At 42.6% G+C, this 144,179-nt stretch overlaps 1 pseudogene; it reads right to left on the bottom strand.

Annotated features, from left to right (window-relative positions):
- Positions 1-69,255: 69,255 nt before the first annotated feature.
- Positions 69,256-69,373, bottom strand: LOC126485659 (5S ribosomal RNA; annotated as a pseudogene).
- Positions 69,374-144,179: the final 74,806 nt, after the last annotated feature.

The raw sequence follows: 144,179 nt of genomic DNA, 5'->3' as shown, positions 1-144,179 counted from the left end.
ATCGGAGACCATGGCTGCGGTTACCCTTGACGCTGCATCACAGACAGGAGCGCCTGCGAAAGTGTACTCAACGACGAACCTGGGTGCACGAATGGCAAAACTTCATTTTTTTGGATGAATCCAGATTCTGCTTACAGCATCATGATGGTCGCATCCGTGTTTTGTGACACCGCGGTGAATGCACATTGGAAGTGTGTATTCGTCATAACCATACTGGCGTATCACCCGGCGTGATGGCATGAGGTGCCATTGGTGTCACGTCTCGGTCACCTCTTGTTCGCATTGACGGCACTTTGAGCAGTGGACGTTACATTTCAGATGTGTTACGACCCGTGGCTCTACCCTTCATTCGATCCCTGTGAAACCCTACATTTCAGCAGGATAATGCACGACTGCATGTTTCAGGTCCTGTATGGGCCTTTGTGGATACAGAAAACGTTCGACTGCTGCCCCGGCCAGCACATTCTCCAGATCTCTCACCGATTGAAAACGTCTGGTCAATGGTGGCCGAGCAACTGGCTAGTCGCAATACGCCAGTCACTACTCTTGATGAACTGTAGTATCGTGTTGAAGCTGCATGGGCAGCTGTACCTGTACACACCATCCAAGCTCTGTTTGACTCAATGCCCAGGCGTATCAAAGCCGTCATTACGGTCAGAGGTGGTTGTTCTGGGTACTGATTTCTCAGGATCTATGCACCCAAATTGCGTGAAAATGTAATCACATGTCAGTTCTAGTATAATATATTTGTCCAATGAATACCCGTTTATCATTTGCATTTCTTCTTGGTGTAGCAATTTTAATGGCCAGTAGTGTAAATTACTGATCCTGCGTATGAGGGATACACAGTTTGTTGATAGGTTTGTGGAACGATGTCGCATTAGATGGCTACGCATAGGTCATGTAGTTCTCGTAAATAACGGGTCGCTGATATGCGTACGCGATAATGGCGCCCGACAACAACCGAGACCGATTACGTAGAGTTTTTATAAGGAGAATTGGGTCGCCGAGAATCAACTTGAGTTCTCTATAACGCTCCTCAAGCCACCGTAACACGGTTCTGGCTCAGAGACGCGGAAGTTACACTACTGAGAGATGACATCGACGTCAGGGAATACATCAAGCGTGAATGATCCAGGTGGTTCGCAGCTGTCAGCGTGTCTTCAGTTACTGCCACACGTGTCATGCAGGCGCAGGAAAATATCTCCCATAGTACAGAGAACACTGCACCCACCAGCCTGCGTCCGTGGTGCGCTGCCTTTTCGAGCCACCATTCACCTCGATGACGGCTTTTGTGGAGACGATCATGGATCTACTGTAGCAAAAACGTGAATCACCCGATGAGACGACACGTTCCATTGATAGACGGTCGAATCCCGATGGTCCAGTGCCCACTGCAGCTGTGATTGACGATATCGTGGGGTCAACGAGTGAACACCTTAGGGCTTGACTCCTGTGGTGCTTCATTTTCAACAATGTACGATGCACAATGTTCTCTGAAACAGATTAGCGTGCACCAGAACTGTGTTTTTTTGAAAGAGATGCCACAGATCACCTCTATCTTAGTTTACAGAGCATGCAAGCCTCCGAACCCAACGTTCTCAGAAGAGCCGTGGACATCCAACTATTTAGGGTCTAGTGGTGTTCCACTGTCCTACCTCTGTCCGTAAATGCTCACGTTTGTATCAAGTGAACATTCGACCAGTTTAGCCGTTTTCGAGATTTACTTCACAGGCTCTGCATAATAATAATCTGCCCTTTGTTAAAGTCGATTTCCTCAGTGGATTTCCTCACTTGCACGCCATGGCTTCGCTAGGGGGATCCTCCGTCCATGTCTGCTAAGCTCACGTTTGTTACCGCATCAGGTGTGGGTGTTGATCTTGCTCCGTAGGCATCGTTTAAGAAGGTATTTTTCGAAATTCCACCCCTGAGGGGGTCAAATCGTGGATGAAAAGTTTTGCGACAATATTTCGCTATTAACTAGATTTTGAATTTAGAATTACCGAAAGTGATGTATGGTCTCTGAGTGAGAAATACAAAAATACGTATTTCACCATTTTTTGAAATATAATCCCCATAGGGGTGCTACAAGAGATGAAAGTTTTTATGGAAATATTTCATTATGAAAGAATTTTCAAAGCGAAATCTATGAAAATATCTATTTTAACTCTCGGTTAGATATTAAAAAAAAAAATTTATTTAAATTTATTTTTTGAAGGAATTTCCGCCATTTGGCTATTAATTGTGATTTTACTTTACTCAATCGTGATTTCGGGCTTTAGTGTCATTCTCAGGGGCCTGTTCAAATGTTACAGTGTGTCTGACATGTCTGTGATATGTCATCGTTAAAAAACGTATTGCAACGATGACATGTCACAGATAAGTCACATATTTCAACATTTCAACATGCAGTTGGAAATGGCTCCAAAAGCCTAAATCATGAATGTGTGAAATAAATGATTAATTAACACTCAAATGGCGAGAATTTCTTTCAGAAAATTATATATTAACCGCTCACGAAGGAAAGATCATTAAAAAATAAGTTGTTTCAATATTTTTAGGAATTCAGTGCATAAGGGGGTGCAATGATGCTTGACTGATTCACTGATTCATCACCGCCCAACCCAAACTACGACGGATAGAAAATTGAAATGTGGAGAGCATTGACCTAATATGTAGGCATCGTTCAGTAACGGATCGTTAGACATTGCAGCCCTAAGCGGGTTTAGTAGGGGATCAGAGGATTTTTTAAATCAGTCGCTATCAAGACAATTTTGAAGCTGGAAGTACGAAACCTGGTATTTGACTTCTCGTAAAGAATGAGAAATACATGCTTCAGGATTTGTGAAATTCAATCACTAAGGGGATAAAACAATAGGTTGAAGTTTCTTCTGAAAATTAATCATTATTAAATTACTAATAAAGCATTTATGGAGCTACGTCTTTGAAAATCGGTATATGACTTTTCGGTTGGTTATAAAAAAAGTACGTTTTCATGTGTTATCGGAAATTCAGAGAGTAAGGGTGAAATCCCCTGATATAAGATTGGAAAGGGAAAGGACCGATGGGACGGCGAACATACGATAGTCGCATCTCTTTTCCTTTAAAGTTCACATTTATTTACATAAAACATTAAACTAGCAAACCGAATACCACTCTAACCACGTCAACGGATGAGCGACAGTTTAAGTCACTGATCAAAAGACCCAAGTCACAAGCAAGAAATCAGTAATAAGTAGAAAATGGCAAGATAATAAAGTAAGACATTTCTTTTTTAAATCAATTTGGTCTTGGAATAATTAAAAAATTACTCTGCCAAGACCGTAAGAACAAATCGACACTTCCGGCTCTTAAAAGGGTTTTAGAAAAGGAAATTTAATTAATTAATGAAAGTTCCTTTTAAAGGAACATATGAAGCTGCGATCACTAAACCACAAGCCCAAACATTAGTCTCCAGAGCAGACCAACCATGAAAGTTAAGTGCCAACAGTTACGATTCAGCAATACTCTCTTTTACATGCATGGAATCAATGCAATACGGAGGTAATGGCAAAATCGTCAGAAAAACATCTCACACATTGACCACTATAGAAAGTAAGCTCAATTTAATGTAGGTTGATTCTTACAAAGAATCAACCCACATTAATTGTACACAGCCACGGTCTCACCATGTCAGTTTTAGACAAAATAGCATAAAGCTCGATGTTTCCAAATATTACCACAGTAAGTACAGGGTAAAATAATCTGATTTACAAAGTCTGAAGGTTAATCATTCATCAGATAATATTACCCTGTTCAGGCGGGAAGCAAAATATTTAGAGGGAAATATTAACAAAAGAGCTTGTAAATAGGAACATAGGCTAGACAAAGTTAAGAAATACGCTGTTAGTGCGCACAGCTCCTCTAACGTAATGTCGGGCAGCCATAAACACTACCGAAAAACACCATGTCGTTTGGTAACTGAAACAGATACCCACTGCCAAGCGCCATCCTAAACAGCGGACCCACAACTCGTAGGACCACGAGCTGTTAACAAACACAGCTTAGGTGAAACATGAAAAAAGATGCAAACTAAGGAAACGTAATTCGATCACGCCTTAATAACTTAGAGAATAATATTCAAGTATGCAATAACAATCAAACAGTACCGTTTACTCAAAATTGCACATAGCACACGCCACTCAGTAACATAAAACGATAAAATGATGGAGTAATAAACGTCTTACACGAAACAATTTAACTGAACAGGGCGAAATCATTAATTTCAGAAAGTTACTTCAAATAGAAGTAACAGTCAATAGGTCACCTCGGCTATACAGCCAGAGACGTGTTTGCATTAAACTGAAAGTGCTATGAGAAACAAGATCTTTCCTCTAGGAGGTGGCAGTTAGTTGGTAACATTTACAAGTAAGGCTCTCTTCCATGGCACTTATATTTCAGAAAGATCTAAAACACAATTTGAGCAGCATACATTAGTTCGACAAATTATCTTTCAAAATTACATAATAAATCAAAGAAAATGTCTCAAGGCGTAAAAAACAACCAGTTAATAAACCAGATTTACCACAGATCTAATGAAGTGCTCAACGGCACTAAATACCCAATATATTAAACATCAGGATATAGACGAGTGCTCTGCCGGCTCACAGGAAAATAACACTGATTTTAAAGAGCCATATTTGAGGTATTAGACAGTTTGTGGCGTAAGCAAGTAACAGTAAGGCAAAGCTTTAAACAGCACTTATAATGGCAAGCAGAAGCCATTATCTGCGCGAAACTAGCAATAAACATTAAACTAACATTAAACTGATCAAAGTCTATCAGACCAATTGTGGTTCGTCATAATTACAATGGGTAAAAACTGTTTTTGATGTCCATAAAGTGAAGACACACAGGCGGGCGTATCACAGTGCGAGTGATACCATCCATTGCTACCCACAATTTCAGTTCGAAGCAAAACGGCATCATCCAAAAAGCGCGTATCAAGGGGAGACAGCTCAGCTGCAGCACAGTGAAGGGCTTGCTGAAATCTTCGGTGCTGCCACTAACGGAACACTCGCAACCGGCCGGTCTCCCCACAAACAGAGACAACAGGCCCCCACAGACGACGGGCCGACCACTGTCCGTGTCGAGCTGTCGCCACGTACCAAGACACACAGCACTCGACACCCCCCTGCGTGTTTTCAAGACTCCGCGCCAGCGATAACACATAGGAAGCTAAGGGTAACTCCTTCCATCTAACTGAGCGCCAGCAAATGAAGGAGGAAGAAAGATTAAATGAAGCCGACTCGGCTCAAAGCGTGGGAAATAGGGGACGAAAACTTCTATGAGAATATTTCATCATGAAAGCACTTTAAACTAAATCTAAGGAAACTTGTTCGGCTTCTCCTTTACTGGTAAAAAAAATACGTGTTTCAGTGTTTTTGGAAATTCTATCCCTATGGAGTAAAATGGATGATGAAAGTTTTTAAAAAATATCTCAGTCCAAAGGCTTTTTCGAAACTAAAACCCAGTAAATTTGAATTTAGGTTAGAAATAAGATACGTGTTTCAGTTTTTATGGAAATTCAACCCCTAAGGGAACACAATAATGACCGTAAAATTTCTATGAAAGTATTTCTTCACATTAAAACATTTTAGAGCTAATTTTGTTTAACTTATGGACGAATATGTATTAGGGGATGAAAGTTTCTAAGGAAATCTTACCAAAAAACTCAAAAGGCATAGTTAAAAAAGTCCTCATAAAAGTGTCAGAATGGCTTTTTGGTCAGAAGTACATTTGGAAAAGATCGTGCCTCTATAGCCTTAATTAGCGTGTAAAGTTTAGATGATGTTGTAGTTCGTGAACAAATATTTGTAGTCCTCCTCAGCTGCTTCTTCAGTCATCTCTGTCGTGCACAGAGTGGGCAAAATAAATCTCGAGAAGAAAATATTCCCTGCACCATTCGATAGGTAATCCTACCTACCTCATCCTTACCTGCGGCAGATGATGTAGATTGGGTTGCCTATGTTAAGGTGCACTAGGTATTTTGCCATGCAGATTAGAATAAATATTGTTCGACTTTTACAGCTAAATGTTTATTACTGTTTAGCACCAAACATATTTAACCTATTTGTATTAAGCGTCATAAGTGATTTTCAGCTCATTCATTCCATTTTAGTGATATTTCGGTTTGCATAAGCATCATTTGAACACGATACTGCTTCCAATTTATGAAGTACAGTTAGTGGAATACTTAAATTTTGTTCGTCTAATGCCTACATTAGTGCCAAAGGCGACACGAAAATGAAACGTAAATACTACTCTCGATGTCTGTTACAAATAAGTGATACATGTTTGTCTGAAAATGATAAGGAATATTTAACTGCAGAAGATAGATACTACTTATTCTCTTCCCCATGGTAAATACACTACTGGCAATTAAAATTGCTACAACACGAAGATGACGAGAAATTTAACCGACAGGAAGAAGATGCTGCGATATGCAAATGATTAGATTTTCAGAGCATTCACACAAGGTTGGCACCGTGGAGACACAACATGCTGACATAAGGGGAAGTTTCCGACCGATTTCCATACACAAACAGCAGTTGACCAGCGTTTCCTAGTAAATCGTTGTTGTGATGCCTCGTGTAAGGAGGAGAAATGCGTACCATTACGTTTCCGACTTTGATAAACCCCGGATTGTACCATATCGCGATTGCGGTTTATCGTATCGCAACATTGCTGCTCGCGTTGGTCGAGATCCAATGACTGTTTGCAGAATATGGAATCGGTGGGTTCAGGAGGGTAATACGGAACACCGTGCTCGATCCCTACGGCCTCGTATCACTAGCAGTCGAGATGACAGGCATCTAACCCGCATGGCTGAAACGGATCGTGCAGCCACATTTTGATCCCTGATTCAACAGATGGGGACGTTTGCAAGACAACAACCATCTGCACGAACAGTTCGACGACGTTTGCAGCAGCATGGACTATCAGATCGGAGACCATGGCTGCGGTTACCCTTGACGCTGCATCACAGACAGGAGCGCCTGCGATGGTGTACTCAACGACGAACCTGGGTGCACGAATGGCAAAACGTCATTTTCTCGGATGAATCCAGGTTCTGTTTACAGCATCATGATGGCCGCATCCGTGTTTGGTGACATCGCGGTGAACGCGCATTAGAAGCGTGTATTCGTCATCGCCTAGCGTGATGGTATGGGGTGCCATTGGTTACACGTCCCGCTCACCTTTTGTTCGCATTGACGGCACTTTTAACAGTGGACGCTAGATTTCAGATGTGTTACGACCCGTGGCTCTATCCTTCATTCGATCCCTGTGAAGCCCAACATTTCAGCAGGATAATGCTCGACCGCATGTTTCAGGTCCTGTAGGGGCCTTTCTGGATACAGAAAATGTTCGACTGCTGCTCTGGTCAGCTCATTCTCCAGATCTCTCACCGACGGAAAACGTCTGGTCAATGGTGGCCGAGCAACTGGCTCGTCACAATACGCCAGTCACTACTCTTGATGAACTGCGGTATCGTGTTGAAGCTGCATGGGCAGCTGCAGCTGTACATGCCATCCAAGCTCTGTTTGACTCAATGCCCAGGAGTATCAAGGCCGTTATTATGGCCAGAGGTGGTTGTTGTGGGTACTGATTTCTCAGGATCCATGCACCCAAATTGCGTGAAAATGTAATCATATGTCAGTTCTAGTATAATATATTTGTCCAATGAATACCCATTTATCATCTGCATTTGTTCATGGTGTAGCAATTTTAATTGTCAGTAGTGTAAAACATAATTTTGATGTACCCTTTATCTCCCTCAGCGTCAAATACAGACTGGTACACACCAATCAAGCATCCAAAGCTTGATTGGAATGTTGAAATAAAATACTAAATAAGGCAGTCACTGTTGCCTTAGTTACCTGAGACCAATTTAGCATTCGAGTATATCCTCCTGCAGCTAGTTCATTAATAATACTTTTTGTTCCACATGATTTCGTACACAATGATAAGGAGAAGTGAGTTACAGATTAGTGCAGCAGCTGTCGCCATAGGAAAGATGGACAGCACTATAAATGACTATGAACAAGGTTACACAGCTAACAGAAGTTTTACTTACCTTGTATTACTCCAAGTGCACGAAGACATTATAGATGGCTCAGCAAGGAACAGAGTCCAGCTATTAGGACAGCAACAACGATGGTGATGGAACCGTGAGTAAGCAGCATCTGTGTGGCGTCCAATAGAGAAGTGGCTCAGTGGCTCAGTGGTCTGAGCTGCTGCCACTGGCCCTCCTACATTGCAGCTTCAGAGGACGCTCGTGGTACAGAGCAGGGTGAGGTATGACTCAGCGGGCGCTCATAATTTGCTCTGCCAGATCCTGCATGATTGCTGTCGGTGTCAAATAGAAACTCTCAATACTGTTGCTATGATGCCCGTGGGGTGCTACCAATTTGTGATACCACATTTTTGGGTTCAATTTTCCTGCCGTTTGCCTTTATTGTCACCTCACATGACTACTACAAAGAACACATGTCATGCATATTTCGTGTTATGACTAAAAAATATTTTATGCAACCATTGGTGGTGGTAGTGATTACATAGGTTAGGACAAAAACAGGATGTAGGGAATATTGCATGAATTAAGATTTTACTGTTACTAAGCAAGAAAAACTTTAATTACAACGAAATAAACACTCTTAGCTGCTTACAGGCGTTGACATACGTCAACGGGGACAGAGAAAAATGTGTACCCCGACCGGGACTTGAACCCGGGATCTCCCGCTTACATGGCAGACGCTTTATCCATTATTTATTTATTTTTTATCTCATTTTGTTCGCTTTTGTTCGTTGAATTTTCTCGGGGCGGACGTCGTAAGACATCCGTTTAAGTTAGTTGTTGATCGATTGACTCAGTTTTCTTTTATTACAGAGGGCAGCTAACCCTCTGACCGAACACGCTGAGCTACCGTCCCGAGGACACAGAGAATAGCGCGACTGCAGGGATTTGTCTCTGGTACGCCTCCCGCGAAACCCACATTCTCAACGTATTTTCCCGCACTACATTCGTAGTGCCCCCACCCATTATACTCATTACTCGCGGCGCGTTGCCGATTCCCGTAAGCGTTCGGGCACTGTTTGCGCATTCGCACAGAAGAAGAAGATGGCCAAGTGGCCGGTGAGCCTTAACTATATGTATATATATATATATATATATATATATATATATAGAAAAACTTTACGTATGAATTCTACAAGCTAAAATGTCTATGACAGTTAGTCTTCCAACGTTAGACGCTGTAAACACTATAACGTACCAATACCACATAGATAGCAACTGTTTTACTACTGTGCAATAATCCGTTTGTAAATTATGAATTACATATTTTAGATTATAAGTAAAGCACCAGAATGACTAAACCCATTCACTAATACACTCCTGGAAATTGAAATAAGAACACCGTGAATTCATTGTCCCAGGAAGGGGAAACTTTATTGACGCATTCCTGGGGTCAGATACATCACATGATCACACTGACAGAACCACAGGCACATAGACACAGGCAACAGAGCATGCACAATGTCGGCACTAGTACAGTGTATATCCACCTTTCGCAGCAATGCAAGCTGCTATTCTCCCAAGGAGACGATCGTAGAGATGCTGGATGTAGTCCTGTGGAACGGCTTGCCATGCCATTTCCACCTGGCGCCTCAGTTGGACCAGCGTTCGTGCTGGACGCGCAGACCGCGTGAGACGACGCTTCATCCAGTCGCAAACATGCTCAATGGGGGACAGATCCGGAGATCTTGCTGGCCAGGGTAGTTGACTTACACCTTCTAGAGCACGTTGGGTGGCACGGGATACATGCGGACGTGCATTGTCCTGTTGGAACAGCAAGTTCCCTTGCCGGTCTAGGAATGGTAGAACGATGGGTTCGATGACGGTTTGGATGTACCGTGCACTATTCAGTGTCCCCTCGACGATCACCAGTGGTGTACGGCCAGTGTAGGAGATCGCTCCCCACACCATGATGCCGGGTGTTGGCCCTGTGTGCCTCGGTCGTATGCAGTCCTGATTGTGGCGCTCACCTGCACGGCGCAAAACACGCATATGACCATCATTGGCACCAAGGCAGAAGCGACTCTCATCGCTGAAGACCACACGTCTCCATTCGTCCCTCCATTCACGCCTGTCGCGACACCACTGGAGGCGGGCTGCACGATGTTGGGGCGTGAGCGGAAGACGGCCTAACGGTGTGCGGGACCGTAGCCCAGCTTCATGGAGACGGTTGCAAATGGTCCTCGCCGATACCCCAGGAGCAACAGTGTCCCTAATTTGCTGGGAAGTGGCGGTGCGGTCCCCTACGACACTGCGTAGGATCCTACGGTCTTGGCGTGCATCCGTGCGTCGCTGCGGTCCGGTCCCAGGTCGACGGGCACGTGCACCTTCCGCCGACCACTGGCGACAACATCGATGTACTGTGGAGACCTCACGCCCCACGTGTTGAGCAATTCGGCGGTACGTCCACCCGGCCTCCCGCATGCCCACTATACGTCCTCGCTCAAAGTCCGTCAACTGCACATACGGTTCACGTCCACGCTGTCGCGGCATGCTACCAGTGTTAAAGACTGCGATGGAGCTCCGTATGCCACGGCAAACTGGCTGACACTGACGGCGGCGGTGTACAAATGCTGCGCAGCTAGCGCCATTCGACGGCCAACACCGCGGTTCCTGGTGTGTCCGCTGTTCCGTGCGTGTGATCATTGCTTCTACAGCCCTCTCGCAGTGTCCGGAGCAAGTATGGTGGGTCTGACACACCTGTGTCAATGTGTTCTTTTTTCCATTTCCAGGAGTGTATGTGAAAACAATAGTACTGTTTTCAAAACATCTTTAATCTGCGTATTTCCATGAGTGTCTAATAGCCTCTATATCGTTTTGAAATGAACATCGCTGGAAGTGATTGAGTTCCAGTGTGCAGTTTATTTACTATTATCTATTGACAAACAGAAGTGATGGAGCAGTTCTGATCGCCGACGAAGGAATTCGGAGCCCTCTCTGTTCATTAACTTGCTTCAAGGGAACTGCATCGCCACGAAAGCGACTGGCCGTCATTGATTGTACATCTACAGTCTAAATGCCACAGACTCGAAGAGATAGGGCGTTGGAGAGTTTCTGGAGAGGTCTGGCCAGCTGTAGTGCGTCGACAATATTTTTTCGATATCGGCTACTAGTTGATTCACTGTTCGTCTTTGTTCATCTTGTATTTCTTGTCTAATATGTTCCAGCTCATTCAGACTGAGAGTAATTTAGGTAGACTTTAAAAATTCGCGTATTATTTCTATCTTGGTCCTCACTCGGACACTTATCTAAGAAAAATAAGGAATGATATTTAATGTTTAACCACATTCGACGTCATTAGTGACGGAGATCGAACTGAACAAATCGTTTTTTAAAGAACTATACTGGCATTTCCTTTAATCAGTTTATGGAAACACGGAAATTCTGTATCTGGAGCATCAGGTGGGAATTTTGATGCCCACATTTTGATGCTTTATCGTCTTCAACTCGCTTGGTGTCATTCGTCTAATCAGACTCAGACCGCGTAGACGTCACTGTACAAACTTTTCTGATCCTGACGCATAAAAATTTCTTGTCCAACGTAGCGTCTAGTAGAAACCAAAATCATTCAACATGAGTACAGGAACATCAGTTGCAGGGAGAAGGAAATGAACTACACTGAAGTAGAACCCCGCATATAGAGAGAAGTTGCAATTTACAACACGCTGCCACAACGTTTATAGCGAAGACTAACATTGATAAAATCCAGAGAAATGTGTATTGCACGTAGTTTCCGCGGGAACATTTAGTTGCGTATTATACACCTTAAAACATTCATGTACACTGTGAATACTAAATGCTACAATGCTTAGTATGTCTAGTGATATACCTATCCTACGAAAATAAGTACGTTATTATTCCGTTTGATCTCGAATCTCGTTGTGCACGACCGGTGGTTCGTTACCATACTACTTTGATGCTGTATTAAGTACGAGCTGCACATTATGCATTTACGAGACAAACTGTGTTAACCAAAGCGCTCTTTAACAGACAGAATCCTGAATGAACACAGCATATTAGTGAACGTATGTGGTGTTGAATATTAATACCGTCGTGTAGCTTCGATTTTCGTCCTTCGTTCCTCATGGCGGTTTAATTTTGTGCATGACAGTGATGTTAGATAATGAGCGCCTGTTTATCTTTAATGTGCTTTGAAGTTTCGTATTTTTCAGTGGGTCATAGTTCAAATACAAATAAAATTTACTCGTACATCAATGGACTCTTCCTAATACACCATTACACAAAATCTATTTCCACATGATCTATTTAAGATTTAGAATCTTCTGATGTAGTAAGTTACGGCTAAATTCACCTTAAAATAACTCTTACATACTAACAGTTGGATGTTCATAAGCACATTGCCCTGTGTATTTAAATGTGTAAACTGAGTTGTGGCAACGTCTTTGACTCGCGGAGAATAAAGCTTCTTACTGTGAAATACACTACTGGCCATTAAAATTGCTACACCAAGAAGAAATGCAGATGATAACCGGGTATCCACTGGACAAGAACTGATATGTGATTACATTTTCACGCAATTTGGGTGCATAGATCCTGAGAAATCAGTACTCAGAACAACCACCTCTGGCCGTAATAACGGCCTTGATACGCCTGGGCATTGAGTCAAATAGAGCTTGGATGGCGTGTACACGTATAGCTGCCCATGCAGCTTCAATACGATACCACAGTTCATCAAGAGTACTGACTGTTGAGCCAGTTGCTTGGCCACCATTGACCAGGCGTTCCAATTGGTGAGAAATCTGGAGAATGTGCTAGTCAGGGCAGCAATCGTACATTTTCTGTATCCAGAAAGGCCCCTACAGGACCTGAAACATGCGGTCGAGCATTATCCTGCTGAAATGTTGTGTCTCCCAGGGATCGAATGAAGGATAGAGCCACGGGTCGTAACACATCTTAAATGTAACGTCCACTGTTAAAAGTGCCGTCAATGCGAACACGAGGTGACCGAGATGTGTAACCAATGGCACCCCATACCATCACGCCGGGTGGTACGCCAGTATGGCGATGAAGAATACAGGCTTCCAATGTGTGTTCACCGCGATGTCGCCAAACACAGATGCGACCATCATGATGCTGTGCCGGCCGCGGTGGTCTCGCGGTTCCATGCGCGCAGTCCGGAACCGTGCGACTGCTACGGTCGCAGGTTCGAATCCTCCCTCGGGCATGGATGTGCGTGATGTCCTTAGGTTAGTTAGGTTTAAGTAGTTCTAAGTTCTAGGGGACTGATGACCACAGCAGTTGAGTCCCATAGTGCTCAGAACCATTTGAGCCATGATACTGTAAACAGAACCTGGATTCATCCGAGAAAATGACGTTTTGCCATTCGTGTATCCAGGTTCGTCGTTGAGTACACCATCGCAGGCGCTCCTGTCTGTGATGCAGTGTCAAGGGTAACCGCAGTCATGGTCTCCGAGCTAATAGTCCATGCTGTTGCAAACGTCGTCGAACTGTTCGTGCAGATGGTTTTTGTCTTGCAAACGTCCCCATCTGTTGACTCAGAGATCGAGACGTGGCTGCACGATCCGTTACAGCCATGCTGATAAGATGCTGTCATCTCGACTGCTATTGATACGAGGCTGTTGGGATCCAGCACGGCGTTCCGTATTACCGTCCTGAACCCACCGATTCCACATTCTGCTAACAGTCATTGGATCTCGACCAACGCGAGCAGCAATGTCGCGATAAGATAAACAGCAATCGCGATATGGTACAATCCGAACTTCATCAAAGTCGGAAACGTGATGGTACGCATTTCTCCTCCTTACACGAAGCACCACAACAACGTTTCACCAGGCAACGCCGGTCAACTGCTCTTTGCGTATGTGAAATCGGTTGGAAACTTTCCTCATGTCAGCACGTTGTAGGTGTCGCCACCGGCGCAACCTTCTGTGAATGCTCTGAAAAGCTAATCATTTGCATATCGCAGCTTCTTCTTCCTGTCAGTTAAATTTCGCGTCTGTAGCACGGTATCTTCGTGGTGTAGCAATTTTAATCGTCATTAGTTTATATATGCATCTAAGGGAACGTACAGAGATAATACTTAAGCAAGTACCAATAAACGGTTATTAGGTTAAGACCTTCTGACACTTCGAATTTTGGTTGTTTTGTCGACTAAATGTGCCTGCAGTACCTTAACATTTTTCTGACAAACATGTGCTGCGTTGTTGCGTAGATACCAAATATTTTAAATAGAGCGCTGAAGTTCTTCCTGCTGTCAACTGCGATGCAGCGACAGTTATGGAACACACGGGCTATATTACGAATATTAGCGAGCTACGCAGCGAAGACGCTTACCGAGAGGTCACGTGGGTACCAACATGGAGAATAATGAGAACGGCGTCAGAGCTAGATAAGTTCTCATCGCAGGAAGAAAGTATGGTCAAGAATCTTCTCCCGTAAGGCATCATTACCATCTGTTGTTCATGCTCAACCGAAGATCCACAGTAGTGGGACGGTCTTCAGCTCGTCGTGTCCACCACTGTTTCACCATGGTACAAACTGGCGAAGTACATAGAGAACATTCTTGCTCTGCGTGTGGTTCACTGTGTGCATGATATTAAGATCTCAACAATTTTATGTATTTTAGTGAGGGCTACTATTTTCAGTTTAGCTCTGATGACTCTACGAATACACCTGCTAATAACTGCTGGACCCAGTACCTTTGTTCTTTCAAAGTGAAGTGCTCGATCTATTTAGGCTTATTCTTCGATTAAATTAGATTATATTACAGTTAGTTTCGTTCCATAGACCCAAAAACGAAATGAACATCTGATTACCCCTGTCCCCCCCCCTCCTCCCCGTCAAGAGATTGTGAAGATACGTAACTACGTTACAGTAAACTGAAACTGCTAAAATTCATGGAATTAAATCTCTGTCAGAATGAAACATAGATATGCACTTTTAATAAATTTATCATACACAAAATATTTAATCTCGACTGTTGTGAAGAAGTGGTGTCGAAACTGAAATCAAACTTACATTTTTACTTATGCTAGTCTAACAGGCCTTGTTAAGATATTCATCTGTAGAGCAGATGAAGCTGCCTACCAAAAAGTCTTTCAGACTCTGTTTAAACTGAGCTTTACCTGAAATCAAGTTTTGAATGGTTGCTGGTAATTTATTGAAAATGTGTGTTCCTGAATACTGGACTCCTTTTTGGACCAAGTTAAGTGATTTTTAAGTCGTTGTGTAAATCGTTCATATGCCTAGTGTTGATAGTATGTATTGAGTTAATGGCTGGAAATACACACATTATTTGGAACTAATTTCATTAAGGAATAAATATTCTGATGAGTAGTAGTTAGAACACCCAGTTCCTTCAACTGATATGTACTCTATGTTCATGAATTTATAATACAAGTGAGACTTATTACACGCTTTTGCACTCCGGATACTTTTGCCCTGTTTTAAGAGCTACCCCAGAATATGATCCCATATGACATAATAGATTGAAAGTAAGAGAAGTATGCAAGTTTTTTTTATATATTACATTTCCTACAGCTGACATCCTTCGCATTGCAAAGAAGGACTCGTTTAAGTGTCTCAGCAATTCTGTGGAGCCCCCTTCCTAACTGAATTTGTTATAGAGCTGTAATCCTACAAATTTAACACTGTCGATTTCTTCCATGTGCATTTATTCATATGTTATATACACGCTGGAAGGAAGTAATTGGTATTTCCAAAGTTTAACATCAGTGAATTAGCTTTAAGCCATTTATTAACATAAGTGAAAACCTGATTAGCAGCTATTTCTAAATCTTTACTTGACTTGCATTTTACTGCAGTGTTGTCATCTGCAAACAGAACAAACATAGAATCTTGTAATTTAACAGACGAGAGGTCATTAATACATACAAGAAAAAGCAATGGACCCTACACGGAATTTTCAAGAACATCACGTGTAATTAATTCCCTGTCAAATGAAGACTGATTGCTTAATCCATGGATATATCACGATGACACTCATTGTTTCCTGTTAGTGAGGTAAGACTCGAACCATTTTGCAGCACTGTCAGTGACACCATAATATTCTAACTTACTCTCAGAGAATGCTGTGATTTACACAGACAAAGGCATTTGACAGGTAACAGAAAATGCCAGTGGCCTCTAGTTCGTTATCTGATGAATTAGCTACATTCTCACTGTACGTGTAAATAGCGTTCTCTATATCCAAATCCTTAAGGAACCCAAATTATGACTTGGAGAATATATTATTTGCAGTCAGATGCTGAAGGAGATGTTTGAACACAATCTTTTGAAATATTTGTGAAAAAGTCGGTAAAAGTGAATCTGGTCGAGGGTTAGATCGTATCTCTTTAACCCACTTCTTATAAACAGGTTTAACTTCGAAGTATTTTAACGTCTGGAAATGTTCCGTTGACGAGAGATTGATCACACAAATAACTTAAGATAGAGCTCAACTCACACGAACACTCTGAGTAACTTCATCGATAATATCATAACCACTACAATACGTCGACTTTAAGGATTTTGGGAGGATGCTACTTCTTTGAGAAAAATGAGCGTCATTTCCATTTTCCTGGCGTTATTTGGAGAGACCTCATATTTTCCATTGCACTGTTTTCTGAACCTGATTGCCCCAAGCTGTCGGCAACAGAAACAAGGTCTTTGCAACACTACACACACTTTTCTTATTTATTTTTAGAGCTATCTGTTCCTCTTCCTTTCTAGTCCCTCCTGTCTCTGTCTTCAATGCATTATTTTTGGTTTATTTTGTTGCCGGATGTAATTATCTTTTTCTCTTAATAAAGCTGCTTAGATTTATGGATTACCTGATCCATTATTTTTCAGTACTCTTCGCAATTCATTACGTTGTTAACGTCAGAGGTGTTCCTAGATACTAGATACCGTTTCCTTTTTGTACCACAGAAAATATAGATGCAGACCCTAAAATAAGTCTCTAGCATACACTTATTATAACATCACTTTATGCTTTTTCTTGTAACACGTTTGTTGCGGCCTGCCACGAATTCCCCTCCAGTGACGGGGTTGTTTCCTCACCCATTCTGCGGAGAACCTCCTCATTCCTTACCTTATCAGTCCACCATATTTCCAACGTTCATCTGTACCACCAAATGTCAAATGCTTCGACTGTTTTCTTTTCTGGTTTTCCCAAAGACCATGTTTCACTACCATACAACGCTGTGCTCCAAACGTACATTCTCAGAACTTTCTCCCACAAATTAAGACCTATGTTTAAAACTAGTAGACTTCCCTTGGCTAGTAATGCCCTTTTGACCAGTGTTAGACTGGGTTTTGCGTCCTCTCTGCTCCGTCTGACATGGACGGCCTTAATTTCAATTTCTTCATGCTCACCAATCCTGATATTAAGTTTCTCACTGTTACCATTTCTGCTGCTCCTGATTACTTTCGTCTTTCTTTGAATTAGTCTCAGTCTATATTCTGATCTCATTAAACTGTCCATTCCATTCAGCAGATGCTGTAATTCTCCTTCACTTTCACGAGGATAGCAATGTTATCAGCAAATCTTATCATTGATATCCTCTCACCTTGAATGTTAATTCAACTGGTCAACGTTTCTTATGGTTTCGTCATTGCTTCCTCGATTGACGAAACACGAGGTCCCTGTTTTACACCTTTTTAATCCGAACATTTCGCTCTTTGTCTTCCACTTTTATTATTCCCTCTTAGTTCTTGTACAGGCTGTGTATTACCCGTCTTTCCCAGTAGCTTATCCCTATTTTTCTTAGAATTTCGTCCTCTCTTACACCATTTTACATTATCTAACGCTTTTTCCAGGTCGACAAATTCTAGGCAAATTCTATCATTATCACATATTTAAATACAGTGTGTCTTACTCGTTATCCACAACAAAATACATTGCCAATTGCAAACGGCACAAATTAACAGATATACCCAGAAGATCATCTGCGTTCATTTCCTGCACCTTATAGATGCAAACATGGCTAGACACCTGACAAAAACGCCATTGATTCTCTGTCCAACAATAGTAAAAATTGCACGCTAACACACACAACTACAGTTGCACCGTATCATCGTCCAGCAAGGTCCAGGGCATTGATGCGCTTCGAGTCTAACCCTTCTACATGTGTCACATATAGCTGACACTGCCAGCAATTCGGCTGCGGCCGCTGAGGAGGTGAAGGCGCAGACTCTGTGTGAAGAGACGTATCACGTGATGGTGACCACAGTTCAGCCGGCGTCGTCCACGCTGCCTCTGATCTTGAGTGCTCATCGTGGGTAACAAGGGTGTCCTAGTTGACATGGTAGAAATCGCACTGTTAGGCACGCACAGGCCTTACACAGAGTATCAGGAGTCGGGCTGAATCTCTCTGCGGCCTACGACAGGAGTAATGTCAGCAGCATCGAAGTATATCGACGGGAATGGAAGCAGCCGGCGATTACGGGATGCTCCTATATTGGTTTACCCCGTGCTTATTGAGACTGTCTCCTGTCTCTGATGGGACAGCAAGTCCTGTATGGAGGTCAGTGGAACTGGCAGCTGCAGTGCCGCCATTCGCAACAAGGCTGATGAGGAACTGTGGGCGACATTAGACAACAGTAGTTCTGGTGCCCCAACAGTGGGTCCAGGTAGCAGCCGACGTCGTCAGGGTGGACCAAAACAGGTCCAGTCTCCAGGCAGGACAGCTGGGAACTGATTAGAAGTGTAGAAATGGTACCAGCCACTGGACGGGATTATGGCGATTTTCTACAGCAACTGTCTCATTTGTGTTGCTATTGCGAGGCAATGATGATTTCAGTTGTCCTCCTCTCTGTATACTCCACCTGTATTTCAACTGTTTCACAACTTCACGTTACACAAGCAGTGGTGGACACATTCCGCCACGTTAAGGAGAGACGGAAGGCAATTTTTATCCCTATTCTGGCAATTATATTTTACCCTTTGAATAGGTACACTTTTCAAAAGAACTATAGGTGATAAAACAATGAAATTTTTAACGCATGTATATAACATGTATGCCTCAATTTACAAGTAAAACTAACTTAATAGCTCTTATGGTTGTCAACAAAAAAAAATTTATTCTCTCACTAGTATAATTTAACTCTTTTTGTACAATACGTATTATAAAGCAGTTTCTGATTGTTTGGTGGTTTTCAATTTACTTGTAATAACTTATTACCATCTGCAGTACAAACTGACCAAATTTCATGTTTCTAACCCAATTAGTTTATCAAAGAATGGTACATGAAAGTAAAAAAAAATGTAGTTTTGAGAAAAATCCATTTAAAGCTTAATATTGCAATTCTAGTACAGTTACTGATGAGAATTACTTACCACTAATATTTTCCTGCGCCATACTGAGCATCATCTGAATCATAGGGATCTTCTTTTCTTCCCTTGGTACCTCTTCTTTTCTGTTTAGCTTCTTTTGTGCATTTTAACTTAGTAATATCTGCTTTGTGGATTCTCTCTTTATCTATTTGCACCAAGGATTTTGCAGTATTTCCACTAGATTTTATGCCCAATAATTCTAAAACATCCAGTTTTCTAATTACACCATCACTGAAGCATAAAATAGCGTCATAAACACCAAATTTGAGGGTTGTAAGCGGAACAAATACAGTTTTCGGAAACCGGTTTCAGATGACAGAAATCACTCATTCATTTAAATTTTGTGTTTTCCCATGAAGACATTTCTTCAACAAGGTATCTTTAGAAAGATCTCTAAATATGGGTTTAATCTCATTCATTACTGAGGAAGGTAAAGAATGTTTGTGGTCGTATCTGGCACTTCTCTTGTACTTGCACCAAGTGTCAGGATGATTCGGGCAAACACCGTGCATTGGATTTGCATTTTTGGAAAGCTTATGGAAAAAGATAGCCCATACAGCTTTTTTCATGTTTTCTAAATTCCCTACATTTCTTCTTATGGCCAAACCATAATACTTCTGTAATCTATTTCAACATTTGTCAGGTGACCTTTACCACGTATCTTCTTACCATTTTCCAATACTATTTTTTACTTTTCTTTCAATAATCTTCTGAACCTGGACCCCATTCTCTTCTGGACATGCCCAATGCATTCCAATTTAGAAATTGTGACATTAAGGTCATAGGGTTGTTCTGCACATACCTGGTCATAAGCCTTGCTGTCACCGACCCCAGATTGCACAGAAGGTCAGGAAAACCATCATATCTCACAAAAGAATTGTCCTATTTCTATAAAACAAAATCTGTTTCACACAGGAAAGACCAGGCATTTCAAATATGCTAAAATCTAAAAATCGAATTTTTGAAGCCCACTTGCTTTCCGTCTCCCTTAATGCTCTGAATAACCGTTGTTACGTAAGACTTATGCCTTCTTACTTTCTCCTCTTACATTACCAGGGGTAGACTTCAAACATTTTACTCAATGCCCCGCGGCCCCTCCCGCCGGAGGTTCGAGTCCTCCCTCGGGCATGGGTGTGTGCGTTGTTCTTAGCGTAAGTTAGTTTAAGTAGTGTGTAAGTCTAGGGAGCGATGACTTAAGCAGTTTGGTCCCTTAGGAATTCACACCCATTTGAACATTTGAACTCAATGCCCAATCCTTTAATTAGGTATGCTTTAACATGTAGTCTTCGAAACTGACGAATTTTATTACCATGTGCCAAACTCATCGATAAGGCCTCATCAAAATAAAATTTTACTTTGTAAAATATGTTAGCGTAGATATTTCGCGTTTGTGTGCTAAGGCAATCACCTGGGAAGTGACTCTTTACTGTCAGTAGTAATAGTAGTTTTGCAGAACTCTTACTTGACAGTCACTTTTTGTTAGATCTCGTAACTGTAAACCAATTTAATACAACTAACTAATTAAAATCAGCAGGGACAAAATGTGATACAAAATCAATGTCATCCAACGTTTGATCGTTTTCGCAGTGTCATTATTTACTCGAAACTTTGTTTCATCTTCGAATGTTCTTAGAGATGATTCATAGATGATGTTTTCTGTACACTACATTGCATACCAACTTAGATATAGTGCTCAGATCCTACATATAAGATGAATGGCGACGATACGTCTTGTAGGTATGCAGTGTTTTAAACTTCAACATTATAGATTACACAATCAGTGTTCTAAAGAATTCATCATACTGACTCTTTCATTAAACTATGTTTAACTGTAGAAACGGGGTGGAAGGAAGTTAACAATCACTGGCTTGTCACTGAGAAGAATGGCTGAATTAATATAATGAATTGCTTGCTACCTTAGTCATATACATAATAATTGTAAGTCACGTTATAACATGAGAAGAACCTACAACCAGAATGGAAGAAAAAACTAGTTTCACGAAAGGAAGTTTGGAAGTGGAAGTTGTAACAACGCATACACAAGCCACGCGTACTGTAGAGTGTACAAACAGATTTTTAGTAAAAAGTCCTGCTTTAAAACAGGAAAATGCAGGCGTGTAGGCTTTTGTGGTTAAACTCTTATAATAAAAAACCATTCTTCCATTTCTCTCATTTTCCAGCTATCGCCCAATTTCACGGCCATCAGGAATACCATTCGTTAAGTGACAGTTTATGCCCAGTCTACAAAGGAGGTTATTTTATATTCCAACATGCACATCCTAGTGGTCGATTTCTTAACGCTGCATGATAACTGCAGATAATATTCACTTCTGACAGTGACTGCAAAGCTAATTACTTCCTCAACTCATTTCCTTTTATTATTATGGAAAGGGGGGGGGGGGGGGTGCCGGTTATTCTCTGCAGTATTTGGAGCTTTCTTTAGCTGGTTCACAACAGTGACATAAAATTATATGGTGTTGAAAACAGCTCCCAAGCAGATATATTAATCATTGTCTTCCCTCAACACAGCAGGCACATAGGAGCAGGGTCTGATTGCCGTAAAAACTGCATTGTGCGTAGTGCTAGAAGGAGAATTATTTTTAGTGAGATAAAGATATGAAATCCAACTGAAGCAATCAAACATGATACCTTGAGACTGTGCAACGTATCACGTCTTATGCGCACCACACCACGAACGAATGTTTGTTTAAATCCGAGCAATAAGAACTGTGATTGGCTGACAATAATTGTTTCGGTAGAAGCCGTATTTTTGCGTGTCTATGTGCAGGTCTTTTGGTTGTCCATTCTTGGAACCTGTCACGTAGTGTCACACCATTATTGGTTAACCATGACAGAATTTGTCAGTGCAGGAATTTGTTAAACTTGTTTATAAAATTACCATTCATCGTAATTCACAGGTATTGCTGCGATTGGCTCACGAGATTCCCCCTCTGGCAGAATCAGCTAAGTTTCGGAAGGAGAAGTCAGAATGTACTTGTGACATGGAGGCTCAGGAGAACATGTGCTCCATGTCGTTGCAGAGAAACGCAGAGACGGATGTTACTGACTTAGAGTACAGACATCGAACAGGACTCAGAACATCCAGCTATTACCATCACCGACTTCCATTTTCAGAACGTTTAAGAGTGATATGCATGAGCCGGCGATGCAGTCACTGACACGAGGGTGGATGCAAAGCTAGTTAGTTGACGTCAGCATATAACTGTGCAGACAACCATGCAGACAACTACGTCAATAGCCTGTTCATTTACACTAATCAGGCAGAACGTTATGACTGCCAACCAGCTATCGATATAAACACGTCCAGGCAATAGCAGCGTTACCTGGCGAGGAATGACTGATAGTCAGAAACATGCCGGTGCATAAAGTACCAGTGAGCGTGCTGTCCGTGTGCAAAATGGGGAAGGCCCGCGATGTATCTGAGTTTGACCGACGGCTGATTGTGATGGTCTGGGGGCTCCGCAGAGCATTTAGGAAACTGTATGATTTGTCGGGTGTTCGAGAAGTGCTGCAGTGAGTAGCTTCAACACGTGGCGAAATCACGGTGAAACCATGTCGAGACTTCGTTGGTTTCGGCTGCCACACTCACTACAGATGTCGGATGTCGTAGGCTGGGCAGACTGATAAAACAGGAGAGGCGGCAAACTGTTGTGGAACTAACAATCGACATGCTGGGCGGAGTATCAGTGTGTCTGAACACACAGTACACTGAACACACTTAGGGCAGGGTAAAAGAGCGACTGAACACCCAGAACACCGAACACTCCTAATGATGGGTCTCCGCAACCGACGACTCATGCATGAGCCAATATTAACTCCACGACATCGGCAATTGTGACAGAAATAGGCACTAGACCATCGCCACTGGATGTTGGCGCATTCCTTCTTCATCATGCCGATGGGAGGGCGCGAAACCGTCGTCTTCCAGCTTCCAGGAGAACAGTTCCTTCACACCTGCACTGCGGGATGGAGACAAGTTGGCGACGGCACCTTTACGCTCTGGGGAATATTCACGTCGGCATACATGAGTGCTATGCACCATGACGGCCTAGGAGTATCGTACACTGGTTGCACACCACGTACACCCTTTCATAACGCTCATGTTCTCCGACGGTAGTGGCAGTTTTCAGCAAGATAATACGCCGTTTCACGAGGCCAGGAGAGTGATGGAGCAGTTCGAGGAACACAGTGGCGAGTTCCAGTCGATTTTCTGCCCCTTCAACTCGCACATCTGAACGCAAACGAATACGTCTAGGACGTGATTGAACGTGGCGTCAGAATTCATCGCTCTCTTCCTCGGAATTTACGGGAATGAGGTGATCTGTGTGTGGATATGTGGTGCTAAACCCCTTCAGCGACCTACCGAGACCACCTTACCTACATGTCACGACGCGTCGCTACTTTTAAACGTGCCGAAGGTGGATATCCCGTCTATTAGGTAGTATTTTGGCTATCGGTGCATTTCTTCCTCTCATGTGTCTGTAATTAACATTTCGTAGACTCAGTTGAAACTGTGTCACCACATTTAGGGGTTCACTCGGGTGTTATGGGCTTATTTGTGTTTATTTGTTTTCGTCTGCACGCGGTCGAGGTCTAACGTGTGCTCTGTACTCCAGGTGTCTACGCTAAACTTGACTGTTTGTGGGCCTTCTACAGCTATACGCGGGCAGGAGTTTTCGTGCCTGGCTGGAGCTTGTGATCCTTGTTTCTCACACCCGTGGTCTAGACGGTACACTCTTTGTCCGTCCTCCGGCTTCGAGCGGTCGCACTAGCGAGGCGTTGATTGTGGTGTCACCGCCAGACACCACACTTGCTAGGTAGTATAGCCTTCAGCTGCGTCATTTGCTACGACCCAGCAAGGTGCCCTATTCAGTTACTATAATTAGTATCTTCAAAAATGTATTCTGAACAGATAATATTGTGAGTCATGTACCGTCAAGAGCGACGTTCTCAAGAATGGATTAACGTTAAGTATCAAACTAATTACGTCCTCTTTCTGAATTCTCATTCCTTGTCATGTTCAGACATCAAGTCAGTATAGTTCTTCCCTCCTCACGCCAGCCTGCGTGAGCTACAACGCTTGCATTTCGGCCTCCATTAGTAACACAGTGTTGGCTCTTCTGCTAACACAAAATTAATCGTGTCCACCATTGCATGTAACGGTGTTACCGGAGTCCACTCCGTGCACAGAATTCATGTACAAGATAAGTTGTATTTATTTTACATTACTCCACAAAGTCTTCGACACAATTTGGAGTGTTCGCCGTGCTCTCCAAACAGTCGCTAAATTCTATGTTAAAGATAAGGGTTTTTGTTTTGTATATTGACATACCTTCTGGCTGTATATTGTGACTGGTATATTTTTTACTGTTGTAGTACTCGTAAATTTTTAAAAGAAAAAATTCATATGTTAATGCTTTCCTAAAAGTTTTGTTCGACATGAAGAATTTCGGCCTGGGTATTCACTAAGAGTATGGGTTTCTTTTGTCCCCTCTAACAGTGAGTACCGCTTACATCAAAATTATTTTAATAAGCAGTGATAGCGATCCCCTCGTTTTCTTAGATCGAGTTCTTGCTTATCTGTTGTAAATAAATTCTGGGAATCGTCATTACTCCTTCGACCTTTTGTTAATTGCTAAAATTGTTATTAAGTGCTCATTGTGAAACGAAGTGTAGCTCACTAGTCTGTGTAAATTAGTAATCTCTTGCCCCCTAAGAAGTTACTGTTAAGGTCATCCAAACCAATTTTCAGGTTCCATTATATTAAATTATTGTTTTTATACGTGAAAGCTTTAAACTCTGAAAATGTTGTTTTAAAATTTCAACTTTTGTTCAAACTTAAATAACTTTAATATTTTCTTCTACAGCTTATTGCTTATTGTAGTTCTGATATCTTTTACGAATATAACATTTTCTGCGCAATAAATGAACCGTGGGCCTTGCCGTTCGTGGGGAGGCTTGCGTGCCTCAGCGATACAGATAGCCGTACCGTAGGTGCAACCACAACGGAGGGGTATCTGTTGAGAGGCCAGACAAACGTGTGGTTCCTGAAGAGGGGCAGCAGCCTTTTCAGTAGTTGCAGGGACAACAGTCTGGATGATTGACTGATCTGGCCTTGTAACACTGACCAAAACGGCCTTGCTGTGCTGATACTGCGAACGGTTGAAAGCAAGGGGAAACTACAGCCGTAATTTTTCCCGAGGGCATACAGATCTAGTGTATGCTTAACGATGATGGCGTCCTCTTGGGTAAAATATTCCGGAGGTAAAATAGTCCCCCATTCGGATCTCCGGGCGGGGACTACTCAAAAGGACGTCGTTATCCGGAGAAAGAAAACTGGCGTTTTACGAATCGGAGCGTGGAATGTCAGATCCCTTAATCGGGCAGATAGGTTATAAAATTTAAAAAGGGGAATGGATAGGTTAAAGTTAGATATAGTGGGAATTAGTGAAGTTCGGTGGCAGGAGGAATAAGACTTTTGGTCAGGCGAATACAGGGTTATAAATACAAAATCAAATAGGGGTAAAGAAGGAGTAGGTTTAATAATGAATAAAAAAATAGGAATGCGGGTAAGCTACTACAAACAGCACAGTGAACGCATTATTGTGGCCAAGATAGACACGAAGCCCACGCCTACTACAGTAGTACAAGTTTATATGCCATCTAGCTCCGCAGATGACGAAGGAATTGAAGAAATGTATGATTAAATAAAGAAATTATTCAGATAGTGAAGGGAGACGAAAATTTAACAGTCATGGGTGACTGGAATTCGGTAGTAGGAAAAGGGAGAAGGAAACATGGTAGGTGAATATGGATTGGGGGTAAGAAATGAAAGAGGAAGCCGCCTGGTAGAGTTTTGCACAGAGCACAACTTAATCATAGATAACACATGGTTCAAGAATCATAAAAGAAGGTTGTATACATGGAAGAATCCTGGAGATACTAGAAGGTATCAGATAGATTATATAATGGTAAGACAGAGGTTTAGGGACCAGGTTTTAAATTGTAAGACATTTCCAGGGGCAGATGTGGACTCTGACCACAATCTATTGGTTATGAACCGTAGATTAAAACTGAAGAAACTGCTAAAAGGTAGGAATTTAAGGAGATGGGACTTGGATAAACAGACTAAACCAGAGGTTGTACAGAGTTTCAGGGCGAGCATAAGGGAATAATTGACACGAATGGGGGACAGAAATACAGTAGAAGATGAATGGGTAGCTTTGAGGGATGAAGTAGTGAAGGCAGCAGAGGATCTGGTACGTAAAATGACGAGGGGTAGTAGAAATCCTTGGGAAACAGAAGAAACATTGAATTTAATTGATGAAAGGAGAAAATATAAAAATGCAGTAAATGAAGCAGGCAAAAAGGAATACAAATGTCTCAAAAATTAGATAGACAGGAAGCGCAAAATGGCTAAGCAGGGATGGCTAGAGGACAAATGTAAGCATGTAGAGGCTTATATCACTATGGGTAAGATAGATACTGCATACAGGAAAATTAAAGAGACCTTTGGAGAAAAGAGAACCACTTGTATGAATATCAAGAGCTCAGATGGAAACCCAGTTCTAAGCAAAGAAGGGAAAGCAGGAAGTCGGAAGGAATATATAGAGGGTCTATACAAGGGCAATGTAATTGAGGACAATATTATGGAAATGGAAAAGGATGAAGATGAGGATGAAATGGGAGAAATGATACTGCGTGAAGAGTTTGACTGTGCAATGAAAGATCTGAGTCGAAACAAGGCCCCGGGAGTAGATAACATTCCATTAGAACTACTGGCAGCCTTGGGAGAGCCAGTCTTGGGAAAACTCTACCATCTGGTGGGCAAGATGTATGAGACAGGCCAAATACCCTCAGACTTCAAAAAGAATATAATAATTCCAATCCCAAAGAAAGCAGGTGTTGAGAGATGTGAAAATTACCGAAATATCAGTTGAATAAGTCACGGCTGCTACATACTAACGCGAATTCTTTACAGAGGGATCGAAAAACTAGTAGAAGCCGAACTCGGGGAAGATCTGTTTGGATTCCGTGGAAGCTAGGTTAAGGAAAGGCAAACCTAAACCTAAGTTTCTAGCATTTGTAGTCTTAGAGAAAGCTTTTGACAATGTTGACTGGAATACTCTCTTCTGGATTCTGAAGGTGGCAGGGGTAAAATACAGGGAAGGAAAGGCTATTTACAATTTGTACAGAAACCAAATGACAGTTATAAGAGTTGCGGGGCATGAAAGGGAAGCAGTGGTTGGGAAGGGAGTGAGACAGGGTTGTAGCCTCTCCCCGATGTTATTCAATCTGTATATTAAGCAAGCAGTGAAGGAAACAAAAGAAAAATTCCGAGTAGGTATTAAAATCCATGGAGAAGAAATAAAAACCTTGAGGTTCGTCGATGACACTGTAATTCTGTCAGAGACAGCAAACGACTTGGAAGAGCAGTTGAACGGAATGGATAGTGTCTTAAAAGGAGGATATAAAATGAACATCAACAAAAGCAAAACGAGGATAATGGAATGTAGTCGAATTAAGTCGGGAGATGCTGAGGGTATTAGATTAGGAAATGAGACACTTTAGGTAGTAAACTAGTTTTGCTATTTGGGGAGCAAAATAATTGATGATGGTCGAAGTAGAGAGGATATAATATGTAGACTGGCAATGACAAGGAAAGCGTTTCTGAAAAAGAAAAATTTGTTAACATCGAGTATAGATTTAAGTGTCAGGAAGTCTTTTCTGAAAGTATTTGTATGGAGGGTAGCCATGTATGGAAGTGAAACATGGACGATAAATAGTTTGGACAAGAAGAGAATAGTAGCTTTCGAAATGCGGTGCTACAGAGGAATGCTGAATATCAGATGGTTAGATCACGTAACTAATGAGGAGGTATTGAATAGGATTGGCGAGAGGAGAAGTTTGTGGCACAACTTGACTAGAAGAAGGGATCGATTGGTAGGACATGTTCTGAGGCATCAAGGGATCACAAATTTAGCATTGGAGGGCCGTGTGGAGGGTAAAAATCGTAGAGGGAGACCAAGAGATGAATACAGCAAGCAGATTTAGAAGGATGTAGATTGCAGTAGGTACTGGGAGATGAAGAAGATTGCACAGTATAGAGTAGCATGGAGAGCTGCATCAAACCAGTCTCAGAACTGAAGACCACCGCAAACAAACAACAAATGGTAAATGACGCTCCAAACCCTGAGGTCCGGACTTTTCATTAAAATTATTTTGGCAGTTTTGGGACGTTGAATTTTCCCCATCACAGGTGCAGTTCATTTTCTTTTCATTAAAAAAAAAGAAAAAAAGAAATTGTTTCATATTCATTCAAAAAGATGTTTACCATTTGTCCTACCAATACACAAATCATTGCTAAACCATTCTCTTGTACATAAAACTTACTATTAACCTTAATATAATTCAACGATAAGAAACATTTTAATAATTCTGTATAACCATCGCTTTCACCGTCAGATATTTTACCATGCTCATGCAAATTGTTTTCTGTAATTTGTATCATTCCCTCAACTGACGCAGATGTATAGAAATTAGTTACATCTCATGAATCCCAACTTCCAACCTCATTTCATTTGCTCTCTGTTTTATGACCAAAAACTCACCGTAAAATTGCAGAAAACAATACGTTGTTATGATCAGAATTTTCCATAAATGTGCAGAAAAACCTAAAGTGACCTACAGTGTTGAAAAGAGATAAAATTTATGCTCTAAAAGGAATTGGTAAATCAGTTTAATGAAATAAGAATAAAATGCCCATAAGAAGCAAACTTAACTATGGAATTTCACATTCTCCTGTGAAATTCGAATTTTGTGTTCAACCGTGCTCTTTATTAACATTATCAGGAAATAGTTAACCGTTGGTGTGTCTTTTTCTTTTTACATCATCATTTTTACTTCAATTTATGAGATCTGAGCTGCAACATATAGTGAATACCTTGTGCAATTTTTTTAAAGTACTTTCTGTTGTCAGTTAATACCAATTTATGCTTAGAAGACTTTATACTACGTCAGATGGCACTAGAAGGCCATATTTAAAATGCACAATATCGTTTGAATCTAAATCTTAATGATTAAGAGAGACCTTTTCACACAACCAAACAACAGAAATGGAACGCAGTGTCCGATACTCTTCATTTTCTTCTTAGACTTCTCGCACTTTTTTTGTACTTCCACACACAGCTTCCAATTATTCATAGTCTTTTTCACTTGTTCTGTCTGCTCCTCTAGTAGCAGTTATGATTGGTCCAAAGCCGTTATGGCAGCAGAAATAAATTCTAAATTTGATTTTACGTAAACAGTTTGCCTGAAAATTGAGCAGTAGGCATTAATTCCTGGACTAGTCCAATTGAGGCAGCCTTACCGCAATCGAATGAATCAATGATGCTTTCGCAACATTTAAACTCTGGCAATAATAGTTCCAAGCTTCAATTCATGATCACCTCACCCGCCTGACAAAATGGGAGGTGCTGGTAAGGAAACATCTGGGGCTAACAACTTAAATGCTGCAACCATGAAGGGTATTTCAAAAGCGCTTTTTTCACACACCCAATAAACCTGCCAACTTCACTGTATTTACCACGAAACTTGTCGGCAACACTGTGTAAGGTGTAAGTTAAACAAGTCACATGTACCGTTTCACTGTATAATACGTGTAATGAACAAGGAACTTTCACCATATAAGGCGCAGCATCCATACAGAGAGAAATGCTTTGCGTCCTTAACGCGTTCATGCCGCTATGCACGCCTAGATGTGTCGAACAATTTACTAATGATGCAAAGATGTACTTTATCTTTACCACGAAACTTGTCGGCAACACTGTGTAAGGTGTAAGTTAAACAAGTCACATGTACCGTTTCACTGTATAATACGTGTAATGAACAAGGAACTTTCACCATATAAGGCGCAGCATCCATACAGAGAGAAGTGCTTTGCGTCCTTAACGCGTTCATGCCGTTATGCACGCTTATATGTGTCGAACAATTTACTAATGATGCAAAGATGGACTTTATCTAAATGTCGACAGTATATTAAAAACTTCCTTAAAAGTTCTCCCAACGAAATTTGCTACGTATCTTCCCACAAAGTCTGTTGTTTCAGTAACTTACCGCAATACTTTTTACATGCAACTGGTCCTCTGATTTGTTACACTATTTTATGTAGCTTCTGCTGACGTAGTCCTTTCTTACTGAGGAAGAATTAAGAGGAGATTTTCTTGTATATTTTTCTAAGAAATAACAAAATTTTGGATGGCTCAGTTTGCTTAAGGGAATATCAGCCCAAAGGAAAGCAGTATAAAGTGAATTAGACTGGTGAGACTTCCCTAGGAGAATTTGTCTTTAGTATTTTTCCATTTTCAGTCCGTTGTACTCTACGATTGTGCTTTACTGTTGGCATATGCTGCTGAACATTAAATGACTTCTCTGCAATTACGTCGCGCCGTTTACAATACAGTATGTTACCATCAAGTGAATATCATATGGCCGCCCGATGTGGCCGAGCGGTTCTAGGCGCTTCAGTCTGGAACCGCGCGACCGCTACGGTGGCAGGTTCGAATCCTGCCTCGGGCATGGATGTGTGTGATGTCCTTAGGTTAGTTAGGTTTAAGTAGTTCTAAGTTCTAGGGGACTGATGACCTCAGATGTTAAGTCCCATAGTGCTCAGAACCATTTGAACTATTTGGAGGAAGGTAGACATGTGCCATTTTCCAGGAAACAAGATTGACAGGGCCATACTGAGATATCTGACACGTAAGGGAGTAATTTCATGAGGGAAGTTCCTTAAGACTTAAAAGAGTGAGCGGTTAACTAATATGACTATTTACTTACTAAAATAAGTTCTGTCAGAGAGAAAGGCCGTCTACGTATAGTCTAGTCTTAATTATTCGTTTAGTTTTTTCACAACAAGCATTTGTGTGTGTGTGTGTGTGTGTGTGTGTGTGTGTGATGTATCTGTCAGTCTTACGGAAAAACACATGCCCTGTCATAAAAATTCCAACTCTAGGCAAAAACAGCTTCCCAGAGAGCTCATGTGCGGCACCTGCGGCGCTAGAACACGATCCAAGGCTGTCGGCTGCGACTGCCACATTTATGACCTACAAAGATAGTACGTTTGCCTTTGCACTGTTTGAATGTGTCTCACCCTCTCTGCCGTTGCTCTTTGCCGCTGTTCATCTCCCTGGCAGCGCCGCTCCCTCGGCGGGTAGAGCGTTCTCTTGTACTACGAGCGAATATGAGCTGCCGGCGGGTACTTCAGGGACGCGGGCGGCAGCCATCGGGTCATCAGCGCACAGAAGCCACGCCCAGCTGGGAGTTGCAAACTGCGTGTCCCTGTCGTCCTACGGACCATCAGTAAATTAACTGGTCCGACGACCCACCTACCTGCACCGGCTAGCACATTCTTCTTCATTTATTTTGACTGCGAGATAATAAAACATTAAATTTTATATCTTCTACTGGTGCACACAAGTACCTCCTTGCATCACAATAACAATGTGATCATGCATGGTGTAATTACTGTTGTTCCACAAAGAATCCAACTTTGAAAGTAGCCCCAGAGCTCAACAGGGTTCCTGTCAGATTCTAAATGAAATAGTCTGCTGAGTTAGCTCATCTTTCAACCATCCTCTCAAACAGAAAACTGTCTTCAGTACTTGGAAGAAAGCGCACTGCGGCGGAATGGGTTATAACTTCTCGTCCCTAGCATTCAGTCCACCTACCTCGGTAAGCATCTTCAAGTCAGTCTCCTTCACTCTGCGGTGGTAGATAATGGTTCAGCCGATAAAAGCAGCATTGAAGAAAATTCGATTAAATACCTTCCAAGCAAGGGCCACAAAACTCAAGCTTGGAGGCAGAATGTACAATTTCGTAACACTTAATGGTGTTCCGATACCAAATCTCTTCCTTGAAAATTTGACTTCATTGCCTGCAAAACATGTTGGAAATGGCTGTCAGGTCCGTACTTGCTATTCAACTAACACTGCTGATAGTTAACGACTGTTGTTTTCTACAGATATCGAGATGAAATGATTTTCAAGTCCTATACGGTCAGTGACCCACAGCTATTCGCTAGATACTACGTCAAGTCGTTCAGGGGCTCCTTACAAATAAGCGCCCGCCATAATGCCTCCTGGTGTTCATGAAAAAATGCCACACGGAATTTAAATATGACCAGAACGTTCAGACGCAATTAACTTCTAAATGCAACCACTTAAAGCCCAAACTTTCTTTAAAATATTCAACACTGTAGTCCCTTTACAACTGCGATACGAGACCCGACAAAACGCATTATTTCCTACGTCATTCCTGTCTGCGGGAATGGAGGCAGAAGTGATCCAAGAAATCGTATAACATTTTATGAAGCCAAACATAGTGAAGTATCTCCGACAGAATGACCTCTTCAATGGCATCCAATGAGGATTCCGAGAACATCGGACATGGCGAATATTACACTCGCATTTCGCATATGAGGACTGTGAAAGCCATTGATCAAGGCTGGCAGTTAGATCTCTTGACTTCCGAAAATCACTTGCTCAGTGCGACACCAGCTATTATTAGCAAAAACACGAACATACGAGAAATCAAACGAAATTTGTGACTAAATTCAGGAATTCATGATGGAGAGGACGCACCATGTTATCTTGGATGGAGAATCATCGACAAATGCAGAAGTAATTTCAGTCGTGCCCCAGGGAAATGCGCTGGGACTTTTTCTGTTCATGTATATAAATGGTTTGGTAGACAGTATCTATGGTAACCTTTGACGTTATATACAAAGAAGTAATATCTCAAGAAACTATATAATTAGTTCTAGATAATGTTTTAAAATGGTGCCAAGACTGGAAACTTGCTAAATTTTACATTTTTTTATCATTCAAAGCATTTCAGTAACCCTGTCGTGTCCTCTGACTATAATTTCAATGAGTCACAGTTGGTCAACTAACACAAACAATGTGGATGTGGAATGGAATGATCACGTAGCCTCATTCGCAGGTGAAGCAGGTCCCAGACTTCGGTTTATTCGAAAGATGCTGAAAAAAAACCTATCATTCTACAAAGGAGATTACTGAAAAACAGTATAGCAAACCCATTCTAGAATAATGCTGAAGTGTGTAGGATTCATACAATAATGAAGAAACAGGAGATACGGAACGTCCACGTGCAGTACATATGGACACGGGTATGTTTGACAGATGAGAGTGTCGCAGAAATGCTGAGAACACTGAACTGGCAACGTGTGAAGGAAATCAACCCCCATAAACTAACTTACAGATTTTCAAGACCCAGCATTACGTGAGGAATCTAAGAAGTTATTACACTCTATTGTAAACCGCTCCAGTGGGAACCGTGTATACAATATGACAGTGCAAACACAGAAATTCAAGCAATCAATTTTCTCTCGTCCCATACGCGAATGTAACGGGAATCAATTGCAATCCGTGGCACAATGGGTAGGACCTTCTGCCAAAAAATCCACAGGAGTGGCAGAACTTGGTTGTACACTGCTCTGTAAAACTTAGCGACAAGCCAGATAACCTACCATAACGTACAGGGTGGATACAATTGAAGTGCAACTACTCACAGAGGTCCAGTGTGGGCTGTAATTAATATTTACAGATATTGTGGACATGGACATGGACAGAAGAAGTAAAACAAGCGAGAAAGACATAATATTGGTTTTATCGTTAACAGTCGTTTACACAGTTTGTTCAGTATAAACACCACAGTCGTCGACAAGATCCTGTACAGCATCAGATTTGAACCTGGTGGCCTAAACTGGAACTAGGTTTTCCTTCCAGTGTAAATCTGTTCCTCATTCACGCATTAGCATATCTACAAAGTTTCACTGCCATACTGTAATTGCGGCCAACACTTAACCTCCAGGAGTAGCTGCACTTTAATTATAACCACCCTGATTTAACAACTAGTGGAAATGAATCGATTTGTGGGAACATGTTGCCAGAGGTCTCCCAATCGCGCACAGAAAATTGGACGTCACATCGTTTGAGGTCAGCGTGGCTACAGAGCCGAATGGCACGATGCAGTTGAAAGAGCGGGAAAAGGCGGTGTGTGCCAATCAACGAGCAGCTATGGTGCACTGTGGTGATGTTCTTCATTTCAACATGGCCTGCAGACAACATGTGGACGACTTCAAACGAGGAAGAATCTTCGGATACCTGGAAGAAGGGCAAAGTGCGACGAGTGTAGCCCAAAAGTTTAGTACAGCTCACAGCATAGTTTCACGTGCATGGAGAACCTTCAGAGCCACAGGCATTGTTGGCTGAAGAAGAAGATGTGGTCGACCACGTTCGAATACAGCGGCAGATGGACGCTATATTGTTCAAAATTCAAGAAGACACGTCAATGACGGGTCCAATGCACGAACTCTCAGCACAGCAGCACTCCGACAGCACAGAGGTGGTTTCTATGCCCGACGACCAGTACGTTGTGTTCCGTTGACACATGCACATCGGCAGCATTATTTGCGACGGTGCCAAGAGCATAGAAACTAGGCCAGCGAGTACTTCAGTCCTAGTAATGATTCTTCATGTATCCTCACATGGCGAGAGGTGGGAACACGTAATGCACCCAAGAAATTGTCGCACCCGATCGTTTTGGTGGTCCAGGTGTTATGACGTGTGGAGGGATATTGTCGCGAGTGCTTATTGACGTCCAGTCCTTTGAACACGATACACTTGCCGGTCACGTTATTGTGAAACTGTGCTCCTTCCCATTGCACGTCGTTTCGGGGGTGCATTCCGTCCTGACTTCGTTCTTATGCTTGACAATGCCAGACTGAACTGAAACGCACCGGCGAAAGTGCTCTTGGAACGAGAGTATATTCGGGGACTGGACTGGCCTGCCCGTTCCCCCCGACTTAAATCCCATCAGGCACGTGTGTGATGAGTTGAGGACATGTACTGCAGCACGCCCACATGCACCAACGACCATATAGCAGCTGTCAGCCGCAGTGGTCGAGGAATGTAACGCCCTGCCGCAAGAAATACTTTTCAACCTTGTTGCCAGTATCGAAGCACCTCACAGAGCGTACATTACCGTCCGTGGTAACCACACATCTTATTCAGAAATATGTTTCATCATTTGTAATGTCAGGTGACCATCAGATATTGCACTAAGTTCAGTGTAATTACTGCCTTTGATTAAATGTGTCATTTCTGTTCATGTCATTGTGTAGTTCTTTTACTTGCATTCTTTACTATAGTATAGCAGTCCTGTGCAGCAGAGCTATGTTGCTTGGTGGTAACACATGAAAATATGCAAAAATATTGATACATTAACCTGTCATTCACAAATTTAGAAAATTGGGATACGCATGTCATCATCCGCAGAAGGATACACAACAGGAGCCCACATGTGATCTCACTATTGTTATCATATCCTCTGTTCCCGTTTCATTTCCTCGCCAGGACGAGCAGTGCCGAGAGGATACCGATATATTGCCACTGTTGAAGAGCCACCAATTATAATATTTACGGGTAGTTTTTAATTTCAAAGTAATACATTTAGCGTGTGTTCCTAGCGTTATTTAATGGATAGTTGTACCTGGAAAAATATCTTGAAGGTGGTATTGTGAACTATTTAAAAAGAAAAGGAAAACGGTGCCAATTATTCACTTCACTGCACTAACTTCTTGAAAGCGAGCACTCCATGCACTCCATTTCTGTATGTTTTCTCATTAAATCTAAAAATTACGAGTGCATTTCGGGGAACACCTTCCACTTTGTAATCTCCCCCCTCCATCCTAATTCCAGCTATTGTCCACAATAAGCAAAGTGTTCTATGAAAACTTTGAGAGGAACTAAGATTATAATAAACTTTATAGTTTACTTAGCTTTCCTGTTAGAGCTGGCTCCAGTTATTCTTGTTAATGGGTCTGAATCTTGAAGCTGAAATCCTCACACTTTAGGTCCTCATGGTTGAATTCACCTAAATAGATTTGAAGATTGTTGTTTCAGTATTTTTTATTGTAACGTTAATATATATTTTGCCACATTTTAGTATATCATACAGTCTTTTGAATTTTCACATTAACAAAGCCGGAAAATACATTGTTCGCCCGATCACATCAAAGGCATGATCGGTGCGCTGATAACCATATTCCAAAGAGTTTACAGTTTTTCTTCAGAAATGAATTTCTATTAATTTCGAGTATTATGTCATAAATGAATCCAGAAATAAACACAGTAAACAGTACTAGATGGCGTACTTAATAACAGAAATTGTAAGTGTGCCAAATAATTCGTAATTTCAAAAGTTTCTAAAAAAATAATTTTAAATGTGCATTCAGAGCTAGTGCCTGTCAATTGGAACATCGCAAATAAAGTAATTCCTTTTCATAAACTTCAGCGTGGAACATAATATGTTGTTGCTATGATCCTCAGTCCAGAGACTGCTTTGATGCAGAGCTCCATGCTACCCTACCCTGTGCAAGGTTCTTCATCTCTGAGTAACTGCTGCAACCTACATCCTTCTGAATCTGCTTAGTATATTCATCCCATGGTCTCACTCTGCGATTTTTTCCCTCCACGCTTACCTCCAATACTAAATTGGTGATCCATTGATGCCCCAGAACGTGTCCTATCAACCGAAATCTTCTTCTAGTCAAGTTGAGCCACAAATTCCTCTTCTCCCCAATTCTACTCAGTACCTCTTCATTAGTTACGTGATCTACCCATCTAATCATCAGAATTCTTCTGTAGCACCACATTTCGAAAGCTTCTAATCTCTTCTTGTCTATACTATTTATCGTCCATGTTTGACTTCTATACATGGCTACACTCCATACAAATACTTTCAGAAACGACTTCCTGACACTGAAATCTATACTCGAGATTAACAAATTTTTCTTCTTCAGAAAAGCTTGCCTTGCCATTGCCAGTCTACATTTCATATCCTCTCTACTTCGACCATCATCAGGTATTTTGCTCCCCATATAGCAAAACTCTCTACTACTTTAAGTGTCTCATTTCCTAATCTAATTCCCTCAGTATCACCTGATTTAATGCGACTACATTCCATTATCCTCGTTTTGTTTTTGTTGATGTTCATCTTATGTCCTCCTTTCAAGACACTGTCCATTCCGTTCAACTGCTCTTCCAGGTCTCTTGCTGTCCCTTACAGAATTACAGTGTCATCAGCAAACCTCAAAGTTTTTATTTTCTCTCCATGGGTTTTAATTCCTACTCCAAATTTTATTTTGTTTCCTTCACAGCTTGCTCAATATACAGATTGAATAACGTCGGGGATAGGCTACAACGCTGTCTCACTCCCTTCCCAACCGCTGCTTCCCTTTCATGCCCCTCGACTCTTATAACTGCCACCTGTTTTCTGTACAAGTTGTATTTGACCCCTGCCACCTTCAGAATTTGAAACAGCGTATTCCAGTCTACATTGTCAAAAGCTTTCTCCATACAAATGCTAGAAATGTAGGTTTGCCTTTTCTTACTCTATCTTCTAAGATAAGTCGTAGGGTCATTATTGCCTCGCATGTTCCAACATTTCGACGGAATCCATACTGATCTTCCTCGAGGTCGGCTTCCACCAGTTTTTCCATTCGTCCGTACAGAATTCGTGTCAGTATTTTGCAGCCGTGACTGATTAAACTGGTAGTTTGGTAATTTTCACACCTGTAAACACCTGCTTTCTTTGGGATTGGAATTATTATAATCTGCTTGAAGTCTGAGGTTATTTCGCCTGGCTCATACATTTTGCTCACCAGATGGTAGAGTTTTGTCAGGGCTGACTCTCCCAAGGCTGTCAGTAGTTCTAATGGAATGTTGTCTACTCCTTGGGTCTTGTTTCGACTTAAGTCTTTCGATCCTCCGTCAAACTCTTCACGCAGTATCTCCCATTTCATCTTCATCTACAGCCTCCTCCATTTCCATAATAGCGTCCGTAAGTACATCGCTCTTGTATAGACCCTCTTTATACTCCTTCCACCTTTCTGCTTTCCCTCCTTTGCTTAGAACCGGTTTTCCATCTGAGCTCTTGGTATTTTTCAGGTAGTTCTCTTTTCTCCAAAAGTTTAATTTTTCTGTAGACTGTATCTATCTTACCCCTAGTGATATATGCCTCTACATCATTACGTTTGTCCTCTAGCCATCCCTGCTTAGCCATTTTGCACTTCCAGTCGATCTCATTTTTGAGACGTTTGTATTCCTTTTTGCCTGCTTCATTTACTGCATTTTTATATTTTCTCCTTTCATCAGTTAAATTCAATATCTCCTCTGTTACCCAAGGATTTCTACTAGCCCTCGTCTTTTCAACTACTTGATCCTCTGCTGCCCTCACTATTTCATCTCTCAAAGCTATCCATTCTTCTTCTACTGTATTTCTTTCCTCCGTTCCTGTCAACCGTTCGCTAACGCTCTCTCTCAAGTTCTCTACAACCTCTGTTTCTTTCAGTTTATCCACGTCCCATCTCCTTAAAGTGCCTCCTTTTTGCAGTTTCTTAAGTTTTAATCTACAGTTCACAACCAATAAAATGTGGTTAGAGTTCACATCTGCCCCAGAATATATCTTACAATTTAAAACCCGGTTCCTAAATCTCTGTCTTACCTTTATGTAATTTAACTGAATTCTTCCAAGTGTCTCCAGGCCTCTTCCACGTATTCAGCCTTCTCTCATGATTCTGCAACGATGTGTTAGCTATAATTAAGTTATGCTCTGTGCAAAATTCTACCAGGCGGCTTCCTCTTTCATTCCGTGCCCCCATTCAATATTCACCTACTACGTTTCCTTCTCTTCCTTTTCCTGCTATCGACTTCCAGTCCCCCATGACTATTAAATTTCCGTCTCCCTTCACCATCTGAATAATTTCTTTTATCGCATCATAGAATTCTTCAATTTCATCATCCTCGGGGCTAGTTGGCATATAAACTTGTACTACTGTAGTAGGCGTGGGCTTCCTACCCATCTTGGCTACAATAAGTCGTTCACTATGCTGTTTGTAGTACCTTACCCGCACTCCTATTTTTTTTTTCATTATTAAACCTACTCCTGCATTACCCCTATTCGATTTTGTATTTATAACCCTGTATTCACCTGACCAGAAGTCTTGTTCCTCCTGCCATAGAACTTCACCAATTCCTACTATATGTAACTTAAACCTATCCTTTTCCCTTTTTAAAATTTCTAACCTACCTGCCCGATTAAGGGATCTGACATTCCACGCTTCGATCCGTAGAACGCCCGTATTCTTTCTCCTGATAACGACGTCATCCTGAACGTCCTCCTGAGTAGTCCCCACCCGGAGATCCGAATCGGGGACTATTTTACCTCAGGAATATTTTACCCAAGAGGACACCATCATCATTTGATCATACAGTAAAGCTGCATGTCCTCGGGAAAAATTACGGCTGTAGTTTCCTCTTGCTTTTAGCTGTTCCCAGTACCTGCACAGCAAGGCCGTTTTGGGTAATGTTAGAAGGCCAGATCAGTCAATCATCCAGACTGTTGCCCCTACAACTACTGAAAAGGCTGCTGCCCCTCTGCAGGAACAACACGTTTGTTTGGCCTCTCAACAGATACCCCTCCGTTGTGGTTGCACCTGTATCGTTGAGGCACGCAAGCCTCACAACAGCGGCAAGGTGCATGGTCCGTGGGGGACGGAAATATAATATACTGTGTATAAAAGTATGTCAAAGTTTTCAGGACAGCAGCTGAGATATTATTGACCTGTCGAAAACTCGGAGAATAATACTGGTATCGACACCTACTGTTGAGGAAAAGTAGTGTGAGAGGAGGATGTCCAATTGCAACTTGCATACGCAGCGATTTATAGGACATTTATCTAATTTAATTTGGTTGCCTGGGAGTGAAGGTCATTGCAGGTCATTGCAACATTGTGGCTTATATATATATATATATATATATATATATATATATATATATATATATATATATATATATATATATATATATAAAGCTTTTCGGGTGGCCCCTGCAGTAAAGCGCACTCATTGATTTCCGTGTTTTTTTTGTTTTTTTTTTAAGATAAGTATGGAAAACTTGTGGTTTTTTTTACGAAGGTACTGCGATCGGTGAACGTGCATTGGATGAACAAAGTACAGTGCCCATCTAGGTAATTTGCTTACCGGAAAATTATCTGAAAATTTGGAGGAAACTGAAATACCTCAACGGAGATGCCGGGCCATTATCCTCATTCTGCACGAAGAAATTATGGACGATGTGGTAACTGACAGATTCGGCTACCGAAGGTTATGTGCTAATTTGGTGTGGAAGCTCTTATGGCCCACAGAATGTATTCAATACTGCATTATACCTGTTGAAGTGAAGAGCACCCTGTGTAAATATTCGGTTAACACTACCGACAGCATCGTAACTCAAAAATGGTTTTTAATTCAACCTAAACCACGTTGTACATGTGAGCTTGTTACTTCCGATGATGATCGTGGCTATTTTCCTTAAATTTAGGGGTTCGTTATACACATGGAAAGTTCTGTGGCTGAACAACGTTAGAGAGGTATGCTCCTTACTTCGGTCGTCGACGATTAGCCGGCGGTCAGATCCGCTGATACATCTGGTGTTTTTCATCATTTCTGCTCTTTGACTGTCACACCCGAGATCGGTACAAACTGCAACAACATTGAAATCACGAAGATTCCGTTATCGTTGCATTCACAGCAATAACAGGAACGCTTTCTCTTCAAGAAAACAGCCTGTTATATTCCTCATGGAAGTATGTAACTTCGATCAATACTCATAAACGTTATTTACGAGTCTTAGGCAGCAAATGAGCAAAAGGAGCTGAACTCCGTTTACTACTAATGTAGTGTCATAGCAAATAATCACAATTTATGCACATACTGTCATCTAGTATCTTTGATGAAGCCACGTACAACTTGAAAAATGATCGCACCGTCATGACAGAAGAGATTACGCCTATATGTATCATACATCCTACTTCGAATTAATAGCTAATAAACACGAAATCAACATGTTGAGCTCATTTTTCACTCTGTTTGGAAGACTTTAGACACGTCTTTTAAACCACCAAAAACCCTAAGTGACAAGGAACATTGTGTGTCGTCTGATTATGAAAGAACTTCACATCGATGCTGGCTGAAGGTAATGAAATATTTACATCTATGGCTGCAACCTCCCTCCATCTAAACGCGTATTTTGCTAATTCTTGAGTGAAATAGTTTTCATTGCTGCGATCGAACAAGGGCAAGGTATGATTAACAGAGAGAACTAAACCCGACCGTGTTGTCTAATACCAAGACGTCTCTCTTTTCTTTACGAATATTTAAGTTCTGCCATTTTAAGTTAAAAATTTGCTTTCAAAGGATCACAGCTCTTACAGTTTACTTTGTTTATTCCGTTCGTAAGTAATTCATTTCCTAACAATCGTTAGACCAAACCGTACTCATGTCAGCGGTTAAGCTTACCTCGACTTTCACATTGCAGTTTGCTATTGCATTGCTTTTCCAAATTAAACTAGCTTGTCCTTTACTGTCCATTTAAAATTATTGCACGCCAACGAATGCTGCTGACTATGAATGACCGTACGGATTACTGTGCTGATCTCGTGTGTAATTAAAAGCACCTTCCGCGAACAAGTCGACATGTCTCTCAGTGTTGCCATACCATTATACGGGAAATTTCGAAACGCATATCCCATCGAATCTGCAAAATGTTAACACGTTTTTCGTGTAACTCAACTGCGTACCACCGTTACAAGATAAATCTGAACAATGGCTCCCTCGCCTGCCATAAATACGCATGAACGGCAGCGCATGAGCCTTTCTGAGCGAAGCAGCAACACAGTACCACCTGTCGGGAAAGGCGTTGTCGGTTTCTAATGTTCTAGAGAAACGGCTGACTACGACATACCGCTGTCGATAGCAGTATACCTTACGACACACTACCGAATAAACCTAGTATGTACTGTGGAACGGACGTATAACAACAATTATCATTGGGAAAATATCCTTACCACCGTACAGTTCCTTGCGCAGTGTAGATGAAGATGTAGTTATAAGTTCCAGCTGTCTTTTTCCTGTGCCTCCGAGCTGAATTTGTCTTCTTCAGCAGCAGAAGGAGCAAAACAAAATGTGTTTCTTATTTCCTATTATTTACCTACGCATGTTTATCACCAAACACTACTGTATTGACGTCTACATTCGGTTTCCGGTATGTAAGCCATTATCTTGTGGATGCTATATTTCTGTACCGTCAGACAAGCTAACAAAAGTTATTCCGGTAGAAGGTAGCCGTGAAAATTAGAAATTAGTGGACTGTTAAAATTTTTCCCTCATTTTCGGCCTATGTAAACAGATTGGCATGAATTACAAAGTAACTGATAGATGACACGTATGCTAAATTTGTCTGTGGACATGTTGCTAGTCCTAACCGTATTGTATATTATATTCTGGAGTCCTAGTTTTTCAGTATGTTCCCCACCCTGTGGTCATTTTTTTACCTTATATCAGAATGTTCCATGTAGTGCCAGTCACCTTGTGGTCTTTGTCTTTGCCATGTGTTACGGTTTCTAGCAATTTGTTGTGGTTACTAGTACTTGATACCTGTTTGTTAACTTCATTTGTTTTTCATTGTATATCTTTTTAATTGTATGTGTGTTGTACACTACTTCTCAGGATGTCACGTGTACTGTGAATTACCTTGCGAGCGTACTTCCTAAACGATGTAATATGCCGTCTTGTGGCAAAAGTTCTAGAAATGTATTAAAATACTCTATTAATTGAGTTAGTTTACAATGTAACAATGACTTAGCTTCATTACCATATACTACTTCGAACGGTAGTACATTTCGTTACAAGTAAAACTTGGCCAATAGCACGTAAATGTTTGATATACTGCAGAACGTACGAAAATCATGCCATCATGACGACAACAGACTAACGTAGGTTTGTATATGCACTTAAATACTGTTATTTCAAGTCATTCAACTTGTACAAGTTTGTCTGTTTAGAATGAAACCTCTAAACATATCGACTGTAAAGAAATTACATCTGTCTCTGGATATCTTTAAACATGAGCTGTTTTGGACTATAGTGGCTAGTGAATGACTGTAATCACTTTAATCATATTTAAACAAAATGAATCCTTAAGTGCACACATTTAACGCTGATGTTCACGCATGTCTCACTGGTGGTGAATACAAATGCAAATATGACTGTTACTGGCTAGAAATTCACATCCGAATATGGTCGAACACTTTAAGCACGTGTGACTAACGTTGAAGCCACAAACACAACGGACTGATGACGAATTTACATTTGACGATGATGAATACTCACACGCAACGGAATTAATTCACTGTTATTTAAAGGAAAATGCGCACACGGGTGGTCTAACTTGGTCCTAACCAAGTGGCTGGCAGGATCTTACTGTCATTTGATTTCATATTTTCTTACTAATTCTCTGCCTGAAATCATCGACGACGCAGTTGCTTTTCGGAAACGAAGCAGTGAATGAAATCACAGACAGTCAATTCGTCACACAACAGTTATAACGAATACTTCTCAGAAAAACGACTTTGCACTTATGCTTCAGTAATTATTTACAAGAAAGTAACAAAACACTGGCTGATCAGCCACCTTGAAACGAAATTACCAGAAAACAACAATATACTTGAAACAAACTAATAGAAAGCAATGATTCAGCTTTAAAGAATGTAACGAAACGCAGATGTGATTTCTGGCGTTCCCCTGGGTAGTGTTATAGGCCCTTTGCTTTTACTTACGTATATAAAAAATTTAGGAGAGATTTAGGAGACAATCTGAGCGGCCGTCTTAGGTTGTTTGCAGATCATGCTGTCGTTTATCGAGTTGTAAAGTCATCAGAATATCAAAAATATTGCATAACGATTTCGAAAACACATCACTATGGTGCAAGAATTGGCAATTGAACCTAAATAACGAAGAGTATGAGGTCATCCACATGAGAGCTAAAAGGAGTCTGTTAAACTACGGTTACACGATAAATCATTCAATTCTAAAGGCCGTAAAATCAATTAAATACCTAGGAATTGCAATTATGAACAACTTAAGTTGCAAAAAACACACAGAAAATGTTGTGGGGAAGGCTAACCAAAGACTGCATTCTGTTGACAGGACACTTAGAATATGTAACAGAGCTACTAAAGTGACTGCCTACATTATGCTTGTCCGTCTTCTTTTAGAATACTTCTGCGCTGTGTGGGATCCTTACCAGATAGGATTGACGGAGTACGTTGCGAATGTTGAAAGAAGGGCAGCACGTTTCGTATTCCCGCGAAATAGGGGAGAGGGTGTCGCTGAAGTGATACAGGATTTGGGGAGAACATCATTAAAACAAAGGCATTTTCGGCGGCTGCTGTGGCCGACCGGCTCTAGGCGCTTCAGTCCAGAACCGCACTGCTGCTACGGTCGGAGTTTTGAATCCTGCCTCGGGCATGGATGTGTCTGATGTCTTTAGGTTCGTTCGGTTTAAGTAGTTCTAAGTCTAGGGGACTGATGACCTCAGATGTTAAGTCCCATTGTGCTAAGAGCTATTTGAATTTTTTGGAGGGGATTTTCCATTGCACCAGAATCTTTTCACAAGATTTCAATCACGAATTTTTTCCTCCGAATATTTTTCCTGACGCCGACCTACATAAGGAGAAACGAGCATCATAATAAAATAAGTGAAATCGGAAATCGCATGGAGTGATATAGGTGTTCATTTCTTCCGCGAGATGTATGAGATAATGAAGAAGTATTGGAAGGTGGTTCGATAAACCCTCTGCCAGGCACTTAAATGTGATTTGCAGAGTGTGCACGTAGATGTAGACATAGATGAATCTTCAGATAGAAGATTTAACTAAAAGGGTTTAAAGTTTCGGATTTAGGCCGCAGGTGATGAACTAGTGCGAAACAGATGTTCAATACACTTTAACATTACTCAGGACGAGGAAAATAATAGTGCATTATTTGCGTACATCATACCGGAATTACTTTGAACTAAAGGCACGCGTGTTCTTTATGACTCGTACGTTGATCGCTCCAGGACCATGTATTCAGGACTAAGGAAAATTCCGGCCTAAAACTCATGAAGTCTGTTTTTCAGGAGATCACACTGCAACCGGATTTTGGTAATCTGTGTCAACTGTGAAACTTTCTGTTCCATGATGCCGTGTAATGAGGAGAGGAGCGTGGCGGGGCGGGCCGTGGCTAAGATATAATTTCTGACAACGACAGTGAATCACCGAGAAGGGCAGTGAAGGCAATACAAATCTTAAACAATCCTACAGAAGACAGTAGCTGTTGCCTTATGACAAATTAGTTTCAGCAACACCCAGCCATAATAGCCAATCGCATTAACGCACATGTTTCCGGATTTGATGAGGCCAGCCTGATCCGGTTCAAATGAATGATGGGGCAACAGCGAGCCATCTTGGATGTGGTCTGTAGACGGTTTCCCTCATCCAACTAGATCAACACCGAGCTGGTACCTGAGTTCCACCTCACACTTGCACATGAGATTTACTCTAGACGCAGATGGGGCTTAAAAATCCTGTTCCGTGGAGGGGAGAGGGACTGACGTCTTGCAGGAAGAGCATCCGACCACAAATTGCCACAGCAAAAAAACTCATAAAAATGCCGATTTGTAGAGATACGGAAAAGGCACGGAAGAAAAAGCAGAAGAAGAAATTAAGTAAAGGGAGGACGTTCATGTAATTGACTGAAAATATGTATAACTCATGGACAATAAGTTCAGAAAGTTTCAGTGATGAAATCACATCCGAAGTGCCTGAAAAATAAATAATTGAATGTGTGACGCGACCTTCCTGCCACGTCCACTGCTTGAAGCAACACTTCAGTACCAGCCCGCTGAACAACGTTTCCCTGTATTAATTTCAAGCAAACTTGGGTAGGATGCAGCTAGAGAGCTGATATATACACTCTTTGGTTTTATAGAATGTCTGTAACTGTTCCACATTTCTGTATCTCTAAATTCAGTCATACGGTAACGATGCCCTACAACTGCTACAGTTGTCTTAATTGCAACTGTTGGTGCAGCTCTTGTATTTAATAATGGGAAAGAAAGGAGGATAGAAGTAATGAGAGAACTGGCTTTAAGATAGGAAACTTCACTCAATACATCTTTAGAAAAACATGTCTACAGCGCCTTTCTCTAGCTGAAAAGTCAGTTGAAGTCCTCGCAAAGGACTAGCAGTTTTCAGAGTACTTAACGGCTCAACACATAAGTTTTGTCTCAAGTACAGATAGTGTTGAGGATCAGTGGACAAAGTTCAAAACCATCGTACAATATGCATTAGATTTGTATGTCCCAAGCAAGATCGTAAGAGATGGAAAAGAGCCACCGTGGTACAACAACCGAGTTAGAAAACTGCTGCGGAAGTAAAGGGAACTTCCAGGATACATAAACATAGCCAAAGCCTTGCAGACAAACAATAATTACACGAAGCGAATTGTAGTGTGAGGAGGGCTATGCGAGAGGCGTTCAATGAATTCGCAAGTATGTACTATGTACTGACATGGCACATAATCGTAAGAAATTTTGGTCTTATGTCAAAGCGGTAGGTGGGTCAAATCAAAATGTCCAGACACCCTGTGACCAAAATGGAACTGAAACAGAGGCTGACAGACTAAAGGCCGAAATATCAAATGTCTTTATCCAAAGCTATTTCACGGAGGAAGACTGCACTGTAGTTCCTTCTCTAGATTGTCGCACAGATGACAAAATGGTAGATATCGAAACAGATGACGGAGGGATAGAAAAACAATTAAAATCGCTCAAAAGAGGAAAGGCCGCTGGACCTGATGGGATATCCGTTCGATTTTACACAGAGTGCGTGAAGGAACTTGCCCCACTTCTTGCAGCGGTGTACAGTGGGTCTCTAGAAGAGCGTAGCGTTCCAAAGGATTGTAAAAGTGCACAGGTCATCCCAGTTTTCAAGAAGGGATGTCGAACAGATATCTCTAACGTCGACCAGTTGTAGAATTTTGGAACACGTATTATGTTCGAGTATAATGACTTTACTGGAGACTAAAAATCTACTCTGTAGGAATCAGCATGGGTTTCGAAAAAAACGATTGTGTGAAACCCAGCTCGCGCTATTCGTCCACGAGACTCAGAGGGCCATAGACACGGGTTCACAGGTAGAAACCGTGTTTCCTGACTTCCGCAAGGCGTTCGATACAGTTCCCCACAGTTGTTTAATGAACAAAGTAAGAGCATATGGACTATCAGACCAATTGTGTGATTGGATTGAAGAGTTCCTAGATAACAGAACGCAGCATGTCATTCTCAGTGGAGAGAAGTCTTCCGAAGTAAGAGTGATTTCAGGTGTGCCGCAGGGGAGTGTCGTAGGGCCGTTGCTGTTCACAATATACATAAATGACCTTGTGGATAACATCGGAAGTTCACTGAGGCTTTTTGCGGATGATGCTGTGGTATGTCGAGAGGTTGTAACAATAGAAAATTGTACTGAAATGCAGGAGAATCTGCAACGAATTGACGCATGGTGCAGGGAAGGGCAATTGAATCTAAATGTAGACAAGTGTAATGTGTTGATAATACATAGAAAGAAAGATCCTTTAACATCTAGCTACAATGTAGCAGGTCAGCAATTGGAAGCAGTTAAATTATCTGGGAGTACGCATTAGGAGAGATTTAAAATGGAATGATCATATAAAGTTGATCGTCGGCAGAGCAGATGCCAGACTGAGTTTCATTAGGATCCTAAGGAAATGCAGTCCGAAAACAAAGGAAGTAGGTTACAGTACACATGTTCGACCACTGCTTGAATATTGCTCACCAGGGTGGGATCCGTAACACATAGGGTTGATAGAAGAAATAGAGAAGATCCAACGGAGAGCAGTGCACTTCGTTAAAGGTTCATTTAGTAATCGCGAAAGCGTTACGGAGGTGATAGATAAATTCCAGTGGAAAACTCTGCAGGAGAGACGCTCAGTAGCTCGGTACGGGCTTTTGTTGAAGTTTCGAGAACATACCGTCACCGAGGAGTCAAGCAGTATATTGCTCCCTCCTACGTGTATCTCGCGACGAGACCATGAGGATAAAATCGGAGAGATTAGAGCCCACACAGAGGCATACCGACAATCTTTCTTTCCACGAACAATACGAGACTGGAATAGAAGAGAGAACCGATAGAGGTACTCAGTTCCCTCCGCCACACACTGTCAGGTGGCTTGCGGAGTACGGATGTAGCCGGCCGCGGTGGTCTAGCGGTTCTGGCGCTGCAGTCCGGAACCGCGGGACTGCTACGGTCGCAGGTTCGAATCCTGCCTCGGGCATGGGTGTGTGTGATGTCCTTAGGTTAGTTAGGTTTAAGTAGTTCTAAGTTCTAGGGGACTTATGACCTAAGATGTTGAGTCCCATAGTGCGCAGAGCCATTTGAACCATTTTTTTTTTTTTTTTTTTTTTTTGAGTACGGATGTAGATGTAGAAAGGAAAGAAGGCAGAAAGTAGGAAACCAGAAAAGAAGCCTTAAAGGTGAAAATGACCACGAGTTTAAGTCTTCTGAGGAAATGACATAAGAAAAATGTCGGTTTCAACCTCAAATCGCATTTACTGAATTTGTTTTTAAGTTTGTGTATTTTTCCCAGAATCTAAGAAGGCTATAATTATGAAATATTGTGCAATTACCTCTGTAAACCCAATAAATGTTGTCTCAGGAGTAAACTTTAACATTCTGAGAGTTATCTGGGATATGGGTAGTATAAGTACTTGGAATTTTCCATAAATGTTGTATTATACGTTTGGAATTATAATTAAAATTATTAAAATTATGTTATTCGACACATTCAGGACACCTCGTGAGAGGCGCTTACTATATGGAAAGGCATTATACAGAGAAACAGTAACGTATGCTAGTCCAAATTTTGAACTGATGTGTTTCTCCAATTGCTTTTATTGCTTCTATTCCGTTCCACAAACAGCGCAGTTGACAGCTCCTGGATGGTCTTTGGTGCATAGGGACGTCCCGCAATATGTCTTCTCAACGTTTCGCACACGTTAAATCAGGCGAACAGGCTGGCTAGTCCCTTCGCCGAATATGTTTTCATTCCAAGCTCCTCCATCTGCGCTGTTCTATGCGGTCGGGCATTGTCATCCGCACGTATTGAGCCCTGCGTGGCTCGTCATCGTGCCATATCTCATTTGACATCCTGTTTTTACTGTTCTACCACCTCGCTATCTTCATTTCAATTACGGGGGTCACTGAGTTGCCGCCTTGCCTGCCCGTGAGCGGCAGCAGCGGCGCTTATCGATACAAGCCCTGGCGTATTATCTTTGCTGACTGTTATTACTTCCCGGTTGTCCTGTGTTTGGAGGTAGTTCGGCTCTGCCAGTGAGTTGGAACGTGCCAGCGGTTAGTTCGGACCTGGCAGTGATTGAGTTGGTACGCGGCACAAGTTCAGTCGGGGCGCGGCAGCAGCTAAGTCCTGACCGCCATGACTGCCCGACGGTTGCCGACACACATGATTGGAGTGGGGACGAATGTGGTTGGTCGTCGGTCGGTCGTCTTGCCGGACGACGTGTACTTTGCCGGCGATCGCATATGGGTTCAAAAATGGTCCAAATGGCTGTAAGCACTATGGGACTTAACATCGGAGGTCATCAGTCCCCTAGACTTCGAACTACTTAAAACTAACTAACCTAAGGACATCACACACGTCCATGCCCGAGGCAGGATTCGAACCTGCGACCGTAGCATCAGCGCGGTTCGTGACTGAAGCGCTTAGAACCGCTCGGTCACAGAGGCCGGCGATCGCTTATGGGTTGGCTGTGTGTGCCGACTCGTAATTCGTCCCCGTTATTGTACAGTCACTGCCGGTAGCATTGTCTAGTTCTTCGTGCAAGTGTTCGTGAAACTCTGTGTGGTTTGTGTGATTTTAACTGGCAAGTTATTTTAAATGTTGTCGGCGTACAAGCTCTGTGCAGTCGCTCGGCCAGGGTAGTTTGGCGGAGGCCGCTAGCGGTCTCTACACGGTGTCGGAGAGTGTGGCGCTGTTCTCATTGCTACGAGGTCCGTGGCCCACCGACCTTGGACACGAAAGTTGAGTTTTGATTTAACCTACGAGAAAGTGAAGACTGTTCACATTGTGTCTTTTGGAGTTTGTTGTCGGCTGTTGGGGTATTCCCGCGAGCAACAACGTGGTTTTCAAGTTGGAAAATTCTAGCCACCCTCCTGTGGAGTTTCACTGTATTTGGTTATTTGAATTGAAGTGTACCCGCGGAATTATCTGCCTTGTGGCCGTCAAGGCTCCGGTTACCTGCCCTGGCCGTTGACATAAATTTCGGACATTGTAGTTTCCTCATCGTGTTGTTGCTGTCCAGCATGTTGTGTAGTTTGACAACTCCATATATGAATGGTTGTGGGCTCCAATATCTTCAACGTTGTTTCATTGAACTCCCTGGTGTGCCCTGGTTGGGTGAAGTGGAAGTTATCGTGTCGGTGGGTCCATTGACTGTCGGTCGGTTGGGTTGTCGGATCGTGAATGGTTGGCCCGACTGCCGTCTCACCTAGCGTTAGTGTTAGTGTTTGAATTACAGGCCGACCCTCGAACATCTTGGCGCCCTTGTGTGCATTGCCTTTTTTCTTAATACGTTCTTGTTGTTTGTACTTTTATCGCTTCTAGCCGGTTTTGTGTTTTAAATTGGAGTTGTTTTACTCTTAAGGCCTACAGCCTAGTTTAAAGTACGGTTTCACGTAAGCCCTTAGGCATTTTAAAATTTGTTTGAATTTTTAATTCTTCGGCCTTCAGCCGATTTGGATTTCACTTGTTTAGTTCAACCTGTTGAATTTGTAAGGCTTCGGCCTTCAGCCGGTTTTTGTTTCTGTTGTTTGTTCTTAAGACCTTCAGCCTAAATTAAAGAACTGTTTTACGTAAGGACTTTCATATTTTAAAAAAAATCATGTTTTGGAGTTTTAAGTTTCCGGCTTCATTCGATTTCAATTTAACTTGTTTACTTCAGAATAACTAAAGAACTGTTTTAAGATAAGACTTGCCTTTTAAATTTCTGATTACGGTTGCGTTTTAAGTTATTGGCCTTAAGCCGTTTTTAAATTAAGTCCCAAAGATTAAAGTTGTGTGTTTAAAAAATTTCTTTGGACTCTTGTAATGTTTGATCAATGGATAAATTTGTATGTTCGAGTGTAACTGACAGCCCCTTATTTTGGCCCCTTTCCACAATTTATTCTATCTGTCCTGTCCTGCGGGCTTAGCAGGGCGTTTCACGTATGAAATCAGGACCGTGTGCACCCCTGAAAAATGCACATGGGGGAAGGAGTACCGTGCCTTTCCCACGCCTCACATCCCATCGAGCACGAGTGAGATGCGTTGGGGAGACGTCTTGTAGCATGGCTGCATGCACCGACGATCGTCCAGCAACTGTCAACCGCTCCCTCACAAGACGACCTTACCTACCCTGCGGGAGCAGGCTGCACGGCATGCATCGCCTTGCATGAGGATGATATTATTGAGTTCCCTATTCCGCTTTTCTACTGTCCGGGTAACATTCTAAATCGCGGTGACTACAGTGTAATTACTGTCTCATTTCAGTTACGTTTTGTACTATTTTGTAGCAGTCATTTGTTTGTATGGGACAAGCTTCAGCGAGCTGTATCAGTTGACAGCAGCACATCATGCGGAAGATACTTCCGTCCTTAAGTTATGCAGACCAGTATGTTTAAGGACTGGCCATCAGAAAATCGGTAGGGATCTAAAGGATAGAGTATTTTCATCACAGCAATTCAGCAGTCCATAAATCAATAACAGCAGCAGACGTAACTTACAAGCTATCTAAAGTGGCAGAATCGACTGGAGAATTCCCAAGTTCTGAAGTATAAATACCAGCTATTTGCAATCAAACTGACGTTTTTATGAGTGCGATGTGAGATGTATACATCGCAGGACGCTGAAACATCGTAGTTGTGTTCATTAAACAGTGCGGTCATGGAGGACGCTGAAAACAAATACTACTTCCACTTTCTTCTACTAGTTGGGAATATGGCACTGTAAGCAGTCACAAAGTTGTTTGGGTGCAGGAAAAGAGGAGGAACGATGATATACATGATAACGGTGGTTCTGGAAGATTCATTAGGATATGGTCAATATACGTTCAGTGAGTTCTCCCGACTCAGCAACGTGCTACATGCGGAACACGGAGTGGACAACGGTTTCTGTTAGCATACCTGCTGCTATCCTTCATATGAGGAAGGTCCAGAAACATCTGTGGCTGATACGATCTTTCAGATATCCGAAAAACCAGAAGTCACATGGACTTAGGTCGGGGGATCTGGAACGCCACTTACCTTGACTTTTCCTAGAGATGATGCGGTCGTTATCGAAGATTTCAAGAAACAAGACTTCCATTTGGCAAGCGTTGCGTTCTTATAAAGCTGGAATCACGAGTTGCACAGGGTGGTCCTTACAACGCGCAAATTTCACTATTGTGGCCACGAGCTGTTATCTCTTCGAAGCAAAACGGGCAGAGAATGAAGGAGCTTGTGAAACCACACCACAGAGTCACACAAGCAGTGGTTGTTCCTGCACAACAGGTGGAGGTGTAGAAAACACCATACCCGACAGTTATGTGTATTCACAGCACCGTGCAGAGTAAAATGTAGATCGTCCATCGAAAAAACATTTCCCAGCCACACGTCAGGTATTTCCACGCATGCTAAAAGACGAAGGGCAAATTCACTGCGTTGTAGCCTATCTTGTATCCTGGGGCTTCAGTTGGTGAACATTCTGCATGTTGTAGGTATACCAGTGTAAAACACGCCGCAAAATCTTTGATGGCGAGAGGAAGGACAATTTCAGTGACACAACTCGAGCACTGGTTGCATAATTTGAGGCATGTGCTGCACAGACTGTTATGGATAAAGCTACTTCATCAACAACTGCCATGGCAGTGTGCCGCCTCCGCCTTCCTGCTGCACCACCTCATTCCCCTGTTTCTTCAGATTTCATGATCAAACTCTTTAGCCCATTATTGACATGGGATATCTATTCAGCTGTTTCTGTCGGCAATATTCCCACAATGCAGCGCTCCTATTGCTGCCGTTCTAATAAAGCAATTTCTTTTGCAATAAACGGTCTTTATTCTCAATAGCCATTGCTTTTCTTACAATAAACGTTAACTTTCTAACCCTTTACAGCATCAATCACCTCACAAAAGAAATGGACACGAGTAGCAAAGAGACAAACAGCGTTATTACGTCAAAACAGGAATATTTTCACATTTTGACTGTTTACAGCGCCATACTTTTACCTGGTGACTGAATCTGACACTATTATTATTTTTTCACCATACTCCGCGAGTGAACCCATTAGTGAACATACCTACGATGGTTCAGCGTCCTGTGATGCATACAGCTCGCAGAGCAGCACTCGCATCATGTCAGTTTAATTACAACCATCTGGATTTAGTAACTGAAGCAAAAATAATTCGTTGGGGCATAGAATAACTTCTTGGACAACATGGGAATGACCTCAGCCAAGACCGTAGTGACTTGCAAGCACTGACCGACGTAAGCAGTCATTTCTAGCCGCGTTGTAAACGTAAGTTAAGTTAAAGGAGCTCATCACATAACTTTCTAATGTAACACAGAATGGACGATGTAATAGAAACTTATTAAAGAAAATCGAATCTGACATTCGATCCACATACACATCCTTAACACCCACAGACGTTTGAAAAGATATATTGTGGTCACCGGAATTCTTAAGCATAAGCCATGGCAACATAACAAGCTACTGAAAGACCTTCCTTGACATTAAATGTATAATCGTCTTCTAGATAATGGAAGAGATAGATTTAAAAGATATTGGAACAAAAGTATAATAGATGATAATGCAATAATCTGATGCAGTCGATGTAGCAATGTGATGTAGCAATAATCAACAAATATGACCCAGAAGCCCTCCCTCCCTCCCTCCCTCCCATTACACACGCACACGCACACACGCACGCATGCACACGTACATGCACACACGCACACGTACACGCACACACACACACACGCACGCACACACACATACACAGACACACACACACACACACATACACACACTCCACCACCACCACTACCACCATCACCACCACCCCCACTATTAATGATATCAGAGAGCAGTGTAATTTCACAGCAAAGTAGGACGTTAGCATAGATCCTAGAATTACATCCTTAGTTGTGTTGCCAACATTATGAGGCTGTTGTGCTGAGCATCTGCAGACTATTTCGTCAAATACTTAAGGAAAGTACTTACTGATGACGTCTTCTTACGCCCTATTTATTATTAACATAATCACTGAGAAAAATAAAAATAATAATAATAATCATAACAAAAATAATGATAGTAATAGGAGTGCACAAAGCAGAAATGTTTGTTTTTTAAGTCAGGCGCTTTTTTACTTTTGCGACTGCCCGCACGTCCTGATACGATATTGATTCCTACTGGTATAGTACATCGATACGATTACTTCGTAACACCGCTAGGGTAATTCACATTACTTTTAAATATACCACACTAAATTATGCATATTTAAGTGAATCTTGAGTAATTATCAGATGTTGATGTTGGTATCACCTGCATGTATTAAACGATAGTTTATACCTTATGAACACATTCATATGAAACATTTCATCTATTCTACGCACAATGAAAAAAATGTGATTATTATCATTACCGAATTCGGTCGTACATTGGAAATCTGAAGAGTTTATACGTCATAGGAGATATTTGGTGAATAAATCGTTCACGACACCTGTCGCCATACATGCGTCAGTGGCTTTGAAAACACATGTCGTGAACGTTTTGTTTGATGAATACTGCCAATGAAGTATAGATAGTTAAGATCACCACTTTCTGCCAGAATCACATAATGATGGATCCCAACGCCTTCTGCGCGCTTAAGAAGTGCCAACATTTTTAAATTTATTGGAAGGAGCAGATAGTGCGAGAAGTTTCTTCTGGCGCAGCACGGCAGCTGTGCTACTGATGGGGACCCGTCTCGGTGAACACAGTGCGGTCGCGATAGTGGGGCTGTTTATAGAAAAAGTTTGCTGGAAGCGGCAGGTGGTGATAGCAGGTGGCAGAGGGCCTGCGCTTCACCGCAGACACCGCCGCGCCGGCTGACCTGGTTTTCCCACCGGCCGTCTCTCAAGAACTGCTCCCAAGCCGAAGTAGTGTTGGTTGCAGAACTTCTTTCTTGGCGCTGACAGCGTGAGCAATAGGCTTCAAGTTTCTCACTATTACTTACATTGGTCAACAACGGATTATAATCAGGGTGTAAGAGCATAACAGCAGTGGCTGCAAATCCCTTAGGGCTCATTTCTAATGCGTCTTTTGTTTCTTACCTCTAACCTAATAACGTTCTCTAACACTTTCCCATTCTGCTGTAACGTCTCTGGATTGGCTATCTGCCGGCGTCATGATGGGCTGACATAATTTTCTCATAAATTACTAGGCCTTGGTGAAGGCTGCCGGTCTTGCTTACGAGATGAAGGCAGAGCTCACCATCTGCAGCATCGTTGACAGAACCGACTGCGGACCTTTGGTGCAGAGCCGGGTGGAGGGTCTGAATCAGAGGCTCAGACGGTTTTGCGACCGTGTTGGCTGCAGATTCCTTGACTTGCGCCATAGGGTGGTGGGGTTTCGGGTTCCGCTGAATAGGTCAGGAGTTCACTACACCCAGCTGGCGGCTACACGGGTAGCGGAGGCTGTGTGGCGTGGACTGGGCGGTTTTTTTAGGTTAGAAGGCCTCGGGAAAGGACGGGGTGGGCTGCAATCTCAAAGGGTGCATGGCAAATACAGGACGTGCTTGGATCAAGGAACAGTCGGAATTGTAGTTGTAAATTGTTGTAGTTGTGCTGGGAAAGTCCCTGAGATTCAAGGGCTAATAGAAAGCACAGAAGCTGAAATCGTTATAGGTACAGAAAGCTGGCTAAAGCCTGAAATAAGTTCTGCAGAAATTTTTACGAAGTCTCAGACGGCGTTCAGGAAAGATAGATTAGGCAGAAATGGTGGTGGAGTGTCTGTGTCTGTCAGTAGTGGTTTATCTTGTAGTGAATTCGAAGTAGATACTCCGTGCGAATTGGTATGGGTGGAGGTTATACTTAACAGCCGAACTAAGTTAATAATTGGCTCCTTCTACCGACCCCCAGACTCCGATGATATAGTTGCGGAACAGGTCAGAGAAAATTTGAGTCTCGTAACAAATAAATACCCCACTCATACGTTTATGGTTGGTGGGGACTTCAACCTTCCCTCGATATGTTGGCAAAAATACTTGTTCAAAACCGGTGGTAGGCAGAAAACATCTTCCGAGATTGTCCTAAATGCTTTCTCCGAAAATTATTTCGAGCAGTTAGTGCACGAACCCACGCGAATTGTAAATGATTGCGAAAACACACTTGACCTCTTAGCCACAAAAAACCCAGAGCTGATAGAGAGCATCATGACTGATACAGGGATTAGTGATCACAAGGTCGTTGTAGCTTGGCTCAATACCGTTTCTTCCAAATCCACCAGAAACAAACGCAAAATAATTTTATTTAAAAAAACGGATAAAGTGTCACTAGAAGCCTTCCTAAGAGACAATCTCCATTCCTTCAGAACTGACTATACAAATGTAGACGAGATGTGGCTCAAATTCAAAGATATAGTAACAGCCAGCCGAAGTGGCCGTGCGGTTAAAGGCGCTGCAGTCTGGAACCGCAAGACCGCTACGGTCGCAGGTTCGAATCCTGCCTCGGGCATGGATGTTTGTGATGTCCTTAGGTTAGTTAGGTTTAACTAGTTCTAAGTTCTAGGGGACTAATGACCTCAGCAGTTGAGTCCCATAGTGATCAGAGCCATTTGAGCCATTTGATATAGTAACAACAGCAATTGAGAGATTCATACCTCATAAATTGGTAAGAGATGGAACTGATCCCCCGTGGTACACAAAACAGGTCCGAACTCTGTTGCAGAGGCAACGGAAAAAGCATGCGAAGTTCCGAAGAACGCGAAATCCCGAAGATTGGCTAAAATTTACAGACACGCGAAATTTGGCACGGACTTCAATGCGAGATGCCTTTAATAGGTTCCACAACGAAACATTGTCTCGAAATTTGGTAGAAAATCCGAAGAAATTCTGGTCGTATGTAAAGTACACAAGCGGCAAGACGCAGTCAATACCTTCGCTGCGCAGTGCCGATGGTACTGTTACCGACGACTGTGCCGCTAAAGCGGAGTTATTGAACGCAGTTTTCCGAATTTCCTTCACCAGGGAAGATGAATGGAATATTCCAGAATTTGAAACACGAACAGCTGCTAGCATGAGTTTCTTAGAAGTAGATACCTTAGGAGTTGCGAAGCAACTCAAATCGCTTGCTACGGGCAAGTCTTCAGGTCCAGATTGTATACCGATTAGGTTCCTTTCAGATTACGCTGATACAATAGCTCCCTACTTAGCACTCATATACAACCGTTCGCTCACCGATAGATATGTACCTACAGATTGCAAAACTGCGCAGGTCGCACCAGTGTTTAAGAAGGGTAGTAGGAGTAATCCATCTAACTACAGACCTATATTATTGACGTCGGTTTGCAGTAGGGTTTTGGAGCATGTACTGTATTCAAACATTATGAATCACCTCGTAGGGAACTATTTATTGATACGTAATCAGCATGGTTTCAGAAAACATCGTTCTTGTGCAACGCAGCTAGCTCTTTATTCGCACGAAGTAATGGCCGCTATCGACAGGGGATCTGAAGTTGATTCCGTATTTCTAGATTTCCGGAAAGCTTTTGACACCTTTCCTCATAAGCGACTTCTAATCAAGCTGCGGGCCTATGGGGTATCGTCTCAGTTGTGCGACTGGATTCGTGATTTCCTGTCAGGAAGGTCGCAGTTCGTAGTAATAGACGGAAAATCATCGAGTAAAACTGAAGTGATATCAGGTGTTCGCCAGGGAAGCGTCCTGGGACCTCTGCTGTTCCTGATCTATATACACTCCTGGAAATTGAAATAAGAACACCGTGAATTCATTGTCCCAGGAAGGGGAAACTTTATTGACACATTCTTGGAGTCAGATACATCACATGATCACACTGACAGAACCACAGGCACATAGACACAGGCAACAGAGCATGCACAATGTCGGCACTAGTACAGTGTATATCCACCTTTCGCAGCAATGCAGGCTGCTATTCTCACATGGAGACGATCGTAGAGATGCTGGATGTAGTCCTGTGGAACGGCTTGCCATGCCATTTCCACCTGGCGCCTCAGTTGGACCAGCGTTCGTGCTGGACGTGCAGACCGCGTGAGACGACGCTTCATCCAGTCCCAAACATGCTCAATGGGGGACAGATCCGAAGATCTTGCTGGCCAGGGTAGTTGACTTACACCTTCTAGAGCACGTTGGGTGGCACGGGATACATACAGCAAGTTCCCTTGCCGGTCTAGGAATGGTAGAACGATGGGTTCGATGACGGTTTGGATGTACCGTGCACTATTCAGTGTCCCCTCGACGATCACCAGTGGTGTACGGCCAGTGTAGGAGATCGCTCCCCACACCATGATGCCGGGTGTTGGCCCTGTGTGCCTCGGTCGTATGCAGTCCTGATTGTGGCGCTCACCTGCACGGCGCCAAACACGCATACGACCATCATTGGCACCAAGGCAGAAGCGACTCTCATCGCTGAAGACGACACGTCTCCATTCGTCCCTCCATTCACGCCTGTCGCGACACCACTGGAGGCGGGCTGCACGATGTTGGGGCGTGAGCGGAAGATGGCCTAACGGTGTGCGGGACCGTAGCCCAGCTTCATGGAGACGGTTGCGAATGGTCCTCGCCGATACCCCAGGAGCAACAGTGTCCCTAATTTGCTGGGAAGTGGCGGTGCGGTCCCCTACGGCACTGCGTAGGATCCTACGGTCTTGGCGTGCATCCGTGCGTCGCTGCGGTCCGGTCCCAGGTCGACGGGCACGTGCACCTTCCGCCGACCACTGGCGACAACATCGATGTACTGTGGAGACCTCACGCCCCACGTGTTGAGCAATTCGGCGATACGTCCACCCGGCCTCCCGCATGCCCACTATACGCCCTCGCTCAAAGTCCGTCAACTGCACATACGGTTCACGTCCACGCTGTCGCGGCATGCTACCAGTGTTAAAGACTGCGATGGAGCTCCGTATGCCACGGCAAACTGGCTGACACTGACGGCGGCGGTGCACAAATGCTGCGCAGCTAGCGCCATTCGACGGCCAACACCGCGGTTCCTGGTGTGTCCGTTGTGCCGGGCGTGTGATCATTGCTTGTACAGCCCTCTCGCAGTGTCCGGAGCAAGTATGGTGGGTCTGACACACCGGTGTCAATGTGTTCTTTTTTCCATTTCCAGGAGTGTAAATGACCTGGGTGACAATCTGAGCAGTTCTCTTTGGCTGTTCGCAGATGATGCTGGAATTTACCGTCTAGTAAGGTCATCCGAAGACCAGTATCAGTTGCAAAGCGATTTACAAAAGATTGCTGTATGGTGTGGCAGGTGGCAGTTGACGCTAAATAACGAAAAGTGTGAGGTGATCCACATGAGTTCCAAAAGAAATCCGTTGGAATTCGATTACTCGATAAATAGTACAATTCTCAAGGCTGTCAATTCAACTAAGTACCTGGGTCTTAAAATTACGAACAACTTCAGTTGGAAAGACCACATAGATAATATTGTGGGGAAGACGAGCCAAAGGTTGCGTTTCATTGGCAGGACACTTAGAAGATGTTACAAGTCCACTAAAGAGACAGCTTACACTACACTCGTTCGCCCTTTGTTAAAATATTGCTGCGCGGTGTGGGATCCTTACCAGGTGGGATTGACGGAGGACATCGAAATGGTGCAAAAAAGGGTTGCTCGTTTTGTATTATCACGTAGCAGGGGAGAGAGTGTGGCAGATATGATACGCGAATTTGGATGAAAGTCATTACAGCAAAGACTTTTTCGTCGCGGCGAGATCTATTTACGAAATTTCAGTCATCATTTTATTTATTTATTTATTTATTTATTCATGCATTTATTTTACCTGGCAAGATTAGGGCCTTCAGGCCCTCTCTTACACCTAACCAGGCATACTCAGATTCAACAAATTTCAGTTTCTACAGAACATTAAGGACATATAACATGTTATACAGTATTTATGTTAAAGAAAAAATAGAGATTATAAACGTAGTACAATGATAATTATAACAATCAAAAAATAATTATAACAATCAAGAATAATAATAATAATAATAATAATAATAATAATAATAGTGACTATGTATATGAAAGTAAACATATTTTTCTTTCATGAATGTCAGTCCTATTGCTAGTTGGGAATTTTCTCGTTATATTCTTGCAGATTGTGAGTTATTCTCATCAAGCAGAGTCGTAAGACGATAGAATGGGGTGAAAGAGATATAGACGAGGTAGATAGGTTAGCGGAAGAGAAATAGAGTGGTAAAATTCGAAGCTATGATGGAGAGGAGAAAGAAAGAGATGAGAGGGGCACAACAATGGTGGCTATACCGTCCCTAATATGTAAGTCTTGAGTTCCCTCTTGAATGTTGAGTGGTTCTGGATAAGACGCAGATCACAGGGGAGCGCGTTCCATAGTCTTATGGCTGAGATGGAGAATGACACGGGGAAAGATTTTGTGTTATGTAAAGGTACAGCCAAGATGCTAGACGTATCCGATCTGGTATTGCGGTTGTGGAATGATGATAGGTATTGAATGTGAGAAGATAAGTATTGGGAGCACCAGTGGCTAAGAAATCGATGAAGTAAGCACATCGTGTGGAGATCGCGTGCCTTATGTGGGCGTATCCAAACTAGCTGGGAGTATGAAGGACTAATATGATCATACAACCGTATATTGCATACGTATCTAACGCAAGCATTCATCACTAGCTCGAGGCATCTCGAATTTTCACTATTTGTGCCGTGTTGAACTGCATCACAGTAGTAAAGATTAGGCAAGACTAGTGTTTGGACTAATTTTTGTTTAACATGGGTTGGAAATATTTTTCTAAATTTTTGAATTGCATGTAAGGAGGAGAGCGATTTCCGGCAAGCTGTGACTGTTTGTTCTTCCCAGTTTAGGTGTTCATCCAAGATTATTCCAACGTCTTTTACTGTTTCTTGGTATGGTAGTTGGGTACCATTGAGGAGTATTTGAGGGACTGTTTCGCGAGAGTACCGACTGATTAACTTAACTGGGATTTCTTGGGGTTTAGTTTCAGACCTAGGTTCTGTGCCCATCGAGAAACAGAGCAAAGATCTGCGTTCATACTCGCTACTGCGTCAGCAATGTTCTTGGGGCTTGCACTTATGTACAGTTGGATGTCGTCAGCATATAGATGGTAGTTGCAGGAGTGAATCACTGAAAAAATATCATTAATGTACAGTGAGAAGAGTAATGGACCAAGGACGGAGCCTTGGGGAACTCCAGAGCGCACGGTTTTCCATGATGACTTTTACGACCCACAAATGACTTGTTGACTTCTGTTTTTGAGGTAGTTGTCGAACCAGTGTATTGCGCTGTTTGAGAAATTCAGCTGCTTCAGTTTAATCAGTAATATATCAAAGTCAACTGTATCAAAAGCCTTGCTAAAGTCAAGCAGTGTTAGGATGGTAGCTTCACGTCTGTCCATAGCATGTTTAATGTCATCAGTTACTTTGATTAATGCAGTTGCTGTACTATGGTGCTTTCGAAAGCCCGACTGATATTTGTCGTGGATGTTATGAGTTTTGAGGTAATCCGTCAGCTGTTCATGGACGATGTATTCTAGGACTTTAGATATTGCAGGTAGTATGCTGATCGGCCTGTAGTCACCAGGCGACTTAGGGTTGTCAGTCTTGTGTATAGGTTGAATTAAACTTTCCTTCCACTCAGTGGGATATGTACTACTGACAAGAGACAGGTTGAAGATGTCTGTGATAACTGGAGTAATAGTGTCTACGACGTTCTTAATCATGCCAATGCTCACTCCATCATTTCCTACTGCCTCGGAAGAGATTCTCATAATTGCCTTGTGTACTGTGCCGGTAGTGACATGTTTTAGGAAAGACTTGTCTCTCGAGAGATTGATATCTTGGGTCTGGTAATTTGTCTCTGCGTGGCAGTTTGCAGCAGTTGAGAAGAAATCGTTTAATTCTTCTGCAGACGCTTGATAAACAGCGTCAGCTCTTCGCTTCCCTGTACCGAAACTGCGCAGCTTTTTCCACAGTGCAGCAGGTTTTGATATGCCGCATGCGACAGAGTGGGCATGTCTGATTTTGGCATTCCTCACGCTTTGCTTGGTTCTATTCCGGAGTTTCCTACAAACTTCGTACGCCTCGGGAGTTGGGTTAGGTTTGAAGGCCCTATGTGCAGCATCACGTTCATTCATTAACTGGCGTAATGCAGTGGTGAGCCACGGAGCGGGAGCTCTCTTTACCTTGACAGTGCGTTGAGGAGCATGTTTATCATACAGTGCAATAATTTTGTGACATAATTCCCGAATTTTTCCGTCTAAAGTCTGTTCATTGCTTATATCATGCCAAGGGATGTCTGAGCAATCCTTTTGAAGAGCGTCATGGTTAACATTTTTTAGGTTTCTGTAGGTTACCAGGTGAGATTTTTCATTGGTAGTATGCACTGAGTAATTTAAGAATATCACGTCATGAGCAGAGAGTCCCGGAGCGGATGTCTGATTGGCGCGAATTATTTTATCTGGTCGCTTTGTTGCTATTATATCTATGAGTGTATGGCTGTGTGGCGTGTGATGAGTTGGGACCAGCGGTGTTAAACTCATATCATTGGAGTGGAACAGTCTCCTTAGTTTTTCTGCAGAGGGAGATTTTAACTGTAAGTCGATGTTTGTGTCGCCCATAATGATTATGTGTTCATACAGTGTCACGAGCGAGGACAGGGCAGACTGAAAGGAGGACATAGCACCGACGTTTGGAGATTTATAGATTAATCCAATTAGCAGTTTCTGATTTGTTGTATTTATTTCGAAAAACAAGAACTCTGCTTCTCCTTCGCCCTTTGCATCCGATGTGCATAGTATAGTAGGTCTCAGATCAGAGCGGACATAGGCACCCACACCACCCCCGCGTCGTGTTTTTCCCGAATGCGAAAATATTTTGTTGAGCCCAAGCTACATAGGTAGGAATGATCATCAAAATAATATAAGAGAAATCAGAGCACGAACAGAAAGGTTTAGGTGTTCGTTTTTCCCGCGTGCTGTTCGGGAGTGGAATGGTAGAGAGATAGTATGATTGTGGTTCGACGAAACCTCTGCCAGGCACTTAAATGTGAATTGCAGAGTAGTCATGTAGATGTAGATGTAGATGTAAATTACTATATGACGTAAAAAAATGGATGTAGTTCCACTTCTCCGACTAAACCACTGGAACGATGGTGATGAAAAAGCAGTGTAGTATACGACGCGAAAATACCCAGATTTTACTCATACGGTGTCTGAAAATGAGAGAATGTAATTTAAAACTTTCACGAAACTTCTTCCTCTCTGAAAACCCCCAGAAAACAATGATAGGAAAAAAGTTTATTTTTTAGCTACCCTTCTGCTGTTGGTGCAGTAAAACTGCTGCCCCAAGCAAGACGTTTTAAGTTATTACTTCTTTACTATCGATTCTATTCGCGACACACTTTGTATTCAGTTCACTCATAGCACCGAATGTAGTTACCAACTTATATAATTGTACGACACACAGTTCAAGGGACAAGGCATCATTGAACTACGGAAAACGAAACTGCAAGTCGGAATTCGCTAGAGATACAGGTGTACAAACATGTTTGAAACATGTTAAATTTGTGTGACATGTGTGTAGTGGACAACCCCACAGGTAAGAAACTCCTGCTAAATCCCTAGATCTATTTCAATCAAAGTACACTTATTACTTACCATCTGGTAGGAAATGTTATCGTGTTACTAACCAGCAACTCCCTATTTAGATAGTTGTGATAATATGGAGAGAGAGAAGCGGCTTGCATGCAGGTGGACAGAGAGAGGGTAAGGAGTAGAAGGACTACAAGAACGCCGGGTACTCAGCTCGCTTCTAACATAATTGTCGGTACTGTTTAATTAATACAACTGTTTCAAAGTGGGACAAGTATTTATAGCATCTGAAGCAACTGCATGATACGTCACGGCGGCAGAGTGCTTGAAGAAATTTTATCTTCTAAACATCAATGAGAAGTGAAGGTGTTTTTATAAACAATTTCATTTACAGACAATGCCACTTCATAACGTTCTTATCACTTACACCGATTTCGGTTGTATATGTAAGCTTTTGTATGCGTAGTAATTAACTAAAATCAGATGAAAATATTAGGGGAGAACAATGTGGTGTTCTTCCAAATATTGAGCGATTTACCGACGTATCTGAAAGTTTAATGCCAGTCAAAAGTACACAGGCGGAAATAAAAATTGCTACACGGTGAAACACCGATATTTTTCAAGCTTATTCATAAATGGCTCTGAGTACTATGGCTCGCAGCACTTAACTGCTGTGGTCATCAGTCCCCTAGAACTTAGAGCTACTTAAACCTAACTAACCTAAGGACATCACACACATCCAAACCATAGGCAGGATTCGAACCTGCGATCGCAGTGGTCGCGCGGTTCCAGACTGTAGCGCCTAGAACCGCTCGGCCAAACCGGCCGGCTCAAACTTATTGAACGTTCATTGCACACAGAACTGATATCCACTATGAACGGTAGTATTATGTGTGACTCTCGCCACTCAGGTATTTTTTGCAGCATGGAAGCAAGCAGTCGCTGTAAGTCATGTTGATGGATCTCTTGCCACGTCTGAAACATATGCTGCGCTGTTCATAAAGTTGGTGTGAAGGCGTGTTTTTTCCAACGTAGCCCAGACATTCTCAGTGGGCGACAAATCTGGGAAGCAGGAAGGCTAGTCAAGGATCTGTGCACTCCTCGCAGTGTTTCTCGTGTGACCTGCCTCCACTACGATAATGGTTCCCTAGCCACTAGGGGTATTGCAATAATTTTTACTATTTCTTCATCACACTGGCGAACATTCACCTCCCCATCAACAATTACCAAGCCAGTCAGTGACACACCTTACCATAATTCCAGAAATTACATAGGTGTGTTTCACGAGAATCACTGAATGCAACGTCCTTTCGCCAATCCGTCTGCGTCTCCATTACACGCAAGTGCCTTGTTTACTGTATGGTGTCAGAGGTAGAACGACGCACGGCAACTGGAGCTGTGAACCCAGTTTCCTGTAATTTCTTCGAAATACCAGTGTTTGGGTCATTAAGAAGTACTATGGAACGTACCTTTGGACAAGCAAGCGCCGCCGAAGCAATAGGTACCGCAGCTACTACAGCCGTTAATAAATAGAAGAAATATATTCACAGTTACGAATAAGTATCCCTTTGGTTGTATGTTTGAATGACAACAATGAATATGCCGGACCGATATTCGATCCTGCATTACCCACTATCGTCCATGTATACCAAACTACACTCTTGCGTATATCTCTATCCAGGAGAGTGCCGAGAGTCAAGGCCATGGTACAGGCGATTAAATACCAGACAGTAGCGCCTGCATGTTCCAAGGAACAGGCACTACAGTGACTATACGTAACGTACGAGTGTTGCTTGTGACACATGGACGACAACGTATTGAAGTTTTGGCCTGGCCGTGGGTTGTACACGGGTAGCCGAAACGGTTTAGATGACTGCTCACATACAGCGGGAAATTAGGGTTCGAAATATGGTCTGCCATAAATTCTAATGTGCAGCCGAAGGTGGCTCGTTTTCGCAACTGCGGCTGTAGTCACTGCAGTGCATGTTCCTTCGGACATGCACAAATGCGGTAGGAGCAGTGTACTGAACCTCTTAATGGGTCAGGTACTGCTATTCCTTATTTATCAACCAGTATTAGGCCCTCACCTGACAATAAAGATGTCCTCCCTGGACTGGCATACGTGTAACGTATAAGTGCAGGTTGTGATACATGGACGGCACACGAAAGTCTGAGTCTGCCAATGGATCGTGCACATACAGCTGAATGTTTAAGGTGACCTCCCGATTATAACGACAAATCCGATTTCGAATCTCGGTTCGGCACAGATTTTATTGTCGTCATTCTAATATAATGGGAGAAGGAATAGAACAGTTTGGGTTCGGTAGTAGATAAGAGAGATGAGAAAGAGTAATTGAGTTCTGCAATAGCAGTGGCGAATATAGTACTCAAAAATGACAAGACGAGGAGACAGAACAGAATAGGAGACACATGAATATTTCAGTCGATTTATCTCTCGGTAAGACCGAGATTCTAAATAAGATAAAAGACTGTAAGGTACACCCATACACTATGTCATCAAAAATATCCCGACACCTAGCTGAAAATGACTTACAAGTTCGTGGCGCCCTCCATCGGTAATGCTGGAATTCAATATGGTGTTGGCCCACACTTAGCCCTGATGACAGCTTCCACTCTCGCAGGCATACGGTTAATCAGGTGCTGGAAGGTTTCTTGGGGAATGGCAGCCCATTGTTCACATAGAGGTGTCGATGCCGGTCGTTGATGCCTGGCACGAAGTCGGCGTTCCAAAACATCCCAAAGGTGCTCTATAAGGTTCAGGTGAGGACTCTGTGCAGGCCAGTCCATTACAGGGAAGTTATTGTTGTGTAACCACTCCGCCACAGTCTGTGCATTATAAACAGGTACTCGATCGTCTGAAAAGATGCAATCCGCATCCCACAATAGTTATTCAACAGTGGGAAGCAAGAAGGTGCTTAAACATCAATGTAGGCCTAAGCTGTGATAGTGCCACGCAAAACAACAAGGGGTGCAAGCCCCCTCCATGAGAAACACGACCACACCATAACACCACGGCCTCCGAATTTCACTGTTAGTGCTACACACGCTGGCAGATGATGTTCACAAGGCATTCGCCACACCCACACTCTGCCTTCGGATTGCCACATTGCGTACCGTGATTCGTCATTCCACACAACGTTTTTCCACTTTTCAATCGTCCAATGTTTACGCTCCTTCCACCAAGCGAGGAATCATTTGGCATTTACCGGCGTGATGCGTGGCTTATGAGCTGCCGCTCGACCATGAAATCCAAGTTTTCCTACCAAAAACAAGCCCATTACTCATTACGACCCGCTTCAACTGTCGGCGGTCTCTGTCAGTCAGCAGACGAGGTCGGCCTCGGCCTGTATGCTTGTGTGCTGTACGTGTCCCTTCAAGTTTCCACTTCACTATCACATCGGAAACAGTGGACCTAGGGATATTTAGGAGTATAGAAATCTTGCGCACAGACTTATGACACAAGTTACACCCTGTAACCTGAAAACGTTCGAAGTCCATGAGTTCCACGGAGCACCTCATTCTACTCTCTCACGATGTCTAATGAGTACTGAAGTCGCTGATATGCAGTTAATGGCAGAAGGTGGCAGCACAATGGGCCTAATATGGAAAACGTATGGTTTTGATGCTGTCAGGATACTTTTGATCACATAGCGTAAGTAGATGTAGACTCAGATCGCTGTTTAGTAATGGTGAAGAGTATACGCAAGTTTAAGAGAACATTCCGGGAGGATCAAAGTGGAAGAAGTGGGATACAGAAGTAACGAGGGATGATGTGCGTTTGAAGCTCTGCAATACTGTGGAAACTGCGGAAGAGGAATGCACATGTCAAAATCGGCAATCACAGTAGTTGGACAAACAAACATATATACAGGGAAGGTAACTGTAGTACGTAGCCACCAATGAAGAGTCGCGAGGCCGCCGACCAATGAAGACCGTTAGGACGGTGTTACAAGTGGCGAGTACCTGGGCACCAGTCTTCTATTTCAGGATTATTTCTAGCTGCTACTTGGTGCCGAACGTTAACAGAGTTGTAGATAGATAGCTCTACCGGCAAACATTCAGTGCACTTAGACGCACACCTTTGTCGGACATCTGCTTCCTCCCACAAGTTGTCAACAGTGAGAAGTTCTTTCGCACAAGTTGAGTATTTTATTTATTTAAAGGGCACTTGTGTCAACAAACCTTCAGATTTACTGTCCAGATTAAAATGGAGACAGATCCTATTGGCCACCTTCCACCCATTTGTCATTAGCAACGTGGACACAGCATATTGCTCATGGGAACATAGCGGCTGCCGACTTAAATCATAATAGTATCCGTGAAGAATCCTCGAGTGAAAGAGAAAACCTTAAATCGTTCGACGAAAACAAAGTACAAAAATTTTCAGGGACAGAGAGGAACACAGTAATTTACGTCACATAAGAATAGATTCAGTGTCCAGAAATGCGATAGCTAATACGGAAATATTAAGAGTACAATTGAACTTCCACTGTTAAATGTAGAGGGATTACGGATATATGAAAAGATTAATTTGACACTACAAGGTTGTAGGAACTGTCTGAGAACGTTATAGAAGAAGAGATGGGAGTTGATGTGGATAACATAGGAGATCCAATATGAGATTCAGAGTTAACAGGGTTTTTTGTAGACTTGTGTCCATATAAGGGAGAGGATTATTTTTGCTCTGCCTGAAGAGGCCGTGAAGGCCCAACGGTACCGACCGGCCGCCGCCTCATCCTCAGCCCACAGGCGTCACTGGATGCGGACATTGAGGGGCATGTGGTCAGCAACCCGCTCTTCCGGCCTTATGTCAGTTTAGGAGAGCGGAGCCGCTACTCCTCAATCAAGTAGCTCCTCAGTTTGCCTCACAAGGACTAAGTGCATCCCGCTTTCCAACAGTGCTCGGCAGACCGGATGGTCACCCATCCAAGTGCTAGCCCAGCCCGATAGCGCTTAACTTCGGTGATCTGACGGGAACCGGTGTTACCACTGCGGCAAGGCCGTTGGCTGTTAAGGGGGAGGAGATGCATAATATTTTTTTTAATTGGGGGAACTAATAACCAAACGACTATTTTGGATGGTTTATAGAAACGATGAGTGTGGAGACGTTCCATGAGACTTTCAAAAAAATATAATCCACACAGTTTCGAAGAAAGTAAAAGCAACTTAATACTATAACTATTGCACAAGGAGCATAACAGATTATGCATCCAAGTCACTGACAAGACTAATATTAAGTGGAATGGAAAAGAAAATTTAAGATCTGTCAGATGACGTTTACTTTGCCGTAAAGGAAGGTAAAGATACCAGAGCAGCTGTTCTGACGTGGTGCTACATAATGACAGTAGGACTGAAGGAAAATCAAGACACGTCCATAGTATCTGTCGACGTGGAAAAAGCGTTCGGCAGCATAACATTATCTGAGAGAAATATGAATAAGCTATGGGGCAAGACGAGTAATAAACAATATGTGCAAGAACCAAGAGGGAACAATGAGAATGACAGACCAACAACGAAATATTTGAATTAAAAACTGGGTAAGACAGGGATACAGTCCGTCGCCCCTACTGTTCAACCTGTATTTCGAAGAAATAATGATGGAAATGAAAGGAAGGTTCGAACTCAGGACTGAAGTTCAAGAAGAAAGGATGTCAACGATAAGCTTGTCTTAGAACATTGTTATTCTTAATCAAAGTGAATAAGTATTACAGGCTCCGTAGAGTGAAATGACTACGAGGTGCAGAATATGGACTGCGAGGAACCGAAGAAAGGCAAACGTCATAAGAAGTCACAGAAATTGGATTAATGATAAATTTAATATCAAAATTGGTGTCCAGGAAGTTGACGATAAGAAATCCTGAAACCCTGGAAACAAAATAACCCATGAAACTTCCTGGCAGATTAAAATTGTGTGCCGGACCGAGACTCGAATTCGGGACCTTTGCCTTTCGCGGGCAAGTGCTCTACCAACTGAGCTACCCAAGCACGACTCAATACCCGTCCTCACAATTTTACTTCCGACAGTACCTCGTCTCCTACCTTCCGAACTTCACAGAAGTTCTCCTGAGTAACTTGCAGGACTAGCACTACTGGAAGAAAGGATACTGGGGAGACATGGCTTAGCCACAGACTGGAGGATGTTTCCAGAATGAAATTCTGAAAATAACCCATGACGAAGGAAGCGTGGAGAACTTAAAAAGTAGACACACAGGCAAATAGCGCATTCCTGGTGAAAATATGTTTACTAGTTTCAAGCATAGGCCTTAAGCTGAGGAAGGAATTTCTGAGAATCTTCATATGAAACACAGCATTGTATGGTTGTACATTACTGGGTGCGGGAAACTGGAAGAAAAAATCGAAGTGTTTCGGATGTGGGTTACATATGGATGTTAAAAATTAGATGGAGTGGTAACATCATCATCGTCATCAAGCATTATTCCTCTTGGTTTGTTCCACCTGAGTACTGTTGACGTCATCTCTTTCAGAGGTGTGCAACGTTCCTCTTTCCGGTTGGGTTATAATGCATTGCAACATTGGTTATCGTATCAGTAGACGTACGCTGGACATGGTCTTACCAGTTCCCTCAGGGTTCTTCAGCCATGTTTATAACAGGTTCCGCATTTAATCCTTGGCTAATATAGGTACTTCTCTTATCGCCCAAAATGAATACCCCGTTACAAAGAGGAGGAACTTCATCTCTAATGATTCGATTTGTCGTAATTGATCAGATGTTAGGCTCCAACATACGCTACCATACAGTAACAAGGGAAACGCTTCCTTTACATACGCTACGTTTAAATGTAAGTTGCATATTCCACAGAAATATCTGAATCTGACCAAATTTATCTCTACATCTTCTGACTTGGAAAGTTTAAAGTGGCACCCTAAATATTTAAACTCTCCTATTTTTTGTCTTATAGGTTCCAATCCTTAAAAGTTCATTACTTTTCTTTCATATGTCGATATTTTCATTCCATATTTCCTAGCAACTTCACTCAGTTTATTTACTGCAGTTTGAGTATTTTCTTTAGATTCTGCTACTGTAAACTGATCATTAGGAAGAAGCGTAACATGATATATCTTTTCTAAAACCATGTTGTGCTTCCACTATTGGTATTAATCTCTTGTTTACTATTTCAGTATACAGTTCGTAATAGTAATTTATTCCCTGGTAATATACGCCTCGTGATTTGCAGCCTTTCTTGTAAATAGGCAAGAATACAGCCTACCTGGACCATGTTTTCAATTTAAAAACATATTGAGGCAATGGAACCCCACAGATACAAAATTTTAAGCCCCCAGTGACTTCTTGTTTTTCGTTCCTTTGACATATTCTGTAGCTCACTGTAATTAAAGCATTTTAAACATTCCTTTTCGAAATGCTAAAACTGCTAAGGTTGTACTGAAGGCAACCTTCACAGATGGTAGTATGGACGAAAGCAAGAAAAAACTGCCCATTAAACATAGCTCTGAAATGCATAAGAGCTACGGGCACTTGTGCAGGAAAAGAGATGTGTTTCACAGTAACGAAGATGAATACCTGCTTATAACTCTTAACGTATGCATTTTCGAGTCACATCTACTGGAGTTTTTTCCTCGCATGTTGCCTAATACCCCCTCCAAAAATATTGGAACCAAAGAGCTAGCAGTTGAAGAAAAGTGTTTCACAGTACGGAAGATGAACAAGTATTCAAAGCTCTTCTCGTATACATTTCAGAGCCCAGGTTTAGTAGATATTTTTTTTATTATTTTGATAAATACAAACACTCTGTAAGTATCCTTCCCCAGAACCTGAGCAGCCACAGTAACGGTACATGTATCTCACTATGAGAGCTGTATCAGGAGGAGTTTCGCTCATAAATTTCGACTCTGTCGTTTCTGGAACAGGATTCCTTACTTAAAATTGATATATATAACCTCATCCATCACCCTCTAAGTTCGTAACGTCATGACGGAATTATCCTGTCTATATAAAATGAATTAAATGTGTTGTCCGGAAATCACAGCAGGAAAATCAGAAAAAGGAAAGTTTGAGTTGGCTGAGAGGCGTGTTCAGGTGCCTAGGTGCCAAACGGATAAGGCGACTGCTCGTGATAGAAAGGAAATTTGCGTTCGAGTCCCACTCTGTCACGTATTTTAAACTGTCAATACACATTCCTTAAAGAAGGGTAAATGGAAAAGAAAATTTGAAAATTTGTGGTAAGTTCCTATGGGACCAAACTGCTACGGTCAACGATCCCTAGGCTTACACACTACTTAATCTAACTTTAACTTACGCCTCAGGCAGCGCAGCTATCCCGCGCGGCCAATGGAAAAGATATGGAATATAAAACGAAGAGCGGCGCATTTAGATACAATTTCGTTTGCTGAACATGATACCATCACGAAGATACTTATCAAACTGTATCTACATCTACGTTACTGGTCTGCAATTCAGACTTAGGTGCCTGGCAGATGGTTCTTAGGACCACTTTCAATTTCTCGACCGTTCCACTCTCTAGTAGTACATGGGAACAATGGAAACCTAATTCTTTCCGAGTGAACTCTGATTTCTCTTATTTTATACAGTAGTTATTTCTGCCTTTGAGGCATAAGTGAACAAAATATTTTAATATTCGGAGGAGGGAGTTGGTCAATGAAAGTTGGGATAGAAAGACCAATTCGCAAAGAAAATCACCCTTTTTTTATGACTGCTTCTCCAACTCAATTATGGATTTACTATTTCTGCACTACAGTACAAAATGACTTCTTCGAAATTTTTCAGTGTCCTCCTGTAATTCTGTCTGGTAAGGATTCCACATCGCGTAGCAATACTCGAGAAAAGAGAGGAAAATCTCAGTGGAGGCAGTGTATTTAACAGTTATGTTGCATATTCTATTTTCCAAATAAAAAGCAATGTAGGTTCGCCTTCCACGCACCTTTTTCCGTGTGACGGTTCCAGTTTAAGTTGTTCGTACTTGTGTTCCCTAGGAATTTACTTTAGTGGAAAACATTTAAAATTTCTTGATTTACTGTGTAATCGAAATCTTTACGGATTTTTTAGTACTAATGTAGGGCACATCACACAGTATATGGTTTAGGCTCGATGGCCAATTTTCGCTCAACGCAGATATTTTGCGTAAATCATTATGCAATTACTACTGATCATCTGTCGAATTTACTAGTCGGTAAGCCATAGCATTATCTGCAAACAATCTAAAGGAGCTGCTCAGATTGTCTCGTAAATCGTTTATCTATATTATTATATTTAAATTGTAAGACATTTCCAGGGGCAGATGAGGACTCGGACCACAATCTATTGGTTATGAACTGTAGATTAAAACTGAAGAAACTGCAAAAAGGTAGGAATTTAAGGAGATGGGACCTGAATAAACTGACTAAACCAGAGGTTATACAGAGATTCAGGGAGAGCATAAGGGAACAATTGACAGGAACGGGGAAACGAAATACAGTAGAAGATGAATGGGTAGATCTGAGGGATGAAGTAGTGAAGGCAGCAGAGGATCAGGTAGGTGAAAAGACGAGGCCTAGTAGAAATCCTTGGGTAACAGAAGAAATATTGAACGTAATTGACGAAAGGAGAAAATATAAAAATGCAGTAAATGAAGCAGGCAAAAAGGAATACAAACGTCTCAAAAATGAGATCGACAGGAAGTGCAAAATGGCTAAGCAGGGATGGCTAGAGGACAAATGTAAGGATGTAGAGGCCTAGCTCACTAGGGGTAAGATAGATACTGCCTACAGGAAAATTAAAGAGACCTCTGGAGAAAAGAGAACCACTTGTATGCATATCAAGAGCTCAGATGGAAACCCAGTTCTAAGCCAACAAGGGAAAACATAAAGGGGGAGGGAGTATATAGAGGGTCTATACAAGGACGATGTACTTGAGGATAATATTATGGAAATGGAAGAGGATGTAGATGAAGATGAAATGGGAGATACGATACTGTGCGAAAAATTTGACAGAGCACTGAAAGACCTGAGACGAAACAAGGGCCCGGGAGTAGACAAAATTCCATTGGAACTACTGACGGCCTTGGGAGAGCCAATCCTGACAAAACTCTACCATCTGGTGAGCAAGATGTATGAGACAGGCGAAATACCCTCAGACATCAAGAAGAATATAATAACTCCAAACCCAAAGAAAGCAGGTGATGAAAGGTGTAAAAATTACCGAACTATCAGTTTAATAAGACAGGGCTGCAAAATACTGACACGAATTCTATACAGATGAATGGAGAAACTGGTGGAAGCCGACCTCGAGGAAGATCAGTTTGGATTCCGTAGAAGTGTTAAAACACGTGAGGCAATACTGACCCTACGACTTATCTTAGAAAACAGATTAACGAAAGGCCAATCTATGTTTCTAATATTTGTAGACTTAGAGAAAGCTTTTGACAATGTTGACTAGAATACCCTCTTTCAAATTCTAAAGGTGGCAGGGGTAAAATAGAGGGATGGAAAGGCTATTTGCAATTTGTACAGAAACCAGATGGCAGTTATAAAAGTCGAGGGGCACGAAAGTGAAGCAGCGGTTGGGAAGGGATTGAGACATGGTTGTAGCCTCTCCTCCATGTTATTCAATCTCTTTATTGAGCAAACAGTTAAGGAAACAAAAAAAAAAATTCGGAGTAGGTATTAAAATCCATGGAAAAGAAATAAAAACTTTGAGGTTCGCCGATGACATTGTAGTTCTCTCAGAGACAGCAAAGGACTTGGAAGAGCAGTTAAACGGAATGGACAGTGTCTTGAAAGGAGAATATAAGATGGACATCAACAAAAGCAAAACGAGGATAATCGAATATAGTCGAATTAAGTAGGATGATGCTGATGAAATTAGATTAGGAAATGAGACACTTAAAGTAGTAAAGGAGTTTTACTATTAGGGGAGCAAAATAACCGATGATGGTTGAAGTAGAGAGGATATAAAATGTAGACTGGCAAATGCAAGGAAAGCGTTTCTGAAGAAGAGAAATTTGTTAACATCGAGTATAGATTTAAGTGTAAGGAAGTCGTTTCTGAAAGCATTTGTATGGAGTGTAGCTATGTATGGAAGTGAAACATGGACGATAAGTAGTTTGGACAAGAAGAGAATAGAAGCTTTAGAAATGTGGTGCTACAGAAGAATGCTGAAGATTAGATGGGTAGATCACATAACTAATGAGGAGGTATTGAATAGAATTGGGGAGGAGTTTGTGGTACAACGTGACAAGAAGAAGGGACCGGTTGGTAGGACATTTTCTGAGGCATCAATGGATCACAAATTTAGCATTGGAGGGCAGTGTGGAGGTTAAAAATCGTAGAGGGAGACCAAGAGATGAATACACTAAGCAGATTCAGAAGGATGTAGGTTGTAGTAGGTACTGGGAGATGTTGAAGGTTGCACAGGATAGAGTAGGATGGAGAGCTGCGTCAAACCAGTCTCAGGACTAAAGACCACCACAACAACAGATTATGGGCAGGAGAGGACCTATAACACTTCCTTGGGGGAACCCCAGATATCACTTCCATTTCAGTAAATGACTTCCATCAGTTATTACGAACTGTGACATAACAAAATCCATAGCACAGCTGTCGTCCAGGGGTTGACGATACGGAATAGGTGTTGTATATCATAGACAAGTTTATTGTTAAATTTTCTAGAACGTGGGACACAAGAAGAGTCAGTAACATCTTGAACCCTCCGTATATTCTCGCGAATTCAGAACTGCAAAACCAAAGATAAATGATCGCATGTGGATACTTACTAGCAGTCGGTGTTTGCGTGCACCATACTAGAATGAAACAGGAATAGGACAGGGGTAGTAGTATCAGAAGTACACTCAGGTACAGACTGGATGTGGCTTGCTGTGTACAGATGTAGACGGGTGTTTAGAATATGCAAATACAGCTCTGCAATGAAAGAAGCTTAGGAAACGCCTTCGACCCACCTTGTTGATTACGCCGCTTCTCCCCCGATCACTGGAATTAAGCAATATCGGAAATGGCCTTTATTTGGATGGATAACGGCCGGGTATGTCACGTGATGTTGGCACATTTCCCTTTGCTTTGTGGCGGGGGGCCGGATGGATAGTCGTTCAAAGCTTTGGATCAGCATCCTTTGCCCCATTATCCTGGATTAAATTCCTAACTTCTCCACTGTGTTCCTGTGACACTTTCGATAATGACCCGTCCTTCGGATTGTTACTCTCCGCCCCCCCTTTGGTGCTGTTCGAGTGGAGTAGTAGGCTATATATCGGCACCGGCTGTTTCACTCTCTCTCTCTTTGTCATAATGATGCAACCCAAACGCACACAGGCACACACACACACACACACACACACACACACACACACCACCACCACCACCACCACCACCACAATCTGGCATACACCAGTTAGTCACCTACACTTATCGAATACACTTACCTGTACAACATTCACACTTCGCGGAAGATAGAGAATGTTCCCAATTAGAGAGCTTGAAGCTGCCCTCCCGGATTTCACCGCCAAGAATGCCGTATGACTTTATCTTAGCAATTCATGCATTTCACACTATTTCATTTGTACTGTGGAGCATGGTGGTGATTCCGTTCGAGCTTTCATGTACTGTTTAGTGAAGTCATACTACACAGAAAGTTTCAGTTGCATGTTAGGAAACTATAGGCATACATAAAGGCATAGCAGTGTTGGCATCTTAAGGATACGGCATTCGTTCACACAGCAGTATTTGTGTTTTGTGAATAGCACCATCTTATAAGAGATCTAGCGTAGCTAATTTAAGAAGCAACTAAACTAGAAAAACTCAAAAATAAGAGTGAGGGGAAAGCGAGAGGTCAGGAATGAATGCACTGTTAAATGAGTACCGCCACTTCGCTGTCATGCTTGATTAACTCTGGAGTAGTAATACTGTTGAAAACGGCTGCTAAATGCATATTCCGTTGTAGGTTACCTATCCTGAGCGTTTGCGAGACTCTCACACTAACTAAATGCAGAAAAGGAAACTTTTTTTTTTTACAGTGAAACCGGAAAAAAGCTTGTTGGTAATTAGTTTAGCGGTAATTAAACAAGTTACTCCGAGGCCACGATTTAACAACTTTACTGGAAATTTATTTTTGTTAGCTGTGTGCGTGAGCTTAAGAAAACTTCTGGCCGTCCGAAATGTTACCAGCGCGTCCTACTTCAATTGAGCGCTTTTCCTTGTTCCGTTAATTGTCCCCTAAAGTATCAGCTGCACTCTTGGCTTGGCGAGCATCAATAAAGTGTCTTTGAAAGGATATCCTTCCGGAGTCTCTCATGCAGCGTTAAGAGGAAGAATTTCGCGCAACTCAACTAAACGAATTTTATTTCTTTTAATTCTATACTGTGCGTTCTCGTGTTCTAATTGTTTGTTTGCTGTTCTACATTCAAGTAAACAGGAGTCCTAGACAGCTTAAAAACCACATCAAACTTAACATCTCGAAGCTGGCCGCTGTGCATCACGGTCGGTGACCGAGCGTATGCATTCCATCTGTTTGTTGCTAATGCGGATGCCTAGTTGGTCAATTTCTAAGTACACTGTTGTACGATAATGTCAAAGCTCCATCTTCCACATGACTAAATAATAGCTCCCACCAAACCCAATATTTCTCCCTTAAATCAGCTTTCATTTCGTTTGTATAACGCCCCATAACGAACTTTCTTCATTCTAACAGGAGAAATGTTAAGTAGTAAAATAAAACCATTATCTCGTCGACTGATGTTGAACTGAACTGTGCGTAGTTGAGGATACTTCTCCACGCTCAAGTTATTTCGTACTGTCGTTCGTTTCTAAATGACTCAGTGTTACTAGTAAGTAAATCTTTCTCCCTTGTATAATGAAATACGTCTAGCTGCAGCGTCTAGCTGCAATCTTGGTTCTCAAAATGTGCGTATGCTTCTAGACTATTCGCTTTCAATAAATTTTTTCCACTGAGAAGATATACTACTTCTTATCCTTTATTAATCGTCTGCAGTTCCTCAATGTGTTGTAGAGGCGTTGGTTCTCTTGCAGATAACGTAGTAGTTAAACCCAGTTATATCCTTCAGGAGAGGTTGTCTTAATGGTTAGTTAAGACTTATTTTGTGTGAAAATACTGAATTAGACTAATTGCATTCATGGTAGCAGTATTAGAGTACCACTTATTTACTTCATTTCTGCAAGCAGTCGTTTTCAGAGCTTAGAGCCATACCCAGCAGGACAAGGTGTATTGCAATCGTTTGCGGGTAGGTAGATGGTACCACAAAAACTAAATGATTACTCTTGCAACTTCGAAGGACCTGCATTATTGCGCTGCATGGTTGCAAAAAGTATGTGTCTGTGGGGCGTCGGGTCCTTGTGCTTGTGAATGCAATCGTCCACGCTTCACAGCACGGAATTTCACACGTCCAGGATATAGTCCTGTGATAGTCCATTTCATGCTGCTTGCCTTAGAGCGCAGTTCCCTCACATTTGTGGGCAGAGGTGGATTCCTGATGATAAGCATCCACACAGAAAGGCACGCTCGGGAAGGGGCGCGGTGTGAGGATAATCATTGTCCTGTTGGAATAGGACAATGGCGTGGGCTGTCACAAACAGCAGAACCACCGGCGGCACCATGTCCTCTACGTACCGTGCGGCTGTCATGGACACCGTTACGGGCACTAACAATGAATGGGTACCAAAGGATATCATCATACCAAGTTGGCGGGACATTTGACATGAGATCAGAAACTGTTCTTATAACCCTCTTGACTGCGACTCCAGACAGGGGCACAGTGCTCTCTGCCTCCGAGATAGATGCAGGACCCATCACTAAAGTTGAAGCGCTGACAATCAGCAGGGCCACATCTCCGCCGATGCCGACACCAGACAAGTCGCCCGCGACGCTGCGTAACGCTCAACACCAGTAAGTTCACTTACGATTGTTCACACAGAGGATATTTTTTAAATCAATCGGTATCCCTCCATAGCTATATTCTTTCAACGTGTGTTTGAATTGAATAAATGTATATGTTAATCCAAAGCTTGTTTCTGTTAACACCCTCCATTCATATCAAATTTATTTCTTTGTAATTATTCATTTTAGGATTCTTACCTAGAGCCACAAATTCTTCGCGTTATTCATTCCATTGTGCACAATAATTACAGTTTGGGGTTTAACGTGTGTCTGGCTCTTAATTAACTTTCTGGGTCAGGGTAAACATTTTCACATGCAGGGAATTCTTCTTACTTTCTTTTCTGGTATTTTTACTGCACAGTGTTCAGTATAATTCGACATTCTAAAGTGTTCTTGTTAATTCCTTTTTCAATCGACCTAATTAATTCATTTATATACCGATAGCCATATTAAGTAAATATTTCGACAGGCAACAAAAATGAATGCTGATCATACAGTAGTTTGAGGAAAGGTAGAGCCACATCACACGCTGTCTACTAAATCAACGCCAAGGAACTGTAGTTATTCAATCCTGACGCTACAGAAGAAGCAGAACTAGATAATATTCTGAACAATATATTGTCCCCATCGTGATACGATTTTTAAACGGCTCCACGGTGTAAACTTCAGAGCGCACGCAGAGGCTGCTGTCATACTGTGCCAAATTGACGCTAGACTGGTTAATAGCAAGACTGTGGACCAGAATAGGAAGCAGACGCTTTGCGATGTTGTTAATTTGATTACACCTAGAACTGCTTGCTATTTCAAATCCTTCCTGGTCGATAATCTTGATCAATAAGTGCAGCTTATTGTCACAATTGGCCAACAGACCGAATAATAAGATACTTTAAAAAGATATACATTAAAATTCATGCAACAGATCTGTATTAGTTTGTTACTGCTGCTTCCGAATTAGATAGACCAGTTGTGCATGACACACAAAAGCAAAACAGAATACATCAACTAAAGAAAATTGTTTATTCATTTCGGGTTTTCTCGAGTTGTGTACTAGTAATTTATAGTTAGGTGTAATTATTTTTATTCTGAAACCTGTACCCTCGTTTCGGAATTATGTACGTGTCTACATGTCCCAAACACTTTCCCATTCTTACCTTTAAATTGCTACGATATTCCATTGCAGAAATTTTCATTCAACCTGATTTTCTTTGATGTATGTCGTTAGTTACTCCGTAAGTCAATTCAAAATTCGTTTATATGTTCGTATATCTCTTCTTAAGTGAGTTGCGGTATTACACTTCATAATTAAGACGTTTAAACTTTATAAAAGCCTATGTCCCATAGGAAATTATCATTAACCGCATAATATATTGAATCAATCTTAACTAACTAAAGGAAGTTTGCTTTGCAGACAGGCTTTGCAGGGATTGGTGTAGGAATGGCATTTTTGGTAGCATGAATATAACACCAACACAGTGGATGAATTACACAAGAGTGACATATTTTACATTTTTAAACAGTTTAAAGCTGGCTTAAATTAGTTCTTCCAATACTGGAACAGTGACAGCTAGGTAATACTAACTAAGTGATAGCTATTTTGCATCAGTAATACCAAGATTATGTGACACATTTTTCATATAAGACAAGAGCATCTCAAAGCCAGAATCTTATTACATTACTGACGTTACGCAACTAGGTAACAAAGAGGGTGATAGTTCATTGGCACGGACAAAGGAACGGTAATATGACATACTTTTCAGATAGTTACCAGACAGATATATTGCAGTAACATTTTAAGTGAATACTACGTGAAATAATATCACATTAGAAATGAGATCATAAACATATGGTAATTTTTTATAATTTACATTTTTTATTTGTTAAAGAGTAGGCCTAAGCCAAAATGGCCTGACTTGGGTTATATGGGCGTCTACATAGGTTAACTAAGTTACTGTCTGCTACTTAGAAGAACGTGCACTACAGAAGCGTGTCGGGTATGCATTCTGACTTCCTCTAGTGTTCAGTATGAAGAGTAGTTCTAAACTCATTTTTATGAATGCAGTCACGTCACTGTTGCATGACTGACCGATGAGATTGGGGTGACATGAATATAGTAAATCGTCCCAAGACTTGATTGCACTGGTATTTTCACAAAAGTATTGGTCATAAAGTTCGCTTATGTGGACATGGTTTCGGTAACTTTTGTGGAATAAATTATTAAAAATGGTACTGTATAAGCAAATACTTCAACGGGATTTTTCGTCACGACAGATTCTTCATTTTATTTAGATGAAACATCTTGAACGGTAGAGTTTCCTCATACATTACGCGATTGCGTTGGGGATGTGATGTATGGGCGCACTTTCCTCTATAATTTTCCTTTTTGGCATTGGTGCTGTACATGAAAAAAATTGGGGGTCTGTAAAGAGTGACAATGAAACACATCAAAGCCAACAATGACGTCTGCTGGCAAACTGATATTTTTTCAGACTGCCAGCTACCAGTAACTCAGATTGTGGTCAGCCACGGGCAGGAAGTAAACGACTGTAAGTATTGCTTCCAAACTCCCAAACTCATATCCAGCAGACATTCTTTCCAGCTGCCTGTTTATTTCTTTTTACTGTTAGTATGTTTACCAGATCTGTTTTTGATGAGCATGTTGTCTCAGTAAATTATGGAAATGTCTTAGGAATATTCTGTTGTGTTACTCCGTTTTATCATTTAGTAACGTTGTAATGGAATACTGAAATCTTGGCCGATGGCGGCTTATGTTTTTCATGTGTGGGTGTAGTCCGCAGAAGACTGCTTGAAGCGATCAGTGGGTTGAGGAGTCCTGAACGGAGAACATTCGACAGTGGGCAGTAGGTGTGCAACAGACGCCTGAAGCGGTTACTAGGGACCGGAGTACGTGTCGAGTGCAGGTTTGTATTTTTAGGAAAGAGAAATCTCTCCACCGTCAGTAAAAAGTATATTCTGATTCCAGACAGGAAAGAATGCTATCCCTCTCGGAGATTTCATATTACTAGCTACAGACTGGGAGACAGTTCAGCTATAGAGTAGGTGATTCTAGCGCTTAAGTGTGGTAGTAGGCTCAAGGATTAAAGTGAAATCGTTGTCAGTCTTTATCTGATAATTACCTTGAGCAACTTATTAGGGAACCGACTAGTCATGGCAATATATTAATTTCCTGATCACCGACGGCCCGAAATTTTCTACTCAGTAAAGGACACCAATGATTCAGTGATCGTAATTCCATTATAATACTATTTAACACGGCAGGAAATAGGAATGTAAATATGGATATTTCTGCCTAACAAGGCAGACAGAAATAAATAACGTTTTGTGACAGATGAACGAGAAATATTTAACTCTAGGATGAAAATTTTGAGCATCAGTAATCAAACTTCAAGAGAGATATACAATACATTTCAGACAGTTATGTGCCACGCAGAGTTGTGAGGGACGGGAGACACCCGTCGTGATTTGAAAGTCATGTTAGAAAATTGCCCTCCACACATCCAAAGCCTCGAATAAAAACCGAAACTGAATGAATCCTAAATTAGTGGGAGAGAGCTATCAGTGAATCGTTCAACTAAATGGAAAGTTTCCGTATCATTCTATATCCCGAATTCGCACACAGTCGATAGAACTTCTGGCGTTATCTTTAATCAGTAAACGGATTGAGGGCATCTCTCCAGGCACTCTGTGAACATAATGGCATCGAATCGGAGGGTTACAGGGAGAAGACCAAAATACCGAACACCTTTTCCCAAAACCGTGCCGGCCGCGGTGGCCGTGCGGTTCTGGGGCTGCGGTCCGGAACCGCGGGACTGCTACGGTCGCAGGTTCGAGTCCTGCCTCGGGCATGGGTGTGTGTGATGTCTTTAGGTTAGTTAGGTTTAAGTAGTTGTAAGTTCTAGGGGACTTATGACCTAAGATGTTGAGTCTCATAGTGCTCATAGCCATTTGAACCATTTGAACCCAAAACCGTTTCCTTCCTTAAATCGTCGCATGAACGCCAAAGTGACAGATATCAAATTAAGTGACCACGAGTTATAAAAGTAACTGAAATAACTTAACGGGAGAAAGACCACTGAACTGGATGGGATAACAAATTGATTCTAAGTAATGTGCCTGAAGAAACTTAGCCTCCTGTAACAACAATGCACATGGGCCTCTGGAAACCGATTTGTTCCTAAAATTGAAAAAAAAGCCTTAGTCATTCCCGTTTTCAAGAACGGTCAGCGAATAAACGAAGAAACAACGGATCTGTATGATTTAGATCTGTTGCAGTGTATTGGAACGTGTTTTATACTCGCATATTGTGAAATTTCTGGAAACTAAAAATCTTCTCTATAGGAAACAACATGAGATCAAGAAACAACGATAGTCTGAAACGCATCTCGCTTCGTTCGTCAGCGAGAGACAGAAAGCAGTAAAAACCGTTGTCGTGTTCTCTGTTTTCTGGAAAGCATTCAATACAGTTTCGCATTGCCACCTAAGTAACAAAATAATTGAGAACTGAATATCAGAGCACCTGGGTGATTCGCTTTAAGATTTTCTAGCAAACAGAACGCATTGTCACAGAATCAAATTTTCAGACCCAAAAGTAACTTTAGGTGTATCTGTATACAAGATCTAGTGCTAGTTTCTTGATGATTTTTGCGGATGATGATGCTGTACGCAGAATATTCGCTAAGCCAGAAAACTGTATCGAAATGCAAAAAGATCTTTAGAGATACGGCGCTTGGTACAGAGATTTACTGTTCACCCTCAACATAAATAGACATAACATGTTGACCATAAATAGGCGAAACATCCTATTACTGTATGTTTACACGATTGCCGAATAATCACGAAAGTAATCACATCGTTGTAATATCTACGACTATACGTACGGAGCGATTTAAAATGGAACTACCACATCAAACTGATCGCAGGTAAACCTGATGCTAGACAGTTTCAATGGAATAATCCTGAGAAATAATAGTCCACACACGAGGGAGATAATTTACAAAACCATATTTCGACCAATACTTGTATACTGGTCACCAGTCTGGAATCCATAACCACAAGAGAAGCATTCTAGAGTGGAGTATCTTCAGTTACCGGTTCATTTAGCAAGCATGAAAGAGTCAGGGACAATCTCAGCCAACTCATGTGTAAGATGCTGCAAGAGAGGTGCTCTGCATCACGTTGTAGTTTAATGTTAAAATTCCAAAACATACGTTCCGTGAAGAGTCAACCAATGAATGTCGCTTCCTCACACGAAGGTTTATCAACAATCGTTCTTACAGAGGAACGTTCGTGACTGAAGCAGGTAAGGCGGAGTGACATGTAGCTACCATGGTAAGCTGAGCGGCAGTATGGTACGTCGTGCCTGTGTTTGCTCGGCTACCGCGAGAAAGCAGCAGCGACCCTGCTATTTCCGGTACCAGGCGGATCGCATATCCAGTCACGAGAATAGCACTGGGTCGACAGAACAAAAGTTATGTTCCAAGAATTTCTACAATAATTCCAAATCTATTAATACAGTCTCGTCAACGTGATAAATTCATTATGGTTTAACAGACGGTTGAAAGGCGACATTAAGATTTTATTAAAGCATATTTAGATAATTACGATTAAAACTGGTACACCAGAAGATAGCAAATAATGAAACTTCTACAGTATAAAGGAAAAATAGATCATTAGATTTGTCGGTAGTTTGTAAGTATATAGAAAGAGTGAAACTTAACACAGTGGAACAACGATTCTAATCTGAATGGGCATCATCGAGTACGTCATTCCCATGCTGCTTTAAAGTTTCGGTAATTTTGGTACTTCACATAAATGACAAAGCAAATGATTCCATTACCGGTATAACTGGTAGAATAGATAGGGAATGGAACATAAATCAATGTGTAAACGAGAATATCAGAGCCGACGAGTTCCCTATGTTTTTTTGTTTGTTTGGTTGTTTCTTTTGAACATAATTAGAACCGCACAATATTCAGTGCTGGTCCATTGTGTTTTTTATATCCTCATAGAATATAAATTGCATTTTATAAGTAACAAAAATTAGTTGATCATATAACATCTGCGCTTTTGTGTAACCAAAGCAATTACATGCACAAACATTATATACATAACATTGTTATTTTGCACTCAATAGCACGTTCTTATCGTGATTAAAGGCAAGTTGCCTGATATTACTGATAAATGCGAAAGCTGTTTATGAATAACAGAAACATGTCCTATAGAAGTTCGACGAGTTATTGCAGTGATGTTTAACATATATTTTTGTTTTGAAGTTTTTTAAATTTTACCTTTTTGTTGGGGAAACTGCGTTTTCAAGCGGTGTATGGCAAAACTGCGTTATTTTCTTTATTTTTATTATAGCATCCCTCTGTTTCACCGTGCAAATCAACAATTTTCGAATAAAACCTGTATTAAACATTGATAATTTCAGTTTTGCTAAAGACACTTCTTTATTCTTAAGTAACAGAAAGGAGGATGATTATACTCAGGCCTTAGACCATTCACCACTTTTAGTTTTAAGGGGAATCTAGTAAGACACCAATGGCATACGTAATGTAAGCGATCATTATGGTGTAACCCCCGATAGGTATGCAACACACACCACAACTGCAGGTAATGCGGGTACAACGTTAACAGACCAAAGCTACTAGGAATCTACCGTTGTCTTCGCTCAGAAGCCTACGGTAGTTTTGCACCTCTAACTGGAACTCGTTTGAGTGCAGTGTTACCGTTTGGCGGACCCCTGTTGGCGTATCTCTCTTTACTGCCACACCAGGGGAAGGCACAACAACGATCGCCGTGCTGATAGTTCTTGGTGCGCCAGATGTCGTCGCTCTGTACGTGTGGAAAAATGGTTCAAATGGCTCTGAGCACTATGAGACTTAACTTCTGAGGTCATCAGTCCCCTACAACTTAGAACTACTTGAACCTAACTAACCTAAGGACATCACACACATCCATGCTCGAGGCAGGATTCGAACCTGTGACCGTAGCGGTCGCGTGGTTCCAGACAAGCGCCTAGAACCACTCGGTCACACCGGCCTGCGCAGATAAGCAGATTTATAAGACGTGAGCAATGTGAACACTAGGTCTAAGTGTCTGAAAAGTGACAAATTTGCTGCAATATCTGATATATCTGAAAGGCTAAATTCAAATCTTCGTAAAAACTGAGTGGCTTCTGATTTCCACACTGATAATGAACAGACTTTTCCTAATAAATGAAAGATAAAATTTACTAAATACGTGCCATTAAAGCCACCAAAGTATGGCTTGAAGGTTTGGTTCGTTTGCGATTCGCGAAATTCTAGTCCAATAATTGGCAAAATTAATACAGGTAAATCTGCTTCCGAAATAGAAATCAATCAAGAGGAGAGAGTGGTGAAAGAGATACTTCACCATTCCAAAGCTAGCGGCAGAAATATAGTAACTAACAATTTTTTAACGACTCCTACATTAGCAAGGCTGTTGATGACTTGGGATTTGTCCACTGTTCGTACTGTGAAAAGAAACAAGCCTGAAACTCAACTTTCCTCTTCATGTCAAGATCTGTCGTCTACGTTTGCATTCATTGAAGATAACGTTTCTCTGTTGTGTTCATATGTTCCGAAGACGAAAAAAACTCTAATAGGGGGAACTGATCATATGGACAAGTTGTGTCCCCATTACTGTGTAAATAGGACACAGACACGGCCGCTAGCATCGTTTTACAACATTCTGGATACTGCTTGCTTATCGGCATACATTATTTCCACAGAAAACAACCCTCAAGCAAAAAATATAATCATAGACGCAGGCTGTTTCTACTGGATATGGGCAAACTTTTGGCAGTTCCTTCCATTACCTCTAGATCATCGAATCCTAATTTATTGAGATAATTTTTCGTGAAATAGGGTACTGAGTGCTTGATAGGAGGACCTCTGATTCTGGTTTCTAAATAAGTGGAGGCTCAGAGATGCTTTTAGACGACTGAAAATCGTTGGTGACTGTTTTGTACGCAAATTTCAGTCAAATAGAAGGAAGAGGAGTACAAGAAGAAATAGCAAGAAATGTAAAAAACAATTTTGTGATGAACATTACATTATAGCAACAGCGTAATGACTTCGTGAATAAACAATAATTCCAAGTTCCTTTTTCCCTGTAACGAGTAGCAAAATTTACTATCGATATAATATTATGTAATTTACTCCGTCATATGTAGTAAAAAAAATTGATATACAGGGTGGCCCATTTATCTTGACTACCCTAAATTACTGTTTGTCCAGATGCAAACTACTAAATGTTACAAGCAAATGTTCTTCTGCCTTCAGGGGGACATCAATCAGCATGATTACCTTCTTTGTAGCTTTGTTTTTTACAAAGATATGAACAGCGGTATGACTTTTTTTAAATCGAACTCTGTATTTTTAATTCAGTAATTCATTTCCTCTCCTAAAGACCTATTCAAAAATCTATCACACAATGACTTTAAGCCCGGGATCACAAACTAGTGTACTAGCTGGAGTTGTCAGAAAACAAATGAAAACCAAGTAAAAACATAACACAAAATTGACTTTGATTCTCCAGCAGTAGAACATTCAAAGGTGCTCAAAGTAGTGACCGTGCACACCGATACACTGGTGCACTCATTGATTGAGAGAATTATTTACTGCATCCATTGTTGCCTACTGAAGAGAATTACAAGCAAGCGCGATACGTTCCTGCATGACCTCTGGAGTTGTTGGAATATCGCGATGCACAACGCCTTTAATGCATCCCCAAAGAAATACGTCCAGAGGATTTAAATCAGGAGACCTAGCAGGCCAAGTAACTGTTCCTCCTCGACCAATCCATCTGGACACCTTACGTTCAGAACCCGCCATGCACGCAAGTCATTATGTGTTGGACATCCATCGTGTTGATACCACATAAGCATTCTGGTACTTAGCGGCGTTTCATCCAGATGAAGAGGAAGAATTCGTCTGAGGAAGTTGGCATACGCTGTGCCGTTTATACCATCATTGACGAAGTAAGGGCCAATAATTGTAGTACCAAGCATCCCACACTAGTCTCTATTGACGCTGATGTTCCACCTGTCTAAGCCATCGTGGGTTGTCGAAGAACCAATAATGCTTGTTCCTTGTATTTAGCTGTCCTTTGCTTTAGAAGGAACGTTCATCGGTACATAGAACACTGGAGAAGAAGTTCGGGTTGGCAAGGATTTGCTGCTGTGCCCACTGACAGAACTGTCCACGAGTCTGGAAATCATTCCCTAGCAATTCTTGATGTAGGTGTACATGGTAAGGATGGAACCGGTGACGTGAAAGAATACGATATACACTGGTTTTAGGAATGCCAATCTGTGTTCAAGCCGTCGTGTGCTCACATGTGGATTCATAGCAACAGAAGCGAGAACAGTAACTTCGGCAGCTTCGTCTGTGCGAGTGCTATGACGATTGCGTTGTCGTGGGTTGAAACTTCCCGTTTTCTGTTGCGTCGCAACAAGACGAGAAAACATCCGTCGTGAAGGTGAGTTGTTGTCAGGATATCGCCCTCTGTACAGTTCCGCTGCCTACGTAGCATTTCGCATAACTTCAACAACAACAACAATAAAAGAAACGTCATGTCGATGCAGTTTGTAGGAAGGACAACCTTTATTGTATGCCTACTCTACACAACATTATTTAAAAGTACTGAACTACTGTACGAAATGTACTCGTACATAAGAAAACAGTATTGCAATTACTGTTCTGCTAACTTACATTCTCCATAGATGAGTAGCATTTCTACCTTCTCTACGTTGGTGTACAATCTACTCACACAACTCTTCAACTGACGATGGCTGACGGAATGACGGGTGCTCATTCTGCTTATGTTTACATTTGTCCTCTGTCAACTTCAGTTCGTGGATGTGTTCCATTGCCCTGAGTACCTGCATTAAGCCCTGGGAGCGTCAACGTCAATATTGTATTATGTAATTAATAACGTTGTGTTTCAGTGAATGGTACACTGTGATATATTTTTGAATAGTTCTTTAAGAGAGGAAATGAATTACCGAATAAAAAATACAGGGTGCCATTTAAAAAAGTCATACCGCTGTCCATATCTTTACAAAAAACAATCCTACAACGAAGATAATCATGCTGATTGATGTCCCCCTGATGGCTAAAGAACATTTGCTTGAAATATTTTGTAATTTGCAACTAAACAGTTATTTAGGGAGGTCAAGATAAATTTTAGGCATATTTATATCTGTTGTATTATTACTCGGTTGTCTAATAAATTAATATACACTGATTAGCCTAAACATTATGACCCCCTGCTTAATAGCTTGTTTGTACTGTCTCTGGAACGAAATACATCACTGATTCGGCGTATCATGGATCCGACAGTATGTTGGTACGTTTGTGGAGATCTGTGGCATTAAATGTCGACGCACACGTTATGTAATTCGCATTAGTAATGGAGATATCTGGTTACTTGGGCAACCCGAATATAGATTAGGGTGTACATATGTTCCTTTCGATTCACATGATCTTATTTGGAAGTATTTAAACTTTGCTTTTATTATGACATTTATAAAGGTGCAAATGAGGAATGACCTGAGGCTTGTGTACACTAGTTTCAATACACCCGGAAAATTTCCTGTTATAAAGGTTACGCAGGTAACATAATGTTGACACAAGGATTATGGCATTAAGGACTTTACGTTGCTTTAGTTTCAATTTGACCATGGAGAAGACTGTGAAAATACATTCCATGCTTCATCGCCCACAATCGTTGCCAATATTTGGCGAAATTATGCATGTGGAGATATGTAGATCATCTCCATCTTTCTATTAAACTTTAAAACAACCATATAATGGTAAAAAATGTGACATTTTTAACTTCTGTAAGGTGCTGAGAAAATTAGTGCTTTTCCTTTTTGTAGACAGTACATCACATTCACACGTATAAATCACCGACTGTAATGTAAGAGGAGTATTTAATTTTATACATTATGTTCTCCTGTACGGCTTACAATCCTTTCTGGAAAATTACTTACAATGGGAAATTTTCTTTTCGTTTTCTTTTCATGCCTTTTAAGTAAATATTAATGAATACTGGGCATTATTTCGGCTTATTTGCAGTGTAAGTAACGTAAAACGTGAAAATGAAAAAGGTTTCCAATTAGTATTCGACCACATGAGCCTAGGCTTACCGTTCTAGAATCTTTACGTTGCTCCAATCGCTACTTTGCAATGAGACTAACAGACATGCGCGGCGAAAATGGTTTTCGTATACTCTCGCAATAAGATTGATGACTGGAGCTCTGGGATTTTGTGACAGAATTGGTTTTGCAGAAATAATCATTTTAATCAAATCACACAAGCAACTCCACTTTCCTTCTTCGGAATCTTACGAGAAATTGAACCATCCTACGTCTTCAGAGTGTACCCTGATCCAGATGTCAGAACTTGACACACTTCGACACATTCTGTTGCTGAGGATGGAAGACAAAAGGAAGGCATAAGCGATTTCTTTCTGAAACAGAGATCTGAATAACTAATGTAATCTATTAAACGCCTTCATTCCTTCTCAGTCCGATCTACAACATATGTGGCTGGCAACATTCATATTTAATGTACACAAATAAAGCATACAAGTGACCAACAATTTAAATATTTAATCAGAAATATATTCAAGGACAACAGTTCAGTACTTCCAAAACATTAAAGCTTGGCATCATTCAGTATTAAATGTCACAGCAAGCAACGTAGTTCAAGTTGTAATTACACTCATGTTGCAAATACATAGAACACTTTGAACGACTAGAGATAGGACGTTCACATTCACTGGACATGTACATTAGTATGTTCTGCAGAAATGACTAATGTCGCCCCCGGGTTCATGGTCAACATCGATATCATAGCGCAACTCCACCTACTGTAAAATGTGCCTGCGGCTCTCGTTGTCGCTATAAATCGACGGTAATGAGTCAGAGTGACTTGAGCAGACATGCAGGATACCTCGTACCTCGCAGACGTATGCGCGAACCGTACCGTCAAGCCAGTGAGTGTGAAAGAGGGCGGATTATTGGCATGAGAGAATGTGATGCATCCACCCGGGAATTTGCTGCTCATGTGGAATGAAGGTTTTCAGCAGCGCAACGGGTGTGAACAGAGTGGTCCACGTAAGGCAATAGAACACGACGAGGTGGCTCAGGTCGCACCACCCTTATGCCACCCCCCCCCCCCCCTTCCCCTCCCAGCAAGATCGACATTTCATCCGAATGGCATTTCAGGGCTGATCTCCGTCGTCCTCGGCGCTAGTGCAGCAGTGAGACGGTGGATCACACCGTGCACAATACGGTCTGAAAGTCCATACCGTTTCACTACGGCATGGGTTACGGGCGCGTCGTTCACTTCTCCGTCTACCTTTGATGGATGTGCAGAAACATGCTACACGGCTATGGTGTATGGAACGACGTCACTGGGGACAGGAATGGCATCAGACAGTGTTTTTGGGCGAATCCAAGTTCTGTTTGTTTGAAAATGATGGCCGCATTTTGGTTCGCCTCAAACAGGGGGAGCGGCATAACAGTGACTGCATTCGCTCATTGTATACAGTTCTAACTCAAGGCCTTATGGTGTGGTATGCTACTGAGTACTACCACAAATCACTGGTGGTTGAGTACTACCACAAATCACAGCTTGTGCGTGTCCAGGGAATTGTTTCCAGCGTTAACTACGTGAATGCCATCCTGGACGCTGTAGCCATACCCTTCCTGGACAACACCCAGGCGCCATTTTCAGCAATACACTGCACGACCATATGTTGCTGCACGAGGACATGGTTTCTTGATATCACAGGGTATCAGCTTTTTTCTATGGCCCGCCAGATCACCAGACTTGTAGATATGCTGAAACAACGGGTGCAGTACTGTGACCTAATGCCAACGACCACAGCTGAGCTTTGGAAACGGCAGAATGCCACCTTATTGCTATACCGGGACGCCATTCGTACTTTATACTGTATGCGTCGATGCCATCACGTACGGAACAAGTTTTCAGGACGCATGACAGACCGTGTGTATACTAGGCAACAGAGTCATGCTGAACCTAGATGACTGAAATTTAATCGTTTGTGCAGAACATACTAATGTACATGTTATGTGAATATAAACGTCTTGTCTCTAGCCGTTCAAGCGTTTTTGTTTTTTTCTGAACATGTTTTAATATCGCATAATCTGTGTATGCTACTGCGCATTAACACAACCACCTAGAGGTATTGCTTAATGCACAGGTTACAGGGTAACCAAAGGTTGTAATTCACAAACAATATCCACAGATCTTACAGATATTACTATGTTCCGAGAGAGTGCTTGTTCGAAGTTTATTATTGTATTGTATTGTACTGCATGAAACCGGGGACCTAGAAACGACGGATAGGTTTCGTTCCCGCAGTAGCACTCAGTGTTTCACAACCCCACAACAGGATACAGCAGTCCACTCACCCCATCGCCGCCCCTCACCGAACCTAGTGTTATTGTGCGGTTCGGCCTCCGGTGGACCTTCCCGAGAACGTCTCACACCAGACGAATGTAACCCCAATGTTTGCGTGGTAGAGCAATTATCGTGTCCGCGTACGTGGAGAAAGTGTTCGCGCAACAATCGCCGACATAGTGTAATTGAGGCGGAATAAGGGAAACCGCCTTAAAAACCAACCACAGACTGGCCGGCACACCGGTCCTCAACACTAATCCGCGGGGCGGATTTGTGCTGGGGACCGGCACGCCTTCCCGCCCGGAAAGCAGTGCGTTAGACCGCAGGGCTAACCAGGCGGGCGAAGTTTATAAACTTAAATAATGATATTACAACTAAGGTCGTAGCCGTTTGTGGTATGATACCAAAACTATCGTTAGTACCCCTCTTATCCTAAGACGACACTAACCGTAACTTATCTACGTTTTCAGTGTACACTGGGGAAATTGTCCATTTATAACCGCACAAGCTTTAGACTGGTCATTACTTACAACAAAATGCAAAACATGGGCGGTGGCCTTGCTAGTTTGCAGTTATCATTGCCATAAACAAACCAATTCCAGCTATGGGATTACCCCACTGAGCAAAGCGGATGAAACGCAGTCACGAACATACGTTGTTCCTTACGACCAATCTTCAATACTTGATAGTAATCAACATCATCATTGCAAGACGGAAATATTCATGTCAGACTCTGATAAACACAAAACGACAACTTAAAAATTAAATAAGCACACATGTGTGGGGACAGGACCCTATAAAAACGGCGTCTAAAAGATAAAATAAGCTCATAAAATACACGCAACCAAAGCTTAACGCTCGCTCGGGCACGGCTTTCATAAACCACACGTCCTCGGACAGTCCAGACAGGGACACACGCGACCAAACAGCAGTTTAACAACAGTGGCGCAGCCGGTTTTAATTACCACAACAGCATTAAGTTACAGTAGATTAACATTTTGAGCAGTGCGACAAGTGAGAACATTGATCATTTCCTCCCGAATGATGTACAGAATTCATTCGCCGTCAGGAAACTCAAAGCTCAATGAGCGAATCGTGCAATCACTCATGCAGGGAATCAATACTACATTTCAGTCCGATTCCACGAATTCAAATATCTCAATAAACAATTGACACAACGAAACATCAGACGATAATCTATTCATAACTGATCCTCCATGCGGTTCGCATGAGGAAAGAAAACGTAAATTTCCCGAATCAGCAGCACCAAATCATTGCAGAAACCTCACAAACTGATCAGAATTAATTTCCCAAGACGTGATACCAAAGTGTCTAGGAACCCACACGCTCGCTAATTCACGTGGAAGTTAGCTTGTCGGAACTTGCAACTGAAAACAACTACATTTGGTAGAATGTTACTGACTTAAGTAACCACATCACCGAACTGCTGCGAAAATGATTCGAAATCACCCAACGCAGTGGTGCCACAGGTTCCCATTCGGGATGACGACAGTTCAAATCCACGTCCAGCAATCCAAATTTAGGATTTTTTTGGTTTTCATAAATCGCTCCAGGCAAATTCCAGGATTGTTTCATTGAAACAAACTGAGCTTGTGCTCCGTCTGTAATGACCCCGTTGTCGACAGAAGGTTAAACTTCCTTCCTTCCTTCCTTCCTTTTGGAAACAATTCTAATCCAAGAGAATATTGAATAGTCTGAACACGACGGCACGACTAGAATCTGTCACACCGGCAACTACTTACGACACTTCCCTATCAGCTATCATGATGTACAGAAGCAGTCAAGTGTATAAGTTTTTTGTAATTATGTAGCAACCAATAAACCAGCACAGCGTCTCTCACGCTTCATATAAGCACGATATCAAATACAAGCAAGGGAGAAAAAATAGAGTTCAGTGAATCACACAAGTGAGAAAAATTCTGAGATATAACTGCCAGAATTTTCGTGATATGTCCCCTTTCATGTTCTTCGTTTTCCACACCTCTCCATCTATGTGCATACCACACTTGGAGTGACAGTAAAACTGAGATAAAACACTATGGCATACAGACAAAAGTCTGTGACATACCGAAATTGGGTTAGAACAACGTCTTGTTATAGATTTCGAAAAAGAACGAGGAATACATTAGAAAAAGGATGCAAATAGCTTTTATCTCAGTGCTGGGAAAACCGAAATGTTATGCGCCCGTAGCAATACAATTTTTACTTTGTGTATATGGTGAATGTGCTTTTTTTTTAACTTTCTCGATGTCCTCCGCCAATTCTGTTTGGTAAGGATCCGATAAAAAGCAGCAGTACTCCAGAAGAGTATGGAAAAACATAGTACAGGCAGTCTCTTTAGAAGATTTATTGAGTCTTTTTTCTGTTCTGCCTTTGTTTCTGCTTCTGCACTACATTTTCTGTGTGATGATTCCTACTTAATTTGTTAGTAGCTGTAATCCCTAAGTAATTACTTAAACTGACAACTTTTGAATTTGTATGATTTTTCATGTAAAAATTTAAGCGTTTCTTTTTAGTTCAGGTGTGGAGGATATTTTAGTTTTCAGGATCAAAAGCCACTTTCGCACCATCTTGGTAAAATCATTTTTTGATTCGTTGTGACCTTCTGATGATCAGCATATTAATGATGCCACATTTGTACTCAAGCGCCTCGACAAATTTTATGAGCCTGTTAAAAATTCATTACAGTGTTTTCATGTAAAACATTGCTGTGTACGAAATGTTTATCGCGACCCTCAACTTCACTTGTGTTTTCTTGTATTCAACAGTCTTCACCTTCTGTGAAGACTGACGTTCTTGATATCTATGTAAATGATGCATCAGTCACCGTAATTAACGTGTTATTTTCATGCCATTGTCAGTGTTTGACTAAAAACTGACCTTCTGCTACTTTGTTGCCAAAGTAGCCTACCCGAAAGTCATGATATTTTTCCCTCAAAATCACAAAAATATTAATAAAATCAAAGGAAATAATCCAAAAGAAACCAATATCATACGCTTGTTGCTGATTATATCTATGTATATTACTAAACAGCTTGCCAAATTAGCCAACCCGAAAGTCATGATATTTCCCTCAAAATCACAAAAATATTAGGAAAATAAAATGATGTAATCCAAAAGAAATCAATATCTCACGCTTATTTCTGTTTGTATTTATGTATATTTCTAAACAACTAACCTGAGGCACGATCTCAGTAGCAGTTTGCCAATCTAACGGCTTCCAGCGGCCACAAAAGTGTTATTTTCCATATTCCACACAGTTACTGACCAAGTTTAAAAATTTAATGTACTCAAATAATCTGCTTATTTAGGGCTATAATCTTATACTACAGGTTTAACACAATAAATCAAGCATTACTGTTAGAACATTTGTGCATGTTTTGAAAGAGTGTAATTCCCGGCGCGTCACTAGCCAGACTACATTCAACCAGCAGTTGTGAATGAGAGCACTTAGCGACTTCCAAGAAACTTCGCAAATAATTTTAAAGCGTTACGACAATTTTTTTCTCTGAGACGCCCACAAAATGGTGAAATGAAAAAAGTATATCGCTTTCTACATTTTCGACGTTCGTGCAGTAAAACTGCAGCAACAGGCATGATGTCTTGTTATCTCTGTATTACAAATTCTATTCATAACACATTTTCCAGACAGTGGTCACTGAAGTTAAGTACCACCGGACGTGGTTGGCACTTGGATGGTTGACCTTCCGAGCTGACAAGTGCATGTTGACCTACCGGTGTGCGCTAAGCCTCGTGATGGCAATTGGGGGGCTACTTGACCGAGCAATAGCGTCTCCAGGTCACAAAAACTGACAACGGCCGGGAGAGTGGTGTGCTGGCACACGAGTCGGGGGAGGAAGATAGTGCGAACGTTCGGTTCCGTTGGGCTGAGCGGCCTGTTCGTACGTAGAAAATCCACATATGCCACCGAACATGCTTGCGAAATTATATATAGTAATTTTGCGACCCATAGCTCGAGATATTCCGTCCCATTCTTCAAACAGTTTGCAGTTCGATTCTTTAAACAGTCGGGAGTTGTGTTATACTGGCTTGTTTCTAAAGACAATTCATTTCGTGATACACCTACCGCCAAAGCATTACATTTCAAAGCTTAAATATATGTACGTACCGGGTGTTTCTAAAATGAATGTTAAAAATGAGAGGACTATCCAGCATGGGTGACAGGAAGGAACTTAGTCATAGCAACGCATGTCTACACTCCTGGAAATTGAAATAAGAACACCGTGAATTCATTGTCCCAAGAAGGGGAAACTTTATTGACACATTCCTGGGATCAGATACATCACATGATCACACTGACAGAACCACAGGCACATAGACACAGGCAACAGAGCATGCACAATGTCGGCACTAGTACAGTGTATATCCACCTTTCGCAGCAATGCAGGCTGCTATTCTCCCATGGAGACGATCGTAGAGATGCTGGATGTAGTCCTGTGGAACGGCTTGCCATGCCATTTCCACCTGGCGCCTCAGTTGGACCAGCGTTCGTGCTGGACGTGCAGACCGCGTGAGACGACGCTTCATCCAGTCCCAAACATGCTCAATGGGGGACAGATCCGGAGATCTTGCTGGCCAGGGTAGTTGACTTACACCTTCTAGAGCACGTTGGGTGGCACGGGATACATGCGGACGTGCATTGTCCTGTTGGAACAGCAAGTTCCATTGCCGGTCTAGGAATGGTAGAACGATGGGTTCGATGACGGTTTGGATGTACCGTGCACTATTCAGTGTCCCCTCGACGATCACCAGTGGTGTACGGCCAGTGTAGGAGATCGCTCCCCACACCATGATGCCGGGTGTTGGCCCTGTGTGCCTCGGTCGTATGCAGTCCTGATTGTGGCGCTCACCTGCACGGCGCCAAACACGCATACGACCATCATTGGCACCAAGGCAGAAGCGACTCTCATCGCTGAAGACGACACGTCTCCATTCGTCCCTCCATTCACGCCTGTCGCGACACCACTGGAGGCGGGCTGCACGATGTTGGGGCGTGAGCGGAAGACGGCCTAACGGTGTGCGGGACCGTAGCCCAGCTTCATGGAGACGGTTGCGAATGGTCCTCGCCGATACCCCAGGAGCAACAGTGTCCCTAATTTGCTGGGAAGTGGCGGTGCAGTCCCCTACGGCACTGCGTAGGATCCTACGGTCTTGGCGTGCATCCGTGCGTCGCTGCGGTCCGGTCCCAGGTCGACGGGCACGTGCACCTTCCGCCGACCACTGGCGACAACATCGATGTACTGTGGAGACCTCACGCCCCACGTGTTGAGCAATTCGGCGGTACGTCCACCCGGCCTCCCGCATGCCCACTATACGCCCTCGCTCAAAGTCCGTCAACTGCACATACGGTTCACGTCCACGCTGTCGCGGCATGCTACCAGTGTTAAAGACTGCGATGGAGCTCCATATGCCACGGCAAACTGGCTGACACTGACGGCGGCGGTGCACAAATGCTGCGCAGCTAGCGCCATTCGACGGCCAGCACCGCGGTTCCTGGTGTGTCCGCTGTGCCGTGCGTGTGATCATTGCTTGTACAGCCCTCTCGCAGTGTCCGGAGCAAGTATGGTGGGTCTGACACACCGGTGTCAATGTGTTCTTTTTTCCATTTCCAGGAGTGTATATTCCTGAGCGTTCGGCGCTACGCCTCATTTAACATCGCTGGCCCCTGTTGCCGAGCGGTTCTAGGCGCTTCGCTCTGGAACCGCGCGACAGCTACGGTCTAGGGGACTGATGATCTCAGATGTTAAGTCCCATAGTGCTCAGAGCCATTTGAACCATTTTTTCATTTAACATCGACGCGCGCCGCCTGTAAGTTATGCATGCAACTCGCCATTCAGATCGACTCGTTAGCAGGCAAGGGAAACAACACCACGCTGTTTCTTCCGACATTTGCTGGAACGCGAACGTTTTGCGCTTGGCAGCAGAAAAGGCTGTTTGATGCGTTGTCGTACAGAGGGCGGCACCTGTGCACACTAGAGACTCTGGTTCGCCCTGCTTCACTGTGACAACAAACGGGAAAACTCTTGTGTTTGCTGGTGTGTGGAGCGGACGGAAATTGGCACGCATGCACTGTTCTTATGCGGTAGCGAATGGAAATGCGCTCACTGCCAAAACTTGTAATTCCACGCACTTGCATCGCCATCCACAGATCCGTAACAGAGACAGGTGCACTTGAGGTGAGTTATGCACTGAAAAGGTATCGCAATGCCACATTTAAGAACAAAATCGAAACCCAATACATTCATTCTGTGATACAGATGTGAGGGCCGGATGGACGCAGTTGTCAACGCACATTGTGTACATCAGAGTTTGAAGAGGATGCTTTAGCACTGCTGCAAAATATGCCTTCAACAAGTTACACAGAATTGCTCGAGAAATTGGTATAAGCGATTTTACGATCTGGCTTGCGTGGAAGGAAGATGATTTGCGAAGTTATCGCCTTCAGAAAGCTCAAGCACTTAAGCCAAGAGATTTACCGCATCACTTTCGCTTCTGTTCTTGGTTTATGCAGAAGTGTACTATTCAGCCTAAATTCCTAAGCTTTTTACTTTTTACGGACAAGGCATCCCTCACAAGGGAAGGTGTGGTGACGGGAAAATTCGCACTCTGCCTTTGTATGGATAGTATTTTTCCGGAAGTCAGATGGTGTGTCGCAGACTCATACATTCCACTCACCAGCGTGAATAGTCATTTTGTTGCCACTTCCTCCAATGATTTAAGAAATTCCGATGGAATGCTATCTATACCTGTTGCCTTATTTAACCTCAAGTTCTCCATAGCTCTCTCAAATTCTGGTTCTAATACTGGATCCCAAATCTCTTCTAAATCAACTTTTGTTTAATCTTCTATCATATCAGGCACATTTTACCCCCCATAGTTCCCTTCAAAGTACTCTTTCTACGTTTTCTCCTATCCACTCTCTTCTTTGCATTTAACAGCGCAATAACCGTTGCACACTGTTATTGTTGTTGTTGTTGTGGTCTACAGTCCTGCGACTGGTTTGATGCAGCTCTCCACGCTACTCTATCCTGTGCAAGCTTCTTCATCTCCCAGTACGTACTGCAGCCCACATCCCTCTGAATCTGATTAGTGTATTCATCTCTCGGTCTCCCTCTACGATTTTTACCCTCCACGATGCCCTCCAGTACTAAATTGGTGATCCCTTGATGCCTCAGAACATGTTCTACCAACCGATCCCTTCTTGTAGTCAAGTTGTGCCACAAACTTCTCTTCTCCCCAATCCTATTCAGTACCTCCTCATTAGTTATGTGATCTACACATCTAATCTTCAGCATTCTTCTGTAGCACCACATTTCGAAAGCTTCTATTCGCTTCTTGTCCAAACTATTTATTGTCCATGTTTCACTTCCATACATAGCTACGCTCCATACAAATACTTTCAGAAACGACTTCCTGACACTTCAATCTATACTAGATGTTAACAAATTTCTCTTCTTCAGAAACGCTGTCCTTACCATTGCCAGTCTACATTTTATATCCTCTCTACTTCGACCATCATCAGTTATTTTGCTCCCCAAATAGCAAAACTCCTTTACTACTTTAAGTGTCTCATTTTCTAACCTAATTCCCTCAGCATCAGCCGACTTAATTCGACTACATTCCCTTATCCTCGTTTTGCTTTTGTTGATGTTTATCTTATATCCTCCTTTCAAGACACTGTCCATTCCGTTCAACTGCTCTTCCAAGTCCTTTGCTGTCTCTGACAGAATTACAATGTCATCGGCGAACCTCAAAGTTTTTATTTCTTCTCCATGGATTTTAATACCTACTCCGAACTTTTCCTTTGTTTCCCTTACTGCTTGCTCAATATACAGATTGAACAACATCGGGGAGAGGCTACAACCCTGTCTCACTTCCTTCCGAACCACTGCTTCCCTTTCATGCCTCTCGACTCTTATAACTGCCATCTGGTTTCTGTACAAATTGTACACTCTTATTAGCTGAAAATTATTACAGAATTCAATTACACTTTCTCCTCTGTTATTCCTTGTCTCAAGCCCGTATTCTACAGTAACTTTTTCTTCTACTCCTTTCCCTACAACTGCGTTCCGGTACCCCACGACTGTTAGAGTTTCATTTCTCTGTACGTGCTACATTACCCTTTCAATATCCTCATATATTTTCTCTATCGCTTCATCTTCAGCGTAAGACGTCAGCGTGTATACCTGAACTATCGCTGTCAATTCTGATAAGAACAATCCTAGCACTGAACTGTTCAACGTAACACATTCTCTGCCCTATCTTCCTATCCATAACGAATTCTACTACCTTTATAACATTTTCTGCCGCCGTTGATATCACCCTATACTTATCTGACCAGAAATCCTTGTCTTCTTTCCATTTCACATCAATGACACATGCTATGCATAGATTGAGCTTTTGCATTTCCGTTTTCAGATTTTCTAGCTTCACTACCACATTCAAGCTTCTTACATACCATGCACCAACCCTTTGGTTGGTTATTCTATTTTTTTTTTTCTTCATGGTCCCCTCTCCCTTTGCCATGTCCCCCCGGAGATTCGAATGGGGGACTATTCAAGAATCTTGTGCCAATGGAGAGATCATCAAGACACCTTTCCAGTTACAGGCCTAATGTGCTGTGGATGTCTGTAATGCAGGGGTTTCCATTGCCTTCTCTATCTTCATGCCGTTGATCATTGCTGATTCTTCCACCTTTAGCGGCAGGTTCCCACCCAAAGGGAAAGAGAGTGCCAGGGAGTTCTAGGTAAATGATACGAATGTGTACGGTATGTGTGGTAAGGATAGTAAATGGTCCATTTTTAGGACGTAAGGGATGACTGTACACAGTGCAATGCACGGAAAATGCGCGGAAGTAAAGGAGCAGGTCGGAGCCGAATTCGTATCTCAATCACAAGCTTAGCGCTGATTTTTTGATCATAAAAACCGCGGCTGTAAAGGCGATTCTCGGTCTTGACTTCCTCGTGTTCTACAAGGTACTGCTGTACTTGAAACAGAGGGATGCGCTAGTGCGTCAAGACGGTAAAGATTCAAGCTAACTTACTAAGGCAATCTTGGTGATTTGTACCATGAGAACTTTGAAATGCTACGCATCATATTGATTAGTGGTTGGTTGGTTGGGGGAAGGAGACCAAACAGCGAGGTCATCAGTCTCATCGGATTAGGGAAGGACGGGGAAGGAAGTCGGCCGTGCCCTTTCAGAGGAACCATCCCGGCATTTGCCTGGAGCGATTTAGGGAAATCACGGAAAACCTAAATCAGGATGACCGGACGCGGGATTGAACCGTCGTCCTCCCGAATGCGAGTCCAGTGTGCTAACCACTGCGCCACCTCGCTCGGTATTGATTAGTGAATGAAGTGCACAGCTAGGAAACGAAACTATTCAATTAATCTAATTAGTAGAAGAAGGACTAGGAAAGGAAGAGAAGAGACTAAGCCACCATTTTTCAGCAGGAATTCTGAAGACAAAGGCATCGACCAAGGTCAACACAGACGATAACATGTCAGAGGAATCTTGTCAGGAATATGATGAATGGAAAGATGTTTGCTCTCGAAATTCAGAGGACTCTTGCTGTCGGACTAGCAATGAGGAGACACTTGCTGCCATACTATCGATGGGGAGACACTTGCTGTCATATTATTGAGGAGACGACACTTACTGCCAGGTCACCAACAAGATGACATTTGTCACTTGTAGTCGTACAGAAGGATATCTCCATATTAGTAGTGACTACAGGCGGCGAGCTGGACTTAGAATATCCAATCGACACCGCCGCCGGCTGCCACATACACACCATTTAGACAAGACTGAACCACGTTGGTAGCCAGCTAGTTAGTTCAGTGATGCACTTCAGCATTCAGACTGGAGTTTGTACTTATTTCTTAGCGATCTTTCTGTAAATAACTAACTATTCTTTCAATCATTGACCATCTCCTCGATTTATTTTCATGATTATGCTTTTACTGTGTTCATCCATCTCTTCCGAGGTTAGATTTCATAATTAAAGTCTCTTGACAATTTATTAAATGTTGACGTACTTATTTTAGTGAGTAATTCATTTACGTTTGGTATTTTATGGTAATAAACCAAAGTGCTACAGTTTCTTCTGTAGATGAATGAGCACCTTCATTAATAAATTCATGTATCGTATGGTAGCCGTATTCTCATGCTATACTGGGCCACCCCTAATAGTTATCATTCAACAAAATGTGTCCGTTGCACAGCATCGTGTTTTCCCTCAAATTTGCATCATCTTATGGGCAGCTTCCCTTTCACCAGGGATCTTGCTTACAGCATCACGGTAGTGTGTCAAACGGCTCAAACAGTACCTCACACAACTAACTCCGAATTCCATTCTTTCGCTTGGGTTACCACAAGCCGGCCGCGGTGGCCAAGCGGTTCTAGGCGCTTCAGTCCGGAACCACGTGACTGCTACGATTGCAGGTTCGAATCCTGCCTCGAGCATGGATGTGTGTGATGTCCTTAGGTTAGTTAGGTTTAAGTAGTTCTAAGTTCTAGGGGACTGATGACCTCAGATGTTAAGTCCCACAGTGCTCAGAGCCATTTGAACCATTTTTGGTTCGCACGAACAATAAATAGATAAATAAAAAATTCTAAAGAATACTAAGATATGGTGTTTGAGAGTCAATAGAGCTTAACTACTAGTTTTCAATTATAAAAGAAGTACTTATCTAGGTAAGTAATGTTTTCAATCTTCCTGAGAGATAAAACTGTGTGTCGGCTTGGTACCCTCTTGCATTTCGCAATAAATGGTCCTAAAATCCCTGCTGTCGTCACGCGACTCACTTCATGGGGGAAACCACATTAGGAGGCTGTTTGAGACTGATTCTTTGCGATTTTCTGGATGGGAAGAATTAATTAGAATTTAATCAAATTGTGACATCATTCCATTCATATTTAGAACAGTTTTTGTAATTTTTTTTGAATAATTTCAGCGAAAAATAACAAAGCTGCCTTGTGATATTCACTGCAGGTTGTGAGCACAGTTCTACAATTGCGTGCAGTGTAGCCATTCCGATTTTCAACTGAAATCAAAAGGTTTTGATTTTACAGTAATAACTTATTTTCTAAGAATATGAACCTCAACGCTGGTGAAAGTAATGAAAATTAAAAATTATGCAGGCGTTGGAATAATTTACTTACATTTTCACGATTTTTTCGCGAATTATGCAAAGAAGAATACCCTTAAAATCATATCATCTCACAAGTTAGTTCATATAATTCGTTATTTTGTAAAGAATCATACTATCCAGTTTTCATAATGAATGGTTCAATACTTTTTGAGTTAGACTGCACGCAAATGTGAAAAAAGTCATTTCAAGACAAAAATGTTTGAAAAATAAATTCTCGGAAACTAGAAATTCAAGGAAGTTAACAATAATGTAAAATGCTTACCGATTAATCAACGATTTCAGCAACATATAGTAATTCTTCTCCTTCCTCATAGCCTTCCTTTTGCGCTTGCAGATGTGCCTTCCGAGCTTTCCGACCTTCCTTGGTTTCCAATGAACTACGTCGATACTGCAGGCTCACGCGCTGGTTATCCTTTTGTTCGGTGTAACTGAAGCTTTGCGTTGCTGCTACAATTCCTGCCTCGTTCAGGACCATGAGAAGGGATGAATTTCCTTCATTGCATAAGCCCGCTGCTAAATACGACGCCATTTCAGCGAATTTTAGGCCGGAGTGCAACTTTTTATGAGTAACTAAAACTTTCATTTGCACTTAGTGTGTGGCCACCTAAACATCTCTCTAGTAATTTATCCCTCGATAAATCTTCATTTATTAGAGCCTGTAACCGATGTGCACTTGGTTCTATGTTCATAAAATCTAATCGAATGCGAATTTCATTTTGAAATTTTGACACCGTTTCTTGGATAGTTAAGCTAACGATTTATGCAACTACAAAAATCGGATATCTGATACACCCTAATGTGGTTTTCCCTCTTGACACTTTCAATTCCGCTGAAAGCTCCACCCTGCATTACGAACTTTATAGAATGTGTTCGTCATAACTTTCTGGCCTATAACTCCTAGAGAAACTAATATCCCTGGGAAAAACTTAGTCACAGTCTAGAAGATGTTTCCAGAATGAATATTTCAGTAGGAACTATTGTGAAATTTTCTGCCCAGTCGGTCCGTCACATAGTTTCCATCCGTCCTCAAATTTCGCTTGTCCGTTGTCCGCTGCTGAGGAAACGATTCATTCCAGATAGGAATATTGCTTCCTGATATAAGAAATACATTATCTGACCAAAAGTATCCGAGAACCTGTACGTAATGCTGGAACCGACACTAGATGTCACAGATGAGGACCCGACAATATAAAAGGAGGTGAGGTGTACTGTGGTGTCAGAGAAGTAACGGAAAAATGGGTTGACCAGGAGATCTCAGTGAATTCGAACATGGACTAGTCATTGGATGTCAGCAACAAATCCATCGCGGACATTTCAACCCCTGTAAAGTGGCCAAAGATGACTGTTAGTGATTGCGAAGTGGAATCGCAAAGGAACAACCACAACTGAATCAAGACCAAGAGGATCTCATGTACTTACTGACGGGGACCGTCGAGGAGTGCAGAAGCTGCTTGTAAAAAATCGCATGAAATTAGTGCAAAGACTCACTCGCTGAGTTCCAAAGTGTTTCCAGAGTCCCACCTATCACAATGACTGTACGTAATGGTGTTAAAAATAATGGGTTGCAATGGTCGAGCATCTCTCACAAGCCACGTACGTCTGTAGTCAGTGCTAAGAGACGATTTATGTGGTGTGAAGATCGATGCCAACGGACAGCGGGCTGGTGCAAACGTTTCATCTGGAGTGATGAATTGCGCTATAGCCAATAGCAATCCTACCGGAGGGCTTTAGTTTGGAAAATGCCCGTAGAACGTTGCCTACTACCATGTGTAGTTCAGTTTTTGGTTAGGGGATGGTTCTCTTACTGGGCTTAAGAAAATACTAAATGCAGAAGAATGTGAACATGTTTTACATCATTATGTGTTGCGTACAATAAAGGAACAATTCGGAGGCGATCTCTTTCTAAGCATGACAATGTACGCTGTTGTGAAGCAGCAACTGTGAGGCAATGGTTTGTGGACAGTAACGCTTCTGGAATGAACCATTCAGCGCATAGTTCTTATCTGAACGAATTTCACACATCTGGGTTGAGTTAAAATGTCAACTTTGCCCCAGAACTCTGAATCCAACATCACTGTCTATTCTACTATCGATCTTGAGGAAGAATTGGATGCCATTGCTCCACAGACGTTCAGACACGTAACTGAAAGCGTCCCGAGCAGAAAACAATATAAAGACGAAGGTTGGACTACTCGACGATAATGTCCACTAATAGATGACCTGATACTTTTGATCGGACAGAAAACATACAATTGATTTGCAAACGCCATTAGTTCCATTTTCTGTTATTTAAGAAATTCTTTCATGCATTTCCACGCTATTGTAATATTTTATCTTAAGCTTTCTTATTAATGCTGTTAACTAACAACAGTCCAGTCAAAGTTATTTTACGATCTTTGTTACATTGATCAAACACTTAAAAGCGTTGTTTTATGTTCCCAAATGTATGATATTCTTTGTGTTACTACCCTTAATTCTCTTCAGCTTTCTGTTATGAATATATGATACGGAAAAACATCGACTCTTCTGCAGTATTATTTATAGATTCTAGAGTACGACATTTGGTCATTATTACGGTGCACATTTTGTATAAATTCTGCTCTAGTATGTCGAACAAAGGATATCCAATTTTTCACGTGCATGTGTTTTAAAAATATTGCAGTCGTTTAGGGAATATACTACCAATGAAAGGGATGCCGGCTACACAGACATTTCTCTCTTCTCTTGTTTCTTACGTTTTCCTTCATATTTTTTGGTGTTTTGTCTGTCAGGAGGTAGGGAAATGTTACTACTGCAAACTTATTTACTTTGCTTCTTATTTGATGCTTGTTTTTTCATAGTCTTTTTGTTTCATTAGCGTTATCGACTTCTGACGTTCGATACTGATCCAAATGCTGACCAACATTCCACAGAATTACCTGGAAGCCAGAGGCTGAATCTACCAGACAAGGAAATATTCAAGCTAAATGGTGCACGGTGTTATGAGGCTCGACTAACGAGTCGATCATTTTTACTCAACCGAACTTGATAAAGCTTTCGTGGGATTTAATCTGCAATCAGAATTAGTGGGCGCTGACTATGAATGGAAAGTCTGTAATCGGATTTAACTGCTGTAAATTACGTAGCTGCCGCTGTTAACTGTTTTGTGGATCTCGAATGGAACGTGGTTTTTCTATTCGCTAATGTGTCCTCTCGGCAGATGACCAAAATAACTTCACGTGATTTCTACGCACAGGTATAGGTAAAATGTGAAAAGGTGTTCCTCAGTCATAAAGTACTTCATGGCATCCGTAACATTTCCACCGTCCTGCATATTCGCCTAGCGAATAGGAATGTCATTTCAGCTGTGGAGCTCGTCTCCCAATCACGCCGTCTCATTGTGCTGGAAACTAAGATTTGGTCTGAAAAACACTTAGTACAGTCAATTCCGTATCAAAGAGTCTGGGAAACATAAAAATCCACGTACCTTAAATGTTACTGCGTTGTACAAAGTTCTCCACAGCCAATAAACATTTTTATTTCTTTTAAATAAGAGGACTAGTGACAGCTTTAACAATGAAATAGCGAAGAACATTTCGAAGCATCGGTTAAATGTGGAATACACTCATTCTATCAGTTTAATAAGTCACGGCTGCAAAATACTAACACGAATTCTTTACAGACGAATGGAAAAACTAGTAGAAGCCGACCTCGGGGAAGATCAGTTTGGATTCCGTAGAAATATTGGAACACGTGAGGCAATACTGACCCTGCGACTTATCTTGGAAGCTAGATTAAGGAAAGGAAAACCTACGTTTCTAGCATTTGTAGACTTAGAGAAAGCTTTTGACAATGTTGACTGGAATACTCTCTTTCAATTTCTGAAGGTGGAGGGGTAAAATATAGGGAGCGAAAGGCTATTTACAATTTGTATAGAAACCAAATGGCAGTTATAAGAATTGAGGGGCATGAAAGTTAAGCAATGGTTGGGAAGGGAGTGAGACAGAGTTGTAGCCTCTCCCCGATGTTATTCAATCTGTATATTGAGCAAGCAGTGAAGGAAACAAAAGAAAAATTCGGAGTAGGTATTAAAATCAATGGAGAAGAAATTAAAAATTTGAGGTTCGCCGATGACATAGTAATTCTGTCAGAGACAGCAAAGGACTTGGAAGAGCAGTTGAACGGAATGGATAGTGTCTTGAAGGGAGGATATAAGATGAACATCAACAAAAGCAAAACGAGGATAATGGAATGTAGTCGAATTAAGTCGGGTGATGTTGAGGGTATTAGATTAGGAAATGAGACACTTAAAGTAGTAAGAAAGCGGTTGAAATTTCCAAAAATACATATAATTTCAATAGAGAGGACGGCCATAGGATTCCGGCACCGTGGCTTCCCGCCATCAAGGAAGTGGGTATGCGGCCGCTGTGTGCGAGCGACATAAACAACGCGCTGCAAGTCACCTCGGCAGACAATAATATTTTGGGTAACCATTCCCCCACTCTTACTCTGTCCGTTTTGAATCTAGCCAATGACGACGACCAACCAATAACAGCAGCAGGAATTTCAACCAATAACCCTTCTCCAACGTAAGTGTGGAACAGTAACTTTCTATCCAATGACGATGGGCCGCCTACGGTATCCACAGATTAGCCAACAACGCCCCTTCTTCTGCATCAGAGAGGGAATATTAGCCTATGACTACGGCCCACCAATGGTAGCTATATGAATTTTAACCGTTACTATCACTTCTCCAGCACCAACGGGAAAAACCTCTCCTTTATAAGAGGACATGGACACTCGTCTCTGACAGTGTTCTAGCAGTAGTGAACGCCAGAAGATCATGAGGAAGATCCCTGCAGAGGAGTCGAAACGTCAATCATTTTAAATATGACGCGGCCTAATAACCCAGAAGATTTTAACTTCATTGTGAAGAGTTGTTTCTTTACGGAACTATCTTAAATGTCTACCGAAACAAAACCACTGTAATTTCAAATAAATGGCTCTGAGCGCTATGGGACTTAACATCTGAGGTCATCAATCCCCTAGAACTTAGAACTACTTAGACCCAACTAACCTAAGGACATCACATACATCCATGCCCGATGCAGAATTCGAACCTGCGACCATAGCGGTCGCGCGGTTACAGACTGAAGCGCCTAGAGCCGCTCGGTCACTGCGGCCGGCATTGTAATTTCACCTAACTGTTGGTTAGGCATCACAGTCCTATAACATGTATATCGTGTTTGAACCAAAACATGATGTAGGGGAAGGCTATTGGTGGACAGCGGTCGCGATTTTGGGACAAGCAGTCGATTATTAACGCTTGCCAAATACCCCCTCCTCCACTCCAGCTGCATCGATGTGTGCTGCGCTTTCCCCAAGGGCTTCACCTATACTGCTGCTCTCCTGATGACAGTCCTACAATAGTTGTAGGTACTGTCCTTGAAATAAGGGAGGGTGGGAGGTCCTCTGAGCAGAGCACAAAATACAGTATTCATATATAAGGTAATCAAATGAAAACCTCTAGTAAACTAACTCAGTGATAAAAACGCAATGGTTTGCATTAAGCGTAGAAAGTTAGTCTACATGGTCCAACTAGCTTGCATAGTAGATCCCTCTGCTATAGTGACTGAACCAAAAACTCCATATCTCCATAGTCAAAAGTCTGCTGAAGTAAGTCGCCTGCAAATGCGCCTCTATACACTACACGATTTCACTGTGCCCTCTGACAGAAGTAATCTCTACTTGCTGTTACAGCACATTTATCTCCACAGTACTACAAAAACTTAATATATATGACTTTTTATTAAATTATTTTAGACCTTGACCGTTTATCTACCGCTTGTTCGTTTTTTCCCATTTCCGTTCCCAAGATCTCTTTATGTTGTGACCTATAGCCTCCTTGGTGCGGTAAGCTAGTATCTTATGCTGTATCTTGAGTTTCCTGAACTCTTTGTGTGTGTCTACCACTTTTCTGTGAATGCCTCTGTCCATGTCTTCTACAGTTAGACCTAGTCGCTCACAGGCATTTGAAACATCTTTCATCGGTTTCGTAGTACCCTTGTGTTTCTTTGTGTGCTCCCAAATACCAGATAATCGGCCTTCTCTCATTCCATCTATCGATCCACTGTTCCGTGTGTACAGCTCTTGATATCTCCTTCTCTTCCAAAAGTCCTCAAACGACGAAATTTCTGAGAATGTGCGTTTGCAACACAGAATTGTATGGAAGTGATTCATGGACTGTCCTAAAATGTTGCATTGCAGTGGAGTGATCTGCAAGGAGAGTAAAAGTAAAAACACTGCCTAGAAGAAGAGGGAGAGTGACGAGACCTGTATTAAGGCATTAGTGAATGACTTCCGTGTTACTAGATGATTATTATGCTCATAGATTGAAAGGGGATAAACATCTTCTTCAGCAGTCTATCGTTCCTTTAGAAAGTCACGTAAATGACTTGAAACGAGAATTGAAGGATGGTTGGCTCCAGGCTGGTGGTTCAAAATTGGCGTGACAGTTACTTAATCAGATCGTTAAAAGTGAGATAAAATCCATGCAGCTAGAAACTCTACGAAATCACAGGGAATGGATGGCTGTAGCTGTGGTAACCTGCGCACCCTCCGCACTCGTCCAATACAAGAACACTGAAGAATACTCCACAACGAGTAAACAGATTCAGTATGGCTAAATGGGGCGAGAAAACAGACTTTAACGGACTAGAAAGCTCATTACCTAAAATTGTTGGATAAGTAAGCAGAAAAAAATTTATAAATGCAAGCCATGGTACTGGAGGGAACTGTGGAGGACAAATGCAGGGCATGACAGAAATTGGGACATATCTGATAAATAACTGAGAATGTTGAGTGCAAGTGTTACTTTGAGATGAATAAGTTTGGACAGAAGAGAAATTCTTGTTGGACCGTTACAAACCAGTCAGAAGACTGATATGCCAAAAAGAAATATTTTAACACTATCTCATATATATTTCATGCAATTTATATGTTCAACATTCTTCTGTAACTTTATAGAAACTTTGATGTTGTTGTGAGAAGAACTATACATGTCAGTCTAAGAGAGACGGACTCATATATCCCTGTGGATATACAGGGTGTTGATACTCTCTCTCCCGCTATGAACAAACTATTAATCCAAAAGATAAAATGAAAAGGGCTTTTACGTAGGAAATTTAATGTAGCTACATTTTGTACAGGGATGCATGTTCGCTAGAGGCTATAGTTTTCGAATTATTCCTTAAAAGCACACAAATGAACGTGTCTTGAATAACTTGAAAAGTTTGACTTCCACAGAAACCTTATACCTAGACAAAATTTAAGTACATTAAATTTCCTACAAAAAGTTCGTGTTAATTTTTGCTGTATAATAGTTCGTGTATAGCGAACGAGACAATATGAAAATATTTCGCGTGGCATGGGGAGGCGTTGTGAGCAGTGTAAAAACGAGAGCCAGGTGCAGCTGAATCACCCTACGTAAGGGACAGTCAAATGGAAACGAGACAGATGGCACAAAAGTAACTAAAGTGTTTACTAATTCAAAACTAAATGCCATAACTGTGTAACGAAGCCGGCCGGTGTGGCCGTGCGGTTCTAGGCGCTTCAGTCTGGAACCGCGTGACCGCTACGGTCGCAGGTTCGAATCCTGCCTCGGGCATGGATGTGAGTGATGTCCTTAGGTTAGTTAGGTTTAATTAGTTCTAAGTTCTAGGTGACTGATAACCTCAGAAGTTAAGTCACATAGTGCTCAGAGGCATTTGAACCATTTTTGTGTAACGAAACCACATGCTGGCAAGTAATCGGACAAATTAAACCGTTTGGATGTGGAATGTAAATGTTGGTTTGTCTGAGGCGGGCTCAGCTGAGAGATGATGCCTGGAACTTCTACAGTTTTCCGACTGCATCGACAAGGGAGCGGTCAGTGGCTGATAATTGACGGGTTGCTCTTCAGAAGCAATCTAGCTGAACCCGCTGATTCCATATATGACCGACTGGTTTTTGTTTAGTGTATTATGATATTAAATATACCTCTACTAAATAAAACACAAACATTTTGACCATCTCATTATTATTTCGTCATACAATTTCGGCAGCAAAATACACAGGCCATCTTGTGCGGATGCTAGAAGAGGGAGAAGATAGAGGGTCGTACATTGTTTTCACATTTAAAAAAAAGCCTTAGACCAACGAAATTCAAACGGATCGTATTATATGCACAAGATGTACACATTCTGAAGTGGAATTAATTGAAGCCCTTAAATATTTAAATTCATCAGTTTGTTCATTTATTTTGCTCAGTTCTCATCCTCTCTACCACAAGGGAAATTTAGCTTTTAAACCAAATAGCTTTCTTTCAAACTTACACAACTTCCCAGGTTTGCTGGTGGTTATTTAGATGGTTAGACGGTACATGCTTCTTTCACAGCTCACTAGAATCGAACACAATTTCCCAATAATTGTTTACATATATTACATTCGAATTACATATTTTTTTCCGTAGCCAGTTTGAGGTCCCACTGTTTATTGTGATATGATTCCTATTTATATAAAAATTTTTACGTCTGGACGAAAAACAACAAACATGTTGCTTTCTATACAGTTTCGCAGTTCAAGCAGTTGAAGTAACTAAAATTTTCCATTCCCTACGAACGTTAACATGAAAATGTGTACCTTAGTGCATTAGATACCACCACACCTTCTCAATGAATGGGTGTAATCTGGTAATATTTGGTAACATTTTGATGGGAGGGACCATGATTTGGAGTTTTAAAGGACACTGTAGGTATCAATCGCTGTTCACGTTGCTTCATTCCTGTCGGACGGCATTTCCAGAGGCGTAAGGGTCTAGTCGATCAAAGCTGAGCGGCGTGAAAAGGCTGCGACCATTTATTCCTCCAAATGTCACAATGCGCTGCACGTTTTCGTATGTGACCCTACTGCTGGTACTCTGAGAGTACCATATAGAATAAACTGTTATCTTCAAGTTCGAGAGTGTGGATGTGTTGCTCTCGAGTAATCCTAGGTCCAGTGACTATACGGTCATCTAGATGTTTCACAGTTTGCAGTAGCACCAAAATCTTAGATTTGGTTACCTGGTAACTTTGACGGCAAGTCTTCCAAACGCGCAATCACGTACACAGGTAAGTTACAATCGGCACAAATCTGAGCTCTGCCGTTAGGCTTTTTAATAATAACAATGTGATTAAGTCAGTGGTTAGGTGTTACTGGTGTCATACCTGATGCCTGCGATCGATGATGTTCCGTTTTAGCTACATTGATTGTCAAAGACGTGGAATAGAAATATCAAAGTCCTTTCTTGAAATTAGAAGCAGCCAATTGTCTAAGCAGTGAAATAACACGTTTGCCGATATGTAATCGCGTCCTCGTTTTCATAAACTCAATGTCTGCCACTGTTGCAAGCGATTTTCATCAAGGTGATGACGTGATAATCCAAACACAAAAGCTGCGTCTCCTATGAGAGCGAAATAAGAAAGAGGATTATAACGTATGCTTGGACTCTGCTGACGAAAAACGCTCCAGTATTATAACGCTGACACCAACGAAACAGGAGGAGGCAAAATGGAAAGAAACAGAGAGGAGGATGAGAAGGGAGACGTTAATAGCTCACTCAGTAACTGGGCTGAGCAGCGGGGGTCGGCCATCCATTCCCGCCTCAATTTGCCGCACCGCCGGGGAGGTGGACGCTGCGTTTCTACTCGGGCTCTGTGACGTTGTGTCGTGTCGTCCCATTTCAGGGTCGATGTGGCACACTGCTGGAAGCGAAACGCCGCACCGGGAAACCCCACTGCCGTATTTCAAGTGAGAAGTCACTGATACAAATCCGTGAAAAGTTTCTTCATAGCTTCTAATCCCGAAACAACTTGAAACCAGCTTAATTGCTGATTTTAAGTTTATATTCATGCATTGGGGCAAATCTCTTTCCGCTGGAAGTTAAGAAGCAAAATTCGAAAATGCCACACGTTTGTGGTGCCTCGTGTAAGAAGTTGAGTAGCTTGCGCTATTTCTTGGCATCTGTGCAGAAAGCTTCCTGTGGCTACAAGTGCGAACCGAAAACTAGCTCATGTGTATATTTGTCTGTTCTAGCAACAGTAAAGTCAACTGTTCACAACAGTGGTATGTATTATCAGTGTACTTATTAAGAAATGCAGAATTATCAGCCCTCTAAACGAATGTGTGTTTTACACAATATAATAGCCGTTAAGTTTCTGGACTGACACTGAAGCGCCAAAGAAACTGGTATAGGCGTGCGTATTCAAACACAGATATGTGTAAACTGGCAGAATCCGGCGCAGCTGTCCGCAACGCCTATATAAGACAACAAGTGTCTGGCGCAGTTGGTAGTTCGGTTACTGCTGCTACAACGACAGGCTATCTAGATTTGATGTCAGTTTGAGTGTGGTGTTATAGTCGGCGCACGAGCGATGAGACACAGCATCTCCGACGTAGCGATGAAGTCGAGATTTTCCCGTACGACCATTTCACGAGTGTACCACGGATATCAGGAATCAAGTAAAAAGTCAAATCTCCGACATCGCTGCGCTCGGGAAAAGATTCTGCAAGAACGGGACCAACAACGACTGAAGAGAGTCGCTCAACTTGGCAGAAGTTGAACCCTTCTCAAATTGGTGCAGATTGGAATATTAGGCCATCAATAAGTGTCTGCGTCTGAACCATTCAACGAAACCTCATCGATATGGGCTTTCGGAGCAGAAGGCCCACTCGTGTACACTTGATGACTGCACGTCACAAAGTTGTACGCCTCGCCTTGACGCGTCAAGATCGACATTGGATTGTTGTTGACCGGAAACATGCTGCACGGTCAGACGAGTTTTGTTTCAAATTGTATCGAGAGGATAGACGTGTACGGTTATGGAGACAACATCATGAAACCGTGGACCCTGGATGTCATCAGAGGACTGTTCAAGCTTGTAGAGGCTCTGTAACGGTGTTAGGCATGTGCAGTTGGAGTGATATGGGATCCCTGGTATGTCTAGATACTACTCTGACAGGTGACACGTACTTAAGCCTCCTGTCTGATCACCTGCATCTAATCATGTCCATTGTGTATTCCAACGGACTTGGGCAAATCCAACAGACAGTGCGACAGCCCAGACGTCCAGAATTACTACAGAGTGGCTCCAGGAACACTCTTCTGGGTTTAAACACTTCCACTGGCCACCAAACTCCCCAGACATGAACATTATTGAGCATATATGGGATGTCTTGCAACATGCTTTTCAGAAGATACCTCCACCGCCTTGTACTCTTACGGATTTACGGACAGGCCTGCAGCATTCAGGTGTCAGTTCCCTCCAGCACTACTACAGACATTAGTCCATTCCATGCCACGTAGTGTTGCGGCACTTCTACGTGCTCGTGGGGGCACTACACGATATTAAGAAGGTGTACCAGTTTATTTGCCTCTTCAGTGCATAATATATCGAATCTTTCCAGTCCGCAAAGGATTCTTCTGTTGAACATGTCTTATTGTTAAGAAAGTTCGCTAGAGCACATGCAGCGCTCCAGAAATGAAGGCTTGATTTGGTAATAACTCATGATGCGCAGTTACAAACAGTTTGCAGATAATGGGTCTTACAAAGAGCGGCAGCGTCGAGCTATACTGCCTAAGAGTCAGCCGGCTTTCAGAACAACTTGAAATCGAACGTGACAGACAAAAGGAGAAGTGACGCCGTTAGTACTTTAATGTAACACTCAACCGCTAAGAAATTTTCTGTATCAATTGTTTTCTGGGAGTGAATTAACTGACGGCTATGAAATACATTTCCCAAAAATCGGTTATATACTTTCGTTTAGAGCATAGGACAGAACTAGATAAATATAAGGTGCACACACACACACACACAAACACACACACACACACACACACACACACACGGAAAGAGAGAGGGGCAGAGAAGGAGGGAGCGTGAAAGGAAAGTAGATTACGTAACAGAAAAAGGTTTTGTGACGATAAACGCCTCTCATTACGTATACAGGACAGTACAATGGAATTGCCAGTTTATTTGCAGAAAAAAGTTTGGTTTCGAGGTGATCATGATTTTCCTTTTCCTCTTATAGAATAAAGAAAATGACATGTCAGGTACATGGGACAGGGATAAACTAAATCTGACAAAAACCACGCTGCTAATTGTTGCAAAAGTCTTTATCATTCTGTCCTGATCACATAGTGGACTGTAACAATAACCAGAAATGGCCAGTAAATCGGAACCGTGACTTCTACATACACGACAAGAAGCGTACTCCTACACCAATAACAATCTTTCTGCAAAACGCATCGGGATCCTTGTCGTGATTGCAGGTATGATCATCAAAGCAAAATGTATTACTGCCACATAGCAACGCGTGACAAGAGGTCAGTAAAACCTTTGTCGCAGACTCCATAACAAAGATGGGGTACAACGAAGTTCAATGATTTGTCTTCTTTCACTGACCGCAGCACATTTAAAGAACAATAAATAAAAACTGGTTTTAATTCTTTCATTTAGACGCCTTTATTGAATTAGGGAGACACTACGCCGGCCGCGGTGGTCTCGCGGTTCTAGGCGCTCAGTCCGGAACCGCGCGACTGCTACGGTCGCAGGTTCGAACCCTGCCTCGGGCATGTATGTGTGTGCTGTCCTTAGGTTAGTTAGGTTTAAGTAGTTCTAAGTTCTAGGGGACTGATGACCACAGATGTTAAGTCCCATAGTGCTCAGAGCCATTTTTTTTTTTTTTTTGGAGACACTACTTCGGAACAGCATAAGCTTAAAAGTCTGTGTCTTAGGGTCAGCTGATATTATTTAGGTAGTGGTCTACGTATAACAACTCGCGTGTTATGAAAGTATGAATTTTCAAGACAATGGCGAACTGAAGATTTATTAAAAACGCGTCGTCCTTGGAATTACGTATTGCAAATAAATGTTAGTTAAGCACATATCGACGATTAAAGCCTTCAGTAAATGGTAACATCAAAGACATACCACCAGTTCTCTGTTCTGTAGTCGATAGAGGTCCTCAGTTGTCAATTCGAGTCTAAGTGGTTCGTACATGCAATCTGAAAAGATTTGTTTCTAAATCATTCTAGGTCTTTCTTATTGATTTAGTAGAAGTATATTATATAATATGCTACGCTTTGAACGCTTCTTCCAGATCGACAAATCGTGTATCGATTTTCCTTCAGTCTTGATTCCATTATCAAGTGTAACATCAGGAATGCCTCTCTGCTGCCTTAACTTTTCCTGAAACCAAACTGATCGTCATCTAACAGATCCTCAGTTTTATTTTCCTTTCCCCCATATATTATTCTTGTCAGCAGCGTAGATGCACGAGCTCGTAACCTGATGGTGCTACAGTTTACTGCTTGTCTGCCCTTGCTGTCTTCGGGGCCGTGTAGATAATACACTACTGGCGATGAAAATTGCTACACCAAGAAGAAATGCAGATGATAAACGAGCATTCATTGGACAAATATACTAGAACTGAAATGTGATTACATTTTCACGCATTTTGGCTGCATAGATCCTGAGAAATCAGTACCCTGTACAACCATCTCTGGCCGTAATAACGGCCTTGATACGCCTGGACATTGAGTCAAACAGAGCTTGGATGGCGTTTACAGGTACAGCTGCCCATGCAGCTTCAACACGATACCACAGTTCATCAAGAGTAGTGACTGGCGTACTGTAACGAGCCAGTTGCTCGGCCATCATTGACCAGCGTTTTCAATTGGTGAGAGATCTGGAGAACTTGCTGGCCAGGGCAGCAGTCGAACATTTTCTGTATCCAGAAAGTCTCGTACAGGACCTGCAACATGCGGTCGTGCATTATCCTGCTGAAATGTAGGGTTTCGCAGGGATCAAATGAATGGTAGAGTCACGGGCAGTCCCCCCTGCGGGTTTGGCGGTAAGAATAGGCCCGCGGTATTCCTGCCTGTCGTACGAGGCGACTAAAAGGAGTCTCAAACGTTTCGGCCTTAATGTGATGGTCCCCTACGGGGTCTGACCACTCCATTTCAAAATTTTCCGTTAGTGCGTACCATTTGGGGAAGGACGTCATAAGTGGTGCATTCTATATCCGTCTTGCCCTAAGATCTAGCATATTCGCTACAGTCATGGAGTTGGACTTACACTGAGCTTCCGGCCACATCAGCTGCAGTGTGTTCCTGGTAGCCTACATTCCCTCCATTCAGCACTTCCATCTTTGCTCCCTTTATTAATGGATATTCGACACCAGACAACCAGCACAGTAGCCAGTCCGTTGTGGTAGGGTTGTCATGTACCCTCTTGGTGGTAGCCCCCTGACTACACAGGGATCGCACTGCTGATGCCTGAGCTGCTACCTCTCCAAGTATCCCGAGGAGTCGATGCCTATCTCTCTGGGGCATCGGGACTCCCGGCAAAGGCCATCCTGCCAGGTGGTCTTTGCTGCGGCTGGGTGGCACCTGTGGGGAGAGCCCCTGGTCGGAGTGGGTGGCATCAGGACGGATGACCCGCAATGAAACTTGGTACATCATCTCTCGCAGGTGGGCCTCCACCAGCAGTCTCTAAGCGATCGAGGTCTAACCTCAACAGCAAGTAATGCAATCCAAGATCATTTCCCTCCCTGGCCACTCCATGGGAGGAACGTATGGCTAAAGACAGCAGTGGAGATTATTCACCCCGGTACCTTGTCTGTACGTAGGTTGATGGTGAATCTTTTATGCCAACCAAGCCTCAGTTTCTTGTGGAGCATTTAGAGGACAAGTTTGGGGAGGTGGAGGGCTTGTCCAAAATGCGCTCTGGTTCAGTGCTCATCAAAACAGTCATGGAGGTTGCTCACTTGTGACAAGTTTGGGGATTTTTCAGTTAGCATCACATCCCATAAGAGTCTCAACATGGTCCAGGGTATTATATTCCACAGGGATATCCTTCTGCAGTCCGACGATGAACTACGCGCCAACCAAGAACGACAAGGTGTTCACTTTGTCCGGCGCGTCCATCAGGGTCCAAGGGATAATCAGGTAGCCACCGGTGCCTTCATCTTGGCCCTCGAGGGTGATGTCTTACCCGAAAAGGTTAAGGTGATGGTTTACCGTTGTGATTTGAAGCCATATATCCCTCCTCCGATGCGGTTTCTTAAATGCTGGAAGTTCGGGCACATGTCATCTCGCTGTACTTTCGGCATCACGTGTCGAGATTGTGGATGTCCTTCGCATCCCAATACTCCATGTGCCCCGCCTCCAATTTGTGTTAACTGCGGAGAACACCATTCCCCTTGCTCGCCGGACTGTACGATATTTCAGAAAGAAAGGAAGATAATGGAATATAAGACCCTAGACCTAACCTGAGGCTAGGTGGAAATATGAGCGGCTCCATCCTGTACCAATGACGTTGACCTACGCCACTGCTGCAACGACGGTTCTCTCATCTCCTGTGTCATCCCGTCCAGTTGGATCTATGATTGGTCAGAATCCCCAGCCCCCATGATTGTGGGGGGCACTTCACACCCTGTTGCTCCTGCTCCATCTACTTCAGGAGCAACACCCCCTCCCCTTCCCCCCAATCATCGGGGACATCAGTTCCCCCTTCCCAGCCAGAGAAGAGTAAGACTTCTTCGGCTACTCTCGCAAGTTCCGACCAGCGGTAAAGCGGACACCAGAAAGTGGTTGAAACAATCACCAGTCCCTGGTCGTAGGGCCTCACGGTCGTCGTCCGTCCCTGAGACTGACCCTGTGAAGCGCTACAAGCCTGAACCACCGAAGGCACAGCGAGAGAAGCAGAAATAGAAGAAAGTCCCAAAAATAGTGACATTGCGGTGGCACTCGTCCCACCGCTTCCTACAAGCTCTGTGTCTGAGGACGAGGTGGAGATTCTGGCATCCGCTGAGGACCTCGATCTCGCCGGTCCCTCTGACGCCATGGATAGTACTAGCACAGGTGCTCAATTGGAGGCAGCAGGTGACCCAGCGGTGTGATCTGCCTTCCCAGTCCCTTCACGCCTTTCTCAGCCATGGACAATATCATGCTCCAGTGGAACTGCAGCGGTTTCTTCCACCATCTAGCTAAGCTCCGACAACTTACCAGCCTTCACCCTTTCTTCTGCATTGCTCTTGAGGAAATTTGGTTTCCCGCAATGAAAACCCCCACCCTCCATGGCTATCGAGGTTATTACAAGAACTGGGCAGCTTATGAAAGGGTGTCTGGTGGCGTCTGCATCTATGTCCTTAACTCTCTTCACAGCGAGTCTGTCCCTCTACAAACAGCTTTAGAGGCTGTTGCTGTTCGGGTGTGGACGCCACAGGCTGTTACCGTCTGCAGTCTTTACTTTCCACTGGATGGTGATGTCAGGCAGCATGTCCTGGCTGCGCTGATAGCCCAATTGCCGCCACCTTTCTTGTTACTGGGCTACTTCAATGCCCATAACCCTCTGTGGGGTGGGTCAGTGGCAACAGGTCGAGGCGCCACCATTGAGCATTTATTGGCGCAGCTCGATCTTTCGATTTTAAATAATGCTGCCTTCATACACTTCAGTGTGGCGCATGGCACATACTCCGCTATTGACCTTTCGGTCTGCAGCCATAGCCTCTTACCGTCTGTCCAGTGGAGTGTGCATGACGACCTGTGTGGTAGTGACCACTTTCCGATCATTGTGTCACTGCCACGGCGTCACTCTTCTGGGCGCCCCAGCAGATAGGCTATGAATAAGGCTGACTGGGACTTGTTCTCCTCCATTGCCGCTATTAAGCCTCTCTCTAATGACGACATTGATGTGGTGGTTCACTCAGTCATCACCAGCATCGTTACTGCCGCAGAATCTGCCATTCCCCGTTCTTCTGGGTCCCTCGGCGGAGGACTGTGCCTTGGTGGGCGCCTGAGATCGCTGAAGCTATTAAAGATCGCCGGCGGGCATTCCAGGGTCACAAGCGATATCCCTCCATAGAACACCTCATCGCCGTCAAACGGCTGCGTGCGCGGGCCCACCGCCTTATCCGCCAACGCAAGCAGGAGTGCTGGGAGCGGTATGTTTCCACCATTGGCTTCCATGTCTCTCCATCGCAGGTATGGGCCAAGATTCGACGCCTCTATGGCTATCGAACCCCTGTCAGCGTCCCAGTGCTCTCACTGAATGGAGCAGTTTGTACTGACTCCGACGTCATTGCAAACCAATGGCAAAGCATTTTGCTCTGAGTTCCGCTTCTGCGGATTACCCTCTGGCCTTCCGCTCCATTAAAGAGTGGATGGAACGTCGGAGCCTTTCGTTTCGCACCCACCATCCAGAATCGTACAATGTTCCATTCAGTGAGTGGGAATTTCGCAGTGCCCTCACCGCTTGCCCTGATACCGCTCCTGGGCCAGATCGAGTCCACTGTCAGATGCTGAAACGCCTTTCAGTGGGCTGCCAGCGACGGCTCCTCGACCTTTACAAACGTCTCTGGGTCGAGGGTGAGTGCGCAATGGCGGGAAAGTATTGTTATCCCCATTCTGAAACCTGGCAAGAACCCTTTGGAGGTGGACAGCTGCTGTCCCATTAGCCTCACCAACGTTCTTTGCAAGTTGCTTGAATGGATGGTGAGCCGGCGCTTGAATTGGGTACTTGAGTCTCGGGGCCTTCTGGCTCCGTCTCAGGGTGGGTTCCGTAAAGGCCGCTCCGCCGCCGACAATCTGGTGAGCCTGGAGTCGGCCACCCGTACTGCCTTTGCCCACCGTCAGCACGTGGTCGCTGTCTTTTTCGACATGCGGAAGGCGTACGATACGACATGGCGTCATCACATCCTTTCTACGCTTCACGGATGGGGTCTTCGCGGTCCACTGCCGATTTTCATCCGAAATTTTCTGTCGCATCGAAGCTTCCGTGTGCAAGTCGCAGCCTCACATAGCTCCTCCCGAGTTCGGGAGAACGGGGTGCCACAGGGATCTGTTTTATCTGTCTGCCTGTTTTTAATAGCAATAATCGGGCTCGCTGCGGCGGTGGGAACGTCTGTCTCAGCGTCCTTGTATGCTGACGACTTCTGCATTTACTATAGCTCTATTGGTATTGCAGCTGCTGAACGCCAGCTTCAGGGCGCTATCCGCTAGGCGCAGTCTTGGGCTATAGCGAATGGCTTTCAGTTTTCGGCAGCCAAGACCTGTGTTATGCATTTCTGCCGGCGACGCACTGTTCACCCGTAGCCGCGGCTTTATCTTGATGGCGAACTTCTTGCTGTGGTTGAGCAACATAGGTTTTTGGGTGTAGTTTTTGATGCCCGGTTGACTTGGCTGCCTCATATTCGGCAGCTTAAACAGACGTGTTGGCGGCATCTAAATTCTCTGCGATGCTTGAGCCACACCAGCTGGGGCGCCGACCGATCTACCCTCTTACGGCTCTACCAGGCGTTAATCCAGTCCCGTCCGGATTATGGGAGTCTGGCTTATGGCTCAGCATCACCATTTGCGTTGTGGGTGCTGGACCCAATACTACACAGCGGGATACGACTTGCCACTGGTGCTTTCCAGACCAGCGTACTTGTGGAGGCGGGTGTCCCTCCATTGCGGTTACGGCGCCAATGTTTGCTGACCGCTTATACTACGCATGTTTTTAGCTTGCTCGGGCATCCTAACTATCGTCTAAGATGCCCGTTCATCTCCCAGAACGTCGACGCCGGGCCGGTTGTACGATCGCGGTCCGCGTCAGAGAGCTTCTTCCGGGCTTGGGTCTTTACCTCTTCCGCCTCCTTTCCGGGCACCTCTGCGTACTCCCCCGTGGTGTGTGCCTCGCCCTCGGCTTCGGCTGGAATTGGCACAGAGCCCGAAGGACTCGGTCCCTCCGGAGGCCTTCCGCCGCCGCTTTCTCTCCATCCTAGCCACGTATCAGGGCTCTGGCGTGTTCTACACTGACGGTTCGATGGTTGTTGGTCGTGTCGGTTATGCTCTAACCCTAGGGGACCATTCCGAACTACGTTCATTGTCGGCTGGCTGCAGCGTTTACACTGCTGAGCTGGTCGCAATCTTTCGAGCCCTAGAGTATATCCGCTCCTGCTCAGGCGAGTCCTTCGTTATCTGTAACGATTCCCTGAGCGGTTTACGAGCTCTCGACCAGTGTTTCCCTCGTTCTCGTCTGGTGATGGCTATCCAGGAATCCCTGCATACTCTTGCCCGTTGCGGCCGCTCTGTGGTCTTTGTGTGGTCCCCCGGCCATGTTGGGATACTAGGCAATGAAAATGTTGACCGCCTGGCGAAAGAGGCCACCAGAAAATCATCTCTGGACGTTGGCCTCCCGGAGACTGATTTGCGAGCAGTCTTACGCCGCAAAGTTTTCGCGCTATGGGACGATGAATGGCGCAGTCTGACCACCTCTAACAAACTCCGTGCCGTCAAGGAGACGACGACTGTGTGGCGGTCATCCATGCGGGTCTCTCGTAAGGAGTCTGTTGTCCTCTGCCGGCTGCGCATTGGGCACACTCGGCCACTTATTGCGCCGAGAGGACCCCCCTCTATCCGCTGCCTGATACGTTCCCTTCCCTTTTATCTGATGACCCTGCTATGGCGGGCTTAGTTTTGCGTTTTATTCGGGCAGGGGGCTCTTATAATTTGCTCTAAGTGTGTATTTTTATTTAGTATTGACTCTGGCTTTTGGCCTACAGTTTCAGCGTGAGTTTTTAATATGTTTCTCGGTAGTTGGCTTTTCCTTTTTTTCACTATGGTCGGCCAACCACCGTCACACTCTGTGTGATTTTATTTCGTTTTGTCTGGTCTTTGTCTAAGTTTCTGTGTCGTCTGTAATCTCTTCTATTGTTCGTTTTTATTCTCTGTGGGTGTTTTTCGTATTTGGAAAAAGGGACCGATGACCATAGCAGTCTGGTCCCTTTAATCCCACAAACCAACCAACCAGGTCACGGGTCGTAACACATCTGAAATGTAACGTCCACTGTTCAAAGTACAGTCAGTACGAACAAGAGGTGAGCGAGACGTATAACCAATGGCACACCATATCAACACGCAGGGTGATACACCAGTATGGCGATGACGAATACACGCTTCCAATGTGCGTTCACAGCTATGTTGCCAAACACGGATGCGACCATCATTATGCTGTAAACAGACCCTGGATTCATCCGAAAACATGACGTTTTGACATTCGTACACCCAGGTTCGTCGCTGAGTACACCATCGCAGGTGCTCCTGTCTGTGATGCAGCGTCAAGGGTAACCACAGCCATGGACTCCGAGCTGATAGTCCCTGCTGCTGTAAACGTCGTAAACTGGTCGTGCAGATGGTTGTTGTCTTGCAAACGTCCCCATCTGTTGACTCAGGGATCGAGAAGTGGCTGCACGATCCGTTACAGCCATGCGGATAAGATGCCTGTCATCTCGACTGCTAGTGATACGAGGCCGTTGGGACCCAGCACGGCGTTCCGTATTACCCTCCTAAACCCTCCGATTCCATATTCTGCTAACAGTCATTGGATCTCGACCAACGCGAGCAGCAATGTCGCGATACGATAAACCGCAATCGCGATTGGCTACAATCTGACCTTTATCAAAGTCGGAAACGTGATGGTACGCGTTTCTCCTCCTTACACGAGGCATCACAACAACATTTCACCAGGCAACGCCGGTCAACTGCTATTTGTGTATGAGAAATCGGTTGGAAACTTTCCTTATGTCAGCACGTTGTAGCTGTCGCCTCCGGCGCCATCTTGTGTGAATGCTCTGAAAAGCTAATCATTTGCATATCACAGCATCTTCTTCCTGTCGGTTAAATTTCGCGTCTGTAGCACGTCATCTTCATGGTGTAGCAATTTTAAAGGCCAGCAGTGTACTTTTCCAAGAGCTTGATACTATGTCTCCATACTCACAGACCCTATACACCAACTTCTATAGTCCCTTGTTTTCCACTTCCCCCAGTCATTTTAAAAAATCCGAAAGATCTTTGTCTATTCCTTCGAGGTTATTAAATTACATGTCTTCAAGGGTCTATCATACTCTAACTCTTAATAAAGGATTCCCTATGCATTCCACAATGAATCCCATTTCTTCATCAGTCACGTCGGTGTCTTTCCACCTACTTGCTGTCCATCCTCTGCACTTAACAGAGGAATTTCCCTATCGCTCTTAGTGCTGACATTCTTACTTTTATTTTCACCAAAATTGTCATTACTTTTCTATGTGTCAGTCTTCCTACGACCATTTCAACTTGGATTTATTCACAGTTTTTCCTACAGTCATTTAGCCTTGTCCTCTCTGCGCTTTCTATTGCTAACATGTCTAGGTGATTTATGTTCTGCATTTCGAAATATTTTGAACGTATTTGTATTTCTTTCTTTCGTCGACGAGTAGCAGTATTTCTTCTGTTACACAAGGATTCTTCGAAGTTACCTTTCTTGTACCTATTTGTGGCTGGTTAACTTATGTGTTTGCTCTTTTTGGAGATGTCTTTTCGTCTCCCACTTTTTCCTCAGTTCTTCAGTATCGCACTTCGTTGCACATTGATTCTTCCGGAGAAGTATCTTAAACTACATCCCACTCTTGATATTATTAAGTTTTTATTCGATCCTACATCTGTTCCTGGATAGAATCCGATATCTGATTTTGGAATCGCGGGTTGACCATGATGTAGTGCAGCTGGAAACCTCTCGTATCTCCAAGTTTTCTCCAGGTATACCTTCTCCCTTTGCTATTTTTCAACAGTATGTTTCTGCTACTCTGAAATTTATTGCAAAAGTCAATCTGTCTTTCTCCGCTCTCATTCATATTGCCAAGTTTATATTCCCCCGTAACTCTTTTTTCTATTCTTTGTCATACTACTGTGATCCGTCCACCATGATTATTAGATCATCATCTGATTTCACATACTGAATTACCTGTTTAATATACTGATATGCTACTTCTACCCCGGCGTCTTCTGTTGTTGACGTTGGCACGCAAACCTGTACTACTATTGTTCGCGTTGGTTTGCTCTCGATCATGATGAGAATGATTCTGTAACTGAAGTATTCACATTAAATCACTGTCTGCCTTACCCTCCTATTCATAGCGAATCCTACTCCACTTAAACCATTTTCTGCTGCTGCCTATATTCCTTTGATTAGAAGTCCTTACCTTCTGTTCGTTTCACTTCACAGGTCCCAACTATATCTAGACTGAGCCTTTCATGTTCCCTTCTCAGACTTTCTAGCTTTCCTACCACTTTCACGCTCCTCCTGACATTCTGCACTTCATCTCCTAGTACGCTATCTTTTCATTGGTTATTCAGTACTTTTCTCATGATCACCTCCCCCTTGTCGTTTCCCTCCTAGTGATCCTAATGGGGAACTACTCCGGAATCTTTTGCCAGTGGATAGATCTTCGTGATTCTATTAGAGGCCACATGTTCTGTGGATAAGCATTATGTGTTTTAATGTAATGGCTTCCATTGCCCTCTGTATCCTCCTGCCATTGACCTCTTAGGGGGAGCTTCCCACCTCAATGGTTAGAGGGTGACTTGTACCACCCACTTCGACAAGGCCGATCGTGACTTCTTCGCATATTGAGCGAGGGAGAAAGTCTAAATGCCTTTAACGTAGTAAAGGGATCTGAAATGGATGGAGCAAGTCAGATTGGTGGCACAGAAGGCGAAAGCTCGACTTTGTTTTATCCGGAATTTTCTGGAACGTTGTAGCTGATTCGTTAAGGAGACTCCCTATAGAACGCCAGTGCGATTTATTCTGGAATACTGTTCGATGTGTTTGGGGTCCCCACCAGGTCACATTAAAGGAAGCAGTTCAGAGGCGTATTGCTAGATTTGTTACCGATAGGTTCGATCAGCACACAAGTTTTACGGTGATGCTTCATCAACTTAAGTGGGAATCCCTGGAGGGAAGACGACGCTATATACTGTAGTAATTTAGAGAACCGGCATTCGAGGCCGACCACTGAACGATTCTGCTGACACCAACATAAATCTGGCGTAAGGATCACGATGATAAGCTGAGAGAAATTAGGGTGTGTGCGACTTTTAGACAGTCGTTTTTCCCTCGCTCTGTTTTCGAGTAGAACAGGAAAGGAATTGACTAGTAGTGGTACAGGGTACCCTCCGCCATCCATCGAACGGTGTTTTCCGGGGTATAGATGTAGATGTACTCACAATTTGACAAATTTCTTTTTATTTAACTTCGCGGTGGGATGCTCATACTGCTGTCGCAGTCATCAGTTACCTAAGGGAGCGAAGCTGTCGGCACAACCTGCCAGAGAACTTTTTCCTGAGGGCGTAGTATTTCGCTATTCCTGTATCGTATTTTCTGAGGCATTAAGTGGGAACCAGCACAGAATTTGCCTATACGAGCATGAGAAGCCACCTAAAATACAATCAGACTGGCCACTGCACCAGGCGTGGTCGTTAATCCATCGCGCAAATTCGATCTTTGTCTGGACCGACAGGTTGTCTCAAAAGCTAGCCCGCTCTGCGTTAAGGTGTATGAGCTGGTTCGCACACCATAATGTCACTTGCCGCATATCGCGATTGTGTACGACATACAAGTCAACCCCAGAGTTTGACTGCTGCGAAAGTTTGCATTCTGACGTACTCAGTTTGAATATTCTGCAAAGTTAGATCAACTTACATAGTTGAAAGGTTGCCATAGCCCTGATATATAGTGTAGTAACCAGAGACTGCAAGACACGTGTTTGTTGCTGAGTTGTTGGATATTACTCACTTACGAATGACAGTGGAGTGTAGGGGTGACCGAGGTAAGTTTGCGCACGGGGCAAGTTTACGCAAAGCACTTTCCGCGGGATTCATTCTTCTTGGAGTGCTAATGACTCTGAAAGGTTAGTACTGCCAAATATTGAGCGCCCTCATAAGCTTCACGGCATCAGTTGAGCGACATTTTAGCACGAAGAACATATTTTCTGTTTTCATGCAAGGTAAGTAAATTTTGTTACTCAAATTTCGAAGCTCCTAGGGAGCATAGCTTCTACAACTGAGAACAGGGCCGCGCGGGTTAGTCGTGCGGTCTGAGGCGTCTTGCCTGCCGCGGTGGCCGAGCGGTTCTAGGCGCTTCAGTCCGGAACCGCGAGACTGCAAGTTCGAATCCAGCCTCGGGCATGGATGTGTGTGATGTCCTTAGGTTAGTTAGGTTTAAGTAGTTCTAAGTTCTAGGGGACTGATGACTTCAGATCTTAAGTCCTATAGTGCTCAGAGCCATTTGAAACATTTGAGGCGTCTTGTCACGGTTCGCCCGGTTCCCCCCGTCTTACGTTCGAGTCGTCCCTCTTACATGGGTGTGTGCGTTGTCCTTACCGTAAGTTAGTTTAAGTTTGATTAAGTAGTTCGTAAGCCTAGGGACCGATGACCTCAGACGTTTGCTCCCATAGTCTTTACCACAAATTTCCAAATTTTTCCGAGGATAGGTAAATATATGTTCATTTGTTTGATATCATACTGCTTTACAAGGTACATTTCTATAATCTGATGATGATGGGACGCGTTTGCGCTGTACTGTTGGGCATGTTTAAGACGTGTTTTGCATTACCATCCTAACCGACGCCCTCGTCAACCAAACTTTAAGAGAGCAGCTGTTCGAAACGCAGTCTACAAAGTAAAGGAACAGGAAACGAAATTTAAAAATTGCTAGGAAAACTATTTGAAACTATTTAATCTAAAGCAAAAAAAATTAATTGTATAAGAGCAAAGACTAATAAGGGCAATAAATTGCTTAAAATAATAAAAAGGTAAACTATGGATAGGCCTAATTCTGATGTCACCGTTAGAATTATGCCCAAAGGCAAGCTTTCACATGGTAGTTCTCCATGCTCTCCTGTTATCTGCCATCCTCTTCCTGTCCACGTGATTTCCCCTTTCCTTTTACATCGTATGTTATCTTGTATCTCCTCCTTCCTCCGTCTCCTCTAACAAACTAGTCCTTCCAAAGCGTCTGTTAGCAAGCATTCCCATAAAAAAGAAATCGATACATTTACATTAGATGTAAAAGGTGGGCCACGACGAGTATGCCATAGCGAACTCGTTTTTTGTGTGCGTAAACTGCAGCTCGGAGAATGATGATGAATAGTGTTTTAATTGATACAGTCTTTTGCGTAGGCTACATTATACTAACAGGTGGAAGTTCGCCAAAATATTTATTTACGGGCAAAAAATTTACTTACTGCCAGCAAAATTGTTGTGTTTTACCATGTTAACTGGTGTGAGTGAGACTATAATTTTGTTTTCTGCCAAGAACAAATATTTTGTAAAGCTTAATAGTGTTTTTTTACCCAGTATTGTGTTCTATGACATGCGTAAACTTGCCCCTACAGGTTCGGAAACCTGTCCCATACCCGGGACATGTTTACGCACTCGAGCTGAGCCTCAGTAAAATTATTTTATAATCTTAAATGTATACTTTAATAACCATGTCTTCAGACGAAACAGTGTTCAACATGTCAAATCTAAGCAAAAACGATTTGAAACATTTCGAAAAGAAATGATCCAGTCTTCCTTACACTGTGTACAATTGGGAATTCACTGAAATTAAGGCTACTGATATCAAGTTTTGGACATTAGTGTCTGCTGTAACCACTCAAAAAGAGAGTCTACATGTCTGTTTGTTACGACGTGAACTCAGGCTGTCGATATGTTACATAAAACCTTTGGATTGATTATAACTGGACAGGAGGTTGAAATAAAAAACTCACTCATCCACTGATAATAAGAGTGTTTGCCCAAATATTAGCACGTCAGTAAATTTCTTAGTAAATCTATATTTGCGCATAAGAAGCCTTATTCTAAAATTTCATTATAATGAACTAGCTGTTACCCGCAGTGGAGCTGGCATATTAGTAATTGTGCGTTTGGCTTCATTGGCCAGGCGACCACTTTCGGGATATTTGGGCGCTTGGTGCAAATGTATTTGTTTGATACACTTCAGCGACTTGGGCGTCGATAATTATAAAATGATGATAAGGACAACACACGCACACAGTCCCGAGCAGAGCAAATCCGAGACGGCTGGGAATCGAATTCAGCACTCCATGATCAAAGGTCAGCAACACTTTCCAAAAGACCACTAGCTGTTTACAGGGTGACAATTACTGAAATATATGAAAAAAAACGTAGGCCAGTTCCAAACTATGGCGTGCACACTCTTTATTCGATATGTAAACGTCCTGCAGATATTCGCATTTAGGTTATAACACTTTCAATGTGCCTGTCATTAATGGCGATAATGTGGCGCAGAGGCCATAGCGAAATTCTGCAAGACCTGCTGAAGCGTCGGAACGTCGATGCTGTCAACGATCTCGTGAATGGCTGTTCCTCAGCTCAAAAATGGTTTTGGGGTTATTGCTGTACACCTTGTCTTTAATAAAGACCCACGTAAAGGAGTCGCTTGTGTTCAGACCCGAAGATTATGGCGGACAGTCAAGGTCCACGTCAGTGGCCTGTGAGTACCCCAGAGTCAGAGTGCGGTCCGCAAAGTGCTCCTCCAGAACACCACTCTCTTGCTTCGATGGGGTCGAGCTCTGTTTTGCATGAGACACATCTTGTCACTTTGAATAATGGGGATGAAATCATCTTCCAAACCCTTCACGTGGCATTCGTTATTCAGCGTACCATCAAGGAATATCGCACCGATTATTCCGTGACTGGACACTGAACACTACACAGTCACCCATTGAGGGTGCAGAGACTTCTCGATCGCGAAATGCGGATTCTCAGTACCCCAGATGTGCCAGTTTTGCTTATGCACGAACAGATCAAAATGAAAGTGGGCTTCGTCGCTAAACTAAACCATACAGCACACTCTAATTATCATCACGCCCCGCGTCAAACCGTGCAGTTTGGATGTGGTAACGCAAACGACTCAGAAGTTATGGCGATTTTATTTCATGTTACTCAACAATTCTCACCCTGTAAGATTAACATTACTTCATTTAGTGTGACGCAAATTTTCTAACTGTACACGTATTTACGTCAGCTGCCCTCAAGTTTCTGCCTGTTACCTTTGGCTACACTCGCGTATCATGATTAAATGCACCCTCACAAAAGGCTCCCACGCTCTACATGTAAAGACACGACATATGTCTGCTTTTTACACGGAATTTAAATTTCGTCGTTATTGTGAGTCTTCCAGTATCTCAGTAGCTATGACACGCGTGGCGCTCGGCGGCTGAAATGCGACAGGCTCGTTACTCATATTAGTGAAGAACTATTGATTAAACACGTTGAGGATTGTATGGATTTTGAACTCATTACGTTGAATCGTATTATATAGAACATACTAAACAATAAAACCGTATTCACAACCATGACAAAGTCCAAAAGTCAAAGAGCAAACAGCTCTTTCAAAGAGTAATTACTGTTCCATATTTCGTGTTATACTCTCCAAATCAATAAATATTTGTAATATAAGCCTTGAAGTTATGTCCACACCAGATTTCAGCTAATTCGATTTAGCGGTTCAGTCGCTAAACCGTAACAGACAGAATTACTTTCATATTTATAATATTAGTACAGATTATGCGGAAAACGAAATTTTTTAGTGGGTATTTAATAAGCAGGAGTCATCAACACCAGAATTTAATATCACGTTGGCTAAAATTCTTTAGTATCAAGCAGGACACTTACCCTTCAGAACAATTAAATCCCACAAGGGTTTTTCTTTCTCTTTCTTGTGATGTAGAACCTGATCGCGAAGCATACTGGCCCGTACTGGTAAAATCTGACTTCACTGTGCTTTTATAGTTCCTAAATGTTCGCAGCGTGCGCACACCTCTTCAAGAAGTCGCTTAGTCATCGTGCTATGCGTCCGAAATCGGTGATATTGACCTTGGGCGAGGTACGGGTAAACACAGTCATGCGATACTTCGTCGTATGATGGGAACCACTTTTGTTGCCGCAATTTATTATAAGTGGGTACAGAAATCCACAGGATCTTCACTCAGTATTTTACCTAAAGTCTGAGAAAAAAACTTTTTTGGAAGGTATGTTTGAGAGATTAATATAACATGGTGAGCTCTCTCATAAAATAGAACAAAATGTTGAAGATAAAGATGATGCCATCAGCAAGACTGAATTTCTAGCAAAAATAATAATTAAAAATATAAATGCAGTTCTATAATACACATTAAGACGAAAAGGAATTATCCGAATGGTTTAGAAATCGGTAGATGTGATGTGGATGTACAGACAAAAAAATGGTTACAATATCAAAGACATTGGTTGATTTATTAAAGAGAAGTAGCTCCACAAAGTGAGAAAGACATAATGCGTTGATCTTCCCCCAGCCCTTATGCAAGACGTTTTTCCGGTTTGGCATTTACTGATACATTTGCTGGAGATCTTCCTGAGGTCTACTGTACCAAATTCTGTCCAACTGGCTCGTTAGATCCTCAAAATCCTGAAGTGGTTGGAGAACTCTTCCCATAATGCTCCAAACGTTCTCTGTTTGGGAGACATCCGGCAATCTTGCTGTCCAGGACAGGGTTTGGCAAGTACGAAGACAGGCAGTAGAAAATCTCGTCGTGTGCAGGCTGGCTTTATCTTGCTGAAATGTAAGCTCAGGATGGCTTGTCAAGAAGGACAACAAAACGGGACGTAGAATATCATCGATATACCGCTGTACTCAACAGTGCCGCGAATGACAGCCAAAGGGGTCCTGGTATGAGAAGAAATGGCAAACCTGGCTGTCCCACCGTATGGCGAGCAACAGTGACTTGGTCCACCGCCGTTGTCTTTAGACGCGTCTCCGGTGGTCACCTGGACTCAGTTCAAAGCGAGACTCTTCACTGCAAACAATTCTACTCCATTCAGTGAGACTCAAGGCCATCTAGTTACTGACTTGCCATATTTTTGAAGCTCTTTAAGTAAATCGTCCAATCTTTCTGAAATTGTAATCATCTGTTTTTCTGTACGTGTAAGTCACATCTACCGATTTTCGACTCATTCTGATAATTACTTTGTGGTGGGCTTTCAATTTCATAGAGTGTACTTGGCTGGGTACAGCACAAAAGTAGTACGACAGGAGTGTGAGGATCGAAGGGAAATATTTCTACCTGCTCGGATTGCAAGTTCTACGACGTCTTGCGCAACGCCTCCCCATTGTCCAGCATCTAGTACTACGGCAGAAGCAAACAAAGAAACTTCGAGTTTGAACAAAATAAAAGATGGAAATAAATTGTCAGATACGTTACGCGAGAGCTCCAGTGCGTGAGTGTAGGTAGTGTTCTGCTTTCAACGTATGCGTTTGCTTTTACGCGGGCGGTCTGAAAATTCGGCCGCCGCGGAGAGAGAGCACTTTCTCTCCCGTCTACTGTACAGTATGGAGCCCTGGCGCAGATGCGGGCCCGCAGCGCTTGTAACAAAAGATCTCATATGGCTCGCGCGGCGTATCTCCTGCTTACGTTCGGCCAACGCGATTTTCGTAGGAACGCCGGAGGAATTTACGAGCGGCTCTGCACGCAGGGCTTTTGCCCGGCCTCCACTGCCCCTGGTACAGTCAGGACTGTGAGGGAGAACAGAGGAGCGGCCGAACTCCTCAGCAGCCTACCAGTCTGTGTCTCATCAAAGCGGCCGTGTCGAGTTCCAGCTTCTAAGTGATGGACAGGGTGATCAGGTTTTCTCTCATTGCGTTGTGGTGTACGAGAAGATGTCGTGTTTGAGTGACAGCAGGAGGTTGCAAGATTACTTCGACAAAATTTCTAGTTGGTGTAACGAATGACAGCTTGCTCTATATGAAGAAATATTTAAGTTAATGTACAAGAGTAGAAAAAGCAATCCCGTGCTGATGTAATACAGCATTGGTAGTGTACTGCCTGACAAAGTCGCGTCGGTTTTCTGGGCCTAACCTGGTACAGCGATGCGAAATGGAACAATCACATAAGGAAAGTAGTATCCAAGGCGAATGGTCGACTTCCATTGATCGGAAGAATCTTAGGGAAGTGTAGCTCATCTATAAAGAAAACAGGTTGTAAAACACTAGCGCGAACCATTCTTGAGTACTGTTCCAGTGTTTTGGACCCTTACCAAGTCGGATTAAAGGACAAAGTGATTCAAAGGTACGCTGCTATATTTGTTGCCGGTATACAAGGGCGATGCACTTGAGGGCAATATTATGGAAACGGAAGAGGACGCAGTTGAAAATGAGATATGATACTGCGTGATGAATTTAACAGAATGCTGAAAGACACAATTCGACAAAAGGCCCTGGGCGTAGACATCATTGCGTTAGAGCTACTGATAGCCTTGAGAGAGCCAGTCATGACGAAACAGCTCCATCTAGTGAGCAAGATGCATGAGGCAGGCGAAATAACCTCAGACTTCAAGAAGAAATAATAATTCTATTTCCAAAGAAATCATGTTGCGACAGGTACGAAAACTACCGACTATCAGTTTAATAAGCCACGGTTGCAAAATACTAACACGAATCCGTTACAGAAAAATGGAGAAACTGGTAGAAGCCGACCTCGGGGAAGATCAGTTTCGGTTCAGGAGAAATATAGCAGCGTGTGAGGCAATACTGACAATGCGACTTCTAAGAGAAGACAGATTAAGGAAAGACAAACCTACGTTTATAGAATTTGTAGACATAGATAAAGCTTTTGACAATGTTGACTGGAATATTCTCTTTCAAATTCTAAAGGCGGCTGCGGTGAATTACAGACAGTTAAAGGCTATTTATAATTTGTACGAAACCAGTTGGCAATTATAAGAATCGAGGGGCACGAAAGGGAAGCAGTGCTTGAGAAGGGAGTGTGACAGGATTGTAGCCTATCCCCGATGATATTCAATCTGTATACTGAGCAAGCAGTAAAGGAAACAAAGGAAAAATTTGGAGTAGGAGTTCAAGTCTAGGGAGAAAAAACAAAAACTTTGAGGTTTTGCCTATGACATAGTAGTTCTGTCAGAGACAGCAAAGGAACTGGAAGAGCAGTTGAACGGAATGGACAGTGTCTTGAAAGGAGGGTATAAGATGAACGTCAACAAAGGCAAAACGAGTATGATGGAATGTAGTCGAAATAAATCAGGTGATGCAGGGGGAGTTAGATTAGGACATGAGATTCTTGAAGAAGTAGCTGGTTTCTATTTGGGAAGCAGAATAACTGATAACGTTCGAAGTTGGGAGGATATAAAACGTAAACTGTCAATGGCAAGAAAATCATCTCTGAAGAAGAGAAATCTGTTAACATTGTGTATTCCTTTCTGAAAGTATTTGTATGGAGTGTAGCCACGTATGGAAGTGAAACATGATAAACAGTTTAGGCAAGAGGAGAAAAGAAGGCGTTTGAAATGTGGTGTTACAGAACACTGCTGAAGATTAGATGCAAAGCACGTACTAGTGAGGAGGTACTGATTAGAATCGGGGAGAAGAAAATTTGTAGCACAACCTGATTAGAAGAAGGGATCGGTTCGTAGGAGTAACATGGACAAATGCAACTAACCAGTCTTTGGGCTGAAGGCCACAACAACAACAACAAGTTCGATCATCAGGCAACTATTACAGAGATGCTTCCTGAACACAAATGGGAATAACTGAAGGGAAGACGACGGACGCTCTTTTATCGAAACACTGTGAGAAAATTCCGAGAACCGACATCTGAAACTGAGTACAGAACGTTCTACTGCCACCAACGTCTATTTTGAATAAACACCACAAAAATAAATGAAATTAGCGCTTCTGAGGAGCCATATAAACAGTCTTTTTCCCCTCACTCTATTTTCGTCTCGAACAGGAAAGCAAACGCTACTAGTGGTACAAGGTATCCTCCACCATGCACCTTACGGTGGCTTACGGGGTATGTAAGTAGATTTAGATGTAGAAAATCGATCTTTGATTGTAGGTGTTGGACACTATTCTACAGTTTCCAAGTTAATTTCGGTGCCTAACGCATGTTCAAACAGGTAGAGAAATTTAGATTACTCACTAATCCGTGTGCTCGCGCAATTCTTGCAAAGTCACATGTCAATGTAATGATAGACACTTTCCTAATGCAGGTTTGGAATTGATTTTCGGTAAGGTTCTGAACTACTGGTAATAACATAATGGAGTCGTGTGAATAAAATAAAAAATGTACTCTCGCATGAATGGAGCTAATCGGAGAATGTACTTCACCTGAAAATGGTCTCAGCTTGTTTAAAAGGTGGGAGAACCTGCTCATGCGAAGAATAAAACTAGAGAACTTCTTCACAAGTGGAGACCACTCTCTGTTTGTGCAAGTGAGCTCTGTACCACACGTCGAGTTGAGTAAGTTTTACCGAGTTTTCTGAGTAGAAATAGCAGGATTTAAGTTGCTCGGAAGGCAAAAAAAAGATATACGTAGCTGGGAGAAATACTGTAGATGAAAACTGTAGACTTTTATAAAGGTTTAATAGTGAAAACGTGAAACGAAACTGAAAACTGCCGCTGTAAGTAGGTTCCGATATTCAGACTGGTGTATAGGAGGAGACTTAGGTATATTTCAAACAAGTGTGTCAGACATTTTCAGATATTCTTCATTATCTTACCCAGAAAGCATGTTTGTGGATTATATTTCCTAGAAATATAGGAGAACTAGAAACAGTTGAAAGTAAATGGCGCCGGCCGTATTGGTTAATTAAACCTAACTAACCTAGACGACTGATGACCTCAGAAGTTAAGTCGCATAGTGCTCAGAGCCATTTGAACTATTTTTTTTTTAAAGTAAATGGCACTCAAGATTAGTTTTCATGTATCAGAGGAAACAAAACAGCAGACGTGCATGGAAATTACTGAAAAACTTAAGTGGGGACCCAGTTGACCATCAGCAGAACAACGAGGTAACAGCAAATCAGATTGCCAGCCAACTTCTGAAGAATGGGAAAACCAAAGGGAAAAGAGAATGGAAAAGAGTTATATCCCCAAGAACAAAAAGATTACGGACTCCTCAATGCTTCATTCACAGCAACCGAACTGTAAGACGCCATTCAGAGTATGAAACTGAATAAGGCCACTGGAACTGATGACCTTAGAACGGAGCAGATAAAACAGTTTGGTCCCAAAGCTCGAAACTGGTTACTACAAATAATGAACACCTGTATTAAAGAGCTGAATATTCCAAACCTATGGCGGCAGGCAAGAGTGGTGGCTTTACTAAAACCTGGCAAGGAGATAAAGGACCCCAAAAGTTACAGACTAGTGCCACTTCTATGTCACTTCTATGCCATCTCTATAAGATACTGGAGCGGATGATTCTCAACCAGGTGGCAGAAATTATAGATGGAAAGCTCATAAAGGAACAAACCGGTTTCAGACCAGTAAGATCTTGTTGTGGGCAAATACTTAATCTGACGCAACATATAGAAGATGGGTTTGAAAAAAATTAATAACTGGAGCAGCTTTCATAGATCTTATTGCTGCATGTTGTTGTTGTGATCTTCAGTCCTGAGACTGGTTTGATGCAGCTCTCCATGCTACTCTATCCTGTGCAAGCTTTTTCATCTCCCAGTACCTACTGCAACCTACATCCTTCTGAATCTGCTTTGTGTATTCATCTCTTGGTCTCCCTCTACGATTTTTACCCTCCACGCTGCCCTCCAATACTAAATTGGTGATCCCTTGATGCCTCAGAACATGTCCTACCAGCCGATCCCTTCTTCTGGTCAAGTTGTGCCACAAACTTCTCTTCTCCCCAATCCTATTCAATACTTCCTCATTAGTTATGTGATCTACCCATCTAATCTTCAGCATTCTTCTGTAGCACCACATTTCGAAAGCTTCTATTCTCTTCTTGTCCAAACTATTTATCGTCCATGTTTCACTTCCATACATGGCTACACTCCATACGAATACTTTCAGAAATGACTTCCTGACACTTAAATCAATACTGGATGTTAACAAATTTCTCTTCTTCAGAAACGCTTTCCTTGCCATTGCCAGCCTACATTTTATATCCTCTCTACTTCGACCATCATCAGTTATTTTGCTCCCCAAATAGCAAAACTCCTTTACTACTTTAAGTGTCTCATTTCCTAATCTAATACCCTCAGCATCACCCGACTTAACCCGACTACATTCCATTATCCTCGTTTTGCTTTTGTTGATGTTCATCTTATATCCTCCTTTCAAGACACTGTCCATTCCATTCAACTGCTCTTCCAAGTCCTTTGCTGTCTCTGACAGAATTACAATGTCATCGGCGAACCTCAAAGTTTTTATTTCTTCTCCAAGAATTTTAATACCTACTCCGAATTTTTCTTTTGTTTCCTTTATTGCTTGCTCAATATACAGATTGAACAACATCGTGGAGAGGCTACAACCCTGTCTTACTCCCTTCCCAACCACTGCTTCCCTTTCATGTCCCTCGACTCTTATAACTGCCATCTGGTTTCTGTACAAATTGTAAATAGCCTTTCGCTCCTTGTATTTTACCCCTGCCACCTTTAGAATTTGAAAGAGAGTATTCCAGTCAACATTGTCAAAAGCTTTCTCTAAGTCTACAAATGCTAGAAACGTAGGTTTGCCTTTCCTTAATCTTTCTTCTAAGATAAGTCGTAAGGTCAGTATTGCCTCACGTGTTCCAACATTTCTACGGAATCCAAACTGATCTTCCCCGAGGTTGGCTTCTACTAGTTTTTCCATTCGTCTGTAAAGAATTCGTGTTAGTATTTTGCAGCTGTGACTTATTAAGCTGATAGTTCGGTAATTTTCACATCTGTCAACACCTGCTTTCTTTGGGATTGGAATTATTATATTCTTCTTGAAGTCTGAGGGTATTTCGCCTATTTCATACATCTTGCTCACCAGATGGTAGAGTTTTGTCAGGACTGGCTCTCCCACGGCCGTCAGAAGTTCTAATGGAATATTGTCTACTCCGGGGGCCTTGTTTCGACTCAGGTCTTTCAGTGCTCTGTCAAACTCTCCACGCAGTACCATATCTCCCATTTCATCTTCATCTACATCCTCTTCCATTTCCATAATATTGTCCTCAAGTACATCGCCCTTGTATAGACCCTCTATATACTCCTTCCACCTTTCTGCTTTCCCTTCTTTGCTTAGAACTGGGTTTCCATCTGAGCTCTTGATATTCATACAAGTCGTTCTCTTATCTCCAAATGTCTCTTTAATTTTCCTGTAGGCGGTATCTATCTTACCCCTAGTGAGATAGGCCTCTACATCCTTACATTTGTCCTCTAGCCATCCCTGCTTAGCCATTTTGCACTTCCTGTCGATCTCATTTTTGAGACGTTTGTATTCCTTTTTGCCTGTTTCACTTACTGCATTTTTATATTTTCTCCTTTCATCAATTAAATTCAGTATTTCTTCTGTTACCCAAGGATTTCTACTAGCCCTCGTCTTTTTGCCTACTTGATCCTCTGCTGCCTTCACTACTTCATCCCTCAAAGCTACCCATTCTCCTTCCACTGTATTTATTTCCCCCATTCCTGTCAATTGCTCCCTTATGCTCTCCCTGAATCTCTGTACAACCTCTGATTCTTTTAGTTTATCCAGGTCCCATCTCCTTAAATTCCCACCTTTTTGCAGTTTCTTCAGTTTTAATCTACAGGTCATAACCAATAGATTGTGGTCAGAGTCCACATCTGCCCCTGGAAATGTCTTACAATTTAAAACCTGGTTCCTAAATCTCTGTCTTACCATTATATAATCTATCTGATACCTTTTAGTATCTCCAGGGTTCTTCCATGTATACAACCTTCTTTCATGATTCTTAAACCAAGTGTTAGTTATGATTATGTTGTGCTCTGTGCAAAATTCTACGAGGCGGCTTTCTCTTTCATTTCTGTCCCCCAATCCATATTCACCTACTATGTTTCCTTCTCTCCCTTTTCCTACACTCGAATTCCAGTCACCCATGACTATTAAATTTTCGTCTCCCTTCACAATCTGAATAATTTCTTTTATTTCTTCATACATTTCTTCAATTTCTTCGTCATCTGCAGAGCTAGTTGGCAGATAAACTTGTACTACTGTAGTAGGTGTGGGCTTCGTATCTATCTTGGCCACAATAAGGCGTTCACTATGCTGTTTGTAGTAGCTTACCCGCATTCCTATTTTCCTATTCATTATTAAACCTACTCCTGCATTACCCCTATTTGATTTTGTGTTTATAACCCTGTAGTCACCTGACCAGAAGTCTTGTTCCTCCTGCCACCGAACTTCACTAATTCCCACTATATCTAACTTCAACCTATCCATTTCCCTTTTTAAATTTTCTAACCTACCTGCGCGATTAAGAGATCTGACATTCCACGCTCCGATCCGTAGAACGCCAGTTTTCTTTCTCCTGATAACGACATCCTCTTGAGTAGTCCCCGCCCGGAGATCCGAATGGGGGACTATTTTACCTCCGGAATATTTTACCCAAGAGGACGCCATCATCATGTAATCATACAGTAAAGCTGCATGCCCTCGGGAAAAATTACGGCTGTAGTTTCCCCTTGCTTTCAGCCGTCCGCAGTACCAGCACAGCAAGGCCGTATTGGTTATTGTTACAAGGCCAGATCAGTCAATCATCCAGACTGTTGCCCTTGCAACTACTGAAAAGGCTGCTGCCCCTCTTCAGGAACCACACGTTTGTCTGGCCTCTCAACAGATACCCCTCCGTTGTGGTTGCACCTACGGTACGGCTATCTGTATCGCTGAGGCACGCAAGCCTCCCCACCAACGGCAAGGTCCATGGTTCATGGGGGGGGGGGGGGGGGGGGGTATTGCTGCATACGACACGGTAAACCACAGAAAGCTATTGCGCAAATTATATCACCTCACAGGGGACTGTAGGTTGACGATGGTTATTGGTAGTCTTCTACAGAATCGAAGATTTTATGTCTCCCTAAATGGTAAGAACAGTAGATGGCGACTTCAGAAGAATGGCTTACCACAAGGAAGTGTACTTTCTCCCATCCTTTATAATGTGTACACTAATGACCAACCTATACCTCAAGATGCAAGACTGTTCGTATATGCTGATGACACAGCTGTGGTAGTCCAGGGGTCCAATTTTGATGCAACATCTGGAAATCTCTCTAGAGCGCTTGAAGAACTGGCTCGATACTACGACGCCAATCACCTCAAGCCAAACCCTGACAAAACCCAAGTATGTGCTTTCCATCTGCGCAATAGAGATGCTGGAGATGAGCTCGACGTTACATGGCAAGGTAAGAAGCTAAAGCACTGTCCAACACCTAAATACCTTGGGGTTGTACTTTACAGAACGCTTTCCTTCAAGCAGCATTGCCAAAACACCAAGGCTAAAGTCTGCTCTAGGAATAACATCATCCGCAGGCTGACAAACTATGAATGGGGAGCTCAACCATCAGTACTGAGAACATCAGCACTTGCTCTGTGTGTTTCTGCAGCACACTATTCAGCGCCAGTATGGGAACCATCTGCACATGCTAAACAGGTCGATGTAAGTGTAAATGAGACAATGCGAATTGTTACAGGCTGTCTCAGATCCACACCAACGGGTAATTTGTACCTACTTGCTGGAATTGCCCCATCCAAGATCAGAAGGCAGGTAGCAGAAGACGCTGAGAGAACAAAGAAAGAAACAGATTCTCGACACCCACTGAATGGGCACGTCACTCAGGATCGGAGGCTTAAGTCTAGAAATAGCTTTATTGCAAGAACCAAGATCCTTGACGGTTCACAGGAAGATAACAGAGTCCGTAAATTGGAAAATGAACAAACCACACTGCAGATAATACCAAAAGAGCAAATGGCACCTGGAAGCAAGCTTCCTTATACAGTGTGGAGAACACTAAATAGGATGAGGGCTGGTGTACCCAGAGGCAAAACTAATCTGTGCAAGTGGGGACTGCTGACTAACGATGACGACGTTCTTTGCGTATGCGGAGAGGTACAGGACGAGGCACATCTGCCCATGTGCCCACTACTGCCGGAGTCCTGCAGTTTTAGTGACCTGCTACAAGCCAACGACAAAGCCGTAGCGGTGGCTAACTATTGGAAAAATAAAATTTGATCTGGACACGGAAAGTAAAGTAAAGAGGAAACGGCGGGCAATGATCTGCGACGGAACTAAAATTACGGTCGCTTTGTTCACGGCGAGTAAAGCTCAAGACAGAAAAAATCCAATTTTGATGCAAAAAGCTAAACGCAATTTCTCGCTAGCATTGGTTACCTGGAACTATTCTGACCCTGGTTACACGAGCTGCCGCACAATCAACCGATGAGCAGTTCTCTTTGGCAGTTGGTTGCAGATTATAGGCGATACATGCAGATACCAAACGTAAAAATGATGGAAAGAAAAATAAGAGCAAATAAAAAAGTCATTATGATAATGAAAACGACGCAACAAAGGATTAGAAATAAAAAAATACATTTAACCAATCAAATGAATAAAAAATAATAATAAAACTGTTTCAATTAGATTTAGAAAAAATTCCTACATTTAACGAAATTCGAACCTATGATCCTGTATACGACGGTTAAAGACGCGAACTATTTCACTACAAGGAGTTAACCCGTCTGATTTATGATTAGTAACCCAGTCGCAATAATGCACTGCAGCCTTCAAAAATTCGACTTTACGCAATGTGCGAAACTTATGTAATGTAAGCCAGTCTCTGTGATTGTGATAACCATATTGTATCGTGTCTTCAGCGAAAGTATCCTGTAGTGTTTGGTTAGTGCTGCTCGTCAAAAGTGTGTATTTCAATAGCATCGTTGTGTGTGCGTGTTATTTTTCGTGTGGTTATCATGTGTGATGAAATATGAAATAAAAGACCTGTGATTCTCCATTCGAACACATCAAGAAAGAGTGCCGGACAAGGTATTGGAAGTGAGCTGACCAAATGTTGTGGGAATCTGGCAACGGCGAACGGGTTGGGCGTTTAGTCGAGCGCTCTGACTGTAGGAAACCAGCTCCAACACGTGAAGTAAAAACTATCAAGTAATTTTAATCGGACTGTAGCGGCGATGCTTCATGGCTTCGTATGTACGTGATGCTAGGATATGGAGACTCTTATTTATGCCACATGCCAAGAGAGAAATAGTCTAATGCTTTAATTTTAGGAGGTGAACTGTATGGTACTGCACCATGATTAATGACACCATTCCAGAATCCACGAACACCTGATGAGAAGACCTACAATAGACTTCAGCATATTAGAATAAAGCTGTTTTGGAAAATTCAGTGGAGAATGTTTAACTCAGTAAGTAACTACGGTGACAAATAAACGTCTATCATTGCCGCGAGAGCTATATCTTTTCATTGTCACTATATAAATGAAGCACAAGAAGATTCAGCTACATGTTTGGACCGAAAATTTCTTATTGTTAGTAGCTTAACAACTAAATCGTACTGTCGTAAGTTTTGAAAATTTAATGAGGAGGCCGTATCAATAACTAATTCCAAAAGAATTTCATCTCATGAATTCAGTCGGAATAACACAAAATAAATACTGCTGCAACACTAAAATATTGTTTTTGATGATGGTTTTGTTCTTTCTTCTAATACCAGTTTTCTCACAGCATAAATTTTATTTTTTGTTGAGTTAAAAATAAGTATCTGGATCAGAAAAATTCACTGATTAGTCACAAATCTAGCGATTTGTTTCTCGTAACAAAAGGGCACGAGCGACCTCTTAGTATTTGACCCAACAGCACATCCTTGTGCGCCATATTTAACCACGATTATCATCTGCTCATCAGGAGAAAGAAAACTGGCGTTCTACGGATCGGACCGTGGAATGTCAGATCCCTTAATCGGGCAGGTAAGTTAGAAAATTTAAAAAGGGAAATGAATAGGTTGAAATTAGATATAGTGGGAATTAGTGAAGTTCGGTGGCAGGAGGAACAAGACTTTTGGTAAGGTGAAAACAGGGTTATAAATACAAAATCGAATAGGGGGTAATGCAGGAGTAGGTTTAATAATGAATAAAAAATAGGAGTGCGGGTAAGCTTCTACCAACAGCATAGTGAACGCATTATTGTGGCCAAGATAGACATGAAGCCCATGCCTACTACAGTAGTACAAGTTTATACGCCAACTATCTCTGCAGATGATGAAGAAATCGATGAAATGCATTATGAGATAAAAGAAATTATTCAAGTAGTGAAGGGAGACGAAAATTTAATAGTCATGGGTGACTGGAATTCGAGAGTAGGAAAAGGGAGAGAAGGAAAGATAGTGGGTGAATATGGATTGGGGGAGAGAAATGAAAGAGGAAGCCGTCTGGTAGAATTTTGCACAGAGCGTAACTTAATCATAGCTAACACTTGGTTCAAGAATCATAAAAGACGGTTGTATACATGGGACCTGGATAAACTGACCTTACCAGAGGTTGTACAGAGTTTCAGGGAGAGCATAATGGAACGATTGACAGGAATGGGGGA

This window comes from Schistocerca serialis, chromosome 6 (assembly GCF_023864345.2).
Source record: "Schistocerca serialis cubense isolate TAMUIC-IGC-003099 chromosome 6, iqSchSeri2.2, whole genome shotgun sequence".
NCBI lineage: Eukaryota > Metazoa > Arthropoda > Insecta > Orthoptera > Acrididae > Schistocerca > Schistocerca serialis.
The sequence above is the reverse complement of the archived record's forward strand: the minus strand, read 5'-3'. Positions and strand labels throughout refer to the sequence as shown.